This window comes from Spodoptera frugiperda, chromosome 21 (genome assembly GCF_023101765.2).
Source record: "Spodoptera frugiperda isolate SF20-4 chromosome 21, AGI-APGP_CSIRO_Sfru_2.0, whole genome shotgun sequence".
Classification (NCBI taxonomy): Eukaryota; Metazoa; Arthropoda; class Insecta; order Lepidoptera; family Noctuidae; genus Spodoptera; species Spodoptera frugiperda.
In genome coordinates, this window is record NC_064232.1 from 7,572,445 (window position 1) to 7,716,623 (window position 144,179).

At 39.7% G+C, this 144,179-nt stretch overlaps 5 protein-coding genes across 34 annotated transcripts; 3 read left to right on the forward strand and 2 right to left on the reverse strand.

Annotated features, from left to right (window-relative positions):
• Nucleotides 1–380: 380 nt before the first annotated feature.
• On the forward strand, nt 381–44,879 carry LOC118280273 (protein bric-a-brac 2). Of its 9 annotated transcripts, none has more exons than XM_050701931.1 (12): nt 573–885; nt 18,899–19,308; nt 20,651–20,823; nt 22,072–22,181; nt 22,784–22,924; nt 23,256–23,431; nt 24,153–24,198; nt 41,139–41,284; nt 41,881–41,979; nt 43,131–43,297; nt 44,023–44,080; nt 44,362–44,879. In XM_050701931.1, exons 2-12 carry the CDS (start codon nt 19,249–19,251, stop codon nt 44,467–44,469), a joined length of 1,284 nt encoding a protein of 427 aa, XP_050557888.1. In that variant the 5' UTR covers nt 573–885; nt 18,899–19,248; the 3' UTR covers nt 44,470–44,879. The 9 variants fall into 9 exon arrangements, with proteins under 9 accessions (XP_035456123.2, XP_035456124.2, XP_050557888.1 ...); XM_035600235.2 differs by having other exon boundaries at nt 574–885; nt 41,866–41,979; nt 44,362–44,878; XM_035600230.2 differs by lacking the exons at nt 573–885; nt 41,139–41,284; nt 41,881–41,979; ... (1 more) ...; nt 44,023–44,080; nt 44,362–44,879 and adding exons at nt 381–543; nt 25,043–25,661; nt 26,450–27,264.
• A 14,698-nt stretch (nt 44,880–59,577) lies between these two features.
• On the reverse strand, nt 59,578–83,753 carry LOC118280337 (uncharacterized). The gene is made up of 10 exons (XM_050701908.1): nt 83,603–83,753; nt 77,890–78,076; nt 76,613–76,752; nt 76,042–76,179; nt 71,488–71,613; nt 70,309–70,401; nt 69,826–69,965; nt 62,405–62,497; nt 61,470–61,583; nt 59,578–60,532 (listed from the first exon to the last, which is right to left on the reverse strand). The coding sequence occupies exons 1-10, from the start codon at nt 83,664–83,666 to the stop codon at nt 59,666–59,668; spliced, it is 1,962 nt and encodes a 653-aa protein (XP_050557865.1). The 5' UTR covers nt 83,667–83,753; the 3' UTR covers nt 59,578–59,665.
• Nucleotides 83,754–84,330: 577 nt separating this feature from the next.
• LOC118280335 (gamma-secretase subunit pen-2) lies at nt 84,331–86,477 on the forward strand. Its single transcript, XM_035600310.2, has 3 exons — nt 84,331–84,507; nt 85,032–85,136; nt 86,228–86,477. The coding sequence occupies exons 1-3, from the start codon at nt 84,447–84,449 to the stop codon at nt 86,365–86,367; spliced, it is 306 nt and encodes a 101-aa protein (XP_035456203.1). The 5' UTR covers nt 84,331–84,446; the 3' UTR covers nt 86,368–86,477.
• Nucleotides 86,478–88,558: 2,081 nt separating this feature from the next.
• Nucleotides 88,559–111,822, reverse strand: LOC118280397 (glucose-6-phosphate exchanger SLC37A2). Of its 4 annotated transcripts, none has more exons than XM_050702256.1 (13): nt 111,411–111,822; nt 104,428–104,597; nt 103,933–104,013; nt 101,253–101,473; nt 99,378–99,510; nt 97,910–98,067; nt 97,512–97,592; nt 96,996–97,040; nt 95,674–95,851; nt 94,456–94,604; nt 93,411–93,612; nt 91,584–91,692; nt 88,559–90,546 (listed from the first exon to the last, which is right to left on the reverse strand). In XM_050702256.1, the coding sequence occupies exons 1-13, from the start codon at nt 111,560–111,562 to the stop codon at nt 90,471–90,473; spliced, it is 1,755 nt and encodes a 584-aa protein (XP_050558213.1). In that variant the 5' UTR covers nt 111,563–111,822; the 3' UTR covers nt 88,559–90,470. The 4 variants fall into 4 exon arrangements, with proteins under 4 accessions (XP_050558213.1, XP_050558214.1, XP_050558212.1 ...); XM_050702257.1 differs by having other exon boundaries at nt 101,340–101,473; nt 111,411–111,821; XM_050702255.1 differs by having other exon boundaries at nt 89,850–90,546; nt 91,511–91,692; nt 101,340–101,473.
• Nucleotides 111,823–122,617: 10,795 nt separating this feature from the next.
• On the forward strand, nt 122,618–138,742 carry LOC118280491 (putative fatty acyl-CoA reductase CG5065). 19 transcript variants are annotated; one of them, XM_050702259.1, is made up of 13 exons: nt 122,618–122,745; nt 123,687–123,803; nt 124,691–124,810; nt 125,613–125,738; nt 126,768–126,913; nt 127,692–127,807; nt 128,351–128,478; nt 128,751–128,815; nt 134,873–135,019; nt 135,702–135,791; nt 137,411–137,575; nt 138,132–138,230; nt 138,602–138,742. In XM_050702259.1, the coding sequence occupies exons 1-13, from the start codon at nt 122,641–122,643 to the stop codon at nt 138,738–138,740; spliced, it is 1,563 nt and encodes a 520-aa protein (XP_050558216.1). In that variant the 5' UTR covers nt 122,618–122,640; the 3' UTR covers nt 138,741–138,742. The 19 variants fall into 19 exon arrangements, with proteins under 19 accessions (XP_050558216.1, XP_050558217.1, XP_050558218.1 ...); XM_050702260.1 differs by lacking the exon at nt 128,751–128,815 and adding an exon at nt 128,887–128,951; XM_050702261.1 differs by lacking the exon at nt 128,751–128,815 and adding an exon at nt 129,023–129,087.
• Nucleotides 138,743–144,179: the final 5,437 nt, after the last annotated feature.

A 144,179-nucleotide genomic window follows, 5' to 3' on the forward strand; every position in this document is an offset into this window, starting at 1 on the left:
GTTAAAATCTTACCAATATAACCAACCAACCTTCGTTTATGCTTAAAACAAATATTTACTTAAGTACATTATATTTTTCACTAATACCACAACGAAAATTAAAATGATTACGAAAAGGAAATCTTAAAAATGTATGACTCTACATCCTGTCAAATATCCCACCAAATCACTTAACACACATGTGACAGTTGTCAATGTTGCCATTCATAAAAATAAAAATTATAGTATTATACCAGCGCATTGAATCACCCTTTTAATAAAACAAGACAAGTAACTCGATGAAAATATATTATTTGTTACTAAAATATTGATTACAAGGCTTACAAAAATGTAATTATAATTTTTTACCACCAAAGTATTGCTACACTGTCGAAAAAAGTTAACAACCCAACAATAACACGAGCGGGAGTCAGATGCACACAAATTGCAAATGGCGTCCATCTGACGGATGATTGCTCGCGTCAAAATGCATCCGCGATGTTGCAAAAACGCGTAAAAAGATATATTTTATCGCGAAACTAACTACATTTACACAAACAAACGGTAAGTGGTGTGATAAATCAGTGTATCGTTGTTACGTAATGCATTTTGTTATTGTTAACGCTTCCATAGTGAATCGGCTGTCTCTTTCGTTTGTTATGATTCGTTCCTCATCATTATTTACAATCGGCGACGTATATGCATCTCTTTCGGTACCACAGTTTTCTTGCAATGGGTTTTTCATTTTTAAGTGTCGGAGCGAGACCGCGCAGGGCAACGGGGGCCCGACGGAAAAATATGAACAAAATTTTGTGCTCTTAAAAATTATTGATTTTCCATCGTAAAAAAATAGGAGACGACTCGCTAATTGCATACGTGATGTGAACGAGGTCCGGCCTCAGAACCGTGAGTATTATGTCTATTTTAGTAGTTTTCCCTTAACCGAAGGTTGTGAAAAGTCACATTTTTTCAGTAAAATGATCATCGACCATATTGCCGTGTAGCGAGTAGTTATTGCGCGCCGTGCGTCGCGCTCAGTGAGATTGTTTAAATATTGATTTTTTTTTATTTGGAGTATTTGCATGTGTGCGCCGAGAATGTTTATAACTTTAGTTGGGGCCTGCTATATGCTACTATTTTGGGAACGGCCAAATGTTGGCTTTGTGCTCGGGAGCACCATTGTAGAGCGCGCACTAAGACCGCACGGAAACTGTATAATAACTCCCGATACTCGGTAAGTGATTTGAAAAAACCTTGTGATTATTTGCGCTTAGTTTTTTTTATCGGTCATAACATAGGCTAATGTTTACCGCTCAGTTAAACGCGAAATGCCGATAAGATATTAAATAACATAGGTTTTGGGGCCTATTTTTTCAATAAATAAAATAGTACAGGAAAATGTGTTGCGATAACAAGCCATGCTTAGTTGTTTAGTGACTATAAAATATGTGAATCATGGGCCAGTGAACTGATTAAATATTAAATAATTTTACGTGAAAAAAATTCAGTATTTTTCCGGTATTTGGACCTAAACAACGTGTGTCGCGTTTTTTTTTTAAATAGAGTCCTCGCAAGCTAAATCCGCCACACACGATCGCTTACGATTCCGATAATTTCCTGCCATTCGTTATCAACATACGTGAGTGTAAATAAATAGAATATTTCGACCACTGCGTGTGAAAACGAGGAAAAATACAAGAAAAATTGATAAGAAAGTGTTTCGATGTAATCCGATGTTGTTTTATCTTGAGGTTAGTCATTTTAAGGTATTCTTTGCTTAATCGCACCCACTGATTCTTATGTGGATGTGGCCCACCTTAAAACCGACCATTTGCGAAAAAAAAGGAAAAATTTGACGCTGAATCCCCAAAAAATCCGATTGGTATGTGCTTTTTTTTCATTCTTTTAAATACACATTCAAATTTTAGACCCTATCGATCGTTTTTATTGTAGAAAACATTATTTTTTCCTTGTTTGTTCACGTGTTTTGTCCACACAAGACACATTTTTACATTTTACAAGGTCTCTTTTAAAAGGTCGTATACGAAATTAGGAACTTCAAAAAAAATGTCCACCTATACTATAATATGTACGAATAAATATGTTCTATTCTATTCTACCTAACAATCACTACATAGTATAAAACAAAGTCGCTTTCTCTGTCCCTATGTCCCTTTGTACGCTTAAATCTTTAAAACTACACAACGGATTTTGAATCAGTTTTAATAGATAGAGTGATTCAAGAGGAAGGTTTATATGTATAATACATGCATAATATATCACCATTGCCCATGCGAAGCTGAGGCGAGTCGCTAGTTTCATATAGTATAAGTATATGTCTATCTATAGTAGATGCCCATAGATTAGACCTTCTTTACCTATTTCTATCTATATGGCCTACTTAGATAGGTGCTTGTAATAAGTGTGGACCTGATAAACGTCACTCAGACACGTTTTCTGAACACCCAGCTATGTGGTACTCAATTAGGTACCTATCTAGTACCTACTCAAATATTTTAATGAGGTTATTTCCCCAATAAAAAAGAAAACATTATTTCTAGTATTAGAACTCGAAACGGCATATTTACCCATGTTTTTCTAATTCTATGAGTTTCCGATTTTTAGACTGTTGCAAGGAAATATCCCGTTTCAAGTTCTAATACTAGTGTTAGTGACCATGTCAGTTTAAAAACATTATTTCTAATTATACCTAAAAAATATTCAGAATTTAATTTTTAACATAGTTTGGACACTATGTTTTTAGCTAAACAAAATAAAGATTTTTTACGAAAAAAATATGACGTCTCAAAATGCAAGTTCTTTTTTGATAATTTCGAAAAAAAAATATTGGTTTGGACTCGGAATATTGCCTTAAAATACAATGCCTGTAGTGTATTGTAAGCTGAAAGAGGTCACATAGGTATATATTTAGTAATAATTTACACCTGTCTACCTTTAGTTGCGTAAACTGTAAAATAGACTCTACCTCTAAAGTCTTACAGCTGAAATTCACCAGAGATGGGCTATGTAGCTATGCTACGAAACTATGAACCGTTTCCACTGAAACTAAGCTGTGCGAGGAAGATGCGCAGCTCTAGCATACGATGTATCGATAGTAGTGAAGCCATCCATAGCACGCATCTTTCCATTTAAAAAACATAACATTTCCACCAGTGCTAAGCTATGTGTACCAATGAATATGATTGATGGAAGCCAAACGCATCCACAGCAACGTAGCATAGCACATCTCTGGTGGAAAAGCAACCTCTTATGTAGATAATAATAGAGCTATAGAAATAAATATATTGTATTACGATCAATTTGAGTCCAATAGGGTTTACGATCGTATGACGTCATGCCGGGAAAGCCGAAAAGATATTGAATAGTATGAGTCTAATTTGTATCCCTTTGTTACACTTATCATAGTTGTACCACATCTATTCTTTTTTTATTAAGTGTGGGAGAGCCATGCTTCGGCACTGCTGGGCCGGCTCGACCGGAGTCATACCACGGCTGAGCAGGAAACCGACGTGAAACCACGCTTGCGTGAGCGAGGTTATCGGAGGTCCAATTACCCACAACAACCCTTAAATTCCTAACCCAAAAAGGCCCGTAACGCGTCTGGCGTTTCGGGTGTCAATGAGCGGCGGTGATTGCTTACCATCAGGTGATCCGTCTGCTCGTTTACCGGCTTGGTTATAACATTTTTTTTGTAACATGGCCCTTACATCACACATCTCCTGGGTCGTGGTGGTATTTATAAACGTACAAAATCACCCATCAAATCAATTCAATAAATATCTTACGACGGTAAGCGACCTCTTTGGACCCATTTTCCTAAAATTATGGCACTAATTAATCGCACCATATTGATGATATTACCTGTCATTCCTTGTAATTGGAGAAACACAAGCCATGACAGTGTTTATGATTGTATATAATTATGTGCATTCTCTGTAAGCATTCTTTATAATAAATAAATAAAGTAAATCTTACCTCTTTATAATATTAGTAAAGATATCTGATTTGCTCTGCATATAATTGTATGCCTTCCTCTTACAACTACGTTACCGAACCACGGACTTTTCTATGCAATCGGATTCCGGCAACTTCCCTGTAATGATTTACCATTGAGTGATCCATCTCCTTGTTTGTCCCATATGTTGGAATAAAATTTTAAACAGGGGGAGATTATAAGTATAGTCAAGAGTAACATATAGGGTACTTTTTATCCAGAAAACTGGCCGTAAATAAACAATCTAACGCAACATCACGCCTTTTATCCCCGAAGGGGTAGGCAGAGGTGCACATTACGGCACGTAATGCCACTATACAATGTAATTGCCCACCCACTTTTCACCATTTGTGTTTATAAGTCCCATGTAATATTCGTAGGAGGTGAAATCAAGAATAACACATAGGATACTTTTTATCCCATTGGAACGCAGACAAAGCCGCTAACAGAAGCCTACCTACTACTTAAAAAAATATCTAAAACAATACTTATTTACACTCCAATAAAGCCTAATCTAAAATACCAACCTACATAGTCACCAGACCATCCAACATTATTTCCAAAAGCCCATATAACATACATATGATAGCTTATATCACGTATGACGTACGTATGACGTCACTCCAGCACAGTACCTAACTGTTATCTAGTATTTACAGTAGTCTAATGACACTAATTGGGGACTAGGTTCTGTTTCAGTGCTTCTAATTTGAGTGTTTTGTTGCATAGGACAAGTAAAGGATCAGTGGCTTGTGTGCAACGTTTTATTTGAGTAGTTCCTGCATTCATATGCATAGGAAGGTTATTCCTGTTTCCGTGAAGTTAAGTTATAACCATAAGTTAAAATCTCGTGTGAACATTATTGAAACTGTTCCTTGTCTCACAGTCAACAAAGTTGCGGCGTTGTCGTCCGACGTTGCCCAATGTTTCCGGGACACAAATGTCCCTCGACAAATGTTCCTAATGACGGACGATGCTTAAGGGGAATGCTCTCTTACTGCCGTACTCAAAAACATTTAATGATTACTTAAACTTTTCTCAGTAACAATTTTGTTCCGAAACAATTGCTAAGGACTATTTTTTGAGACGGTATGTCTCAAAATAGTCTAATGATTTCTCCCGCCTTGAGTTAAGTCGAGAGGGAGTGTCAGACTCTTACTGACTAAAAACCACCCCGTTCCTACTCCTGCCTTAAGCCGGAGCCCCGGTAACCTGTTACGTTGTCCGCACCTCCTGAAACTCTTTTACACCATATGTCATAAAAATTACAAATATGTACTTTAAATTCAATAAATAATTTTTTTTGCGCTTTTTCAGAATATTGTATTAGTTATCTTCTACTTTATCATATGCATTAGGTATCGAATTTATCGAATCCGTGGTAGTACCAGCACTACTTTAAATACTGTTCTTACTGAAATTATAAATGCGACAGTTATATGTTGCTCATAGTTTTAATAGAAAATTTTGGGGTCCCATTTTGGGCGTCAATTCACTTTTTTGCGTATTACTGATTACTTTTTTTTTGTATTTTTTTATCGTTGATAAGTCTACGTTCGGCCACCAACCCGTTTACTGCTAGGAAGATGGAGAAGATTTGTCGTTAATTTGGTTAGATTGATTTTTCCTTATAATTTCTACCGATTTCTGATCACATGTCGAGCAACCAGTGCTTCGTCCTTAGCTTGTATGCTTGTATCAGTGTATCAGTAACTCCTTGAAGGACTATCAAATTACTTTAATCGTAGCTACGTGTAGATAGACCTAATTAGATAAAATTGTTGCGACGTTGTATTAATCCTTTAGTGCATTTCCATCAGAGATGTGCTTTAAACTATGCTACGAAGATGTAGCGACGGCTTTTAGTCCTTTAGTGTGCATTTCCACCAGAGACCTGCTATGTAGCAATGTTATGAAGATGTAATAGCTAAGCTATGAAACTATGTGACCGTTTCCACTGATAACTCTATGTAGCTGTGCGAGACTCGAGTAACGCGATGTATCGATAGTAGGGAAGCCAGCCATAGCACGCATCTTTCCATATAAAAACATATCTTAGCTGACTCCGTTTCTACCAGTGCTAAGCTATATGTACCAATGAATATGATTGGTGGAAACCAAACGATGTGTTGTGATTGTCAAAAAACCAGACTAATCAAGAGATTTTGGACTAAGATCGGTTATTTTTTTCTGCAGTTTCGTCTCAATTATCGATCTATCGATAGATTTGGTTACTATAAAAGACATTACCTCCATACACATCCTTTGCTGAACAGCCGAAAATAGTTCCATAAGCTAAGCACATTGTTATCAGTGTGCTAAAATTAACTTTAGTCGTAGTTATAAATATATGAATCATCTCTAATGATATCGTGTGATATCAATGTCAACTTGTTGCTATTTCATGACGAAACTCCATGAAATTTGTTAAAATTTGGAAACTGCAAGAAATTACGCCCCTTCCCAATCGTCTCAATCGCCGATTCCCCAACAACCCTTAAATTCCTAACCCCAAAAGGCCGGCAACGCACTTGTAACGCCTCTAGTGTTTCGGGTGTCCATGGGCGGTGGTGATTGCTTACCATCAGCCTTAGTCTGCTATTACAATTGTGTCAGAATGGTCGATCACAGAGCAGTGCGAGAGGGACGGAGCTATAAAACCTACATAGCTCCGTCCCTGATCGACCATTGTGACACAATTGTAGCAGACTAAGGTGATCTGTTTGCTCGTTTACCAGCTCCGGTCTCAGTCAATATCACCCAACTCACGACTAAAGAGTGTGGGATTTTTAGCTCACAAAAACAACCAGATGCTGTACCTGTAAGGGGCACCGAGTCCTCTTAGTAGACCTGCTCCGGAACGCCCATGGTGCAACGCCTCTTACGGCACAAACATAAGGAGACGTGCGTCTCCCATGAGTCTCACTATACAGTTTTCTACACTATTTTTAATATGTATAATAAACTAGCTACTTCCGCGCGGTTTCACCCACTCTGCTCGGCTCCTATTGGCCATAGTATGATTTTTATAGCCTATAGCCTTCCTCGATAAATACACTATACAACACGTAGATAATTATTCAAATCGGACCAATAGTTCCGGAGATTAGCGCGTTCAAACAAACAAACAAACTCTTCAGCTTTATAATATTAGTATAGTATAGAAGTATAGATATATGTAATCTTAATTTTCCTCATCTCTTTTTCGCCAAAAAGTATCGTGAAATCTCACTGACTCCCCACTTGCGAGGTAATTTTCCCGATTCTTATAATTTCTTTCACAAAATCTCTGATATCTTATTCATATTGGGTTTCGTTGGACATTTGCCAAAATATCTTCCAACTTAGTATACGTTGGAGATTAGTAATAATCGCCAAATTATTTGTTACTCATAGTTTAATGAGTAATAGAACATTTTAGGGTCCCATTTTCCGTAGTTGCGGAATACCTAGCGGGCTTACCAGGGCTCCGGTTCGGCTTGACAAGCAGGAGTAGGCACGGGGTGGTTTTTAGTCAGTAAGAGTCTGATACTCCCTCTCGCCTCGCCCTGGCGTAAGAAGTCATCGGATGATTTTCTCCCCTTGAAAAAGGGTCCCATTTTGGGCGTCAAATTACTTTTGTTACGTTTTACTGTAATTTTTTGTATTTGTCGTTAATTTAGTTGAGTGGTCACAATTAAAAGTACCCTTAACCGACGAACATGCATGAAAAGACTGATGACTGTTGATGAAGCGAAAGAGGTGTGTAAGATTCGTAGCAATTGGCGTTCTATTGTCTTTGCCTACCCCCATGGGAGACAGGTGTGAGGTTATGTATGTATATAATCATATAAGTTACAATATCCTTAAATAAAAAAAAATACATTTTAAGCAAGGCTTATGCACGTAATATTATGTTTGAAAAAATACATTATGCTAATAAATACAACTAACACAAATACAATACAATACAAGACTAGTATTGTTGATCAAAGGTCAGTAAATGGTTTATTTCACTCTATTTACGTACTTGAGTATATATTCAGTAGTTATATTTTTGGACAAACAATATTCTTTGCTGTCATTGGTTTCCTATGACGTCTGTCCGAAGTGATACGTCATTTGTCCGTGTTTTAACGAAAATAAACCTTATTTGTGTGTCGTGTAGAGTTGGTATTGGTCTGTGTTTAGATTAGGGAAGGTTTTCTATGTAGGATGCTGTGAAGTAAGTTCTCGAAACGGTAGTAGGATTTTGGTCTCGTGTGAGAGTGAGGTTACCGGAGGCCCAATTCCCCCCTTTCTTATCTTCGCTATCCCCGATTCCCAAACAACCCTTAAATTCCTAACCACCAAAAGGCCGGCAACGCACTTGTAACGCCACTGGTGTTTCGAGTGTCTATGGGCGGCGGCGATTGCTTACCATCAGGTGATCCGTCTGCTCGTTTACCGGCTTATACCATAACTTCTCTATCTTTTACTCTAAAGACACAAAATAATAAGATTACAAAAACTAGTCACCAAAAATATTTCAGACCAAAAATTAGTATTACGAGTATCTAGACGTTCCACTCGTCCTAGATTTCTCATATAAACACTAGTTTAGTAAAGCTTAGCACATTTCTAGGCACATTGTACATGAGTATATCTTTGCATGGGTCCGAAACAAGGACCCACCCAATGACTATTTTGGACCACAACGCGGTGGCCTAAACTGCAGGAACTATTTCTTAAACAGCTGTGTAGAAATGTGCTTCTAGTCATTTAATGGTTACTTAACCCAGTCCTTAGCAATTGTTTTCGAAAGAAAATCGTTACTAAGGAATATGTAATTTAAGTTTAACTTTGACTGCCAATAGAAAACTGTTGAAGACAAATCCTCCGCTAAGGTCGGTCACCGGTGACCACCACGGCGTTCAATGTGTTAAGTAATCATTAATGTATCTAAGTATGGTAGTTGGTCTTTGATTATCACGGAGCTACGGACTGCCTAGGTTTTCCGGGGCTCCGGCTCGAAAAGCAGGAGGTTTAGAAAAGCAGGCTATGTCAGCTTAGTATCAGTGGAAACCTCCTGCCACTTGTGTTATAAGTCCCATGTAATAGGGGGTGAGCCTATTGCCATATACTGGACACAATTCCAGATTCCGTGCTGCTAGTGAGCTGCTACGAAGATGTAACAGCTAAGCTGTAATACTATGTGACTGTTTCCACTGATACTTAGTTATGTAGCCGTGCGAGGAGGATCCGCAGCTTGAGTATGCGGTGTTTCGATAGTAGGGAAGCCATCCATAGCACGCATCTTTCCATATAAAAACATAGCTAAGCTGAATCCGTTTCCACCAGTGCTAAGCACTGGTCTATGTAGTTGTGCGAGGAATGTGCGCAGCTTGAGTATGCGGTGTATTGATTGTAGGGAAGCCATCCATAGCACGCATCTTTCCATATCAAAAACATAGCTCAGCTGAGTCCGTTTCTAGTCGCACTAAGCTATGTGTACCAATGAATATGATTGTGTGGAAGCCAAACGCATCCACAGCAACGTAGCATAGCATCACGTCTCTGACGGAAAAACAATCTTACATCCGTTTTCCAAACTTCCTAAACATCAACAACAAATATGACTGTTTACTACAAACATATTAAAATTTTAAACAAATGAGATACGCTTGCTTCTTTGTGGACCAAACAATGCCATCAGACCGGTAACGTATAGTAAATCATAGTATTACATAAGTTTTGATAATGGACGCCACAATGGGATTGCATCACTCTAATTCTAAATATTAACTAATGTTTGTTTGTTTGTCTTCTTATGTTACTATCGGTAGCAACAAAGCTTAGCGTAAGCGACGTATAGAGCCGAGCGTTCTGCGCGACTCAAAGAGCCAATAGACTACCACAGATGGGGCCCAGTAGGGCTGATGCTTGATCCGGAGCTGCGGACTACCTAGCTGGTTTACCGGGGCTCCGACTCGACAAGCAGGAGTAGGAACGGGATAGTTTTTAGTCAGTAAAAGTCTGACACTCCCTCTCGCCTCGCCGAAAGCGGGAGAAGTCATTGGATGATTTTCCTACTACAAAAAAAAAAATGGCTGAAGGGATCTTGATGTTTGGAACAGGGGTAGATTGTGGTCTGGAATATCACATAGGCATAGGAACGCGGACGAAGCCGCTGGTAAAAGCTATTAAGGCAAAGAAAAATTATCCAATGACTTCTCCCGCCTTTAGTAAAACGAAAGAGAATGTTTTTTTTTTTTTTTTTTTTTTTCTGGGTGGAAAATCATCCAATGACTTCTCCCGCCCTGGGCGAGGCGAGAGGGAGTGTCAGACTCTTACTGACTAAAAACCACCCCGTTCCTTCTCCTGCCTTTCGAGCCGGAGCCCCGGTAAACCCGCTAGGTAGTCCGCAGCTCCGGATTAGGCATCAGCCCTACTGGGCCCCATCTGTGGTGGTCTGATGGCGCTTTGAGGCGCGCGCAGAACGCGACGCGCCGCACGCACGGGTCTGGTTCTGGTCGGGCGGCGAGCTACCCTTGCTCGCCGTCCGCAGACCCGCACTTACGGTGGCCGGAGATCGTCGCGCGATCCCCGACGCCCGGAGTGTCTCTCGCGACGGCTGGGGCGTAGATTGAGGTTCGTGAATAATAACGCGCCCCGCCTCCTCCTAAGCTAGCATCGAATGTATGTAGGTAATGTAAGAAAGACCCAAACATATGCTTGTTTTGACTTAAGACGCTCCGGTGTATAAAATATTGGACACGGCTTTACTTTGCTAGAAGATTACCTCGCTACTATGTTTTGTGTTTGGACGATGCACGCTTAAACACATGTTACTTAAGTTGTATCGCCCAACTGGAGAAATGGAATATTTGATGGTTCCATTTTATGGTATAGCAGCTGCGTAAACGAGCAGACGGATCACCTGATGGTAAGCAATCCCAAAGAGGGGACTCGCCGCCCATGGACACTTGAAACACCAGCCCTCGGTTACAAGTGCGTTGCCGGCCTTTTGGGGGTTAGGAATGCACTAAGGGTTGTTGGGGAATCGGAGATTGGGAAGATTGGGTCGGCGCGCAAACTAAAGACGCGCGCGAAACCTTCGCCTCCAAATCCAACGCAAGCGTTGTTTCACGTCGGTTATTAACTCGGCCGTGGTATCACTCCGGTGCGAGCCGGCCCACCCGCAACTCAGTGCCGAAGCATGGCGCAGACCCACACTTAACCGAAATGTCGCGTGTTGATGGGATTGACACATCAACAAGATCTAGAGTCTACACCGCGGGAGAAATCTAGTTGTTAGAAAATGGAATGTATGTAGGTAATGTAAGAAAGACCCAAACATATGCTTGTTTTGACTTGAGACGCTCCGGTGTATAAAATATTGCTTGCTTTACTTTGCTAGAAGATTACCTCGCTACTATGTTTTGTGTTTGGACGATGCACGCTTAAACACATGTTACTTAAGTTGTATCCATATAACTGGAGAAATGGTATAATTGATAGTTGAATTTTTATGGTATATGCCAGTAAACGAGCAGACGGATCACCTAATGGTAAGCAATCCTCTCGCCCATGGACACTTTGAAACACTTGAGGTGTCAAAGTGCATTGCCGGCCTTTTGGGGGTAAGGATTTAACGGTTGTCAAATTGGGAGATTGGGAACAACACACGAAACATAACGCAAGCGTTGTTTCACGTCGGTTTTCTGGTGCCGTGGTATCACTCCGGTCGAGCCGGCGCCATTCATGCCGAAGCATGGCTCTCCCATACCAATTTACGATGTCTGTTGTGAATTGTACATACCAACAGGTGACAGTCTACCTATCTCTAAGACCCTGTGATCTCTGGTTGGAGCAACCCATACTGCATGGTTCTCCCATACTTACAAATTGCAAAGACACAATCAATCAATTATTATCTGCTCTTTATAACTATAATAGCGACCCGCCCCAGCTTCGCATGGGTGCAATGGTGATACATTACGCATGTATTATACATATAAACCTTCCTCTTGAATCACTCTTATCTATTAAAAAAACCGCATCAAAATCCGTTGCGTAGTTTTAAAGATTTAAGCGTACAAAGGGACATAGGGACAGAGAAAGCGACTTTGTTTTATACTATGTAGTGAAGTATAGAATTGAGGTCGCTATTATAACTGAAATATGTATAACTCATCACTTTTGAACCAATTTACGAGTATTTGTGAATTGTTATACCAAAGGTCGTTATTTCGTTTGATTGGTTAGGCAATGTGTCTGTCTGTCTGTTGTACCTACTTAGATATTTGCCTTACGTTGCTTTTTATGTGCATATGTGGTAATAGGCTCAATCCTTTCCACAATATTTAATTTATATAGTATTAATTTTACTTTAAAAGGTATTAATATTAGCTGCGGACTACCTAGTAAGTTTACCGGGGCTCCGGCTCGACAAGCAGGAGTAGGAACGGGGTGGTTTTTAGTCAGCAAGTGTCTGACACTCTCGCCTATCCAAGGCGGGAGAAGAGATTGGATGATTTTCCCTCCTTAAAAAAAAACCTGTTCCAAATTTCATCCCGATCCCTTCAGCCGTTTTGACGTGATTGTGTAACGAATATACACACAAACTTTCGCATTTATAAGTAACAAATGATTATTCTCCCGCCTTATTAAGCATCGTGGTAGCTTATAATCATCCTTATTTTTATTGGATTGGTTGAGAGCAGTGACACAGCTTAATTTATTGAAACCAAATTTTGTGTTTCAATCGGCAGAATTGTTAACTTTTGGTTGAGGATAATGACGCCGTTAATTTTTTGTGATGTTTGTGAAGAATCGCTCATGTATTGCCCATTTGTAGATATCTCAACAACTAGTCACGCTGCCAAACTTGCCCTACTTTTTAAACGAAATATCTTTAAACCAAAATAATAGGGAAAACTTTAAAAGTAAATATTTACCTTATCTCACAAGGAAAGCCCGGTGTCGGTGATTTTCCAAAGGATTTACCAATTAATGAAATCATCATCGCTCGTAATCTCTTACTAATTACAATCATACGGATGAATTGTTGTGATAAAGTTAATTTAATCATTTATCTATTAGTGATATTCGCGTTGGTACTGTCGAATAAATCGTTTATGAATGAACTAGCTACTTCCGCGCGGTTTCACCTGTTCTGCTTGGCTGCTATTGGTCATAGCGTGATGTTTTATAGCCTACAGCCTTCCTCGGTAAATGCATTTACCGAGGAAGGCTATACTACCCAACACAAAAATAATTATTTAAATCGGACCAGTAGTTCCGGAGATTAGCGCGTTCAAACAAACAAACTCTTCAGCTTTATAATATTAGTATAGATTAGTATAGATTCACGCCTTTGCTTTGTCCCATAGTATTCAGAAGCGATTTGTTTAAGTGTGGGAGAGCCATTCTCTCACATTATCCTTTATTTTGATTGTCTGGACTTTAAAAGAGACTATGACCTCTGAGTTTGTTTCGGCATTTCTTCTCAGAGTAGTCCGATAGGAAATGCCGGCCTCATCTAGTTATTTCAAAGATTCACGTGTAAAAGTGTTATTTTGTAACCAACTTGCAGAAATAAAATATCATTTATCGTTTATTTATCATTCATCATGCTTCAGCACGAATGGCTCGCCACGACCGGAGTGATACCACGGCCTCACAGAAAACCGACGTGAAACAACGCTTTCGTTGTGTGAGTGAGGTTACCGGAGACCCAATTGACTAATATTTTTCATTACTAATTAGATTTTTAATTTTCATACACCGTCATCATCCATATTTTAAAATAAATCTCTAACACCAGCAAAAAAACGGAAATACTAATCATAGTTTCCAAGCGATTCTAACTAAAGGTCATTTAGAGTTTGAGAATAAATCTTATTCATTCTTCATGCGACATGACGCTTCGCTACTGGGAATCCAGACGGCCTCAAAATGTCGGTCCAAAATTAACCGCGACTCTCTCAGACCCCCGCATAGTCTATTTTCGGGCGCCCCCTAGGGTCGATGCCCGGACCAGGCGCAAGATAATACTCCCCTTCCCCACTTTTTAATGCCCCATACCACCAACATAACTTGGCACTGCGCTACACGGAAATAAATACTCGAACTCTCGAAATTTTACACGTTTTTTATCTTACTTATAATATTATAAATGCGAAAGTTTGTGAGTTTGTGTGATTTTATTTTATATCTAACTAGCGACCCGCCCCAACTTCGCATGGGTGCAATAGTGATATATTACGCATACATATAAACCTTCCTCTTGAATCACTCTATCTATTAAAAAAACCGCATCAAAATCCGTTGCGTAGTTTTAATGATATAGGGACAGAGAAAGCGACTTTGTTTTATAGTATGTAGTGAAGTATAGAATTGAGGTCGCTAGTGATGATTTTTACGTGTAAAAGTGCTCTTTTGTAGCCTATTTGCAAAAATAAATTCATTGTTTATGTTTATTACTCAATCACGTCAAAACGGCTGAAGTGGTTGGGTTAAAACTATGAATGGTATTCATTCATAGTTTAAGGTAAATTCTGACAATTACCTCCATTATTAGATATCAAACGAAAGGGCTTGATTGCTAGAATAGAGCTCATTAAAAACGTTTAACTAGAAAAGTACTTTTTATGAATTACGGTACTTTCCTACTAGTCAAATTCAATACTTTTATCAAAACGTCAAAAACGTTACTTTTCTATGAATTTTGTAGGAGATCGCTCCTTATGACTTCATATTTTTTTGCGTCAAATAGCATACTTATTTCTCTAAAATTTGCTAGAAAAATTAAATAAATAAGTATATCGTCAAATTAATGAATGAAAGTATGATTATTTTGGGATATTTTATTATATTGAAATGTCAAAATAATTTATTTTTGACCTAGGAAACTACCCAATTACTTATCTGTCATTCTAAGGCGCCATCTTAGATCAAGATGTGATGGTTTGATTTTTTTTCTAATTTCTAAATTTAGAATCGTTGGTTTAAAAAGAGGGTGGCGATTCTTTTGTGCCAATGTGAATGGGAAGCTCATTGGTAAAACTCTTGAGACATTCTTCCTTATAATGACTATTGTCGGTGAATTAATGTTTTTAAAGGAATTCTGTTGAAGGAAAATTATTAATTTCTTTGATATTCTTTAAAATAATATTGTTACTGATCTTTTCCTAGATAAATTGGATTAAATTGTGTTCGTTTCAAATGAAATTATAACTATTATGGTTTGGATCTTAAAAAAATCGTTTATGAATGAAGTACGCCTTTGCTTTGTCCCATGGACAAACCAATTTGTTTAAGTGTGGGAGAGCCATGCTTCGCCTCGACCGGAGTGATACCACGGCGTCACAGAATATCGGCGTGAAACAACGTTTGCGTTGTGTTTCGGTGTGTGAGGGAGTTTATCGAAGGCCCAATTACCCTCCATCCCAATCCCCGATTCCCCAACAACCCTTAAATTTCTAACTCTGATGTTTCAAGTGTATGGATACTTGAAACACCAGAGTTACAATCGATTGCTTACCATCAGGTGATCCGTCTGCTCGTTTACCGGCTTATTCCATACTAATTTCTCACGCCCGAATACTCAAACGGTACTCAATTTTAAGTTGTACTTAAATATCGTGCTGTCTCTGTCATTTTATTAACCCCCGACGCAAAAGAGGGGTGTTATAAGTTTGACGTGTCTGTCTGTCTGTCTGTCTGTGGCATCATAACTCCCAAACGGATGCAGTGATTTCAATTTAGTTTTTTTCGTATGAAAGGGGACTTACATGCGAGTGTTCTTAGACATGTTTGAGGAAAATCGGTTAAGCCGTTTTAAAGTTATGGGCGGTGAAAGTGGGGAGATTAGCCGAAGGTCTGCAAATATACTGGGATGGGGTCTCAAATTAAACCGCAATGAAAGAAGATATTGAAAGATATTATTTTGTCTTATTAACATAAATAAAAAATTAAATAAAAATTAAAAAAATAATAATAATTAAATTAAAAATTTAATAACAAAAATATAAAATTTTTAATTTAACGTTTTATTATAAACAAAAAATCTTGCACCAATGTAATCTTTAGCCTACTTATATGTAGAAACAAAAATTAGTAATTAATAAGTCGAAAAAAAAGCGAACGAGCTTGACCTTAGATGTAATCTTTACCTTAACAAGAATCGAAATTATAGTAAGTGTATGTACTAAGCCTAACTTAACCTAACCTACCTATAAAAAGTATAAAATAAAAAATTAAATTAAAAATTTAAAAAACCCCCGACAAAAAACTTAATTTCCCTTTAAAAAGTAAAAAAATAATAAAAGAAACTTAATCTTAAAGTACCTAAGAATGTACTAATAATTCTAAAAAAATACGTCTCGTTGGGGGACCGCATTCATATGGACTGTACACCGCCGCCCGCGCCGCTATATTTCTATTTTAGAATATAATAGAATAATTCTAAGAAATAATTAGGAGCGGTCCCCCAACGCGACGTATTTTTTTAGAATTATTAGTACATTCTTAGGTACTTTAAGATTAAGTTTCTTTTATTATTTTTTTACTTTTAAAGGAAATTAAGTTTTTTGTCGGGGGTTTTTTTAAAGAATTGATAGTGACAGCTACATTTGAGAGCGTCTTAAAATTGAGTAGCGTTTGAGTATTCGGGCATCAGACTATAAAACAAAAGATTGAAATGTAGGATCGATTCAGTTTGAGATATTTGTTGTCGGAAGTCCCCGTGCGTCAGTCGAGTACTACGATGTTGTTCCTACGTCAGTACACAGCTGTATGTAAACAGAGGGTAAGCAGAGGTGATTGTAGCACTACGATAAGTGTGGGAGAGCCATGCTTCGGCACGAATGGGCCGGCTCGACCGGAGTTATACCACAGCCGAGCAGAAAACCGACGTGAAACAACGCTTGCGTTGTGTGAGTGAGGTTACCGGAGGCCCAATCTTCCCCATCCTCGATTCCCCAAAATTGCTTAACGCACGCAGAGGCTATAAAACGCACATGTAACGCCTCTGGTGTTTCGGGTGTACATGGACGGCGACGATTACTTACTGTCTGCTCGTTTCCTGGTTTATACCGTAAAAAAATGTTGCAATAATGTGGCCGGCGATGGAGTACCTATGAGCAACTTAAAAATGGTCTCCCATCCAAATTTTGAAAGCGACAAGTATAGCTGTACCGACTGTATGCCTTTTGCACCCAAACATAATTCGCTTTGCTGCGAGCCATATTTGATGAAAATCCTAAACATGTCGATAATATGACACTCCTGCAACAGTTCACATAGCACAATGGTTCTTATCGTCCCAACATTAAGGTTGAATTTCACAAACCCAATGTTATCGGTTTTCGCACGATGCTAGAAAATGTATAAAAAGTCATAAGTATGTGTTTTTGAACACCCTGTAGTTGTTCGACGAAATAACGTATTTGCTCCCACTCCTAAACTTTGATTCGTTTTATCTAAGCATTGTTATGTTATATGACAAAATAAAAAAATACGTGTCTAATATTGTTTCATTACCTAACTGACGGACTGAATAGATTTTTAATTTTCATACCCCGTCATCATCCCTATTATCTATCTGGAATAGCCAAATCAAGCGATGTATGTTTATTAAGGCAGACCTGGGGGCCTACCCTAATAATTAAACGAACGAACGAAAAAACTTCGCAGATTTCACACTACAATTCTATTTATTGCGAACTTTCGTGAACAAAAATGAACGAATGAAATGAAGATAAATAAATAGATTTTGATATGAAATTAAAAATAAAACGTTATTTCAAGTAATTCTATTAGTAAATCAATAAAACCTACGGCCGAAGATTAAACGAAACTTCGGATTCGAGAACCGGAGTAGGCCCCCAGACGTCTATACGTACGGTATACCATAATATACCATAATCTACAAATACGACTCATGTTGTACCTCATAGGGTCACCGGCGTCTATCGATTTATCCATACCCACACATTTTGTTTCAAACTTTTCCCTCTCAAACGAAACAGGGAAACATATACCTATCTCCCTCGCTCCCGCGTAAAAACTTTACCAATTATGAGAGGGCGCTTCCATCGTGCATTTTGTCTTTTTCTTTTTTTGGTATTAAGTCTGTTTAGTTAGGGGGTGTTTTTTGTTGTGCGTCGCGAGTTTAGCTTGGATGTGCAGTTTTTGTTGAAATGTTATCTATATTTAGGTTTTTGGTTGCATTGTATTTAGAATAAGGATATTTAATGAGGATCTGGTAGGATTTGGTATTTAGTTTTTGAAATATGATGTCTCATAGTATGATAATGAGCCGTATGGTGATGGTAGACATTAGCTACCTACCAACGCTTCTCTTTCCACGGGTATCGTATGAGCCGACTAAGGGATTACACATTTTAATTGCTTCGATGGTCGAGTGGTCGCAAGTGCACTCGGGTTCGATTCCCTGGTCAGGCAAAATATTTCTGGGTTTTATTCAGTTTTGAAAAGTTACTCAGTGGTGCTAAGCCCTTCCTCTCTCCTACGAATTTTATATTTTGCTGTGCCCGACAGGGTCCATAATTGTGACTTAATACTGTATTTTTTAACACCTGTGTACATTATGGATGCAATAAATACTTGAATACTTGAATAAAACTCGGAGTATGGAATTGTGACTTATAACACAAATGATGAAAAGTGGGTGTACATTCTACGGAGGCATTACGTGCCGTTATGTGTTACATACACATACCTCTGTCTACCACTTCCTGGATAAAAGGCGTGACGATACATAGTTGAAATGTACCTAATGATTTTACGGCCGTACTCAGAGTCATTTAATGTGTACAAAATCGTTACTAAGGAATAGTTTGAGTAATCATTAAATGTCTCTGAGTGCGACAGTTAATTTTATTATGTTATTAATATTTTCTGTCTCTCTCTTTCCAGGTATAAAGATACAGATCCAGTATTGACCTTATAAAATATACAGTCTAGTCTAAAACAGTTTCTACTTTATTAAATTATAAAAACGAATACTATTTCGTAGTACTTAAATAGTAAAGAGAAATATAATATTTTTACCTGTTAGTATTAAACAACACTGTGATACAAAGTTTTTGAGTGAAACGGCAAGTTGGAGTGGACTTTTGTGCAATTTTTTTATAAATAAATAATATTGTTCTATCTATCTAAGTGAACAAGTGGTATTTGTGCAATTTATTTCCGAAGTGAAAGAAGTGTTTGGCCAAAGATATGCTTAGGTAGTTGTATGTGATAGTTCGGGGTTTGAAATAGAGATGGCGCTACCGCCGCAACAGTTTTGCGTGAGGTGGAACTCTTACCACACCAATTTACAGGTATGTGTTTTTTAACTATTTACATTTTTTTTTTTTTTTTAAGTTGTCCTACACTAGGTTTTTCTCCTGTGTCGTGGGTGCGTTTACAAACATACAAGTTCACGGACACATGACACACAGACCCGAAACAACTATTATTGGATCACACAAAGAGTTGCTAGTAGTTATTCTAGCTTTTTTTCATGTACTAACTCTGTTGAATCTGCCTCGTTGATCGAGTGGTCGCAAGTTTAGTGTGATTTCCGGACAAGGAGTCTCGGGTTCGATTCCCGAGTCGGGCAAAGACTACTGGGCTTTTGTTTGGTTTTTCTAAAGTATTAGACATGACTTTTTATTTATTTTGTCATATAAGTTAACAATACTTAGATAAAACGAATCAAAGTTTAGGAGTGGAAGCAAATACGTCATTTCTTCGTATAAAATGTATCTAGAAGTGACGTCACGCGATATTTCAAATCGATATAATATCTTCGAAAGTATTTGTTTCCGTAAGAAAATAAAAAATACGTGTTTAATGTTTTAAAACAATCTACAAGACGGACATTACAATAAAAATTGGTCATCTACCCTATTGGGGAGGGAGGTATTGGGCTTCTTAAATGCTAAATGATAAAAGATATTAATTTTTGCAAACAGGTTACAATGTAACTCTTTTACACGTCAATCTCTTAAATAACTAGATAGGTGGGTCTTGAGTTTAGGAACTTAATTTAGGTAGGTCCTAAACCAGACAACTTTGGTAACCACTGAGCTAAATTCTTTTACATTGTTCTCACATAGTTGAAGCAATCGAAACAATGTAACCATGAATTGTATCTCCATAGGTTACTCTTTTTCAATCAGGTTCACAACCTGATTGAAAAAGAGTAACCTATGGAGTTTCTTGCTCGTTCTTCTCCATAGGAATCTACACTTTGGAACGAGCAAATAGAGCAACTAGAGGACTGACCGACAGACAGACATTTTTTATATTATATTTGCTTTGACGTTCAAAAGTGCCTTCCTTATTGGAAATAAATAATTTTGACTTTGACTTTGAAATTTCCTATTAATTATTATGTTATCGGCTTACTCACGTACTGTTTTGACAAGGAACTTTTTTTTTTTTTTACGTTTAATGGGTCGACGTTTGACCGCTATCTCACCTGATGGTAAGTGGTGATGCGGCCTACGATGGAGCACGTCTAGTTTCAAGCCATGCTAGAGGTTCATATTCATGAGCAGCATTCCGCGACACACGACGCGGCGATTGTCGCGCTGCTGCTACCGATAACATAATAATTAATTTAGTATGTCTCACGAAAGTTACAATAAAATCAAAATTTCCTATTGTACCTTCCAGGCGGTGTTCCCCCGTCTCCTCCTGACGGAACAGTTCGCGGACGTGACGCTGGCGTGCGAGTCGCGCCAGCTGCGCTGCCACAAGCTGGTGCTGTCGGCCTGCTCCGCCTACCTCGAGCGCCTGCTGCTGCAGAACCCGTGTGACCATCCCATCGTGCTGATGCGGGATATGAGGTGGGTCTATTGGGGTTTAGTGTACCTAAGTCAAAAACTATCACCACCTATTACATGGGACTTATAACACAAATGGTGAAAAGTGGGTGTACATTGTAAACGATATTTACTTGCCATAATGTGCATCTCTGCCTACTCCTTCGGGGATAAAAGCCGTGACGTTGTGTGTGTAGTGAGATCTTCACTCACTTTTAACGTTTCAAAAGTGCCTAATTTTATTTAGGACTAGCTACTTCCGCGCGGTTTCACCCGCTCTGCTTGGCTCCTATTGGTCATAGCGTGATGATTTATAGCCTATAACCTTCCTCGATAAATGCACTATCCAACACAAAAATAATTATTCAAATCGGACCAGTAGTTTCAAAGATTAGCGCGTTCAAACAAACAAACAAACAAACAAACTCTTCAGCTTTATAATATTAGTATAGATTAATTGAAACTAGCGACCCGCCCCAGCTTTGCATGGGTGCAATGGTGATATATTATGCATATAAATCTTCCTCTTGAATCACTCTACCTATTACAAAAAACCGCATCAAAATCTGTTGCGTAATTTTAAAGATTTAAGCGTACAGACAAACAGACAAAAATAGCGACTTTGTTTTATACTATGTAGTGATAAATGCTTTGACTTTTGACTAAAAATAGTCAAAAGTTAACTTTTTGGGGATTGGTGTGGTGAGTTTGTGGGTTTTAGTGTTGTATCAAAAACGTCAAAATTATTCAGATAGACCGAGAAGGCACTTTTGAACGTTGAAGCAAATATAATAATATTAACAATGTCTGTCTGTCGGTCAGTCCTGTAGTTGCTCTATTTACTCGTTAAAAAAAAATCAGATCCTATGGAGATATACATATGTATATGGCATGGCCTATATCCTAACCTATGGGTGATCATGTTTTTTTATTAGACACGAGTAAACGAGCAGACGTATCACCTGATGGTAAGCAATCACCGCCGCCCATGGACACCTGAAACACCAGAGGCGTTACAAGTGCGTAGCCTGTCTTTTGGTGGTTAGGCATTTAAAGATTGTTGGGTAATCGGGGATTAGGAAGAGGGAGGACTCACACAACAAAATACAACGCAAGCGTTGTTTCACGACGGTTTTCTGTGAGGCCGTGGTATCACTCCGGTCGAGCCGGCCCAGCAGTGCCGAAGCACGGCTCTCCCATATTTAACACACTCTGTCGATGCTTCCCCCCCCTCCTACAATTACTTAATATTATTCCGTGGTGATGTTGCAGGTTCAGCGAGATGCAAGCGCTGGTGGACTTCATGTACAAGGGCGAGGTGAACGTCACGCAGGACGAGCTGCCCAGTCTACTCAAGTCTGCTGAGGCGCTGCAGATCAGAGGTTTGTTGCACTCTATTGTAATGGCCATAAGGTTTATATTGCTATCCACCGTACTCAGAGTCATTTAATGGTTACTTAGTATTTAGCGATTGTTTTCGATACAAAATCTCTAAGGAATAGTTTAAGTACATAGTCAACAAATGTTTCTGAGTGCGGCTGTTAGTGAAGTTATGTCGACTATCGGTCTTTATTTTTTGGTGACTGGATACTTACACAGTTAAAATAAAAAAATCTATAAAGGGATAAAGACCGGTAGAAATTACAGCAACAATATTTTTTTTGAGGAACGTCGTCACACTAGTATTTTTCTCCTGTGTCGTGGATGTTCACAAACATAGGACACCCAGACCCGAAACAACAATTTGACGTGGATCGTGGGGGAAACGAACCCACTACCCGTCACACGGCAGTCCAACTACCGCATCAACCGTGCTGTCATTTTATTAACATTTAATGATTACTTAAAATATTCTTTAGTAACGATTTTGTTCTGAAAAAATAGCTACGGACTGGGTTAAGTTACCATTAAATGACTCTGTGTACAGCTGTATGCAAGATTTTAAACCGTTTCTACTAGAAAATGTTTGTATTTCTGTACCCAGGGCTGTGCTCCAGCGACACGTCGAGCCTGTCGTCGGAGCTGGGCGCGCTGGGCGCGGACGGTGCGGCCAAGGAGCGCGACTACACGGTCGCCAGCGACGCGCTTGTCGCCAACGCGCAGAGGGAACATCAGACTAGCAACGGTATGTCAAGTTTTACTTCTCCTCTAATAACTCCAAGACAGTCATTCATATCCCTGAGACGCGCCGGGCTTCATAAATTATAATAAATAAGTGGTATAATGCCTTACATCACGACTCGTGAGAGTCGGTATTCCACAATCCTCCCGTCCTGAGACCCTCAAGGAAGAGGAGGATATATATATATATATATTTTTTGTGACATTGTATGTACTTTTATTAAATATTTTAGTATTGTATGAACTCTTCACAATTACTTATTAAGTAATCATTCCTAGACAAAAAAAAACAACTAGTATTGCCATAATATTAACCGATACCCAATCCCTTCCAGGCCCGACGACGCACCCCCCGAAGCCCACCCACCCCCCAACAAACAACACCCACCCGACGAGCAACGGTACTAAAAAGCGGAAGTCGGAGGAACGCGCGGACATCAAGGAGGAGACAGTGGAGGAGGACGGACTATACTACGGGGAGCTGGACAATGAGAATATGGAGTTTAATGAGGTAAGGGGCTGATTGGGGATTAAGAGGAGCTGTTTGGTGATTAAGAAGGGGCTGTTTGGTGATTAAGAGGGCTTGTTTGGGTATTAAGAGGGGGTGTTTGGGGATTAAGATGGAGTGATTGGTGATTAAGAGGGGGTTGTTTGGGGATTATGAGGAGCTGTTTGGTGGTTAAGAGATTGGGAATTAAGAGGGTTTGGGGATTACTGAAATTTGTTAGTGACTACTTTGTTGGTCGAATAGTCGCAAGTGCGCCAGACAAGAGGTTTCGGGTTCGATTCCCTGGTCCGACAAAATATCATTTTTATAAGTATTTGTTTTTTTAATAGCGCTTGCGATGCGATTTCTTTTTGAAAGCGGTGCTTTCTTATATATCTAAGTACATGTTAGGAATTTAAGGGTTGTTGGGAAATCGGGGATTGGGAAGGGAGGTAATTGGGCCTCCGGTAACCACACTCACACAACGAAACACAACGCAAGCGTTGTTTCACGTCGGTGTACTGCTCGGCCGTGGTATCACTCCGGTCGAGCCGGCCCAGCAGTGCCGAAGTATGGTTCCCATACACTTACAATTGTTGACTTAACCGTCATACTCAGTAATTTAATGATTACTTAACCCAGTCCTCATCATTTAAGTTTGATACAAAATCGTTACTAAGGAATAGTTTAAGTAATCATTAAATGTCTCTGAGTATGGCAGTAAGATTGTCTTCTGTTATTTCAGGACGATGAGCCCGGCAAGCCAGGCAGCAGTCTAGGACAGCCTTCCGGTAAGTAACATATACACTATATAACATAACATATACATAATTTATTTATTTATGTTTAATTAATTAATTATTTATTTTAAAATAAATCAATGTTTGTTTGCAATGTGACTTGTAACGTTCTCTCTCGTCACTTGCTTTTTTATTTAATTGTTTTTAACCATTTTTTACGTTTTTGGTTCATAAACTACATTATTATTTAATTAAAATTTAATTAAACTGTGTTGCCACCGTCAAAATATATCGGTCGAGTGTTGAGCGAAGATCATATTGTGAATGGATATTGTCGGTTAAAGGAAAATTATGTAAAATGTCTGTAAGGTAGGCCGTTTATATTATAGTAGTAAGGGGGCCATCCGTTAATTACGTCACACTTTAAGGGAGGGGAGGGGACGACGAAGTGTGACTTTATGTGACAAGGGGGTAGGGTTTTAAATTTCGTGACGTCACATTTCAGTTATTTTAATCTAACTGTTAAAACTACCAACTTGGAACTATTATAGAACAATAAAAAAAATCTAGATGTCAAATTATTATAAAATGTGACGTCACACTAGGGAGGGGGAAGGTGTCACAAATGGAGTGGGGGTTAGAAATCATGAAATTTGTGTGACGTAATTTATGGATGGCCCCTAATGTACAATATTATTTACAAATTAAAATTGAACCATGAATGTTGATAATTTTTGTGAGAATTTTCTATGAAAATTTGTTTATGTAATATGTACTTAGTTGCATTTTTTGACTATCTTACAGACATTTCAGTGGTTGTAACCCGCTTGTAGACCCCATTCATGGTTCAATTGTTACCCCCCAATGTAATTCATAACGTGTGTCTGTGTTTTAGGCCGTCCCCCCTACCTCCGAGTCAAGCCGGAGAGCGAACTATTCTTCCAAACTAAACTACAGAATCTAGCCAACTCGGAATACATTAGTAGACTCGCTAAAATGAGTAACTCGGAAATAAGAAACGAATTTTCCAAATACGGCTTCAATACGAACCCTACTGAGGAATACACGCAAAAGTCTAATGACAAGTCTGAAAATGATTACTATAAGTCCTGGTTAGAACAAAATGGGGAGCTAGAGGTCTCCCTACTAAAGGCTAGCCAAGTGAAAAAACCCAAACCGGACCCCAAGAACCAAAAATCCGAGGTAGAGCTGATACCAAAGACCAAAGACGGTGTTGCCAATAAAGAAATTTTCCCTAAATTGGGGGAGAAATCTCAGATGCGAAGGCGCGGTAGACCGCCAATATTTAAGGATAGGAATATAGATATCGGGGAGACTGTTCTCAAGTCTGATTTGGACCAATTTTTGGAGGGCAAGGAGGTCAGCTCGTCAGGGCTGTCGCGCAAGGATCTGGAGCGCGTGATGATGGGCAAGTTCAACCCTAACCGCCGATACTCTAACGAGGCCATGTGGGCTGCCCTCATGGACGTCAAGAAGGGAGGCAGTATATACAGGTTCGTAGACTTTAATTATTACACTAACGTCACGCCTTTTATTCCCAAAGGAGTAGGCAGAAGTGCACATTACGACTCTTAATGCCACACTATACAATGTACACCCACTTTTCACAATCATTGTCGTCATTGTCAGTGAGAATAATCTCGAACAATACTGGGCGAGAATGCGATCGAGGTCACTTCCAAAGTTCAGATTGACAGTTACAGAATAGCTTAGCTGAGCTAACTCGGGTTCGAACCCCTTTCTAGTATTCAAGCGCCACCGCTTCATGGTGGATATCCCACTCGCACGAAGCGCTTCCCTTCAAGCTTCCTTGTGCGAACTGCTAGGGAGTGGAACTCCTTGCCGGAGTCTGTGTTTCCTGATGGGTATAACCTGGGTGTCTTCAAGGCCCGAGTGAATAGGTTGCTTATGGGCAGACGTGCTCCATCGTAGGCCGCATCATAGCTTACCATAAGGCGAGATAACAACGCTTAGATAAAACGAACCAAATTATTCGTTTAGGAGTGGGAGTAAATACGTCATTTCTACGTATAAAACGTACCTAGAAGTGACATTACGCGATATTTCAAATCAATATATCTTCGAAAGTATTTGCTTTCATAAGAAAATAAAAAACACGTGTCTAATATTTTAAAATAATCTACAAGACAAACATTCAAATAAAAATTAGTCATTTACCCTATTCACATTTCCGATGACACATGTGTGATAATGCTAATTATGTATTAAATCGACTTTACAAAATCACTCAACAACACTAATAAAAATAACTCCATTCCAGAGCGGCACAAACACACAAAGTCCCACGCAAATCGCTACGCAACTGGATGAAGCGATGCCACATAAAGTCCTCGTTCCCGATGCCGCAGCAACTCAAGCAGTTTGTAGAGAACAGCAAGAAGCAGAAAGAGTATAAGAGCTTCGACTATACGCCTACCACGGACCAGGCGAACTATAAGAGTGGCACAGAGACAGAGAATTATGACGCCGAAGAGTTTGGCAAGCATTTCCTCTTCAACTCCACTCTATCCAGCGAAGATGAGATCGGTAAGAGTGATGATAAAGAGGAGAAAAAGGGAGATGATGGTACGTCAGCTCTTGATATGTCTGTTCATGAGTGAGGTTGTTAAGGGGGTGATTCATAGGCGTAGCCAGGTTTTAGTTTCGGGAGGGGTTCAAGAAAGTCGAAACATGAAATGTGTGACCAAAAAAAATCCCTTTATAATTATGTATTAAACAGATTCATAGGTAGTCATATATTTACAGGTTTTGGTACAGAGACCTTTGCCAAACAGGGGATGTACTATGCTAACTAAAAAATTACGCTCTGTAATGTAGGTATACGCATTTCATTTCGGGGGGGGGGGTTTGAACCCCCAAACTCCCCCCCCCCCTGGCTACGCCTATGGGGTGATTTAAGGTAAGCGTCCGCAGGCGTCGTATGCGACGGATTTTAGTTTGTCTTGTATAGAAACTCATACAACTGCGTCCACTGATCCACATCGTACGGACCGCATCATCGGCAATGCCTACATGCGATGCGTACTGATGACGTCATACGGAATGCGTGCGATGCGTACGATGCGGGACGCTTACCTTAAGGCGACGGGTGGGAATTTGGTGATTATTGTGCGAGAGGGTGGGTTTTTTTTTGGTGATTAGCGGGGGTTTACTTTTAATTTTTTTGTGGGATTAAATTTTGGTTTTTTTTGTGTATTATTGAGGCTATTATTAGTAAGATTTGTTTTAATTTTTTCAGTATTCTCACGTACAATTATATGGATACATGTATTAGTATCATATTTCTTTTTAATTTCTTCTTTTAGTCTACTTTTTGATGATTACTCATTACGTTGTTTCTTTCCCAAAATAATTAAATACGATAATATTTCTACTTCCTCTCCACAAAATAGCCAAGTTCTAACTACCCGCCCACTAAACGTCACTATGACAGCCGCTAGCGTGAATTCTGACAGTTGGTGTTTTGACAGCTGTCAAAGGTGCTTGCAACATGCAATTTTTTTCTGTTTTATTATGCAATTTGAAAGTTCTTAGTTAAGGGAAATTAAATTATGTTTCTTTTTTGTCTCTGTTAAAAATAAAACGACTTATTGTTAATCCTAGGATCGAATCGTACTTATAAAATTTATATACCTATGGCTATTTTTAAGAGCTACTTAATTTTTGTCGAGCCGTTTTCGAGATTGGCGCTTAAAGACAAAGTTATAGATAGGCCCTGTAAGGCCAGTATACGAATGATGGAAAACTGCCAAAGAAAAAGCAAAGAAACGAAAGATTTATGAAATTTTATGAAATAATTATAATTATATAACTGATGTGTAATTTTAAAATTTATCCTTTTTTTTTCTAATTTATTTCGTCCAAAGATATGAAATTTTGTTTTATGGTAACTATTTATTGTGTTGCGTGTGAACGTTTGTGGTGATACTGTATTAAAAAGGGGGATTTTTGCGAAATTATTTTAAAATGATCTGAAATCTAAAAAAAAATTTGATGTAGAGACTCTTGATCTAAGTGTAGGAGAGCCATGCTTCGGCACTGCTGGGCCGGCTCGACCGGAGTGATACCACGGCCACCAAATGACGTGAAACAACGCCTGCGTTGTGTTTCGTTGTGTGTTGTGTGGCGGCTCCGTCTGCTCGTTTACAGCAAAAAAATTGTATAATAACTCTCGAATTGAAAATAAAACGATTTTAAACCCTAAAGAAATAACATTAGAACTCTTAATTGTATACTAAATAAATTGCTTCGTTTTGGAATTATTTTATAATACTTAAATTGTGATTCGTTTTCGAAATTATATCTATATTGTAATCTATCCCCATTCGGTAAATAAAACGCGTGATGTTTTGACAATGAAGTCTGGAATTGTGCCTGGTTTATGATAAAATAATAGGTATCACATTGATAGGAATAATAAAAAACATAGGATACCTAAAAATATGTAATATTAATGATTCTATTTGTTTCTTAATCGCCAAAAATGTCCCGGAGCTGCGGACTACCTAGCGGGTTTACCGAGGCTCCAGCTCGAAAAGCAGGAGTAGGAACGGGGTGGTTTTTAGTCAGTAAGAGTCTGACACTCCCTCTCGCCTCACTCAATACGGGAGAATTCATTGGAAGATTTCTCTCCCCCCCTCTAAAATAAAGTCACCACAAATGTCCACCCACCACACGAGGCTTGTAAGTGTAGCGTTACAACTATTCCTAATTAAGTTTGTCCCGCAATATATCTACCCAAAGATACATGTTCTTAGATAATTCTATTGGTTTCTTGTCTCTAGTGTATTTATTATACTAATACCTACTGTTCTGCCTATCCCTTTATTTAAAGAAATGTTTCGATGATTCGTTATTAATCATATAATGTTCAATGATTATATTTTTTTCCATAATAACTATCGTGACACAGTAAGTGTTTGTGTTTCCTGATGGGTATAACCTGGGTGTCTTCAAGGCCCGAGTGAATAGGTTGCTTATGGGCAGACGTGCTCCATCGTAGGCCGCATCATTGCTTACCACCAGGCGAGAAAGTGGCTAAACGTCGACCCATCAACTGTAAAAAAAAAATTAAATTGACGCGGCGATGTGGCGCAGCCTACTGTTGCCATGCATGCTCATGATGAAAAGTACCTCTGTGACTCAAAACTAGTAAGAAATTTTTTCCATTAATGTACACTACCGCTCAAAAGTATTTGGCCACCTGCACTTTCGTCATAACCACCAACAATACTTGATTTAAAATACCATTTTATTATGTTTTATGTTTGTACTTCACTGTAAAATACTTAATTACATTAAAATAAGGTGAACCGCTTATTATTATTTGCGAACTCTGGCCATACTACCAAGTTAGTGTTGTTGTCGGAATTTCTTCGAAATTTCTATTGAGTGTAATTTTCATTTAAATAATTTTTTTGAGAATCTAACAATTCTAAAACGTGGAATAACTATTAGAAATTGCATTACCTACGCTAATTGATGTCATTTGACTAGAAAACACGCTCTTTACGTCAACATTTAAAGTCTAGTAAAATTTCTTTGTCATTCGCTGCTAAGTTTGGTTTTTTGTAAGAAAATGGGTAAAACTAAGGAACATTCCGAACAGACTAGAGGCATAATAATCGGCCTTCATAAATCCGGTAAAAGTAATCGTGAGATTTCACGATTGCAGAAGATTCCGAGACAAACTGTGGACTACATTGTTAAGAAATTTGCGTCTGAAGGAACAATTTGCAACAGTCCTCGTCCAGGTAGACCAAGAGCCACCACTTCGAGTGAAGATTTGAACATTGTTGTCAAAAGCAAACGTAATAGACGTTTAACTGCACCAGAAATAGCAGCACAATTCAACTTAGGACGTGATAAACCAGTGAGTGTATCCACGATTAAAAGACGACTTCTCGACGCAGGGCTTAAAGGATGTGTAGCGGTCTCAAAACCACTTCTTAAAGCTATTAATAAAAAGAAGAGACTTCATTGGGCTAGAGAACACAAGAATTGGACAGCAGCAGATTGGGAGAAGGTTCTCTGGACGGATGAATCGAAATTTGATATTTTTGGATCCAAGCGAAGAGTTTTCGTACGCCGGCAGTCTAATGAAAGGGTGATCGACGCTTGTACGGTGGCTTCAGTTAAACACGGCGGAGGGTCTGTGATGGTTTGGGGCTGTTTTGGTGGCTCTGCCGTTGGGGATCTTGTGCGGATACAGGGAATCTTAAAAAAAGAAGGTTACAAAAGCATACTAGAAAATAGTGCTGTACCTTCAGGAATTCGTTTAATTGGTCCGGGATTTGTTTTTCAGCAGGATAATGATCCTAAACACACGTCGAAACTCTGTGCAGAGTTTTTAAAAGGACAGGAACAACAAAATGTCTTGAAACTCATGACATGGCCTCCGCAGTCTCCAGATCTCAATCCTATCGAGCTCTTGTGGGATCAGTTAGATAGACAGGTGCGGGAATGTTGTCCTACATCTCAGGAAGACCTATGGAGAAAGTTGCAAGAGGAATGGCAGAAGATAACCAAGACAACACTGGAGAAACTAATAGCGAGGATGCCGAAGCTTTGTGAAGCCGTAATTAAAAACAAAGGTGGACATATAGATGAGTCTAAAATTTAAGAAAAATATTATGTTTTATGCCTGAAATAATCTAAATAAATAGTTAAAAATATTACTAAGCAGTTTCATTTATTCAAACTTTCACAAGATGTATTTTACAGGGTGGCTAAATACTTTTGAGCGGTAGTGTACGTGAGTAAACCGTGATTATTTAGTTAATTTAGTAAATGAATACACTTGAGGCAAACAAATCAATATTTTAATAATTATTTATTAGTAAGTTGGTCGTTATTATGCTTGTGTAATTAATTAGTTGTATATTTAATTAATAATTATTGTAATATTTAATTAATTAATTATTAATATAAATTTAATAAAAAAAATGATTGGCCTTCTACAAAAAACTGAGTGCTTGACAGGACTTCGTCCAGATATATATAATGAAAAGACTTGAAATGAAATTTTTAGCGTTTAATATTATAATTAAAATAAGCTTAATGTGTCGTAGTGTTTAATTTTATAATTATAATTATATTATATAAAAAAACAATACTTTTGTATAACAACATCGGAATTATTATAAAAAAAATGATCTCTACATATAAATGGAATTATATTTAACTTCATTTTAAATGTAAAAATAAACACTACGCCACGAAAAAATTAATGAAAAAAAAAACGGCTTAACATATATTATATTCGTATTAATTTATTATATAATATCTTATATGATATATATTATACATTATTATTATATAGTATTTGATATTTGATAATTATTGTACTTAATTAGGTATTATTATGTTTGGGCATCGATTATATTGAGATTTTTAAACTTTACTTGGTGATTTGTGGGTTAATGGGGATGGTGATTAATAAAATATCGTACATATAATGTAATTTGATCTCATAATGGTTATACAATTTAATTTGAATAGATTTTCGATCTGGTAATCTATTTCAGTATTTACTGCACAGTTGGCGCGGTGCAACGTGTTGCGGGTTCGATTCCCGGACGGAACAACTCTTTGTGTGATCCACAAATTGTTGTTCCTAATCTAAATTATTATTTTGTTAATCACACATTATAAAATATGTATATTTTATTAATCACCAATCTCCCCCACTATCTCCATGTTAACGTTTTAGGCCTTATTACTTATACGAAAAATGTAATTAAAATAATATTTTCATTGTTATTCCGTCTCCTGTAATATACTGTTAATCACCAGCTGAAAACTGCTATCTTCCAGATAAAATTAACAATTGCATCTGGGACTTAAATATATTAGTCCTAAATACCGCAACCGTTAAGTATCATTGTGATTAAATATCGCTACAGTTAACTATCGTGGTGATTAAATTTTTGCAAATATCTTGACGGTTAATTAATATAATATAGTAATGGGTAACATTTTTCAATTCATGGGTGTAGTTAAGACAAAATTTAATAACTGTTATAGTTAATTTTACCCAAAAAAAACTTGAATATGTTTCGTGGTAAGATAACTATAGTAGTTAATTCATTCAATGGTTAAACTATTAAAACAATATTTTTCCCTATCAGCTACATAATTTAAATATTGATAAACATTTCTTAAACGTTGTATTCAACCATCTATATATTGTTAACTGACTATCAATACGATTAAATATCATGATAATCATTTAACACAACCGTTTATCAACTATCTCTGCCGTTAAATATCATGATAGTCATCTATCACAACGATTTACCAACTATAACTACTGTTAAATATCACGATAGTCGTTTAACATAATGATTTATCATTATGTTATCGGCTTACTCACGTATTGTTTTGACGAGGAACTCGACTAGTTTCAAGCCATGCTAGAGGCTCATATTCATGAGCAGCAAACTAGTCGAGTTCCTCGTCAAAACAATACGTGAGTAAGCCGATAACATAATAATTAATTTAGTATGTCTCACGAAAGTTACAATAAAATAATGATTTATCAACTATCACTACCGTTAATCGACTATCAAAACGATTAACTGACTATCAATATCATTAAATATCCTGATAGTCGAATATCTCTTCCGTTAACTATCACTATCGCAGTCGAATGGCCTACATTGTCTACGTTCCTATATAAACTACTGTACTAATGGTTTTAGTTAATATTCTCTTGTGAATGCGTGATTTGTATGTTACTGTGTTCTCAACTAGTAAACTACATATATGTTCATGAAATCAGCTGGTGTATTCTTAAATGTACTGTGAATGTCAATATCAGATTGGCTGTGGCTAGCACGGAACTGCAGAGTAATTTGTCGTAGGTTCGATTATTGGACAAAGTAAAAGTTCGTTTTATTTGTTTATTGTTGGCCATGTGTAGATTGTACCGTAAGGAATCGATCCTGCGACACTTTACTTACTGCCACACTCAGCCATTTAATGCTTACTTAAACTATTCCTTAGTGACGATTTTGTATGGAAAACAATTGCTAAGGGCTGGGTTAAGTAACCATTAAATGACTCTGAGTGCGCGAGTTTGTCATTTAAAAATTTTTGAGAATACTACTGATTTTCTTACCCCTCAAAATCTCAAAATGCCCGCAGAAACATACAAATGACGTAAAACCCATCAAGTGCCTACTAGTATATAAATATACATAATAATATAGGTGTAAGTGTCTTCTGTAGATATATACATTGTATTTATAATGCTATAGCCTTTCTATGTTCATCTGACAACTGATTTACGAAGTCGGAAAAGTCGGTAAGACTCGTTAAAAAGTCGGAGAGTCGAAAATGTGGTCTTTAAAAATCAATGCAAAATTCTGATTTTATATCTATTAAAGAAATAAATTGGTACAATGTTTAGTTGTTACTTGTTCAAAAAATATTATAAAATGTATTTTTGAGAATACTAAGCTTATGAATTTTAAATCGAAATTAAATATAATGTGAAATGTGGCGAAAACTAAAGGTTCAGTTATATCTTTGCGTGAATAAGCGGCAAGTTACTTAATTAATATTAAATTAGTACAATCAATTCAAATTAAATCTTTATACAATTTTACAAAAATAAAAATCTATTCGATAAATATGTATTTAATCACCCCGAGTTTGTAAACAAGTTATCAATCATGTGTCAGCCATTTTACATTTGATTGATGGATTGATAGACTCGTCAATCAGTTGTCAGGTAAACACGGTGTCAGCTGTATTGTATGTCAGCAGTATTACAGTACGTTGGTTGCGTTTCCTTATGTTCCGCGTATTATTATTATTAATAATAAATACATTATTACTATTATTTACTGGTCGTATTGTACTTAATGTATTTCATACAATTTGTAATTATTTATGTTTCAATTAAATTGAGGTTTACTGTCTACATTGGTGGTTTTACTCTACGTTTAAGACACCCTCAGTCTCCTTGCATGCATGGTAAGATTTATGAAGGTAGATGAAGCGAAAGAGGTATGGCAGAATCGTGGCGTTTGGCGTTCGTATATGTATCAGAGAAATTGTAACATGAATTTTATTAAAAGAGTAACGAATGGAGTTTCTTGCTCGTTCTTGTCCATTCGAAGCTACATTTTGGAACGAGCACCTAGCTTCTTTAACGGACAGACTGACACACTATTATTTATTTCTTTATTTGTAGATATTTTAATAGTAGATATCTATTTATGGTTTAATTGGAATAAATTATATGACTGCAACTTTATAAATAATTATAATGTGATTTTGCTATTCTTTGTAGCTGCCTTTTAATTGACGATTGATTATATTAACAACCATTTATAACTCTACATGAATCACATTCATAATGATAATTCATGTAAATACCGTTCGTATGTATTTAATTATACCTTTACACGTTACATTTATATGAATATGTATCTTCAATACGAAATATTGGAGATACATCTACTCGTTTGCCCCTTTAAACAAAATGCTCCTTCATCTAGAATCGGGTAAAGTATAATTCGATTCTCAAACTGCACTTAGAGGCAGAATAATATTTTTGTACATAATATTGATATTTGAATCGAAACGATCGCGGGCGTTTTGAACACTCATCATTTGATGGTGTTTACACATCTTAGGACCGAAACCCACGCTTTTGAAACCCCCATACAAGTCCGACACAGCGGCTTTTCCTCGCTTTTTACAATCGCATGCAATCCCTGTTTTATAGAGACGGTTCACTCTAAGATAATTTTGCTCAGAATATTTCAGATTCAAGCTCGTCAAGTTATCCTAATTTGTTTATAATCTTCATTCGATTTCTGACGTTATTCGCTTTGTAATAGAGTTGGAAATCTACTGAAGTTTAGGGTATCTTGATGAGCGGTTGTCTGTACCTACGTTCCTTTGATATTATCCTGTAGTTGATAAATGTTTTTAAGTCATTTGAGATCCTTATTCTAATTTTATTTACATTTTTCTTTAACGAAAATTCTCCCCTAGCGCATAAATAGATTAATTTAATACATAAGTTAGAATAATTAGCAATTATTAGAGTGAACTGTCTTAAAGCTGTACTGTTCACCAGATCGTTCTGACAAGCAAATTAAACAAAAAAGCTTTCAAGGTCAAAAAAATTTCGACCTTGAAACAAGTCAGACAAGATCTGGTTGGTCCAGCAGCCTGTAAGAAGCCAGGAAAAGAAACGCCCAAGTTTCTTATTAAAGACCCTCTTTATCTAACTGTTCAATGTCAAAAATAACTCAAGGGCGGTTTCTTGACCTTGCTTGTTTCAGGTGTGAGAACGTCGACGGAAATAGTGACCCGCCATTTTATCGATATGGACCATGGGATACCTCTAAACATACACGCGAGACCGCGCCTGGTTGGACGACGGCCCAACGAGATTGTGAACATAGAAACCGACGTTTTTCAAGAGAAATCCTACAAGCAATACTCGTCTCAGCATTTAAGGGATGCCCTAATTGCTGTGAAAAAAGGTTACAGTGTATACGCGGCGTCGAATAAGTATGGTGTGCCAAGGAAAACTTTACGGAATTGGATGGAAAAGTATGATATTAAGAGCCAGTTTTCTAAAGGTAGGCGTGGGGCTAGAACACAAATTTTGGACCCTCTGGACCTCATGGTGGAATCGAGGTCCGAAAAATATGAAGATGCTTTGTAAGTGATGCCAAATGTTATTTGTAAGGTCAAATTCTCATATTACGAAATCTTTCAAATTGGTTGATTTTTGGTTTTAGTTTTTTCAAACTGCCTATACAAATGTACTTATTACTAAAATTTATCGATAAATGGAATCGATTAACAACAACACTTAACTGAGAAAAATATAATTAAATATAGGTATGTTCTAAAATATAAAACTATAACAATTTTACAAAACAGCAATAAATTGTTATACCTATTAATAATCATTGATTAATTAATTGATCGATTTTGTTTAATCGATAAATTAATTTGTATCGATATTTCGTAAAATGAGAACACCTCTATTTTAACCGACTGTACTATATTACAACTACTACTGGTAGCTATATACTGTAATATTTATACCTCATTTATATATCTTTTATATAACATAATTTCACGCCTCTTATTTTACAAAGGGATAGGCAGTGGTGCAACAACACATTAAATGGTGTCAGCTATTTTACATTTGATTGATGTATTGATAGACTTGTCAATCAGTTGTCAGGTAAACATGGTGTCAGTTGTACTTAAACTCGCCATATTACACAGGGATTATTAACATAACTGAGGAAATGTACGTACCTATTAATATGTAGCCTCTGCTTATCCCTTCATGGCACTAAAGGCGTGATGTTACAATAATTGTAATAAACTGAAAATATGAAACCTTCCACGTATCCAGTGTATATTTCAGGAAACAGATTCCAAATGTTATATCCTTATATGTAAACCAGGTAATATATAAGATTTTCTATCATAAGCGTGCTTTTCCACCAGAGATGTGCTATGTAGTTATGCTACGAAGATGTAATAGCTGAGCTGTGAAACTATGTGACCGTTTTCACTGATACTAAGCTATGTAGCTGTGCGAGAAAGATGCGCAGCTCGAGTATGCGATGTATCGATAGTAGAAAAGCCATTCATAGCACGCATCTTTCGATATAAAAAACATAGCTTAGCCGAGTCCGTTTTCACCAGTGCTAAGCTATGTGTACCAATGAATATGACTGGTGGAAGCCAAACGCATCCACAGCAACGTAGCATAGCACGTCTCTGGTGGAAAAGCCCATTATGTATATGTATGTCGAGATTAGTAGACTTTACCGTCGACCAGGGTCAGAATTAACGACCGATCTTATTAAAAAATTCCTCAATAAAGTGGTCTCTTGAAGGTTTAAGACGCTTCTCATGCATTAGGTTTCAAAACCTACCAACGGCAAGTACCAATGTGTCTTTTTCCGAGTTATTTATATTTTCTAAGATTAGACACCATTTGACAAACGAGGTAGAAAAACATAGTGAGGAAACCTGGGCTTATAATTTTTAGGTACAATTTTGAAATTGCAAACCCGCATTTAGCAAGCGTGGTGATTAATGCTCAAACCTTCTCCGTGTGAGAAGAGGCCTTTGGTCAGCAGTGGCCACTTATAGGCTGATGATGTGATATGATGATTTGAAATAAATATCCAACTAATTGCCTATTTAACTATCAGACCTCCCGCTATTTGAGTGCCATCTGTCGCATAAAACCTGTAGCACTCGTTGCAAACGGTCTGCTAATCTCGACACTAAAGTATTGATATGACGATGTATCTACAGGGAGCTTAGAACGTAAGTACCAAAGATGAAGCATACTGTGTAATACTTACATTGTACTTGTAGCTAATGTTTTGGGCGCTATCTTTACAAATAACCTTTAAAAAAGAGCATACTCCTTTCTAAGAAGCCGGTAACGGACTAGTAATGTCTTTAGTGTTGCGGGTGTACATAGGCAACGCCGATTGCTTGCCACCAGATAAACCCATGAAATAAACTTAGTATCGATGACAGATAGGCTTCATGTGACTTTCATTACTTGCCAAGAGCTCCGATCACACTCGAAACTAGTCGAGCTACCCCGAAATATATTATATTGGGTAAGTTTTATGAAATTAGTGAGATGTTTCACGATAGATTATAGATTTCTTCTCCATATCAGTTCTTTTTCGGTTTAAACTTGTACCATCTTCCCAATCTTCCAATCCCCGATTCCCCAACAACCCTTAAATTCCTATCCCCCAAAAGGCCGGCAACGCATTTGCTACGCCTCTGGTGTTTCAAGTGTCCATGGGCGGCGGCGATTGCTTACCATCAGGTGAGCCGTCTGCTCGTTTACCGGCTTATACCATAAAATAAAACTGTTTAAAATGTAAAGATACGCCCAATACTATTACATGTCTAGTCTAATTTTGTAACTAAAATACTGTAGACTCTATTATCATTAAATATATTATTTTGTAACTATTGTAAAACGTTAATAAACAACAAAAATCTATTGAACAGCAGATACTATTCACGTAATATTACAATTAATTTAACTAAAAAGTCGCGGTTTACTTTACATTAATGGAGAAAATTTCTCAGTAGTAGCACGAAGTCTGGAATTGTGCCCAGTATATGGCAATATGCTCACCACCTATTACATGGGACTTATAACACAAATGGTGAAAGGTAAGTGTACATTATATAGCGGCATTACGTGCCGTAATGTGTACCTCTGCCTACCCTTTCGGGGATAAAAGGCGTTGGACCGTATACTGATTAATGGAGAAAATGTAAGTCAGTAGGCTACGCGATGTCGCCATGTCTCTTCTCTTGCCGTGCGCACGCTGCTCATGATGAAGAGTCCCTCTGTGACTCGAAACTAGTAGAGCTTTTGTAGCTTTTTGTACCATTAATGTACGTGAGTAAACCGTGATGTTTTAGTTAATTTAGTATGTCTCACGATAGTTATTATACAAAAATAATAAGTGCCAATTTTTTTAATACTTGACCAAAATATACTAAATAGATAGTCTGTCAGTCGGTTTGTCGCACATTTTAAATTTACTGTAACACTGTGTCAAGTGGTTTTGGTTAATTTTGAATTAATATTTTATAATGTTCGACTATTCCGACTACAAGTGACTATGGCTGCCGAAACTGACTAATTAAATTACTATAATACAATATACAATATAATAGATGATAATTTTAAGTCAAAATAATCATAATTTTAGTTCCTAATACGCCAAAGTAGTGTTAATACGAAACCCAAATATTTAGTAAATTATTAATTATTCTTTTTTGTTTGTTAATTATTAATTAATGAATTATTATCTATAATTTAATTGTTGATTTTTGTTTTTATTTTTCACTAGCAACGACTTATTGATAAGTAAAATGAATTATATTTTAGATTATAATTATAATTATTATAATAATTGTACTTAAATAAAACGATTGTACTTAATTTTTGGACGTGTGAATAATTATACTATTTTTGTATTTAAATTAATGTTAAGGTATAATTATAATTAAATAATACTTTAGGTAATATTATTTGGCTGAATTTAGATAGTTAGGCTGGCTTAGTAGAATAATTATTTAGTTAATTAATTAATTAATTATGATAATAATTTAATTTAATTGTAAAAATCTCGTCGTATTAGCCAGGAGACGATTTCTACAATTGAAGTATATTTGAAGATTTCGGTTATGAAACATAAAATACCTATTTAGTGTAAGTACTTAAACAAATTAATACTGAACTAAAGGCTATTGTGTTTCAATTTGCCGCAAGATGGCAGCAGTGTAGCGTAAGGTCATTGACCTATACAATTTTGATAAAATTCCATTCATAGGACATAAGTCTTTAAAACTACATTACTGCTATCTATCAATAGAAAAAAATGGTAGCTTTTTAATTCTGACTTAATTTATAGCTTAATTATGCCATTTTGTAATAAATTGAGTGGCTTATCGTTAGCCGGGACCATGCGGCAATATAATTTATTAGTTAATTATTAGAAAAATAATTTATATACAAATAATTTTATCATTATTTATAATAATGTTTAGTATTCGTCCCTAAGTTGCAATAAGCCAAAATAATTGTAATATTAATTAATTAATAACGTACGACTTGTATACCTATTGATGTACTTAACTATATTTTAAGTAATAATTATAAGTTAGCCAACTAATTATAATTATATGATGTAATAACGACTCCGTATAATTATTTTGGGTAATTTCCCATTGAATACGCCCGAGTCGCTTACATTATTATTTCAATACGTATCTTTTTGACAGAATATCTTTTTTAATATTCTGTACATAAAGAAACTTAAATTACAGTGAAATAATTTGTTGGATTTATTAATTATCCCTGAAATTACCAACCATTTATACCCTATAAAAAAGTAACTATTTACATACATACATAACACGCTTGTCTACGCCTGTCTCCTATGGGGGTAGGCAGAGACAGTGGAACGCCAATTGCTACGACTCTTACACTAATTGCCGCATTCAGAGACATTTAATGATTACTTAAACTAATCCTTAGTAACGATTTTGTATCTAAAATAATAGCTAAGAACTGAGTTAAGTAATCATTAAATGACTTTGAGTACGGCGGTAACTATTTAAATATAATATAAATATTTTGCTTTATTTAAACATAATTTGACCTCATTTAAATTATAATTATTAATTTAATGTAATAATGATTTCCCATAGGAATTATTTCCCATCGTTGGGAAATTAATTATGGCGTATTCAATGGGAATGCCATAGAGTAGAGTTGTGCGCCAGAAGTAGGAGCTACGTGTTACGGGTGATTGTATTTCTGATAATAAATATCAATAATAATGATTTTTGTCGTGTATTCAACGTGTTTTATTATATTTCCTATTGTTTTAAAATTCAAATGTAGATATAATTATATGGTAAGTGTGGAAGAGCCATGCTTCGGCCCGAATAGGCCTGATACCGCGGCCTCACAGAAAACCCGACGTGAAACAAGGTTACCGGAGGGCCAATTACCTCTTTCCCAATCCCCGATTTTCCAACAACCCTAAAGTTTCTTGCCCTCAAAAGGCCGACAACGCACTTGTAACGTCTCTGGTGTTTCGGGTGACTATGGGCGGTGGCGATTGCTTTACATCTAGTGATCCGTCTGCTCGTTTACCGGCCTATACAATCCAAAAAAGAAATTGTACTGTATCTTCTGTCTGTCCTATATTATCACCGTACCCAGAGGTACGTAGGTTAGCATTTTTTACTAAAAAGTTTCTTAAGTAATTTCCTATCATAATCAGTAACACAGCGTAGATCTGCGAGTAAGTATCGAACAACTTGTATCATATGTACAATTTATTATAATATTTCCACCATGAAGAGCAAAAACAATAATATGTTGTCAACAGATTTCCCGATCGCCAACGTGCAGTGCCAGTACGACAGTCCGTCCGACACGGAGACGGACCGGCCCGCCGTCGTACGGCCGACGGACGACCACACGTACGACACGCGGGACGAGCCGCCCGCCTTCATTATTAGACATGTTAATAATGTGAGTATTTTTATCATTAATTATACGACTGCCTCGTTGATCGAGTGGTCGTAAGTGCGACTGCCGGACAATTGGCCTCGGGACGGACAAAGTCTCACTGGGCTTTTTTTCGGTTTTTCGAAAATTTCACAATAGAGTCTGGAATTGTGCCCGGTATATGCAATAGGCTTACCCCTAGTACATGGGACTTACAACACAAATGTATCCCCAAAGAGGTAGGCAGAGGTGCACATTACGGCACGTAATGCCGCTATACAATGGATAGCTTCTTGAGTGTATCACTTTTCACAAGAATATAAGTCCCTTGAAATAGGGGTGAGCCTGTTGACATGTACTGGACGCAATTCCAGACTCCGTGCTACTACTGAGAAATTTTCAAAAAGCCGATAAAGGGATAATACCTGGGAATCGAAGCCCAGACCTCTTGCCGTCACGAAGCAGTCATCTAACAATGTATTAAGTAAATATCACGTTTTATACACGTAAATTAATGGAGAAAAGCTCTACTAGTTTCTAGTCACAGAGTGGTCACGCTGCTCATGATGAAGAGTCCCTCCGTATATGTCAATATTTATTCCCAGGCGTTACAGCTACAGACGGCGCCGAACTTCCGCGAGGCGCGGCCGAAGATCATGACGATAGGGCCGGGCTCCTCCGCCTCCGTCAACGTCATACACGTCGGTGACCAGGCGCAGGTATGTGGCGACATCTGTACTCCTTACTGTAAGGGTGACACTAATTATCATCATTAAAACTACGTAGTTGAAGTCTGCCCACTGTTGAACAAAATCCTTTTAAAAGGGATTTAATTACCAGTGTCACTTTTTTTTAAATATAGTATAGGACGGCAAACGATCGTCTTAATGGTAAGCAATCAACACCGCACATAGATACCTGCAACACTAGAGGAGTTACAAGTACGTTGCTGGATTAACCGGCCCGATTGTGTTGAAGTAGGACTCTGGTTTTTGCTTCAACAAACATTACAGTAGGGATGATGACAGGTTATGAAAATTAATATTAAAAATCTAATTAGTGCGTCAGTTACGTAATGAAAAGATATTACACACGTATAGATAAAACGAATCAAAGTTTAGGAGTGGGAGTTAACTACGTCACTATTCAGCATAAAACGTACTCTAAAGTGACGTCACACGTTATTTCAAATGGATATATCTTTGAAAGTATTTGTTTCCGTAAGAAAATAAAAAATACGTGTCCAATATTTTAAAATAATCTACAAGACGGACATTCAAAGAAAAATCGGCGGTATTTCCGATACGACCTTCAAACCTTCAACAAAAGAGCGTATTCCTTTTTAAAAGGCCGACAAAATACTTGTGACTTTTCTAGTGTTGCGGGTGTCCATGGGCGGCGCTGATCGCTTACCATCAGTGGCCTTAGTCTGCTATTACAATTGTGTCAGAATGGTCGTTCACTGAGCAGTGCAAGAGGGACAGAGCTATGTAGGTTGTATAGCTCCGTCCCTCTCGCACTGCTCAATGATCGACCATTCTGACACAATTGTAATAGCAGACTAAGGCTCCAGTCCTCTAGTTGGTCTATTTGCTCGTTCCAAAATGTAGATTCCTATGGAGAAGAACGAGCAAGAAACTCCATAGGTTACTCTTTTTCAATTTATTTATTTATTTATTTATTAAAACATGCATAATTTTATGCTCAGCTTAAGCCAATACATTATACAGTTAAAATGTTAATTAATTAATGTTATTCAATCAGATTCACAATACAATTCTTGGTTACATTGTTGCGATCGACATTGATATTGTAAAATTTCGTACTCTTGAGTTGGAACACTAGCCTATTATAGCCCTATTCTCAACAGGGCCAGGAGATGTCACTACAGTGCGCCCCTCCGCCGGCGGAGCTGAGCCTGAACAAGCGCATCCGGCGCAGCGAGGTGGTGCTGCGCCAGGCCGCCGACTGCGTCAGCCGCGGACTCACCTTCCAGACCGTCTCCGAGCAGTTCAACATACCCATCTCTACTATACGGTGAGTATAGCATATTTTGTGGCAAAATTATATATATTTTTTTAAAATAGTGAAATTAGTTCACCGTTTTTTATAGGTAGTCACAGGTTAAGGGTCCGTTCACACAGACTGGTTTGGAGAGGAGAGCAAATTTTTATCACGTTGAAAACAGAGTTTGAAATATTTGTATTAAGGTTTATTTTTAATGTGCACTGTTTTTGTCATTGAAAATGCTTGACGGCGCTTGGTGATAAACAATAAACGGAGCTGACCGGCTCCAACCGTGTGTTCTTTAGTTGCTCGCGCAAACGATCGGTTCCGATTTCTTTCCTCTTTCTTGACAGTGCGCATTCGCTTCCAGCTTGCAGGTGAGTCTGTGCGTTCGCGCAGCCGATCGGCTCTGATTACGTGCTCTTTTTGCTCGCGCATCCGCTTCCAGCCAGACTATGTGAAATAGTTGGCGACTCAAATGTGACCAACTTCAAGCGTATACGATCCGGTCTGTCTGAAAATATTAATGCGTGCCGATGCTCTCCGAGCCGGACTGTGTGTACGGACCCTTAGTCACTAGTCAATATATTTGTTACGTTGTATAGTAGAGGTTCCTTTATATTAATGAACGAATTCTAGTTTATACATTCCAGACAAAGAGTTTCTAAATTGAAAATGTTGAAATTGAAAACTCTAATCTTTGTAAGAGATATTACTAGAAATCACTGCTTAGTAATTTGTATGATATCTTTCAGATTCTTCATGGCGCGGAAAGGTATTCTTCCGCGGCGTAGACGAGGGCGTAGTACGCAGGTAAATAAAATACATTGTAACATAACAAGTTAGTTTAGTTTTTACCTTTTAGTTTTCAAATATATAGTTGTTGTCATTCGACTGCCTCGTTTGTCGAGTGGTCGCAAGTGCGACTGCCGACAAGGCGAGATAAGTCATTGGACATCCCCCAACGACTCTTTCTTTCTTTTTTTTTTTTAAAAAAAGTGTAACAGTTAAGATAACACATTACACAGCATCATCGCTTTTAAAACAAAACTTGGTTACATTATTATAATATACTTTCCATGTCTCCCCTGCAGCCGTCTCGTCCCTGCAACAGCCCGGAGCCCCCGTTCCACATGCAGCACTTCAAGCTACCGGACATGGTGGCGCTGCGCACCGATGATGAAGAGCATCCCACTCACTAGTCACTCCCACTCCTCACTCCTCACTGAGTGACTCATACACAACGCCCGAGTGAATAGGTTGCTTATGGGCAGACGTGCTCCATCGTAGGCCGCATCATCGCTTACCATCAGGCGAGATAGCGGCCAAACTTCGACTCATAAAATGTTAAAAAAAACTGTCGCACTCAGAGTCATTTAATGATTACTTAAACTATTACTTAGTAACGATTTTGTTCTGAAAACAATTGCTAAGGACTGGGTTAAGTTATCATTAAATTATTCAGAGTGACAACCTATAAATCAATATTATGCGACGTTTAGATCATTAGGCAACGCATTTGTAACGCCTCTGGTGTTGTGGGTGTCCATGGGCGGCGGCGATTGCTTACCATCAGGTGATACGTCTGCTCGCCCTACCTTGTAAATGAATTATTAGCTAAAACGCGTTCAATGATGAATAAAGGCCTCTCATCTATGAAAATCAATCTAAAGAGATTTATATAAGTTATTCTAAAAGTATCTGCCACGGCTTTAATGGGAGGTAGTGTTGTGTTTGAACATTACAATAGTGAAGAAATTTCGTACCCCGGACCAGTTAATTCAATTTGAGAACATAAAGAAGTTAAATAAACATTGACTCTACTCTGTATAAAGTGGTTCACAAATACGCACGATGCGACAGAGACAGTGAAAGAGATGAAAGAGATAGCTCTTTTATAACAAACTCATACGTAGATATTTTGTATAAAAAAAATACTCATAATCAATAAAATTTATATTCACTATTGTAATGTTCAAACACAACACTACCTCCCATTAAAGCCGTGGCAGATACTTTTAGAACAACTTATTATAATCCCCGTGCTTGGTCATTTAATCGGGGATTAATAATCACCGACAGTTTAGAAAATATTGCTGCCTGCCTCTCGGTGGTATATCGCAGTTTTAATACATACCCAAGTCTATACTTCTATGTGCAATATAATATATATCTTAGTGCAATATAATAGTGACAAGGGGTATCGGGTTCGATTCCCGGGTCGGGCAAAGTATTACTGGGCTTTTTTCGGATTTTCGAAAAATTCTCAGTAGTAGCACGGAGTCTGGAATTGTGCCCAGTATATGGCAATAGGCTCACCCCCTATTACATGGGACTTATAATACAAATTGTGAAAAGTGTGTGTACATTGTATAGCGGCATTACGTGCCGTAATGTGCACCTCTGCCTACCCTTTTTGGGATAAAGGGCGTGACGTTGTGTGTGCAATATTTTATTTGTCATATAAATACCAAAGAAACAGATCATATACATATTATTATAATATTATTTTTACTAAAACCAAAGGAATGAAGAATATATTTATATATCCAAAGAATATTATAACAAATAGTTATACATATATAACTTAAATGGCTGCTATAAAAGTATATAACATAACTGGCACTAGATTTCAACGTATCTGTAATCTTTAGCTGACTTGTTTATAAAAGAAAAGATATTTGTCAGAACTTATGACTTATCTACGGCCTAAAGATGTCAGAATATAGATCTAGCGTCTGACATCATCTTTGAACTTAAATCTGAACACTAAACTCAAATATTTGTGATCTAATCAGACATAATTTGAATCTAAGATCTGATATCTATTTGAAAAAAAGATCTGTATTGTCAGAACTCAAATTGTAGTGTCTGAAAACTAATAAATAATGTATTTAATCAGTGGTCTGACTTTTAGATCTGACGTCTGACCTAAGAAAAGTCTAACGCTTAAGTTAGACAATGGAACTAAATATTTAAAAAGTATTGAGACAGGTTATATAATATGTCGTATTTATATTATAATTATATAGGCAGCTTATATACCATGTGAATATTAGTTTACATAATATTAATATATAGAATAGAATCTCAGTCATATATTTGTATATATACTAGTTGTAGTTATATACCATTACGCATATATTTACTCATATACATACACGAGGAATTATATTTTATACAAGCTATTCCCGCGCGGTTTCACCCGGTCTGCTCTATTGTGGTATGTAAAGAATTTGACGCTTCGATGCGCTTCAACTTTGCGCTAGTATAAATTGACCCTAATAATACAGGATGGATAATCTCATAAAAGACAGGAAATACAATGCTAATTATAAATCTCATAAAAGAATTTCATAATATTTAATGAAGCCTAACTTCGCTCACACATTAGAGCCCAAATGGTACCATACAGTTCGGTTTTAGAGGAATTTCCTCCCACCTCCCTCCGATTGTGGAATGACGTCCCTCTCTAAGAGGTGAGGTTGAACGAATGAGGTTTCCCAGTAGGCTACAATATGGGGTACTTCAAGAAGGGAGTAAATAGGTTTCTTAAGGGTCGGCAAAGCGCATGTAATGCCCCAAGTGTTGCAAGCGTTTATAGGCCACGGTAACCACTTACCATCAAGGGCCTTAGTCTGCTATTACGGAGCTATACAACCTACATAGCTCCGTCCCTCTTGCACTGCTCAGTGATCGACCATTCTGACACAATTGGGTAGTTTCCTAGGTCAAAAATAAATTATTTTGATATTTCAATATAATAAAATATCCTAAAATAATCGTATTTTCATTCATTCATTTGACGATATACTTATTTATTTAATTTTTCTTGCTATTTTTTGCGTAATAAGTATGCTATTTGACGCAAAAAAATTATGACGTCATAATTTGCAATGTCATACAAAATTCATAGAAAAGTAATGTTTTTGACATTTCGATAAAAGTATTGAATTTGACTAGTAGGATAATACCCTATTGCAATAGCAGACAAAGGCCCCAGGTGGGCCGTGTGCTTTCTTGCCATAGGCGTGGTATAAAAAAGCCTAATTTGCAAAAAACATTTGTACTTAAGTAACAACGCCATCTAGTGGGCGCAACTAAACTTGAATTTATATTTGTCTATAAGTGTCTAGGCTGTTGTAACTAATTTGTACCTTTCTAGTGCCTATACATGGCTCTGATGATTTTTAAAAGTATTTTAAACTTTTACCTAAGAATAGGGATGATGACGGGGTATGGAAATTAAAAATCTAATTAGTCCGTCAGTTAGGTAATGAAAAAATATTAGACATGTAAGTTTTTATTTTGTCATATAAGATTACAATACTTAGATAAAACGAATCAAAGTTTAGGAGTGGGAACAAATACGTCATTTCTACGGATAAAATGTACCTAGAAGTGATGTCACGCGATATTTCAAATCGATATATATCTTCGAAAATATTTGTTTCCGTAAGAAAATAAAAAATACGTGTGTAATGTTTTAAAATAATCTACAAGACGGACATTGAAATAAAAATTAGTCATCTACCCTATTGCAATGATACCAGTTTCTACTTACTAGTTTATTTCTGAGGCCTAAACCAAATATATTACTAAACGCCAAAGTTTGTCAAAAATATTATAGTAATACATTTTTAAATATATTTTAGTTATAAAAATGTTTCTTACTGCATTTCTAACTATGTAACATAGATGGCAGCACCGCAGCTAACAGTGACTGCTCTCAAAGTCAGGAATATCAGTCATCACATTATTTTATTTGTTGGTTGTTTTTAAACCAAAAATATGTATAATTTTATTATAACACGTCTTGAAGTTAGTATGCCTCTATTATTATGTTATCGGCTTACTCACGTAACTGTTTGACGAGGAACTCGACTAGTTTCAAGCCATGCTAGAGGCTCATATTCATGAGCAGCATTCCGCGACACACGACGCGGTGATTGTCGCGCTGCTACTGGCGACTCGAGTGTCGCGCCCTCTGCCTGGAATCACGCGCACTTTCCAACTAGTCGAGTTCCTCGTCAAACAGTTACGTGAGTAAGCCGATAACATAATAACAAATATATGTACTTAATTGTCTCGAATGACGCCCCGTGTCTCATGTAATGTAAGATCTCCCCAGTGTGTAGTCTTGTATGTTTAACTACACTTGTATCGAGATCCATGTGAAATGTTGGTATACTATGAAGGTAGGTAAGACCATTTGTGATTACAGTTGTATGGGCTTCTATAGTCTTATATTTTTATTATAGAGACATACTAAATTAACTAAAAAATACGGTTTACTCACTTACATTAATGGAGATAAGCTCTACCTACAAGTTTCGAGTCGCAGAAGGTCTTTTTATCATGAGCAGAACATCACTCTGAACTTTCAATACCTCTTTACTCCATCCTTCATCTAGCCTTTAAATTCCCGATCCCCTATTTCCTAATTCCGCAAAAGACTAGGTCTGCTCGTTTACTATAATCTTATACCACAAAAAAGTGACATAATAGAATTTATAAATAAATATACCGTAATGATTTTATTTATAAACATTTCACTTCGATCTTGTTACATAATTGTAACCGCCGTACTCAGAATCGTTTAATGGTTACTTAACTCAGTCCTTAGCTATTGTTGTAGGAACAAAATCGTTGCTAAGGAATAGTTTAAGTAATCATTAAATGTCTCTAAGTGCGGCAATAAGTATATAATATAATAAAGTGTATAATGTATGTACCTAATAAAGGATGTGAATATTATATAGGAAGTAATGTTAATAGCAGTGGCCTTGTGTGGACAATTGTCACTATTTATACATTAAACTAAAAGTAGAAGTCTGCAACCATTGCCTTGTGATAATTTGTATGATTTCTCGGAATATTCTCGAATGTATTGAGAGAATGTGGTGTGTAACGTTTCTAGTGAGTGAGTATGATTATTGTGGATAATATTTTTGATTTTATAAATCAACATACAATAGTTGTGTATCCGAACAAGTAATAGTTGTTTAGCAGGCTGTTTGTATGTAAAAGCTCTAGGCTTACAGTAGAGTACGGTGACGAGTAGACAGCGCAGAAATGTGCTGAAATAATCGCTAAACACAACGTAGTATAGTAGACATAATAAATAAATAAATAACACTCGTAAACAAAACAGTGTATAATAATAACTGTCACAAAGATAACGAAGTATTATTTTATACCGCCATCTAGTATCGGCAACCCGAACTAATTGTTTTATTTTTATAATAATAGATGGCGTTGATCGCCGAATATTTTTACACGGTTACGTTTCGGCAGCTAATGTGAATCCAAAGTATTTTTGTTAGGAACAGTATTATGACGAACAAATGTTTTTTTTTATATGTTATTATGTATTGTATGTGCAATATCTCAGTCGTTGGTCAGTGTCTGACTGACAGTGTCATTGTTGACTGACTCGATTTGACTGGTCAGTGTGGACACTGCGTTTGTTCAGTTTTTGGTCGCGAATATCGACTGTCTTTGTATTTTATTGCGTTTGGTACAATACCAAATTTACTTGCCAAAGATAGCTTAATATATTGGAATCGTTTAATGTTATATTTATTTCAAAATGTAATACAATTAAGATTGTTTTATTCAAAGATGATACTTTAATAATCGGAATAAGTATTAAGCCTTAGTTACTAACCGCCGTACTTAGTCAATGAATGGTTACTTAAGCCAGTTCTTAGCAATTGGGCGAATCTTAAAAAAAAACACAAAAATTCAACGGCGTCATTATCCTCAACTAAAAGTTAACAATTCTGCCGATTGAAACACAAAATTTGGTTTCAATAAATTGAGCCGTGACACTGCTCTCAACCAATCCAATAAAAATAAGGATGATAATAAACTACCACGATGCTTAATAACGCGGGAGAATAATGAATTGTTAAATAAAAGTTAAAGTTTTTAAAGAAACACCCAATTGCTTCCCGAACAAAATCGTTACTAAGGAATAGTTTAAGTAATCATTAAATTGACTTAGTACGGCAGTGAGGACCGGATGTAGCCATAGTTTCCTATAATTTCCTCGCACTGAATACAAAGACAGTCGCTACGGCGGCCGTAGTCGCCCAGTGCCATGTGCAGCGCACGTAGTGTGTAGCTAATTATACAAACATGTAATAAAACGTATTTTGTGTACAAACACATTGTTTTATTTTTAACTAAACCCTCTAGTTTTAAATTAAGCAAAGGACGATGCCTTTTCTATGAAATCTGGTCCCACTTCCAATAGCTAGGTAAGTTACATCATTGGATAGGTAATTTTGAGCTGAATTCCTAGCTTCTACACTACGTGTATAAATAAAACACAAATGTAATTGAACCACCAATTGGAAGAAGGGAATAAATCCAAAAAACAAGAATGGAGATAATCAAAAAAAAAACTTTATAACTTTTTAGTCTTAACTTATAGGCTCATGTGACATCACTGATATCAAAGAAAATATAAATTCTTACGGATAAGAGATCCCGGGTTCGATTCCTGGGTCGCAAAAATATTACTGGGCTTCTTTCGGTTTTTCGGAAATTTCTCAGTAGCAGCACGGAGTCTACAATTAGTAGAGCAGTATATAGCAATAGGCTCAGTCCCCTATTACATGGGGACAGACTTTTAACACAAATGGTGAAACGTGGGTGTACATTGTATAGCGGCATAACGTGTCGTAATGTGCACCTCAGTCTGCAGCCGTGGATGTTGATATAATATTGCATGATTCTGCATATATGTGAAACTACAAGCATTTAGGATGTTGGTAAATAAAACAATTGCATGTAATATGTAAACATAATAGTTTATTAGCTTACAGTAAGGGTAAGGCATCAAAGGTAGGACGCGACAATTTGTTGCTTTGTACACACACACACTGACACGACAACACATATTACACACACATACACATGTAGTGTGTATTTACACAAGTTATTTATCGTCCACAGGCCCACATCGCACGCAACGGATTTTAGTTTGTCTTGTATAGAAACTCATACAACTGCGTCCACTGATCCGCATCGTACGGACCGCATCATCGGCAATGCCTACATGCGATGCGTACCGATAACGTTATACGGAGTGTCGATGCCGAAAATCCGATTGCTGATACTCGCGTCGGCAATCCGATCGCTGTCGATACAGAGGACGCAGTCTGAAAAATTAATCCGTTTGATGCTATCCGTGCGATGCGTACGATACGGGCCTGTGGACGCTTACCTTTAAGATTTAAAGTATGTGTGTCATAATACCGTTGTCACATCAGTTTTCAGAGAAAGATTTTTATTTATTTATTTATAATTTCTAAGTGCTGTTAACATATTAACTTAGTACATCAACCATTTGGAACACAGCTTCATATCGACCTACAACCAAAACCAATTAATCATGATCTCGCTTTATATAATCTCTCTATACATTTCACGGTCAATTTATACTAGTTATATTATCGAGCTACACAAAGTATTTTTTTATGGTATAACCCGGTAAACGAGCAGACGTATCACCTGATGGTAAGCAATCGCCGCCGCCCATGGACTCCCAAAACACCAGAGGCGTTACAAGTGCGTTGCCTTTTGGGGGTTAGGAATTTAAGAGTTGTTGGGGATTGGGAAGGAAGGTAATTGGGCCTCCAGTAACCTCACTCACACAACGCAAGCGTTGTTTCACGTCGGTTTTCTGCTCGGCCGTGGTATCACTCCGGTCGAGCCAGCCCAGCAGTGCCGAAGCATGGCGAGCCCACACTTAAAAATATACCATGGTCTCGCTTTCTATAATCTTTTTGTACATTCGACGGTCATATTACACTGGTTTTGTATAGGTAGATATGTAGCCGTGTATATATTAAGCATTATAGTTCAGCTAGCGAAGAGTATAAGTTTTTTTATTTTAGACAAAATATTCTTCTCATTAAACGTTTAAAGCCTAAAATTATTGATTACGTATCTCCAAATATTTGTTTAATTCTATTAGTTTGAATTCATTTAACATTGTTTCACTTCTTACAAGGTATTATTTATATCAGAACGCTATGTATATATGTACAGTCGACAGATTTTAATTATGACCCAGCATGACAGATGTTTCGTTTTCTTATATTTTGGCAATAGTTAAGATGACTAATTTTTATTTTAATGTCCGTCTTGTAGATTATTTTAAAACATTACACACGTATTTTTTATTTTCTCACGAAAACAAATACTTTCGAAGATATATCGATTTGAAATATCGCGTAACATCACTTCTAGGTACATTTTATACGTAGAAATGACGTATTTGCTCCCACTCCTAAACTTTGATTCGTTTCATCTAAGCATTGTTATCTTATATGACAAAATAAAAAATACGTGTCTAATATTTTTTCATTAGCTAACTGACGGACTGAATAGATTTTTAATTTTCATACCCCGTCATCATCCCTATTGGAGTTGACGATGGGTCATAATTAAAATATGTCGACAGTACATAAGACAACATATACAATAAAATATAGACATATACATAAGAATACGTGTTTGATATGTAAGTAGTTATTGTTTCTCGTGTTACATAATGTACTAGCTACTAAACTATATATGTGCTGCGCGGTACAAGTATACATATAGAATTATATTATGTACAGGACGACAACAGCAGATCAAGGTAGCGACGACAATAGTAGACTTTTTTTTGAGGAGGGGCAACACGTATAATGACTTTTCCCGTGAAACATATTAAAATGATTATATGTTATCGGCTTACTCAGACCGTCGTATGTAACACCGCGCCGGATAGTGCACGTGATTCCAGGCAGAGGGCGCGATGGGCGCCAAACTCGACTAGTTTCAGTAAGAGCGCGATGCTGCACATGAATATGAGTCTCTAGCATGGCTTAGAACTATTCGAGTTCCTCGTCAAACAGTTATGTGAGTAAGCCAATAACATATAATAGACTTTACCCGCCTTGGGTGAGGCGAGAGGAAGTGTATTTTTAGCTCAGTGAGATTTTGTGGTCACATCATGAACTCATTGTGTAAAATACTTAGAGTAAATTAACATAAAGGACCACTATGGATGGATCAAAGGGATTTAATTTGCTGTCCACCTGTACACAATACATAATACATCTATAATCTTGTTCGCGCATCAGATTGCAGATCTAAACACTTACTTAGAGTAACATTAACATAAAGGAGCCGAGCAGAGTTGTAGCTCATTGAGATAGTAACAATCAAAGTTTTTAATGTCAATCAATTTAGTTTTTTGGTAAAATGATTCAACGTCTTCTCCCGCCTTGAGCGAGGCAAGATCGATAGACATTGTGTGAGACTCTTACCGTGACTAAAAACTACCCCGTTCCTACTCCTGCTTGTAAAAATTATCCGGAACCCCGGTAAATCCGCTACGTAGTATATTTATGGGATTTATGGCTTAAAATCTAATAATATGTGAATTCCTCGCAAAATTAAATGGCTACTCTTTTCACATAAGGATCACCTGATGGTAAGCAATCAGCGCCGCCCATGGACACCCGAAACACTAGAAAATATGTGCGATTTGAGAGCTTAGGGATGTTTGAGATATCCGGAGCTGCGGACAACGTAACAGGTTACCGGGCTCCGGCTCAAAGCAGGAGTAGGAACGGGGTGGTATTTAGTCAATAAGTTTGACACTCCCTCTCGCCTCGCCCAAAGCAGGAGAAGTCATTGAATGATTTTCATTGATAGTTTTTTTAGGGATCTTTGACAAAATACCACTTTGCTCGACTCTACACATGACATACAACTCTGCCGCTCCCTCCAACATACATACAGTTTGAATATTTACAATTTCTCTATACTACGTATAACATTAAGAGTTAAGCCGATGGTACCACAATGTGTTTGTATTATTATCATTTATTTATTTATTTTAACTTACACTGTCTTTCTACAGAGGAAAATAATCAAATATTTTGGTCCAAATGTAGGAAAATAGTTATTTTAGTGATGAATGAAATATATCATGGTTTGTTTGGTAAACAGTGTGAAGTTGAAACAAATATTGTTTTTATTTATATTTATGTAAGTTATATATAAACTGAATATTTATAGTACAGTTTGTATGTCATATTGTAATATCACTATTTTAGGTCTCAGTATCAAAAATAAACATTAAATATGTCACCTTCACCAAAAAACTTTTGTTTCGGGTCTGTGTGTCATGTGTATGTGAACTTGTATATTTGTAAACGCACACACGATACAGGAGGATATCATAGTATTTAAAAAAATAAACTATACTGATATTATAAAGAGAAAAGATTTGGTTTATTTGCATTGAAAATTCTCCAAAACTACTAGACCGATTTAAATCATTCTTAAACCATTGGAAGCTTTCCTCTAGGCTATTCTTTATATCGGTATGTCTACAGGAGCGAAAAACATATATAATAAACCTAGTATATTACAATATGACATACAAACATACAAAATATATTTATGAGTATATAGTAAAGCATATTTGGTCGGACTTAGTCATATACTAACGCTACATATATACTATAGAGGTAGAACAAACTCGCACATACACATTACACCTGACTCTCATAAAACATACTTATTTACTGTTTCATGTACAAACGATTCTCACCCTTATTGCTATTGTGATACAAGCTACTATTGAGTGAGTGATGCTTTGTAAATACGGGTTAGAATTGCGTGGCATGTATTCTTGATAAAGTTTTTCGTCCATTTCTCCAGATTGTCTTTAGTCGGTAAACGAGCAGACGTATCACCTGATGGTAAGCAATCGCCACCGCCCATGGACACTTGAATCACCAGAGGCGTTACAAGTGCGTTGCCGGCCTTTTGGGGGTTAGGATTTTAAGAGTTGTTGGGGAATCGGGGATTGGGAAGATTAGGAAGGGGGTAATTGGGCCTCCGGTAACCTCACTCACACAACGAAACACAACGTAAGCGTTGTTTCACGTCAGTTTTCTGTGAAGCCGTGGTATCACTCCGGTCGAGCCGAAAAACATACTAATATATGTCGTATTTATACTATAACAATAAAGGCGAAAATCGTTTGAACAAAACAGTAAAAATTATTTGTAAAATTTAACTAACGTTTAAAAATATGATTTCAAATCATAATTATTGAGACTAAGCCTAATATCATGATCAGATACAGAAAATACCGCGATTAGGTACAAAACTAAAACTAAAATAAAATACATATTTATATAAAACTTAAAACTAAAATAAAAAATAATAATTGACGAATATTCGTCTTTAGGACATTCTCAATATCCCACTTTAGCCGAATACTTGATTTAGAAACAGATTTCTTATTAAAAAATGAGTTTAAAAACAATTTTGAATCACTTATTAATACTTAAGTACTAGCTTTTTGAAAATTATAATACAAAGAAGGCAAGGTATATTTTACTAATAGTCGGTATTGTAAAGGCCGAATAGTTTGGTAAAGCCGAGATTTTCAATATTCGGCAAAGACGAAATATTTTCATTTTGATTTAATAAGTTGTACAATGTAAATATAATCACAGATACATTACATAAAATATAAAATAGCTGCCAAAAGTAAAATAAATAACTGTAAACAGCAATTGGATTTTGTTTTCTTGCTTTGTTTAAAAAAGACAATAAATATCACGATTTGTGTTACAATAATTGTAGTGAGACATACTAAATTAACTAAAAAATCACGGTTTACTCACGTACATTAATGGAGAAAAGCTCTATTAGTTTCGAGTCACAGAGGGATTCTTCATCATGAGCAGCGTGCGCAGACGCGGCGACGTCTCGTAGCTTACTCAGAGCAGTAGTCTGTAGAGCTTTTGTCCATTAATTTACGTGAGTAAACCGTGATTATTAGTTAATTTAGTATCACGAATATAAAAAAAAATTCTATACAACACATTGATCTATCAAAAACGTAGTATAATACTTTTCAATAGCAAATTGATTTTAATACCATTAGACACTGAGTTTTCATTTCTAGTTTTATTCCAAAATATTCGGCCTAGTAACTATTCGGCTTTCAATTTAAAGCCGAAAATCTCCAAACAATTTTTAACACCCAAAGAATTATTTAAAAACAACGTGTTTTGTGCTAAACAACAAGATATGTGACACACAAGCGATTTGTCGCATTGTTAGCGTGTGCGACTAAAAGTCGTGTAGATTTACGAAGAGCACACAGTTGCGACAAGAGTCTGCGACAAATACATTCAACAGTGAAGAGTTAACACGTAATTTTTAGACCTACACAACAAATGCCCGCTGAAACACGACCTACTACTATAAGGCAGATAATTTGTAAGTTTGTCGCGGCGCGATTGTTTTGTCGTGCGACTGGTAAATGCAAATATTATGTGGATAATAATTAATGACAGTAACTCGCGCACTCAGAGTCATTTAATAGTTACTTAACCCAGTCCTTAGCAATTGTTTTCGATACAAAATCGTTACCAAAGAATAGTTTAAGTAATCATTAAATGACTGTGAGTGTGGCGGTTAGTAACGTAATTATAGGATAATTTTGAAATATCCTAATTAAATGGTAGTATTAATAATTTTCTATGAATTTTGTATGAGATCGCATCAAATTATAGATATTTTCAATTTTAATGCTAGACAAATAAGAAAATTAGTGTAAACTTAAAAATTTGATACAATATAACTAGGAAAATCATCCACTTCCATAAAAAAAGTCGCACGACAAAAAATTCGCAGCGACTCATAGACCGAAAGGCAACTTAAAATTAATTTATTTACATTTATAAATGAGTATCACTAATGTTGCTATTAGTATAAAATATGATAATTATTATAAAATAATTATGGCAACACAAAGCTAAGATAATTTTATTTGTTCATTATTATAATTTTTTATAGTATACCATACAAGTTGTCACTATTAATACTAAAAATTAAAAAAAAGCGTGATAAAAAAGATATTTTTCTAATATATTTGTGCTACTATCTACAATTTTTTTAAATAATATATTGAAAAATTCAATAGCTCAAACAAAAGAAAGCAAAAATGGCATTAATAACAAATAAATACGAGCGTCGGCGTTGCTGTCAATAGCTAAAAAAAACCTTAAAAAATAAATATGACATTGACATTTGACATGACCTGTCAACTGTCAAATCGTATCACTACTTTTTTTATACATTAGATGGGTCGACGTTTGGCCGCTATCTTGCCTGATGGTAAGCAATGATGCGGCCTACGATGGAGCACGTCTGCCCATAAGCAACCTATTCACTCGGGCCTTGAAGACACCCAGGTTATACCCATCAGGAAACACGGACTCCGGCAAGGAGTTCCACTCCCTAGCAGTTCGCACAAGGAAGCTTGAAGCGAAGCGCTTCATGTACAGTCAGGCAATAAAGTTTCAACGGCCGTTTGTAAGAATCCCTTCAAATTTAACGTCACAACTTGTATGGTAGACTATACAGCTGGTATTAAAACTACTATTTCATATTTGTGTATCGTGTATTTAGTTAATTTAAATAAGGTGATAGCGGAATAGATGATATTTTTGAAAATCCCGTTTTTATCCAAAGTTTCTCGATTTTTAAGAGACACTTAAGTAAATTAGGTGACTCTTATCGACATTCTGGTTTACAGCAACTTAATAAGTGACACCTAACAGTATAATAAGTAAGGGGTTGGTTTAGGTATACCCTTACGCTAAGTAATTTTTATGCCGCCCATGGACACCCGTAACACCAGAGGAGTCACAGGTACGTTGCCGGCTTTTTAAAAAAGCAGTAAACTCATTTCTTAAAGGTTTAAATAAGAGTTGGACAAAAACCAAAAGTCGGGCATTATACTAGACACAAATCTACATCAAAAAACAACAAAATTACTCTTTGCCCTACCCGGGAACCGAACGAAAAATAGTATTTTTTCAAAAATATCACCTATCTCTGCTTACTACCTTACCAAATAACCTAACAACGACCTAAGGCACTAACAACTATAAATACGGTGGTATGAGTAAACCTATACTGTTACATGCCACCCATCCATTTCGCGGCCTAACCTACGGCTGCTTAACTTGCACTAGTATTTTTAAAGCATGGTTAAAATTAACTGCTCGAATAAAGAACTTAACTGGCATAGGTTTAACTGGTAGTTTTAACGGCAAGGGTTATTAACAGTGATAGGAATAGTTAGTGCTTATTAGCCTAAACTTTGAACAGAGAAAAGAGAAAGTTTTAAGTCCCATGTAATAGGGGGTGAGCCTATTGCCATATACTGGGCACAATTCTAGAATCCGTGCTACTACTGAGAAATTTTCGAAAAGCCGAAAAAAACCCAGTAATATTTTGCCCGACCCGGGAATCGAACCCGAGACCCCTTGCTCGGCAGTCGCAATTGCAACCACTCGGCCAACGAGGCAGTCTCCGTTTCTTTTCTCTGTTCAAAGTATTAGTTTAATAAGCACTACCTATTCCTACCACTGATTATATTATCAATTCAACTAATTTTGGTTAAAAAACATATATTTCTTCAATTAAAATATGATTTCTTTATATTTGTGACTGTTGCACATTAAGGTATACTATTCTTTGAAATACTAAAGGCAATTTTCCTACAGTATCCCTTAACAAAGAGTTACTTAACACACCCCTTACTTGTTAGGTGTCACTTATAGATTGATTTAAACACAAAATGTCGATAACTGTCACATATTTCACCTTACGAGTTTCTTAAAATTTAAGAGAGGTTTTCCCCTTTTTTAAAGACTCTTTTAAACTAAGATAGGTGACACTTAATGACATTTTAGTTTATCATCAATATTTAAGTGACTCTTTAAAGTTAAAGTAAGGGCTTACTTAGAGTCATTTAATGGTTACTTAACCCAGTCCTTAGCAATTGTTTTCGGAACAAAATCGTTATTAATAGTTTAAAGTTTTTTTATGGAATAACCCGGTAAACGAACAGGTAGATCACCTGATGGTAAGCAATCGTTGCTGCCCATGGACACTTGAAACACTAGAGGCGTTACAAGTGCGTTGCCGGCCTTTTGGGGGTTAAGAATTTAAGGGTTGTTGGGGATTCGGGGATTAGGAAGGGGGGTAATGGTAACCTCGGTAAGTAATCATTAAATGTCTCTGATTGAGATAGTATAGGTGATCCTTAACGCTAAGTAACTCTTAGGTAAGGGTTTGTAAAAAAAACTGAAAACCACAATAATTCAAATAACTATAGTATACCTTAATATACTGTCAACATAATAAATAGCTACTGAAAAAAAAAGTGTATACGTTTAACGAAAAACCGTTATCAGTTATAACGTTTTCACAAAAACCGTTATCAGTTATAACGTTTTCACAAAAACCGTTATCCGCAATAACGGTTTTCACAAAACCAGTTACCAGTTATTAACAGTTAACGGTTGTATCGTTAGCGTTCACATCACTATCTATAGCGGGCAAGTTATTTATGATAGAGCTTATACTAGCAACGTTCATATTCGCGTCAACGGTTTCAACAACCGTTGCTTGCGACGTGCTAGCGTTATTATTAACGTTATCGTTATTTTCCGTTGTCGACGGGGCCGCTATGGCTCTGTCCCTCACCGTGTTGAGGTTCGATTCCCCGTTATTGTTTGAGGAACTAGCTCCATCGCCCAAATCATCATAACAGGGAGGCATTTCAACATTGGTTCTTGCTTCTTCATCCACTCTTGAGTTGAGGCCCTCCCGGCTCAAATACTCGGGAGGAGGGCCGAAGAATTTGCACCTCATAGCCTCATTGTAGGGGGGAGGTCTTGTCCCATCCGGTAATACGGGGTAGTTTTCAAAATTGGCCCCCAAAAGCCTTATAGTCCTACCATTTAGGGTATAAGTATCATGTGATGTCATCCGGACAAAGTCTAGATCATCTATGTTGATCTCAGCTACATTGGGCGTGTCTGGCCGCCTGTCGGTCTCGGCCCGGCGTCCGAACCTGGGAATGGTCAGTTGGAACCTACCTAGTTGCAGAGTCAAGCGTTGCCGGTCCAGTTGGTCTATAACCCGTTCCAAAGTGCTATTCGAGTTTCGTCGCATGTAGTCAACTGGTCGCGCCATGTAGTTTAAATCTCGCGCGATGTCGCCAGTTTCCGGGTTCGTGAAATAGAACTCTGATGCGTTTAGATCGCAGAATGTCGGGCTCCGATAGTTGTCCAGGGTTCGATTCCTGGTTGGGGAGTTGTTTAGTGACGTTGAGCGTACGTTCGTTAGTTCTACGTCGCTTTGTGTTGGTACCTGAGGAGAGACGTATGTTTTAGTACTAGCTACTTCCGCGCGGTTTCACCCGCTCTACTTGGTTCCTATTAGTCGTAGCGTGATGTTTTATAGCCTCCTTCCTCGATAAATGCACTATTCAACACAAAAAAAAATATTAAAATCGGACCAGTAGTTCCGGAGATTAGCACGTTCAAACAAACCTTTCAGCTTTATAATATTAGTATATAGAAGATATGTATGTAAACTATAGATGCATGTATAGGGTGACCGGTAATTAGTGAACGATATTTAAACACGTGATTGTACTCATGATTACAAACAACTTTGTCAAAGAAACTATTGTTGTATACTCATTAGTTTTATTTTTATCACAATAACAAAACAACAAAATATCGCGCGCGTGCTTTCGCATGATCAGCTGTTAGCAGCGAGGCGCCCGCGTTATAGGAAGACTAGTAACTAGGTAGGTATTTTGGAACTTTACTTTGTTATTGTGATAAAAATAAAACTAATGAGTATACAAAATAAGTTTCTTTTTTTATGAACCACGCCGGTAATCGAGCAGACGTATTACCTGATGGTAAGCAATCGCCGCTGCCCATGGACACTTGAAACATCAAAGGCGTTACAAGTGCGTTGCCGGCTTTTTGGGAGTTAGGAATTTAAGGGTTGTTGTTCGGAAATGGGGATGGGGAAGATTGGGAAGGGGGGAATTGGGCCTCCGGTAACCTTACTCACACAACGAAACACAACGCAAGCGTTGTTTCACGTCGGTTTTCTGTGAGGCCGTGGTATCACTCCGGTCGAGCCGGCACATTCGTGCCGAAGCATGGCTCTCTCACATTACATCTTCGGGAAAGTTGTTTGTAACCATGAGTACAATCACGTGTTTAAATATCGTTCACTAATTACCAGTCACCCTATATATGTATGTATGTATGTCTGTATGTCTCACCTGTCTGTATCTGGAGGAGAATATAGCGGAGAGTCGCGCGAGGCCGAAGCTCCCCCGCTCGGGGCCGGCGTCGGGCTCCGCCACCGGCTCCACCGGGGGACACTCCGTGCCACACTGCAGACGGAAACATCAGGTAATGATACATCTTTCATACAGTATGTTAACTATCAGAGGGCGTACCTATTAACCCGCAATAGTATAGCATCCATACATGCTAAAAAATATTACCATACAAAAACAAAACAATTTTATTTTATTAAATACATATGTATATAAATATTCACCTAAAAATTTAAATCGATACGTAAAAGAAATACAAGAAAGGCAACGTTGCAATTAATTGGTTATTTTTCTATGCTGATATTTTTATTTTAATGTATTAATGATATAGATTAATGAGTTTAAAGGAACGCCCTCTGTTAGTTTACATTCTGTATATTATACATGTGAAAGTTTAGTATGTATGTATGTTTGTTACTCAATCACGTCAAAACGGCTGAAGGGATCTGGATGAAATTTGGAACAGGGGTAGATTACGATCTGGAATAACACTTACGCCCGAATACTCAAACGCTACTCAATTTTAAGACGCTCTCAAGTGTAGTTCTGTCACTATCAATTCTTTATAAAATGACAGAGATAGCACGATATTTAAATACAACTTAAAATTGAGTAGCGTTTGAGTATTCGGGTGTTAGGCTACTTTGTATTGATCCGGAGCTGCGGACTACCTAGCGGGTTTACCGGGGCTCCGGCTCGAAAAGCAGGAGTAGGAACGGGTTGATTTTTAGTCAGTAAGAGTCTGACACTCCCTCTCGCCTCGCCCAAGGCGGGAGAAGTCATTGGATGATTTTCCCCCTCAAAAAAAAAGGCTACTTTGTATCCCACGGGAATGCGGGCGAAGGCGGTGGCAAACACTAGTTTAATATAAATACCTGTGTGGGCCTGACGTCGTGTGGCGCGGAGTCATCCCTCGCGTCCTGCTCCAGCAGGCGGGACGCTTCGTAGCAGGGGGGGAAGCGGTGCGTCTGCAAGTTACAATAACAATATTACTATTGTTTATGGCGTTAAGGTTGTGTTTGGTTTAGCAGGGTTTTTTTGAAAAAATAGACGTGTGATTGTCGCGAAGATTTATTCACAACTGACATGTACTTGACAGGTAGTTTAAGTGGACTGTATGTATGATTATCTATAGCTACGTTAATTTATTTGTAAGTAGAAGGTACTTTGCTTAAACATTCCGCCCCCCAAAGAACGCAGTTCTTTAATATAAGTTTACAAAATTATAGGTATGACTACCATTTAAATTAAGTAAAGAATAACAACGGTATATAACTTGAGGTGATAAGGTAAGTTTCATAACAATATACAAATAACTAGTACCTAGGAAATATCGACAACTCTAACAACATAATAGTATCACTGTAAATATAAGAATTACAAGTTATTATACAAATATGAGAGGGTCGGAATAATATCTTACACAGCTGTTTTGATGAGTCACTTATCTATGTATGTAATGCTTTCAAAACTAGTCTATCAATAATAGGTTAGTAAATCTATTTCAATTACATAACATTTGATAAACATCATTAAATAGGTAAGGTAATAGACACAAGGTTCACGGTAAGTTATAATTTTAGTTTTCTTAGTTCTAAGTAGTTAGTTTTAATAATTAGGTACACATTATATTAAGTTTTACAAAGAGTAGTTATCACTAATTCTAAGCTTATTTTGTTAAGACACATATTTTATTTACAGGACGTTTTAATACACTGTTCTTACATCTAATTGATACAACGCGAGTAAGATTATCGGGACCAACATGTTTTTGAATTACTCGTCCTAATATCCACTTACTAGGTGGGACATTATCGTCCTTTAGGATAACTATGTCATCGATTTCTGGCTCAATTTGCTTTGTGTTCCATTTATATATTTTATTAAGATTAACAAGATATTCTTTATACCATCTTTTCCAGAAATCGTTGACCATTTTTTGGACTAATCTCCATCGTTCGAGATTCGTAATATGCTTACAAGGTGTATAATTCTCATCTGATAGGTTTAATAAAGGTTCGCCAACCAGGAAGTGACCTGGTGTCAGGGGAAGAGGGTCATGGGGGTCATCACTTAAAATTGAAATTGGTCGCGAATTTAAGCAAGCTTCAATTTGTGCCAACACAGTGGAAAGTTCCTCGTAGGTGAGTGTACTATTCCCAATTACTTTCATGAGATGTGTTTTTGTACTGCGTACCCCAGCCTCCCACAAGCCCCCAAAATTAGGTGCATGTGGAGGGATAAAATGCCACGTAGTACGTTCTAGAGTTAACAGTTCTGCTATCTCGCTAGCAATAGAAGATCTGGCCTTATCAAACATAATTATCTCGTAGCTGCTTGTCTGCTCCCACAAAGTTAGTGCCATTATCACTAAAAAGGTCCCGACAATGTCCTCGTCTGGCCGTAAAGCGCCTGAAAGCAGCGATGAATCCCTTAGAAGTTAGATCGGTGACAGCTTCCAGGTGTACAGCACGTGTTACCATGCAAATGAAGAGGCAAATATAGCCCTTGTAAGATTTGGCTCCTCTGCCTGGAGAAAATCTGATATTAATGGGTCCTGCATAATCTACACCAGCTGATCGAAAAGGTCTGCTAGGTTTTACTCGTACCTCTGGTAGTTGGCCCATCAACTGTACCGCATTGTTTTTTGCATATCTAATACACGTTGTACATTCTCGGTAATATCCTTTTACTTGATTCTTAGCTCGTAATATCCAGTACTTTGATCTCAAGTAATTTAGCATTACTTGTGGTCCACCATGCATTGTTTTCTGATGAGCATCTTTTATTATTAGTCTACTAAGATGACTCTTAGAAGGTAAAATTATAGGATGTCTAGTGTCGTACGTAACTTGTGACTGTTGAATACGTCCGCCAACTCTTAAAATGCCATTATCATCTATAATGGGACAAAGATTGCGTAGTTTGCTTCTTTTGAGGACACTGCCTTGAGATTTTAACTGCTTGATTTCTTGATTAAATTCTATGCCTTGAATTTGTTTAATACAATTATTTAGAGTTTCATTAATTTCTTGCGATGTAATAAATTTAGTATTATATTTAACCTTGTTTTTATTTAACTTTACATTTAACCATCTTCTACAGTATGAAATTACTCTCAACATTTTCTGTAAGTTAGAGAACTTAGTCCAAATTAATTCCTCTTCGGTATTCAATAAAGCAGTGAAAACTCTGGCTTTCTCTTCTTCTTGTGTATCCTCGACATCCACTAAATTCATGTTCAGGTCTAGTGTAGACAACCAGTCTGGGCCGTTCCACCACTGTGAGTTAGTTATCAACTCTGATGCATGTAAGCTTCTTGAAGCGTAATCAGCCGGGTTTGTTTCTGTTGTCACATGACCCCATTGCTCATAATCCAGAATGTTTAGTATCTCAGAGACTCGATTGCTGACAAATGTGTTCCATCGACTCGCCCCACCCTTTAACCAAGCTAGAACTATGGTCGAGTCTGTCCACGCGTGTAAATTTTCCTTAGCTATATTCATTACTTGCGCTGTCTCGAAAATCAGTTTGGCTGCTAGTGTAGCACCACAGAGTTCCAATCTCGGAATAGATAATTGTTTTTCAATAGGAGCAACCTTTGTTTTTGCTGATATTAAACTGACGTAAACTCTGTTTCCCTCGACTACTCGAATATAAACTGCTGCCCCATATGCTGCCTGTGACGCGTCTGCGAAGACGTGCAACTCTATTGTCGATGTGTGGGAACATTTTAACCACCTTGGTATAGAAATATATTTAATGTGAGCTAAATTCTCTCTAAAGTGCAACCATTCTGCTAGCAGCTCTCCACCAATGGTGTCGTCCCATCCTAGTCCTGTTTTCCATAACTTCTGTATCATTATTTTTGCTAGAACAACAACAGGAGCTATCCACCCTAGGGGATCATATAGCCTTGCAACATCAGAAAGAACACGTCGTTTAGTTATCGATTCCTTTGTTTCAGCTAAGTTGAGAGAATATACAAAACTGTCAGCGTTTCGATTCCAATTAACTCCTAGTACTTTAACTAAACTGTTGACCTTAAGAGGCAGTTCATGATCATCTCTTTTATTCGTACCCATATATTTTAACACGTTCTCATTATTGCTACTCCATTTTTGTAGCTCGAATCCTCCTAAGTTCAAAAGTTTGTTCATGTCATTGTAAATACTAACAGCTTCATCCTCTGTTTCACATCCTGACAGTAGATCATCCATGTAGAAATCTGTTTTTGTTATTTTAGCAGCAGCTGGAAATGTTGATTTTTCATCATCTGCCAATCTCTGTAGTGATTTCACTGCAAGGTATGGTGCACATGCAGTACCACAGGTCAATCTCGTCAGTTTGTAATGTTTAATTTCCTCATTAGTTGTTGGTCTCCATAATAATCTTTGATAGTCGGTGTCTTCCTCTGCAACACGCACCATTCTATACATTTTTATTACATCTGCCGTAATACAAATTTTATGTGTCCTCCATCTCATTAGTATATGACGTAAGTCTTGTTGCAGCTTAGGACCCACGAGCAAATTGTCGTTTAAGGAGACATGATTGATGCCCTTACACGAAGCGTCAAACACTACCCGAAGTTTCGTCGTATCTTTGTCTTCTCTTATTACGCCATGGTGAGGTAAATACACCGCTTTAGAATTATTAACTACTGCAGGTTCCACTTCAATCATGTGATTAAGATTAATGTATTCCTTCATAACCTTACTGTATTCTTCATGAAGTTTGCAATGTTTTGCGAATTTCTTCTCTAGGATCTCAAACCTTTTAGCAGCTATTTCCCTCAGTCCATCAGCTTGAACTTGTGGGTTATCGTTTCTGAATGGCAATCTTACTACATATCTTCCGTCCTTGTCTCTGACCGTTGTAGCCTTGTAATACTCTTCACATCTTTCTTCATCCTTAGAAAATCTCTTTTGTATGGTGTTTGGCTCGTTTTCTAACTCCCAAAACATCTTAAGTATCTCATCTTCTTTAAGCTGAACATGCAAGCTGGTGACGTTCTTCTCTGCTGAAATGCATTCTCGTGACATCCTTCCTGACAGAACCCAACCTAAAATTGTGTTTTGTGCTAGTAGGCTACTCACAGGATGTTTGATAACGCCGTCTAACAAGACTTCGCTGTAAACCTCAGCTCCAAGGAGAATATCTATTCTCCCTGGTGTTGCAAATCCTGGGTCAGCCAGTTCCAAATCCTTTAAATCTGACCACTCAGGGATACCTAAATTAGTAGTAGGTAGCATTGTTGTTAGTGAACGCAATACATATGCCTCCACTCGTACTGATGCATTGGGATTATGACATGATTTGATGTAAAGTGTGACCCTGTGTTTGATTTTAGTTTGCCTCTCTCCTACACCTGACACCCAACCACTCACTGATCTACGAGGAAGATTTAATAACTGTACTGTTGCCTCTGTAACAAATGAAGCTTGTGACCCTTGGTCTAACAAAGCTCTCACAACGTATTTGAAACCATTCTTATTATCTACTAACACGTTAGCTGTAGCTAATAGGACACTATTTGATTTTATATGTTCACTGGAAAAGTTGGTCACAATATGCTCATTATTAGATAAAGAAGTAGGCGTACCTGTAGACTTGTCGATCTCTATACCTGCAGTTGAAGTTTCACCTTCCTTCGGTTTCTCGTTCTGCTGCCCTCTCTCGAAGTGCAGAAGGGTGTGATGCCGCCGTCCACACTTTCTACAACACGTTGACTGACGACACTTGCTCACGGAGTGTGTAGGCGCCAAGCAATTGAAGCATAACTTGTTCGTCTGTACAAACTCTTGTCGTTCATTTGGAGACTTATTTCCAAACTTTTTGCAGGAGTATATGTAATGGTCACCACTACACAACACACATTTTGTTTCGGGCCTTTTTCCGTCGCTGCTGGTTACGTTTGAATGGAAAACCTTAGGTTTAGTTATTACTTTGGGTTGCAATGTTTTAACTTTAGTACTTTCTATCATTTCTAAAGCTCTGAACCTTGCTTCTAAAAAATCTCTTAATTCTGACCATGTGGGTATGTCGTTATTACATGTTGCACTAATTTGTTGTTCCCATAACTTTATAGATTCAGAATCTAACTTCGACACAACTAAGTAGGTAGTTACCATATCCCAGGTATCAGTCTGCAAACCCATGTTCTTCAACGCCTTTAAACATGTCGCAGTTGTGTCCACTAGTTGTTTAATTAAACTAGCCGATTCCGACTGCACAGGTTTTTGCGTAAACAATATCTTCATAATTGCGTTGCAGTTGAACCTCGTATTATTGTAACGTTTTATTAATTGATTCCAGGCCTCATCATAATTTGCATCTGTTATGGAGAAGTTACGTAACAGTGCCTCAGGTTCTCCAGATAAGTTGCTTTTTAGGTAATGCAGCTTCTGTACACGTGATAGATGTTCATTATCGTGAATTAGAGTCCGGAACAGGTCGTAGAATGGTTGCCACTCCTCGTACTTTCCCGTGAATGTGGGTATTTGTATATTAGGCAACCTTATTCCTCGATTCTTAAAATCTTGCACGTCGTTTATTGAAGAGGATTGAGATAAAGCAGGTTGAAATTTTGATTCTTCTAAAAAAGGCTGAAGAGCTTCTCTTAATGCTGATTTATAGTTTATGTATATTTCTTCAAATACCTCATAAATATCTTGCTCAAAGTAAGGGTCTTGTCTTTCCTCGTCAGCCATTTTTATAATGATACACTTGTGACCCTCCTTAAACTCCTTCCATAGTTCCTCTAATAAGTCCAACCTTGTTTCTAAATAAGGTCGTTTAATTCTGTCTTTCGGCGATTTCTTATAGTTTTTTTCAGTCTTCCTTAAGTTTTCTAGAAGCTCATTTTGATACATAATCATATCCTCCATCGTTGTATATTTGTGCCGCTCCACAAGAAACACAAATTATCTCACTAAGCAGGAAAGTTCACCGTAATTATGCGTTTTCTAAGTTCGTAACACGTATTAAAGTCTATTTATTTGAATTCACTAATTAGTTTCTAAACCACTTCTCAGAAAAAATCCTTATCGCTTAGGAATGTTATTGTTCTCACTCACGGCGATCGCTCGCACCTGGGTCGGCCGATCACTTTAATCCGGTTCGATTTAGGACCATATGTTTGTGGCGTTAAGGTTGTGTTTGGTTTAGCAGGGTTTTTTTGAAAAAATAGACGTGTGATTGTCGCGAAGATTTATTCACAACTGACATGTACTTGACAGGTAGTTTAAGTGGACTGTATGTATGACTATCTACAGCTACGTTAATTTATTTGTAAGTAGAAGGTACTTTGCTTAAACAATTATAATGTTAAAAATATAATTATCCGGATCAGTGATCCGAATCAATGCAAGGGATCGGGCAAACTGAGAACATTAATTTAAGTCTGTTGGCCTACTCTAATTCAACGAACGAACGAAAAAACTTCACAGATTGCATACTACAATTCTATTTATTGCGAACTTTCGTGAACAAAAATGAACGAATGAAATAAAGATAAATAAATAGGTTTTGATATGAAATTAAAAATAAAACGTTATTTCAAGTAATTCTATTAGTAAATCAATAAAACCTACGGCCGAAGATTAAACGAAACTTTGGATTCGAGAACCGGAGTAGACCTACTGATATATAATTTCTGGTTATAAATTTGAGATTATCAACCTGCATTGAGCAAGCGTGGTGATTAATGCTCGATTAATGACCTCCGTGTGAGAAGAGGCCTTTGGGCAGCAGTGGACAGTGGACACTTATAGACGGTTCATGTGAATTAATAAAATGGTTATAAACATAATCATAGATAGCACAGCTCTTAAGTGTGGCGTCTCTAGCATCTTAAGTGTGGGTTTACCATGCTTGGCACTGCTGGGCCGGCTCGACCGGAGTGTGAGTGAGTTATCGGACAACCAATTACCCCCTTCTCAATCTTCCCAATCCTCGATTCCCCAAACAACCCTTAAATTTCTAACTCCCCAAAAAGCCTGCAACGCATTTGTAACGCCTCTGGTGTCCATGGACGGTGACCCGGCGGCGATTGCTTACCATCAGGTGATACGTTTGCTCGTTTACCGACTTTTTTTTTGATGACGGGATGAAACCTTCTGAAGACGCCTATGATTTTGGGGATAAAAGACTAGGGAATGTGGGATTTTTACCTAACTAAAACCACCCGGTGGCTACCCTCAACTCTTGTGAGGGGCACCGGGTCCTCTTAATAGATCTGCCCCGGAGCCCCCACGATAATAAAAACACTAGTTAGTAGATAGTATAGTGTTACCTGTGCATACTGCATGTTATAATGATGCCTGGTGGCTCTGTCTGCGTGTGCATAGCTGCGCAGCGCGTTGCGCTTCATGTGCATCTTGCACAGCGCGGACACCAGCAGGACTACTGCTATCATGAAGATTAGGGCGCATGCTGCAACATAACGCGCATATTTTGATAACCAAAATAAGATATCGGTCAAAAATGTTTTTAAAGATATGTATCTTAGAATTCTGCGTAATTTTTTACATTAATTCTATACAATTTCTGTCAAAAAAGCCATTTATTTTAGACAACTTTTTCAAATAACACAAATATAATTCAAAATTTTAAAAATAATTTAAATAACACACTAATATAACTAAAATTAAAAAAAAAATATGTCTGTTGACAGTTATAAACCGTTCGAAGACACTCAACTAGTATCAAGTCAAACCGGGGCCCATAATAATAGGCTGCATTCGTGCTGTATTTATTTACAAAGTGTAGTACGTACCGGTGACGGTGTAGATGGTGGACTGTATGAAGCCGTAGTCGTCGCCCGCGTGCCGGTCCTCGAACAGGGGCGGATACTCCACGTCCACGTACCCTGCCACAATACAATATAACATAACATTACATTACATAACACTTGGTTATATTACAACACTATTGTAAGTTGATGATGAGCCATGCTTCGGCACTGCTGGCCCGGCTCTGACGCTGACGTATCCGAGCAACGTCTATTCTTCTGGGGCCTTAAGTCTGCTATTACAATTGTGTCAGAATGGTCGATCATTGAGCAGTGCAAGAGGGATGCAGCTATGTAGGTTTTATAGCTCCGTCCCTCTTGCACTGCTCAGTGATCGACCATTCTGACACAATTGTAATAGCAGACTAAGGCCCCTGGTCATTGTTATAACAATATAATGTTGTAACAAAATATCTAATTAGTACATAGTAGCGCCATCTCTTATCGTTTTGTAGAAACTGTGTATCTATCTATGTCAATTGTTATAAAAATAAAAGACAGTCTGTTGCGAATAACGTCTTTTACTAGAATCACAAACCAATCCAATTCCATAATTTGTCAGTATTATCATTTTAGTATAAAATACTCCCACCGAAGACCGGAGTGATACCACGGCCTCACAGTATACCGACGTGAAACTACCCTCGTTGTTTCGTTGTATACATGAGGTTACCGGAGCCCCAATTACCCCCCTAGCCGATCTTTTCAATCCCCGATTCCCCAACAACCCTTAAATTCCTAACCCCCAAAAACCCACGCACTTGTAACGCCTCTAGTGTTTCAAGTGTCCATGAGCGGCGACCAGGCGGCGATTGCTTACCATCAGGTGATCCGTCTATCTGTTTACCGACTTAGGGTTCGTTCACACAGACTGACTCGGAAAGCAGAGCAGAATTAGCACTGCTTTTGTCATTAATTATGTTTGAATGTGCTTGGTGTGAATAACATAAGTTGACCAGCTCCGATCGGACCGGATCGCGTATTTTTTCGATCGTGCAGCCGACCAACATCGATTGCGTCGCTTTCAGCCGGTATATGTGAAATAATTGGCGACTCCGCTGCGACCGACTCCTGTGTGAAAAGAAAAATGTGCGCCGATGTTCTGCGAGCCGGTCTGTGTGAATGGACCCTTTATTATGATAAAATACGATGATGCTCCCGTACCTTCGAGTCGGGAGTACCGCGGATGCTCGTCGCAGCAGGACGGCTGCGGACACAGCGCGCTGGCGGACCGGCAGCACGCCGACTCCGAGATACAGCGACCCGACGAGCAGTTCAACTTGTCGCTACCTGATTGTGGAATAGAAAGATATGTTAATTAAAAATCACGGTATATTAATGGTAATATATGTCCCACCCACTTCCTTGTGCGAACTGCTAGGGAGTTGAACTCCTTGCCGGAGTCTGTGTTGGTAGGTATAGGTTGCTTATAGGCAGACGTACTCCATCGTAGGCCGCATCATCATCCGATTTTAGTTTGTCTTGTATAATACAACTGCGTCCACTGATTCACATCCACATCGTACGGACCACTCATCGACAATGCCTACATGCGAAGTGTACCGATGACGTCACACGGAATGCCGATGTCAAAAATCTGAGTGAAAATGGTATCGGCAATGCGATTGCTAATACTCCTGCTAATATCCTTTTACATTGTCTGCAGCTCCGGATCGGGCATCAGCCCTAATGGGCCTCATCCGTGGTGGTCTAGTGGATGCAGTCTGAAAAATTAATCCGTTTGATGCGATCCGTCCGATGCGTTTTTATATGGGGCAAGCCCGTCGCAGCCTCCCATACCGCTGCAACTCCTGTGCAACTACAGTAGATACAACCATGCAAACACCGGAACACTGAAGTCCAACGTCCCAGGGACATGCATGACATCATTTACTCCCTCTCTTCCCCTTTTTTTTTGAGGGGGAAAATCATCCAATGACTTCTCCCGCCTTGGGTGAAGCGGGAGGGAGTGTCAGACTCTTACTGACTAAAAACCACCCCGTTCCTACTCCTGCTTTGAGCCGGAGTCCCGGTAACCTTTTACGTTATCCGCAGCTCCGGATACTCTCTGTTCCCTAAAATAGTACAGTACTCTCAACGGATCTTGGCAGGTCTGAACTACGTGCAGAAGGCTGCGCAATAAGTGTAAAGGGTCAATTGTATTTAGAAATGGTCAATCTCTAGCCTAGATCGCCGCCCCCCGCACCTCGCCTCATGCCACCATTTGGTTCTAAAAAAGACTTATTGCGCAGCCTTCTGCACGTAGTTCAGACCTGCCAAGATCCGTTGAGAGTACTGTAAATGTAACAGTAGCACAATATACTCACGCGCGCACCCGAGCGGGGGACAGATGTGCGGTGCCTCGTCCTCGTTGCGCTCGCAGTCGCGGCGCCCGTCGCACACGTACTGCGCCGCGATGTAATAATACAATATACTCACGTACTGCGCCGCGATGTAATAATACAATATACTCACGCGCGCACCCGAGCGGGGGACAGATGTGCGGTGCCTCGTCCTCGTTGCGCTCGCAGTCGCGGCGCCCGTCGCACACGTACTGCGCCGCGATGTAATAATACAATATACTCACGTACTGCGCCGCGATGTAATAATACAATATACTCACGCGCGCACCCGAGCGGGGGACAGATGTGCGGTGCCTCGTCCTCGTTGCGCTCGCAGTCGCGGCGCCCGTCGCACACGTACTGCGCCGCGATGTAATAATACAATATACTCACGTACTGCGCCGCGATGTAATAATACAATATACTCACGCGCGCACCCGAGCGGGGGACAGATGTGCGGTGCCTCGTCCTCGTTGCGCTCGCAGTCGCGGCGCCCGTCGCACACGTACTGCGCCGCGATGTAATAATACAATATACTCACGTACTGCGCCGCGATGTAATAATACAATATACTCACGTACTGCGCCGCGATGTAATAATACAATATACTCACGTACTGCGCCGCGATGTAATAATACAATATACTCACGCGCGCACCCGAGCGGGGGACAGATGTGCGGTGCCTCGTCCTCGTTGCGCTCGCAGTCGCGGCGCCCGTCGCACACGTACTGCGCCGCGATGTAATAATACAATATACTCACGTACTGCGCCGCGATGTAATAATACAATATACTCACGCGCGCACCCGAGCGGGGGACAGATGTGCGGTGCCTCGTCCTCGTTGCGCTCGCAGTCGCGGCGCCCGTCGCACACGTACTGCGCCGCGATGTAATAATACAATATACTCACGTACTGCGCCGCGATGTAATAATACAATATACTCACGTACTGCGCCGCGATGTAATAATACAATATACTCACGTACTGCGCCGCGATGTAATAATACAATATACTCACGCGCGCACCCGAGCGGGGGACAGATGTGCGGTGCCTCGTCCTCGTTGCGCTCGCAGTCGCGGCGCCCGTCGCACACGTACTGCGCCGCGATGTAATAATACAATATACTCACGTACTGCGCCGCGATGTAATAATACAATATACTCACGTACTGCGCCGCGATGTAATAATACAATATACTCACGTACTGCGCCGCGATGTAATAATACAATATACTCACGCGCGCACCCGAGCGGGGGACAGATGTGCGGTGCCTCGTCCTCGTTGCGCTCGCAGTCGCGGCGCCCGTCGCACACGTACTGCGCCGCGATGTAATAATACAATATACTCACGTACTGCGCCGCGATGTAATAATACAATATACTCACGCGCGCACCCGAGCGGGGGACAGATGTGCGGTGCCTCGTCCTCGTTGCGCTCGCAGTCGCGGCGCCCGTCGCACACGTACTGCGCCGCGATGTAATAATACAATATACTCACGTACTGCGCCGCGATGTAATAATACAATATACTCACGCGCGCACCCGAGCGGGGGACAGATGTGCGGTGCCTCGTCCTCGTTGCGCTCGCAGTCGCGGCGCCCGTCGCACACGTACTGCGCCGCGATGTAATAATACAATATACTCACGTACTGCGCCGCGATGTAATAATACAATATACTCACGCGCGCACCCGAGCGGGGGACAGATGTGCGGTGCCTCGTCCTCGTTGCGCTCGCAGTCGCGGCGCCCGTCGCACACGTACTGCGCCGCGATGTAATAATACAATATACTCACGTACTGCGCCGCGATGTAATAATACAATATACTCACGCGCGCACCCGAGCGGGGGACAGATGTGCGGTGCCTCGTCCTCGTTGCGCTCGCAGTCGCGGCGCCCGTCGCACACGTACTGCGCCGCGATGTAATAATACAATATACTCACGTACTGCGCCGCGATGTAATAATACAATATACTCACGCGCGCACCCGAGCGGGGGACAGATGTGCGGTGCCTCGTCCTCGTTGCGCTCGCAGTCGCGGCGCCCGTCGCACACGTACTGCGCCGCGATGTAATAATACAATATACTCACGTACTGCGCCGCGATGTAATAATACAATATACTCACGCGCGCACCCGAGCGGGGGACAGATGTGCGGTGCCTCGTCCTCGTTGCGCTCGCAGTCGCGGCGCCCGTCGCACACGTACTGCGCCGCGATGTAATAATACAATATACTCACGTACTGCGCCGCGATGTAATAATACAATATACTCACGCGCGCACCCGAGCGGGGGACAGATGTGCGGTGCCTCGTCCTCGTTGCGCTCGCAGTCGCGGCGCCCGTCGCACACGTACTGCGCCGCGATGTAATAATACAATATACTCACGTACTGCGCCGCGATGTAATAATACAATATACTCACGTACTGCGCCGCGATGTAATAATACAATATACTCACGTACTGCGCCGCGATGTAATAATACAATATACTCACGCGCGCACCCGAGCGGGGACAGATGTGCGGTGCCTCGTCCTCGTTGCGCTCGCAGTCGCGGCGCCCGTCGCACACGTACTGCGCCGCGATGTAATAATACAATATACTCACGTACTGCGCCGCGATGTAATAATACAATATACTCACGTACTGCGCCGCGATGTAATAATACAATATACTCACGCGCGCACCCGAGCGGGGGACAGATGTGCGGTGCCTCGTCCTCGTTGCGCTCGCAGTCGCGGCGCCCGTCGCACACGTACTGCGCCGCGATGTAATAATACAATATACTCACGTACTGCGCCGCGATGTAATAATACAATATACTCACGCGCGCACCCGAGCGGGGGACAGATGTGCGGTGCCTCGTCCTCGTTGCGCTCGCAGTCGCGGCGCCCGTCGCACACGTACTGCGCCGCGATGTAATAATACAATATACTCACGTACTGCGCCGCGATGTAATAATACAATATACTCACGTACTGCGCCGCGATGTAATAATACAATATACTCACGCGCGCACCCGAGCGGGGGACAGATGTGCGGTGCCTCGTCCTCGTTGCGCTCGCAGTCGCGGCGCCCGTCGCACACGTACTGCGCCGCGATGTAATAATACAATATACTCACGTACTGCGCCGCGATGTAATAATACAATATACTCACGTACTGCGCCGCGATGTAATAATACAATATACTCACGCGCGCACCCGAGCGGGGGACAGATGTGCGGTGCCTCGTCCTCGTTGCGCTCGCAGTCGCGGCGCCCGTCGCACACGTACTGCGCCGCGATGTAATAATACAATATACTCACGTACTGCGCCGCGATGTAATAATACAATATACTCACGTACTGCGCCGCGATGTAATAATACAATATACTCACGCGCGCACCCGAGCGGGGGACAGATGTGCGGTGCCTCGTCCTCGTTGCGCTCGCAGTCGCGGCGCCCGTCGCACACGTACTGCGCCGCGATGCAGCGCGACCCGCACCAGAACGCGCCGCGACGGCAGTACTGCGGACCTACGCATCACATACATATTGGAGTGGACCTAGGATACTACCCTGCGGCACTCCTACTTATACACTCTTCAACTGAGCATACTTTTCCACCAGAGATGTGCTATGTAGCTATGTTGCGAAGATGTAATAGCTAAACTGTGAAACTATGTGACCGTTCAATGCGAGTTGACGATTTCAGAATTATAATTATAATCAGAAATTATAAGCCCAGGTTACCTCACGATGTCTAAATAATCTTAGAAAGTAGATATAACTAGGTAAAAGTCACATTGATTCTTGACGTTGGTAGGTTTAGGTTGGTAGGAACCCCACCCGCATGCATGAGTAGTGAGCGTCTTAAACCTCCGGGCCACCACTGGTATAAGACGCATCCATTCCGCTATCACACTCTAGAAATACACAGAAGTATAAAGAACTACTATCAAAAGCTTACCCCGGGTCTGCACAAGTATGTACTTGGTGACGCTGAAGGGCGGCGCGGAGCACATGTACTGGCCGCTGTCCGACTCCTGCAGCTCCAGCCGCGTCAGCGTGCTGTTCAGCGCCGGGCCCTTCGGCTCGCCCTTCAGGATCCTGCAAGTAAAGGGAGCTGGTTTACATTTTCTATATTTTATGACAAATGGGCCGGATCAACGACCAGAGTGAAAAATGATAAGAGTGACTTCACAGAAAACCGGCGTGAAACTACGATTGCGTGGTTTTTCACTTATGTAACTTCTCTAATGTTGGTGTACATGGGCAGCACTGATGCTTACCATCAGGTGATTGTTCATCCATCTACTCGTTTACTCAATCATCCAACAAAAAACGTTTCGTAGTAACTTTAAAATGACAATAAGACTAATGCCTTGTTCGCACTACACTAGTATTTTAGTCCAGTAGCAAGTGCATAGTAGCTAAAATCTCTCGCTCTCTCCCAAAATCTCGAACCGAGAGAGAGCTACTAAACATTCGCTAGCCGACTAAAATGCTAGCGCAGTGCAAACATGATTCCCCTAGTCCTTTCCATCATCGAACCACAAGACAATCGGCGAAGCGCCACCGCTTCATGGTAGATATCCCACCCACACGCACGAAGCGCTTCGCTTCAAGCTTCCTTGTGCGAACTGCTAGGGAGTGGAACTCCTTGCCGGAGTCTGTGTTTCCTGATGGGTATAACCTGGGTGTCTTCAAGGCCCGAGTGAATAGGTTGCTTATGGGCAGACGTGCTCCATCGTAGGCCGCATCATCACTTACCATCAGGTGAGATAGAGGCCAAACGTCGGCCCATTTAACATAAAAAAAAACGAGGCATGACTAATAGACGATTTTCAATTTCAATACTTACAGTTCCTGCTTAACGCCCGAATACACAAACGCTACTCAATTTAAAGTCATACTTAAATATCGTGCTATCTCTGTCATTTTATAAAGAACTAGCTACTTCCGCGCGGTTTCACCCGCTCTACTTGGCTTCTACTGGTCATAGCGTGATGTTTTATAGCCTTCCTCGATAAAAGCGCTATCCAACACAAAAATAACTATTCAAATCGGACCAGTAGTTTTGGAGATTAGCGCGTTCAAACAAACAAACAAACAAACAAACTCTTCAGCTTTATAATATTAGTATAGATTGATAGTGACAGAACTACATTTGAGAGCGTCTTAAAATTGAGTAGCGTTTGAGTATTCGGGCATAAGACTACTAAAAACAAGTGCAGGTATACTCACAGGTCGCCACTAGTGGAGTTATCGTTCATGTAGTTCCAGACGTATATGCGCGGCGTGGCTGCGGCGTCGCCGCGCAGCTCGCACACCAGCGTGAGGTTGTCGCGCACGCGCCGCACCACCACGTCCGTGTACTCCGGCTCGCCCGGCGCGTACAGCGCCAGCCACGGACCGGGCAGGTCGCCCGAACCTGGAAGTGGTCTAAAGATTTCATATGTATAGTATAGCGAAGACTGACGTCCATCCAGCGCTACGGGTGATGTCATTATGAAACATTTTATTGACCGCGCTAATTTCTTCAGAACTACTGGTCAAAGTCAAATTCAAAATCATTTATTTCAAATGGCGGACCAGGAATGCACTTTTGAACGTCTAAAAGCAAATATTACATAAGATTAATAACGATATCTGTCTGTCGGTTAGTCCTCTAGTTGACTCTATGTTGCTCGTTCCAAAGTGTAGATTCCTATGTAGAAGTGGTGGAACAGCCAGAAACTCCATAAGTTACTCGGCTTTTTCAATCAGATTATGTATCAATACAATACTTGGTTACTACGTGCCACTTGGTTCTATTTGAAACATGGCTTAGTCTTTTAGCTCGCACACACTAATATTATGAAAATGGGAAGTCGATTTACAGAGTAGGCCACGCGACATCACTGCGTCTGCGCAAACTACTAGGTTATGTATGTAAGAGTGGTGGTATACTCACAGGTCGCCACTAGTGGAGTTATCGTTCAAGTTCCAGACGTAGTAGGCGAGCGTTTGGCGTCGCCGCGAGCTCGCACACCAGCAGGTTAAACCGTATGATGAAGTGGTGGTATACTCACAGGTCGCCACAGTTTATCGTTATGTAGTTACGTAAGGCGCGGCGTGGCTGCGGCGTCGCCGCCAGCTCGCACACCAGCGTGAGGGTCGCGCACGCCGCACCACCACGTCCGTTACTGCTCGCCGGGCGCGTAAGGGCCAACGGCCCGGGCAGGTCGCCCGAACCTGGGGGACATACACAAAATAATACTAGCGGACCCGACAGACGTTGCTGTTACGGGGTTAATTTGAAAATTTTATTCTTTTTTTAATAAGGTAAAACATTCTGGACCGATGAAAATTATTATTCAAATGGACAATATCTAACGTCATTAATATTTGAACTGCGATGGTAGCGCCGTCCGTCGGAACCTAAAACATTCAAAATCAACAAACTAATAAATTAAAAAAATTAAAAAAACATTGTCCAATTGTGAATCTAAACCATTCTCAGTTTTTCAAAATCCGTCTACCCGGTTCATGACATACACACGTACAGAAGAATTATATATATAAAGATTAGGAACAAGGACTCAGTTTCCACCACGAAAAAAAGCACGAACGATCGATATCTAATTAAACATTTTTTTATGGTATTCAAACGGATCACCTGATGGTAAGCAATCGAAGCCTCCCATGGACACCCGAAACACCAGAGGCGTGACAAGTGCGTTGCCGGCTTTTTGGGGGTTAGGAATTTAAGGGTCGTTGGGGCCGATTCCCCAACGGGGATTGGGAAGATGGACGGTAACCTCATTCACACAACGAAACACAAGGCAAGCGTTGTTTCACGGGCGGCGCATGTCTTCAAAGGGCGAAGAGAGGGAGTGTCAGACTCATACTGACTAAAACCACCCCGTTCCTACTCCTGCTTTTCGAGTCGGAGTCCCGGTAAACCCGCTACGGAGTCCGCAGCTCCGGATATTTCGGACTTTAGACTTGAAACTTTGTATCAAAATCAACGCCGCGTAATTGCATTTGACTTATAATATTCTAACATAAACTAATAACATGCAAGATGAAGCTGACTCACACACTCACACACTCGCACTGCACAACAATTAAACACTAAACACACACACACACGTGTCATTAATAACCAGTTTATGATGATCTCGCTTCACATGATACTTCAGTACAGACACGTGTCAGTTTATACTGGTTGTCATTAGCTTGTATTACACACACATACGTGTTGAAGAGAACCAGTTTATCGTGACCTCGCTTGGTATGATACTTCAGTACATACACGGGTCAGGTTATACTGGTTTGTAAGTAGCTTGTATAACACACACACACGTGTTATTAATAAACCAGTTTATAATGACCTCGCGTTGTTTGATCCTTCAGTTCAAACACGGGTCAGTTTATACTGGTAGTGACTAGCTTGTATTACACACACATACGTGTTGAACAGAACCAGTTTATAATGACCTCGCATTGTATGATACTTCAGTAGATACACGGGTCAGTGTATACTGGTCGTGAGTAGATTGTATTACAGACACATACGTGTTGTACAGAACCAGTTTATGATGACCTCGCTTTGTTTGATACTTCAGTACAGACATGGGTCAGGTTATACTGGTTTGTGTAGCTTGTATTGTAGTATGTGCTATCGTCCCAGGTGTATATTGCTATACATACCTACCTAGTTACATTGTTTGTGATAAGTGGTGTGAGTAATGCCTAGTACGTAGTTGTGTTTGCATTATACTGGGTAGTTGGTAGGTTTGGATTAGGTGTACTCGATTTGAAGTTGAGGACTACCTAGCAGACTACCATGGGCTCCCGCTAGAAGAGCAGGTGTAGGAACGGGTTGTTTTTAGTCAGTAAGAGTCTGACACTCCCTCTCGCCTCACCCAAGGCGGGAGAAGAAATTGGATGATTTTCTCCCCTTAAAAAAAGTGTGGGAGAGTCATGCTTCGGTACGAATGGACCGGCTCGACCGGAGTGATACCACGACCTCACAGAAAACCGACGTGACACAACGCTTGCGTTGTGTTTCCTTGTGTGACGGAGGCCTAACTACCCCCTTCCCAATCCCCGATTCCCCAACAACCTTTAATTTCCCAATCCCCAGAAGGCTGGCAACGCACTTGTAACGCCTCTGGTGTCTCTTTCTGTCTTTTTAGTCTATTGGAGAGGACTAGGTAAGGCAGTGGACATCTTTGAGCTAATGTAAAGATGTTTATAAAGTTATAAAGAACCTAAAAGATACATGTGCGTTGCCGGCCTTTTGGGGGTTAGGAATTTAAGGGTTATTGGGGATTGGGAAGATTGGGAAAAGGGGTAATTGGGCCTCCGGTAACCTCACTCACACAACGCAAGCGTTGTTTCACATTCGTATTTCCTTGACAATACGTGATTTACTATTAGAAAATATTGCTTTTCTTACCTAAGTCAATTTTTAATATAGGTACTATTTTGCTGTCAGCAAGACGTGATACATGCCACTTTGATTTGCAACCAAATATTTATAAAAAATTAAAACAATCATACAGTCTTATTGAGAACCTCCTCCTATTTGGGAAGTGGGGTTAAAAAGGGTTCGCAAATGCGGCTACACTGGTATTTAGTGTATTGTACGTCATTAATTTGCTAGAAACACGTGACGAAAGTGGAACGGCCTATTTGGAAGTCATTGGGGAGGCTTGTTCGCGGCGCATTCGCTGCGCACTCGTCCCGGCCCGCAGCTGATCGCAAATCGCTAGTATGATAAGGCTCGAAGTGTATACTATGAATACATTGTAGAGAGCCTGCACGGTTGGCGCGGTGGCTGGGCAACTGGCTGCCATGCATCGTGTAGCGGGTTCGATTCCCGCACGGAGCAACTCTTTGTGTGATCCACAAATTGTTGTTTCGGATCTGGGTGTCATGTGCATGTGAAATTGTATGTCTGTAAACGCACCCACGACACAGGAGAAAATCCTAATGTGGGGCAATGTTTCTTTAAAAAAAAAACCGCTAGTATGATAAGGCTCGAAGTGTATACTATAAATACATTGTAGAGAGCCGCCTCTATTGTAAAGATTAAAACTGCTATTATATAAGAAAGATAAAAAAATCTGAGAAAAACCGCAGCAGATGATCATTGCACTATCAACAGATTACATCCTCCATAAAATAATTAACATTTTCCATTTAAGTATGCGCTGCAATACTTGTAATAACAGTGACTTGCCAGTAATTGCTGTAATTAAACTTTTAATATCTACATAAAAGGCACGTAATTATGCACATAAACAATTAATGTTATGCATAATAGTATAACATTTAGCATAAGCAAGTATTGTATTATGAATCTGATTAAAAAGGAGTAACCTATGGAGTTTCTTGCTCGTTCTTCTCCATAGGAATCTACACTTTGGAACGAGCAAATAGAGTAACTAGAGGACTGACAGACAGACATTTTGATTTTTCTAATATTATAATATTTGTTTTGACATTCAAAAGTGCCTTCCTGGTCGAATAAGTAATTTTGACTTTGACACACAGGATTAGGAAATGCAATCTCACTTCAGCCACAATCTCGTGAGATTTGCATTCCCTTCACTACACAGAACTTATTTATTAACACTCGCATGGTCTATTTGTCTCTCTGAGTGAACTTGGAATCTCATAATATACAGAAATAAGCATTAGGTATTTATGTTTGGCAATTGGCGTTCCATTGTCTCTGCCTAACCCCATGGGAGACAGGCGTGAGGTTATGTATGTATGTATTTATGTTTCTGATTTGGAGGTAATATGCAATTGGACAATTCCTCCAATTGGACAAAACCTCATTTTCTTCTTGTTGCCATGGCAACCATCATCAACAGCCCTGGGCAGTCCACAGCTGGACTATATGCCATCGCTCTTAATACAGTGGTTAGAAATTGCAGTATAAAAGGTTCAGCTTAACAGAGTGCCGCTGCCCAGTTTCTGTCTTATAAGTAAGCCCTCAGTTAGGTATTATGCCACCCGTGGGAAGAGTAGAGGCGGTGATTAATGTATTCTACTGTACCGTCACTACACTGCCAATCTTGTTGTTAAATGGTCGGACAAGTCGCAACATGCCTGTGTCACTATGTAGATTATATTAATATTCTCTTATCTATGTAGGCTTCAGCTGTTTCAGCCATTGATAATAAGTGCTTATATATGATTCATACAATCTTTATGTATGAAAAGATTTTTATAAGTAGTTTCATTCAACTAATATTATAGATGGGAAAATAAGTATGTTTGTTTGTGTGTTTGTTGTCTCTTTCTTTGGGGTTTATCTACTCAACAAATCTTCTTGAAATTTTGTCATGTAGTAGGAATTAAATACTGAAATATGTAGTAAGACTGATGGCCACACTTATTGAATTGAATTGCATCTGCAATGGTAGTTGTTAGTGCATTAAATAAATAAATAAATGCAATAGTACATAGGCTAATTCACGTGGGCAAAGCCGTGTGTAAAACCTAGTTATTAACAATATAATAATCAGCATTATTTGGCGGAGATTGGAAGTTTCTGAATGTTTATAAAAAAACCAGTTATAGTGTCATTTGTCTCGGGTCAAAGGAATTTACTATAAACAAAACAAAAAGGATAGTGGAGCAAAAGAGAAAGGATGTCCATCTAACGATGTTACAGAGTTACCGTTACCCAAAATTAGACGACAAAAATTCGGAAAACGCGAATTTTTTATGCAAACGAACAACATTTTTCCTGATGCATCCTGAGATACACAAGCCGCGATTAGCCACGAACCTTGTCCTTAATTGATAACTAAAGCTAGCAACCATGGTCAAAACACCTTTCAAGGCTAAAAAACCTGTATTGAATCAAAAAAATAATTTCGTGCATGCCAAATTTTTTACGAAAACTTCACATCGTCAATTGTGTAATAGCACTTACGGAACTACTACTTACATGTTTTTGTACTAAACAGTAGTGGAATAATACACGATAACAAACAATTGGACAACGAAAACATTTTTATTTACTTTTTAAACATTTTCAACTATTGACATTCAACACATTACGCCATTTTTGTTTCTTTAGGTATTTACGTTTCGATTGACGTTGGGTATTTTACGAATTGGGAACTTGTGGTCACATTTTCGTGATATTTTCCAGTTTCTGAATAAACAAGGAATAATTCAAGATTATAAGTAAGTCTAAAGAATGTGTAGCATAACTTCGAACAGTGATAATATCATGATATTTTTTATAACATTTTTAATAATTTGTTTTCATGCGTACAACGGAAAGTGTGAATTACTGGATATTTCGATTTACGCTTTAAATAAAAGTGGAATAACAGTGTGGTCTGGCTTTTATTTCAAATTTACGATGCTTAGTAATTTTTTATAGTAGTAAATTTTCAAGATTTACATGGTTTAGCTGTAAGAGATGGAAAATATGCTTAAAAACAATAAACAGTTAGTTTTACACAAAACAGTTTCGAAAATTCCTAGACATTAATGAAAAACGGAATGTACCAGCTTGTCACTCTATTTCACTGACATTGACATTTAAGACGACACGCAGTTTATCGATTTTTAGAATGTTGTGGATGTTAGAAAGAGTTAGCAGCATACAGTTCTTCCTTGCTAGACAAGGACAGAATAAAGGTTATGTTGATATTCGATGATATTATTGTGATTCATTCATACTCACAAGACGAGATTTGTTCATCAGCAGATATTTTGTTTGATAGTTTACGGAAACTAGAAAGTGTTTCTAAATATTTAGTTTCTATTAAATAAGCAAAATGGATTTAGCTCGACTGCCGAACGATAAGAAACTGCAACTGTGCCGATGGTACTTCAAAGGTATTGTGTCGTGTAACAATATTTGTGTTTTTGTTCGTATTTGGATTTCTACAAGATAATGGCCAGAGATATTCGTAAATAATTATCATGATATGGTCAAAACAATGTCTTGATTTCAGATAACAAATACATAGAACAGTTATGATAGGTACCCAATCGGAAAACAGTAACTTCTCCATATTTTATTGACTACCTAAGTTTATATCGCACACCCACGCAGGGTGGTTTTTAGTCAGTAAGAGTCTGACACTCCCTCTCACCTCACCTAAGGCGGGAGAAGCAGTGAAAACAAGTGAACAAATGAGGTGGTGAGGTGGTTCAATGTTGAAATTCGAGGCCCTCAAACAAGGTAACTCATGAGTGAGGGACACATCACCAGGGACAGAAGACATTGGAAGAATTTCCTCTTTCAACTGGGGTCCTGCCGAGTAGCCATATTGTAGTTAGCCATTGCATGAGACAAACATAAAGATGTGAGTTTATGTAGTTAGTTATGTTTTTCTACTTATTTATTTATCTTCCAGTGGGCTGCCTGCTACTGCCATTCGTGTGGGCGGTGAATGCGATCTGGTTCTTCAAGGAGGCGTTCATGAAGCCTCCATACGATGAACAGAAGCAGATCAAGAAATGTAAGTACTTGTAGTTAATGTTAGGAGTCGCAGGCAGCCAGTGGATGCAGCTGGTGAACTGTTGTTCTTCAGTGTGGTGGATTAAAGGGAAGGCCTTTGTCCTGATGATGATGAAGTCATGCCTTTTATGCCTAAAGGGGTAGACTACAAATTATGGTGTGTAATACCTGAATTATCTTTGCCTCACGGTGCCCAACAAATGCAAAATCATGGAAATCGGTTCATGCGTTCTGAAGTTATAAATGATAAATGATATTTATTCCTGCAATTAGATTTTTAAGTGTGGGAGAGCCATGCTTCGGCACGAATGGGCCGGCTCGACCGGAGTAATACCACGGCCTCACAGAAAACCGACGTGAAACAACGCTTGCGTTGTGTTTCGTTGTGTGAGTGAGGTTACCGGAGGCCCAATTCCCCCTTCCCAATCTTCCCCATCCCCATTCCCGAACAACAAGCCTTAAATTCCTGACTCCCAAAAAGCCGGTAACGCACTTGTAAAGCCTCTGGTGTTTCAAGTGTCCATGGGCGGCGGCGATTGCTTACCATCAGGTAATACGTCTGCTCGATAACCGGCATGTCTCATAAAAAAAAAAAAAAAAAAAAAAAAAAGATTATAATATAACACTTTTACACGTCAATATTTGAAATAGCTAGATGAGACGGGCATTTCCTATCCGACTACTCTGAGAAGAAATGCCGAAACAAACTCAGAGGTCATAGTCTCTTTTAAAGTCCAGACAATGAAATAGAGGATAATGTGAGAGAACCGTGCAAGTTGGTTCTGTAGTGGTCTTTAGAGGAAAGAACCACAACAGTATGAGTTATAGCACCAGGAAGGAAAACCCGACTTATTTCTATACTAGCTTCCGCGCGGTTTCACCCGCTCTGCCCGGCTCCTATTGGTCACAGCGTGATGTTTTATAGCCTTAATCGATAAATGCACTATCCAACACAAAAAGAATTATTCAAATCGGACCAGTAGTTCCGGAGATTAGCGCGTTCAAACAAACAATCAAACAAACTCTTAAGCTTTATAATATTATATAAGTATAGATAAGATAAGTATTATAAGCCTCAATGTCCTCTTCCAGACGTCCTAATGAGTGCGGTGGGAGCCATAGCCTGGGTGGCGGTGTTCGCGATCTGGATCACGGTGTTCCAGCTGCAGCGCGTGTCGTGGGGCGCCACGGGCGACGCGCTGTCCTTCATAGTGCCGCTCGGACGCGCTTAGAGAGATGAGGAGCTAATGTGAAGTGCAGTGATAGTGTGTGATGGGTTACGGCCGAATTTGATAACTGTTCTTAATCCAAAATGTTCTCGACTTTAGTTAGTACAAGCTTTTATTTAACTCATCTTAAATAGGAATGATGACGGGGTATGAAAATTAAACATCTATTTAGTCCGTCAGTTAGCTAATGAAAAAATATTAGACACGTATTTTTTTATTTTGTCATATTATAAGATAACAATACTTAGATAAAACGAAGCAAAGTTTAGGAGTGGGAACAAATACGTCATTTCTACGTATAAAATGTACCTAGGAGTGACGTCACGCGATATTTCAAATCGATATATCTTCGAAAGTATTTGATTTTGGATTGAGATGTGTTGTTATATTCGGCCGTGAGTGTATAATGACATTCCGTGGAGTTGTCGAGGACTTACTGATGTAATCTGTAGAGATTTGTAATCTTTCTTATGGAAATATGTTTAATTTACTAAACGCAACGGTTTACTCACGTTAATATGTATATTGAAAAAAGCTACTACTAGTTTCGAGTCACAGAGGGACTTTTCATCATGAGCAGCGTGGGCGGACGGCGACATTGCGCAGCTTACTGAGCGCATGTTACTACAGTCCTTTTTAAATACGTATTATAAAATACAAAATTATATAGATAATTTTAAACCAACGACCCGTCTCCACGTTGCTCATGATGAAGAGTTCCTCTGTGACTCGAAACTAGTAAAACTTTTCTCCATTAATGTACGTGAGTAAACTGTGATTTTTAGTTAATTTAGAATGTCTCATGATAGTTATTATGGAAAAATGTTTAACATTATTCTGTATTCATTCAAATTAAATTAATTACGAGACAATATTTGAATAATGCTTGACAAATTGATATAGCTACCTACTACCTATTTATTCATGTTGCAATCTGTTAAATTATTACATTATATTTCCTGCCGCACTCAGAGACATTTAATGATTACTTAAACTATTTCTTAGTTCAGTAACGATTTTGTTCCGAAAACAATTGCTAAGGAATAGTTTAATCATTAAATGTCTCTGAGTATGGTAGTAGAGTAAGCAAGCCAGCCTTACCACTGCAAGAGTGAGATGGAAAGATATGAATGTTATAAGTTAGAGGGGGATGACTGTGCTCACACTGTTACTTAATATAAATTGTAATTTTGTCAATTGTAAGTGGGTCCCAAACTAGGGAAGTAATTCCTTGTACCCATCATTTATTCAACCTTGGTTAGTGTAGCTTAACACGTTGACTGTCCTATATATTTTGGATAATCTCGTTGATACGTCCAATGGAACTTAAAATATTCTACTGATTAAAAGTGAAAGTTTTATTCTTTCAAGTCTTTGTTCATACGTCCCTAGAAAAATCAAAGTTCTAGCTCACACGTCCAGTGCAGTAAAGGCAGTTCAGTTGCCACTGACTAATGCATTGCATATGCACGGACGTCACAGCTAGATCAACATTGCATTACATGTAATGCACTGACAGTCAACGTGTTACTTTGTATGTTTGAGAGGCTATATTTCAGCGACTGGTTGCGCTACCAACAAAATGTATACAGCTTTATAGAGTGTTACTCACTTGGCGTTCGCTTGGTTGCGCAACCAATATGTCGGCGAGACCAGTTCGAACGGCAGCATATAATTTATTTTATATGTTGCCCCACACTAGTGTTTTCTCCTGTGTCGTGTGTGCGTTTACAAACATACAAGTTCACATACACATGACACACAGACCCGAAACAACAATTTGTGGATCGCACAAAGAGTTGCTCCGTGTGGGAATCGAACCCGCTACATGTTGCATGGCAGCCAGTTGCCCAGGCACGGCGCCAACCGTGCACTCTGGTGTCTGGCCCTAAGCCAAATGTTCATGTATAATGCAAATATTTTTTCATGTTTATATAAAATGTCATAATATATGTATGTAACTATGTCTATCAGAGAAAAATGTACTTTATTTCTTTAAAGTCTCAGCTGATTTTGGAATAGCAAAATTGTTTAGTAACATTGTTTAATGAAATTGCACTTTATTTATTGTGTCTTAGAGTACATAATGACTTGATGAATGGAGCTTTTTATACTTGTAATAGGTAATGAATAAGTTAAAACATAATTTGTTAATTATTATTAATTATTAATAATGAAATAATAAAGACAGACATTGAAATGGTCAATCTTGTATATTTATTTATTTATTTATATAAACAAACTGATATTTTGTACAATTATATACATAACTACAGATTATATAATATAAATGCTAAAACATTACATTGTATTAAAAAAACGTAACATCACGCCTTTTAACCACAATGGGGGTAGACAGAGGGGGATACACACAACCCCTCTTGCATTAATCCCCTTTTAGGGCGAGCCTATTGGCACAGAAACACACAAAATACGTAGTTTACCTAAACCGGAAATCGAACCTAAGATGAACGAGGCAGTCTAAATATCTACTACGTAATTTCTTAGATACGATGACGTCATAAATATTCATATATAAAAAAGTTGTCAATGTGCGAGTGTATGGAATGACTATAATACTAAATAAGTCGCGTGAATCAATACATTAGTCACCACCCCTACTCTTCATGTGGGTGTCATATACCCGACTAAGGAACTACACATTAGACAGAGACCGTGCAGCAGCGCTCTCTGATAAACCTGAACCTTTTACACTGCGATCTCCAACCCCCCTACTTGTGGGGATTATGGCAAACCCCTCTTATGTAGAGGAGGCTCATAGTCCAGCAGTGGACTGTCACTCGCTATAGATGATCATTCGTCACGTATTTTATTGGGGAGTAAGTAGAATAGTAGGTATTTTATGCACAAACCTAAATACTACTTGATTTGGTATGTTGATGAATAATTAATTATTATGTATATCGGCTTACTCACGTAACTGTTTAACGAGGAATTCTATTTATTGGTGGAGCGGGAGGGAGTGTCAGACTCATACTGACTAAAAACCACCCCGTTTTACTACCTTTCGAACCGGAACCTCGGTAAACCCGCTAGGCAGTCCGCAGCTCCGGATCTGACCTAGACCCCCTACCCCCGATGTCATCCGAAATGAGCAAAACAAAGACCCCCCCCCCCTCTCCCCTATAGCGCTGACGTAATACTAGAACGTCCCCTAGGTATCCAATATCTACATACATAATTTAAATTGATTTATAAAAGTTGACCGCAGCTACCTAATTAAATAACAGTTATTATACATTTTTTTAAGGGGGAAAATCATCCAATGACTTCTCCCGCTTTGGGTGAGGGGAGAGGGAGTGTCAGACTCTTACTGACTAAAAACCACTCCGTTCCTACTCCTGCTTGTCGAGCCGGAGCCACGGTAAACCCGCTAGGTAGTCCGCAGCTCCGGAGTTATACAGTACCATGTCTATCGGTAGATTTTGGCTGTTTATTTAGTTTTCGCCAACCGTGTAGCTACTCAATTTTAAGACGCTCTCAAGACTAGTTCTGTCCCTATCAATTCTTTATAAAGTGACAGAGATAGCACGATATTTAAGTACAACTTAAAATTGAGTAGCATTTCAGTATTCGGGCGTGAGGCTGCTTTCCACCAGAGTAGAATGATGTATTTGCTCCCATTCCTAAACGTTTGATTCGTTTTATCTAAGTATTGCTATCTTTTATGACGAATTAATTTTCATACCCCGTCATCATCCCTATTAGAAGTGTGATTAATTCAGATTCTTAGATTTTATTACAGAATTCATTACAATATAAAACAAAGTCGCTTTCTCTGTCCCTATGTCCTTTTGTACGCTTAAATCTTTAAAACTACGCAACGGATTTTGATGCGGTTTTTTTAATAGATAGAGTGATTCAAGAGGAAGGTTTATATGTATAATACATGCATAATATATCACTATTGCACCCATGCGAAGCTGGGGCGGGTCGCTAGTGAATAATAAAAACGAGTCACATTTAATTTATTTTGATATTGGTTGATTTACTGCCATCTAATGTTTTACTTCATTCATCGTATAGAAAGTAACTGTGCGTATACGGCGCGGTTACGGTGCGTTTCCTCTGCGTGTACTGTGCGTTTACTCGACGCGTACTCGCGGCGGCGATGCCATGCGTCGCTCCTGTTTTATCTTCAACATCTCTGTGTATGCTATCCTGTGGAGGTAAACAAGAAAATGTATTAGATTATGATTATTATTTACTTGAGAAAAGCTCTATTAGTTTCGAGTCACAGAGGGACTCTTCATCATGAGCAGCGTACAACAGTGCGACCTTTTTATCCCCGAAGGGGTAGGTAGAGGTACACATTACGGCACGTAATGCCACTATACAATGTACACCCACTTTTTACCATTTGTGTTATAAGTCCCATGTAATAGGGAGTGAGCACAATTTCAGAACATTAGGAGGAGGGGCACAATTCCAGACTCAGTGTTACTGAGAAAAAACGGCTTTCAGAAAATTTCTCATTTGCCCGACTTACTTGACCCGCTTTATGTTCAAAAGTGGCTTCCAGGTCTATTAATTTTGACTTTGACTTTGACCCGGGAATCTAACCCACTCGAGCAACGAGTAATGAAAGTATACAGCAACAATGCTACATACCTGAGCAGTAGGAACAGTGCCATGAAGTTGCACGCGATGAGCATGTCCAACTATACAGTATTGATGCTACATACCTGAGCAGTAGGAACAGTGCCATGAAGTTGCACGCGATGAGCATGTACAACTATACAGTATTGATGCTACATACCTGAGCAGTAGGAACAGTGCCATGAAGTTGCACGCGATGAGCATGTACAACTATACAGTATTGATGTACATACCTGAGCAGTAGGAACAGTGCCATGAAGTTGCACGCGATGAGCATGTACAACTATACAGTATTGATGCTACATACCTGAGCAGTAGGAACAGTGCCATGAAGTTGCACGCGATGAGCATGTACAACTATACAGTATTGATGTACATACCTGAGCAGTAGGAACAGTGCCATGAAGTTGCACGCGATGAGCATGTACAACTATACAGTATTGATGTACATACCTGAGCAGTAGGAACAGTGCCATGAAGTTGCACGCGATGAGCATGTACAACTATACAGTATTGATGTACATACCTGAGCAGTAGGAACAGTGCCATGAAGTTGCACGCGATGAGCATGTACAACTATACAGTATTGATGTACATACCTGAGCAGTAGGAACAGTGCCATGAAGTTGCACGCGATGAGCATGTAGAAGACGTGCGTCCACGAGTGGGACGACACCACGCCCGCCAGCATCGGACCTATCGCCGCGCCTATACACCATACACATTCATATTATTATTATTACTTTAATAGGGGCCATCCATAAATTACGTCACACGAATTTCATGATTTTTGACCCTCTCCCCCGCGCTTGTCATAGTTAATCACATTTGTGAGACCCCTCTCCCTAGTGTGACGTCACATTTTATAATTTTACATCTAGATTTTTTTGTAATAGTTTCAAGTTCATGTTTTAACAGTTAGATTATAATAATTGAAATGTGACGTCACGAAATTTAAGACCCCTCCCGCCCCCTTGTCACATAAAGTCACACTACGTTGACCCGGGAGGGGTTCTAAACGTTCCTAAAAGTGTGACGTAATTAATGGATGGTCCCATAGGGGACAAACGAGCTGACTATTAGAAAGAAAAAAATAGATTTTCATATTTGACAGCATGTCAAGATATATGTACTTAGTTACGTTAGTGGATTTTGAATTAATAGATTTGCAACTGTATCTGCATCTAACAATAGAATTTAAAATCCACTGAAAAATCTACTTTTAAGTGTAGGAGAGCCATGCTTCGGCACTGCTGGGCCGGCTCGACCGGAGTGATACCACGGCCGAGCAGTACACCGACGTGAAACAACGCTTGCGTTGTATGAGTGAGGTTCAATTCTCAATTCTTTCCTTCCCAATCCTCGATTCCTCAAAAACACTTAAATTAGGTAAATGAGCTGACGGATCACCACCTGATGATCATCACCTGATGGTAAGCAATCGCCGCCGCCCATAAACACTAGAAACACCAGAGGCGTTACAAGTGCGTTGCCGGCCTTTTGGCGGTTAGGAGGTTAGGAATTTAATGGTTGTTGGGGAATCGGGGATGGGAAGTTTAGGAAGGGGGTAATTGGACCTCGGATAACCTCTCTCACACAACGAAACACACCGCAAGCGTTGTTTCACGTCGGTGTACTGCTCGGCCGTGGTAACACTCCGGTCTAGCCGGCACAGCAGTGCCGAAGAATGGCTCTACCACACTTTGTATTCAATTCAATTCAATCCTATTCAATTCAATTCAATTCTAGTCAATTCAATTCAATTCTATTCAATTCTATTCAATTCTATTCAAATCTATTCAAATCTATTCAATTCTATTCAATTCTATTCTATTCTATTCAATTCTGGTCTATTCAATTCTGGTCTGTTCAATTCTATTCAATTCTGGTCTGTTCAATTCTATTCAATTCTATTCAATTCTATTCAATTATATTCAATTATATTCAATTCTATTCAATTCTATTCAATTCTATTCAATTCTATTCAATTCTATTCAATTCTATTCAATTCTATTCAATTCTATTCAATTCTATTCAATTCTATTCAATTCTATTCAATTCTATTCAATTCTATTCAATTCTATTCAATTCAATTCAATTCAATTCTATTCAATTCTATTCAATTCTATTCAATTCTATTCAATTCTATTCAATTCTATTCAATTCTATTCAATTCTATTCAATTCTATTCAATTCTATTCAATTCTATTCAATTCTATTCAATTCTATTCAATTCTATTCAATTCTATTCAATTCTATTCAATTCTATTCAATTCTATTCAATTCTATTCAATTCTATTCAATTCAATTCTATTCAATTCAATTCTATTCTATTCAATTCTATTCAATTCTATTCAATTCTATTCAATTCAATTCTATTCAATTCAATTCTATTCAATTCAACTACTATCTCCTAAAGTACTGACCGAGACTCCCAGTGCCGTCAATGATGGCGGTGACGGTGGCGAGCGCGCGGCTGTTCCCCGCGAGCGAGTGGTGCGTGCCCAGCTCGGCGCTGACAGCCGTGGTGATTAGTGCGTAGGGTCCGTTCACCAGCGCGCCCGTCATCACCAGCAATATCACCGACATTATATACGACGTGCCTCCCCACCACTGGTATAGGAATAGCTGGGGGGGAAACAAGTTATTGTAAATCTTTATATATACATATAATTCTTCTGTAAGTGTGTATGTCACTGAACTTCTCTTAAACGACTGGACCGATTTTGATGAAATTTTTTGTGTGTGTTCAAGGAGATCTGAGAATGGTTTAGATTCACAATTTTGTCCGCTGGACACTGTTTTTTAATGAGTTTTTAATTTAATAGTAGTTGTTGATTTAGGAATGTTTTACATAGGATCCGACAAATTTTCAAATTAAAGACGTGTAGACAGGACAACGTCTGTCGGGTCCGCTAGTAAATTATAAATAAATGATAAATGATATTTATTTTTGCAAATAGGTTACAATGTAACCCTTTTACACGTCAATCTCTTAAATAACTAGATGAGGCCGGCATTTCCTATCGGACTACTCTGAGAAGAAATGCCGAAACAAACTCAGAGGTAATAGTCTCTTTTAAAGTCCAGACAAAATCAATTAAAGATGTCGGAGAAAATGATGAATGATGAATTAAAGACCGTCGTTATTCTTCACGTGGGTGTCTTAAGAGTTAAGAGAGCAGTTGTCTCTGATACACCTGATCCTTGTAATCTGTGATCTTCAAAGTACCTGCCAAGTATGGGGATTATTGTGAGCTTTCATATATAGAAGAGACACATAGTCCAGCAGTGTACTGTCATTTACTTTTGACAAATAAAACAATTTCGATGAACATTATCAACCACGATCATTAACAGAACCATGAAACGCTTGAAACAATAATCCCCACCAACATCACCAACAATGGGGATTAATGAAAAAACTCTCTATCTGTATTTATATACAATACAAAGTATGTAGTCACGTACCATGGGTGCGCAGGCGCAGTAGAAGCAGACGCAGACGAGCGCGGGCGCGGCGCTGCAGTCTGCCACTAGGCCGGCCACGATGGCGCCCAGCACGCCGCCCACGTCGAACACCGTGCTCAGCTCGCCCGACTGACGGGCGGAGAGGCTCGCTGGAATTAACGAGAGGGGGTTTATTAGAGAGGGGGTTGGGGGGAGTAGTGATGATACGAAGGGTGACTGATAAAATGAAGAAGTTGATGTGAGAGAGAGTAAAGTATGGGCTCGCCATGCTTCGGCACGAATGGGCCGGCTTAACCAGAGGCCCAATTGAGGCCACCTGAGGCCCAATTCCCCCTTCTCAATCTTCCCGAGCCCCGATTCCCGACCACTATTAAATTTCTATATAATTCTTCTGTAAGTGTGTATGTCACTGAACTTCTCTTAAACGACTGGACCGATTTTGATGAAATTTTTTGTGTGTGTTCAAGGGGATCTGAGAATGGTTTAGATCCACAATTTTATCCGCTGGACAATGTTTTTATTTGATAGAAAGGGGGATTGAACCCTTAGTACGGGCTTGCTTAGTACGTTGTAGGATTTTGGAATGTTTTAGCATTGGATCCGACAAATTTTCAAATTAAAGCCACGTCGAATAAACAAACAACGTCGGAAAACCAAAAGTCCGCTAGTCAATCGTATTATACGAAGCGAAAGTAATCGAAACGAGACCGCGTTAGACGCTCTGATTGGTTAGTTTACTAAGGGTACTGTAGTTTCATCATGATTTGACGGACAAACATCCAAACAAACTTTCACATTTATAATATTACCGCAGTACTCAGAGTCACTTGATTGTTACTTCACCCAGTCTTTAGCAATTGGGTAGTATCCTCGGTCAAAAATAAATATTTACAACTTTTCAATACAATAAAATATTAAAAAATAATCACACTCTCATTCATAAATTTGATGAACTATTTAATTTTCGATTTTTTCTAGCAAAATTTCTAGAAATAAGTCAAAAACTTTTGGCGTCATAACGCACTATTTCATACAAAGTTCATAGAAAATATCGTTTTTGACGTTTCGAAAAAAGTAATGAATTTGACTAGTAGGAAACTAGGCAACTAGCCTATTCTTTTCGGAACAAAATCATTACTAAAGAAACGTTTAAGTAATCATTAAATGTCTCTGAGTGTGGCAATTAGTGTGAAAAGTGAATAAAATAGCAATACTCACGCAGCGTATACCGGATGTATGAGGGCAGCCAGTAGAGGAACGTGTAGCTGACGAGCTTCGCGAAGAACAGAGACAGCGAGAACTCCACCACGCCGGGGATGCGCAGCGCGCGCCCGAGGGACACCGCGCCCTCCGCCGGGGAGGGCCGGAGGAGGGACGTGCGCTCTGTTATGTCGTCCTGGGGGTGTTACACAAATATTATAACCAAATCGTGATACATTGCAAAGAAAGATGAACATTTTTTAATAAAAAGAAAGCGCCATGATCACGGATGAACTTTTTTTTATTATCTTTTTATTTTTGGAACGTTGTCCCACACTTGTATTTCCTCCTGTGTCGTGTGTGCGTTTACAAACATACAAGTTCACATACACATGACACCCAGACCCGGAACAACAATTTGTGGATCACACAAAGAGTTGCTCCGTGCGAGAATTGAACCCGGCACCCATAGCGCGGCAGCCAGTTGCCCAGCCACCGCTTGTTCATTTCTGTTTCATCCGTGATCATGGCGCTTGCAACAGTGCCGAAATATCGGAAACTCATAGACATAAATAAACATGGTAAATATCCCGTCTCAAGTTCTAATGTTAGTGTTAGTGACCATGTCAGTTTAATAACTTATAAAAAAAAGGAAACTGTATTCAATTACCTTTACTGCCACCATATTTTTTAAGTCAGTCTGAAAAATTACTATGCTGAAAACCGCATCAAAATAGGTTCAGCCAAACGCGAGATAATCGCGCACAAACATCATACTGAAATTAGAGTTATTTATAAATTGCAAATGGGAGTTATTTGAAAATGTTAATAACGACTTTATGAATATTGAGATAAGTCACATTATCAAGTGAAGAGTAATAAAATATAATAATTAATTTTACCATACATACCTTATTGTTCTGAAATTAATACCGAGTGATAAGTAAGTTTTATTTTTTTGTAATATTTTTGTAGTTAAGGAGATTAATAAGCTATATCACGCCTTTTATCCCCGAAGGGGTAGGCAGAGGTGCACATTACGGCACGTAATGCCGCTATACAATGTACACACACTTTTCACCATTTATTTTATAAGTCCCATGTAATAGGGGGTGAGCTTATTACCATATACACAACACACAATTCCAGACTCCGTGCTGCTACTGAGAAATTTTTGAAAAATAGCCTAGTAATACTTCGCCCGACTCGGGAATCGAACCCCAAGACATCTTGACCGGCAGTCGAGTAGTTTAGGAGATTAGTAATATTATTGATTGTACGGACAAACAAACTGAATAGTGAATATATTTATATATATAAATATGTATGTATATACTTACATGTGCCGCGTTAGCAGAATGTCGGTTGGGCCGGAGACTCGCAGACTGCGGGGACAGACAAACATACTGATGTTAAACACATGCAATAATATACTTTAACCACGTAAACATAGAGTTGATTTTCCAATTAGATAATAATTATAACTAAAAACAAAGGAAAACCAACTTTAAATTTACGTATTTAGAGTTTATTTTTCCAATAGATTATTGCAATGCATTGATTAGACTGAAATGACTTGATACATCGTTATTACCATATAGTGAGTGCCAATGTAAAATGAACCTTATATTGTTTTCGTTAGAGTTCAATATTATCGACCAATGTATAAGGGTGCAAAGTAAAATGAACCTTATACGTTTTGCTTTAGAGTTCAAAATTATCGACCGATGTATAAGGGTGCCAATGTAAAATGAACCTTATATTTTCCTTTAGAGTTCAATATTATCCACCAATGTAAACCGGTGCAAAGTAAAATGAACCTTAGCATATTAGATATAAAGTAGTAAATCAGTTACCTGGTCTCCCACGATGACCGATGACTCCTCGTCCTCGTCACCTTCGTCCTCTTCATCAGATCGTGTCGTTTGACGCGACGGCTGTTGGCAAGGAAAGCTGAGTGAGTGATTGTGAGTGAGTGAGAGAGTGGGTGAGTGAGTGAGTGAGTGAGTGAGTGAGTTTGTGTATTTGAATAAGTGAGCGACAAACTGAGTGATTGAGTGAGAGGGTGTATGTGAGTGACTGAGTGAGTGAGTGAGTAAATGAGTGAGTGAGTTAGAGAGTGCGAGTGTGTGATTGAGAGAGTAAGTGAGTGACTGAATAAGTGCTTACTTCTTTTAAACACCGAAAAGTTAGATAGAGCTGCACGAACATATACAATGTAACAGTTACGTTATGAGCCCCGTATAATACTCACAGAGTTCCTCCCATTGACGGCGGCGGCGAGCCCCAGGTGTCTGGGGTCGGGGGCGAGGAACAGCCACACCACGCCGCCCACCGCGCCCATCACCAGCCCCGGGTAGATGAACGACAGCGACCAGTCCGAGTCCACGTACTCCGCCGCCATTATTGTACCTACACATATATTATGATAATATGAAGAGGAGACTGGAAAATATAGAGGGGATACTGGAAAACATGGAAAGCAGATAGGAAAGGATTACTTAGGAAGGATCGGAAAACAAACCTTTGACCGGTCTGAAAATTAAACCACTCAAATAGTAAAAACTCGTCACATACATAACTTCACGCTTGTCACCCATGGGAGTAGACAGAAACAATGGAACGCCAATTGCTACAACGTCTTACACACCTGTTTCGCTTCATCAACAGCCATTAACCTTTCCATGCATGCTAAATGACATTGACTGCACCGTTTGGTGCGGTAGCTGGGCAACTGGCTGCGGTGCAACGTGTAGCGATTTCGATTCCCGCACGGAGCAACTCTTTGTGTGATCCACAAATTGTTGTTCCGGGTCTGTGTGTCATGTGTATGTGAACTTGTATGTTTGTAAACGCACCCACGACACAGGAGACAATCCTAGTGTGGGGCAACGTTTTTTTTTAAAATAAAAACAAAGGAACGGTTACGTTGTGTTTTGTTGTGTGAGTGAGGTTACCGAAGGCCCAATTCCTCCCTTCCCAATCCCCGATTCCCCAAGCAACCCTTAAATTCCTAACCCCCAAAACGCCGGCAACGCACTTGTAACGCCTCAGGTGTTTCGTATATCCATAGGCGGCAGCGATTACTATTACCATCAGGTGATCCATCTACTCTTTTACCGACTTATTCCATAAAAAACAACCTCCCCCAACCTAATCCTCAATGCTCGTGTCGTGACCCCGACGAATAACTCTCTGGTTGACTATATTTCGCCATGTTGCTCTATCTTCGGCGATGTGGACGTATAATCTCCAGTGTGGCACGGATTTGGTCCGACCAACGCATCGGACTCCTGCCCCTTGGTCAAAAAACAACATCTTTATATATATAATTCTTCTGTAAGTGTGTATGTCACTGAACTTCTCTTAAACGAGTGGACCGATTTTGATGAATTTTTTTGTGTGTGTTCAAGGGGATCTGAGAATGGTTTAGATTCACAATTTTGTCCGCTGGACAATGTTTTTTTAATAAATTTTTAATTTATCAGTAGTTGTTGATTTTGGAATGTTTTACATTGGATCCGACAGACGGCGCTACCATCGCAGTGTCAAATATTAATGACGTTAGATATTGTCATAACATTTGAATAACAATTTTCAGCAAAAAGGTCCAGAAAGTTTTAGCTTATTAAAAAAAGTTTAAAATTTTCAAATTAAAGACGTGTAGACAGGACAACGTCTGTCGGGTCCGCTAGTCTACCATAAAATCGTGGGCTACTCACCCAATATATTCCCGAGCGAGGTGTGCGAGTTCCAGATGCCGAAGATGAGCCCCTTCTTGCTGTTGCCGAACCACTTGCCCACGATGGCCACCGTGCCCGGCCAGCCCGTCGTCTGCGCGATACCCGCGCCCGCCTGGAAGGGGAGTAGAGGGGTTAAATAGGAAATATAGTAAACAAGTCACCAACATAAATAAAGTAATATTGCACAATGAAAATAACAGTTACATACAAACTTATACTGAGTTGCAGCGGTATGGGAGGTTGTGGCGGGCTTGTCCCATAAAAAAAGTTACATACAAACTAACTTAGGCTTATCTGTATTAACAATTATGGGTAATATAGACTGCCTCGTTGGTTGAGTGGTCGCAAGTTCCCAGGTCGGGCAAAGTATTGTTTTTTATGGGACAAGCCCGCCACAACCTCCCATACCGCTGCAACTCCTGTGCACCAGGATCTACAGTAGATACAACCATGCAAACACCGGAACACTGAAGTCCGGCGCGTCCCAGGGACATGAATGACGGGCAAAATTTAGCAAACCAGGCGAACTCCGTTTCGGCACCGTTCTCCCGTTTTTCCTGCTTTTCTCTTGAAATATTTCCTGAATTTTCTTTGCTATAAACCTCACGGAGCCCGAGACCTTTCCAACGAATGCAAAACCGTGGAAATTTGTTCGTGCGTTCTGGAGTTATAGCGTCAGGAAAGAAAACCCTTTTTTTATATTATGGATTACACTGTAGTGCCACAGACCTGCACGAGCAGGTAGTAGGAGATGTCGTGCACGTTGTAGGTGCGGCCGATGCCGAACAGGTAGCAGAAGTATAATATGACACAAACCTGCACGAGCAGGTAGTAGGAGATGTCGTGCACGTTGTAGGTGCGGCCGATGCCGAACAGGTAGCAGAAGTATAATATGACACAAACCTGCACGAGCAGGTAGTAGATGTCGTGCACGTTGTAGGTGCGGCCGATGCCGAACAGGTAGCAGAAGTATAATATGACACAAACCTGCACGAGCAGGTAGTAGATGTCGTGCACGTTGTAGGTGCGGCCGATGCCGAACAGGTAGCAGAAGTATAATATGACACAAACCTGCACGAGCAGGTAGTAGGAGATGTCGTGCACGTTGTAGGTGCGGCCGATGCCGAACAGGTAGCAGAAGTATAATATGACACAAACCTGCACGAGCAGGTAGTAGGAGATGTCGTGCACGATGTAGGTGCGGCCGATGCCGAACAGGTAGCAGAAGTATAATATGACACAAACCTGCACGAGCAGGTAGTAGGAGATGTCGTGCACGTTGTAGGTGCGGCCGATGCCGAACAGGTAGCAGAAGTATAATATGACACAAACCTGCACGAGCAGGTAGTAGGAGATGTCGTGCACGTTGTAGGTGCGGCCGATGCCGAACAGGTAGCAGAAGTATAATATGACACAAACCTGCACGAGCAGGTAGTAGGAGATGTCGTGCACGTTGTAGGTGCGGCCGATGCCGAACAGGTAGCAGAAGTATAATATGACACAAACCTGCACGAGCAGGTAGTAGGAGATGTCGTGCACGTTGTAGGTGCGGCCGATGCCGAACAGGTAGCAGAAGTATAATATGACACAAACCTGCACGAGCAGGTAGTAGGAGATGTCGTGCACGTTGTAGGTGCGGCCGATGCCGAACAGGTAGCACAAGTATAATATGACACAAACTTGCACGAGCAGGTAGTAGGAGATGTCGTGCACGTTGTAGGTGCGGCCGATGCCGAACAGGTAGCAGAAGTATAATATGACACAAACCTGCACGAGCAGGTAGTAGGAGATGTCGTGCACGTTGTAGGTACGGCCGATGCCGAACAGGTAGCAGAAGTATAATATGACACAAACCTGCACGAGCAGGTAGTAGGAGATGTCGTGCACGTTGTAGGTGCGGCCGATGCCGAACAGGTAGCAGAAGTATAATATGACACAAACCTGCACGAGCAGGTAGTAGGAGATGTCGTGCACGTTGTAGGTGCGGCCGATGCCGAACAGGTAGCAGAAGATGGCGGACGTCAGCATGCCCAGCGACAGGAAGTAGCGCAGGTCCACGCGCTCAGCCACCATGCCTGCGGACACACGGACATACATACATACAGATATTAAGATATGAGTTGGTGTAGAGGCCGGAGGCCCAATTCCCCCTTCCCAATCTTCCCCCTCAAAAAAAGCGTTGTTTCACGTCGATTTACTGTGAGGCAACACAATGACAATATACAAGAATACATAGTATGTATATATAGATATAATCACGGAACCATTTTCGTGCGGAAATCGATTTGTAACAGACGTCAGATCTTGATAACACAAACGGCGCATGATAAAACAAAATACTGCAGTGTTCTACTGTTGGAACAATAATGAGTAATTGAGTGTAAAAATGTCAGACGAAATTTATGATAAAATAATAATAAGTAAATATGTGGGCTCGCCATGCTTCGGCACTGCTGGGCCGGCTCGACCGGAGTGATACCACGGCCGAGCAGTACACCGACGTGAAACAACCACAGCGTTGTGTGTGAGGTTACCGGAGGCCCAATTACCCCCTTTCCCAATCTTCCTTATCCCCAATAATCCTCAAATTACTAAAGTATACGCCTTCTATCCCCGAAGGAGATATCCCAGAGGTGCACATTATGTCACGTAATGCCGTTATACAATGTGATAGGGGTGGGACTTCTAACCCGTTAAGGCTGAGTACTACATCTAATTTTATCGACAAAAAAGTAATATGGGGGGTTGAAACCCCAATTGAAAATATTGAAAAATAGCGATTTTTTCGGTAAAAATTATTCAGAATTTATTTTTTTCTCACCAAAACATTATCAAACATATGAAAAAAGTAATGAATTAGTTAGCCAAGGTTATTAGCTACCGTTTGTCGTTTTTTTTTGTTTCTACGACGCATACAACCTTTGATATAACATAAAGTAGGAAAAATATTAAAATAGCCCCATGAATAGGTGGTGAGCCTATTGCCTTATATTATCGAAAAACCGAATAAAGCCCAGCAATACTTCACCCGACCCGAGAATCGAACCCGAGACCCCTTGCCCGGCAATCGTACTCGCAACCACTCGACCAACGAGGCAGGCAGTGAAACAAAACATTTCAAAATCAATTTTGCCCTACTCAAAAATCGAACCCACTAACGCACTACAATCAGATATAATCAAATACTAATTTATGTGAAATATTTGCTAATTAGTTTATCGTTGGTCGTTAGTACGTGTGCTCGCGTGCCCAAGGTCGCGGGTTCGATGTCTGGTTGGTGACAAACGTACCTACGTCACTACAGCTGGTCTATGAGCGACGTAGACTATTTACTTACAATGTGGACTGTTCAATTAATAATTAATTGTATCCTTACTTATGCTGTATGGGGAGACCTCTTATAACTTAATTGAAACTACATATTTGTTATTATCTTGGCTCACTGATATACGAATTGAGAACCTCCTCCTTTTTTTTGAAGTCGGTTAAAAATGAGTGAAATAGTGCATAATTTTCTATGAATTTTTGATTAATTATTGTTTATTATTTTTTTTTCAGTTTTGGTTGAAATATTTACTTGTATTATGGTTCTGTGGACGAGTACTACTTGTAGTTTCACTTAAATCATATGAGTGTTCTCCATACTGTATTAGAATTGGCATGACTTTTTTAATTGAAGATAAGTAGTTGAAGGGATGGAGAGTGACATAGGCTACTTTTTTCTTTTTCTAACCCTCTCACTTTCCTCAAATAATTAGGGGTAGAAGTTTGTAGGGAGCGATTGTAATTTTCATTTTCAAGGAATATAAATCTAAAGAGTTCGTTAGTTTAAACGCGCTAATAAATCCAAAGCTACTGGTCCGAATTGAATAATTATTTTTGCGTTAGATAGCCCATTTATCGAGGAAGGCTATAGGCTATAAAACATCACGCTACGCCCAATAGGAGCCGAGCAGCGAGTGAAAAAGTGCAAGAGTAACTAGTTTACAATGTACTAGCTACTTCCGCGCGGTTTCACCCGCTCTGCTTGGCTCCTATTGGTCATAGCGCGATGTTTTATAGCCTACAGCCTTCCTCGATAAATGCGCTATCCAACACAAAAATAATTATTCAAATCGGACCAGTAGTTCCGGAGATTAGCGCGTTCAAACAAACAAACAAACAAACTCTTCAGCTTTTAGGAGGCAAACGAGCAAACGAGTCACCTGATGGTAAGCGATCAGCGCCGCCCATGGACACCCGCAACACCAGAGGAGTCACAGGTGCGTTGCCGGCTTTGAAGGGTTCAGCTTTATAATATTAGTATAGATAAATATTATTTATAATATACTAGCAAACCTGGCGAACTCCGTTTCGCCACCAATGATTTTTCCTGTTTTCCTGCTTTTCGCTTTAATTATTCTTGCTACAAACCTCACGGAGCCCGGGACCTTTCCAACGAATGCAAAACCGTGGAAATCGGTTTGTCTGTTCTGGAGTTATAGCGTCAGGAAAGAAAACCTGACTTATTTTTATATTATAGATAATGTATTACCTGAAACAAACATGGCGCCCGCGTACGAGAACAGGAACGCGGAGTCCAGCGTGCCAAGCAGCGTGTTCGCGTCCGCCGTGTCTGTAACGTGCAACATACCACTCTATTACTATAAGGATTACAGTTCATTTTGCTATGAAGTAGGTACTGAGGTGAAGGCAGATAGCAATGTTATTGTATAATGAACTTTACAAGTCTGGTATTAAAGCTCAATTTTCTGCGTACCTATTGCAATGAATTAAACTGGTGTAGATATTAGAACCAAATGGAATGTTAATGTAAAATGAACTTTACAGTTTTGGTATTAAAGCTCATAGTTTTTTGGCACCTATTATTAGTGTTATAAGGTAACTCGATTCGTTTCAACGCCATACGCATTACGCAAGCTGATTATAACTATGGGCCTCAGGTTTACCTCGAAACCAATCGAGTTACCTCGTAAATTACAAAATTAATTTATTATGTTATTTTAACTATTTAACGAATGTTACTCACTAAACGGCGCCCAGTTGCACCACTGGTCGTCATTGGGGTCGGTTCCCGGCGGAGGCACGAGCGCTGAGCAGTTCTGGTGCAACACACTCTTCACCACGGATATCGGTTTGCGCGTCAAGTGGTATGTCATGTACGTGAAGAATGTTAACACGAGCACCGAACCTTGGTACCTGCGGGTGGGAGACGATAGTCAGTTATAATGAACAAGCCTTTTTTTTGAGGGGGAACATCATCCTATTACTTCTCCCGCCTTGGGCGAGGCGGGAGGGAGTGTCAGACTCTTACTGAGTAAAAACCACCCCGTTCCTACTCCTGCTTTTCGAGCCGGAGCCCCGGTAAACCCGCTAGGTAGTCCGCAGCTCCGGAAATGAACAAGCCCGGAGCTGCGGATGGCCTAGTGCCTACGTCTCCGGCAGAGGAACAGGGTGGTGTTTAGTCAGCAACTGTCGTACTCAGAGTAATTTAATGGTTACTTAACCCAGTCCTTAGCAATTGTTTTAGGAACTAAATCGTTGCTAAGGAATAGTTGAAATGCAACGACACGCCTTTTAAGTTACGAGAGTTGAATTCCCGGGTCGGGCGAAGTAATGCTGGGGTAATTTTCAGATTTTCGAAAATTTCTCAATAGTAGCACGGAGTCTAGAACTGTGTCTGGTGTATGGCAATACGCTCACTCTCTATAACATGGAACTTATAACACAAATGTTGAAAAGTGAATAGGTTGCTTATGGGCAGACGTGCTCCATCGTAGGCCGCATCATCACTTACCACCAGGCTAGATAGCGGCCAAACCAACCCATCAAATGTAAAAAAAGTGAGTGTACATAGTATAGCGGCATTACGTGCCATAATGTGCACTGCCTACCCTTTCGGAGATAAAAGGCGTGACGTTATACATACACAAAAAAAAATTGCTAGTTTTTGCTATAGTAGCGCGGGCGAAGCGGATATACGTAAAAATGTTCTTGTACAATATTGTTGGTTATAGATAACACATTACGTCGGTATTTAGGTAACTATGTATATGTATGTATGTATGTGTGAAAATATGTGTCACACGAGTTATTTTAATATTTCGGAAGTTAACAATAACTACCTAGTTACTAACTGTCATGACACAAAAAATACGAAAATCTGTCTAGCTATTCTGTAACTAACGAGATTTCAGTTTTCTTTTTATAGTTTTTTTTGTGGTATAAAACGATAAAATATATTAATGAAGGGGCAAATTAAAAGTAAGTATTTTTAACCGACGAGCATACATGAAGAGACTTATAGCCTAAGCCTTAAATACTTTAATATAAAAATATGTTTCATTAAATAAACATCTCGGTGAAGGTCGTTCTATACCGGGATCTTATACTATTTTGACTGTAGATGAAGTAAGAGAGGTGTGTAAGAGTCGTAGCAATTGGCGTTCCATAGTCTCTGCCTACCCCCATGGGAGACAGGCTTGAAGTTATTTAAGTATGTATGTAAAACGATAAACGAGCAGACGGATAAGCAATCACCACCGCCCATGGACACCCGAAACACGCTATTTGTGCTTTTAGTGTGAGCAAACTTTCTCCTATTACGAAACAAAGGCTGAATCTCGATTTATTAAGCAATGCTCAGCAGTTTAGGAGTTACAGTGTAACCGTATGACAAACACGATGAATCATACTTCGTGCATAGTCCGTGTAATGCGACACTGCAATGCATTACTGGAAACACGACTCATTATATACATTCTAAGTGTTCTACATCATTGTTTTGATTTCCGTGACTTAACTATCTTGCTAACAAGTATCACTACATAGTATAAAACGAAGTCGCTTTCTCTGTTTCATGTCCCTTTGTACGCTTAAATCTTTAAAACTACGCAACGGATTTTGATGCGGTTTTTTAATAGATAGAGTGATTCAAGAGGAAGGTTTATATTATGTATAATACATGTATGATGTATCACTATTGTACCCATGCGAAGCTGGCGCGGGTCGCTAGTTACAGACAAATTCGAAAGTTTGTCTGTATGTTTGTTACTCAATCACGTCTAAACGGCTGAAGGGATCGGGATGAAATTTGTCGTGACGCCACGAGACGCGCTTTCTTCAATTACTGTTTGGAATTGAGTAATTATTTTTGTGTTGAACAGCTCATTTGGGTTATAAAACAAGACTTGGGGGGGGGGGGAATCATCCAATGACTTCCCCCGTCTTGGGCGAGGCGAGTGGGAGTATCGGACTCTTAGGTACTAACTAAAAACCACCCCGTTCCTACCTACGCGGGAGTAAAATATCACGGTACGATCGAAACTATCCGAGTAGCGAATAAAACCGTGTACGAGGGGCTGGTGAATTAAGTAAATTAGTTTCCGGCATCGATTCCGCCCGCATCAAAACTTTCATTGTCATACATTGATCGATATAAAATAATCCGGAGCTGCGGACTACCTAGCGGGTTTACCGGGGCTCCGGCTCGACAAGCAGGAGTAGGAACAGGGTGGTTTTTAGTCAGTAAGAGTCTGACACTCCCTCTCGCTTTGCCCTGGCGAGAGAAGTCATTGGATGATTTTCCCCCAGAAAAAAAAAACTATCGTGAGACATAGTAAATTAACTAAACATTACGTAGACCGCGCGACGTCGCCGCGTCTGCGCACGCTGCTCATGATGAAGAGTCCCTCTGTGACTCGAGTAATCCGTGATTTTTAGTTAATCACTACATAGTATAAAACAAAGTCGCTTTCTCTGTCCCTATGTCCCTTTGTACGCTTAAATCTTTAAATCTACGCAACGGATTTTGATGTCGTTTTTAACCCCCGACGCAAAAAGAGGGGTGTTATAAGTTTGACGTGTCTGTCTGTCTGTCTGTCTGTCTGTCTGTCTGTCTGTCTGTCTGTGGCATCGTAACTCCCGAACGGATGCAGTGATTTCAATTTAGTTTTTTTCGTATTAAAGGGGACTTATGTGCGAGTGTTTTTAGACATGTTTGATGAAAATCGGTTGAGCCGTTTTAAAGTTATGGGCGGTGAAAGTAACGTAAGCGGGAGATTAACCGAAGGTCTGCAAATATACTGGGATGGGGTCTCAAATGAAACCGCACTGAAAGAAAATATTGAAAGATATCATTTTTTCGTATTAACAAAAATAAAAAATTAAATAAAAAATTAAAAAAATAAATAAAAATATTAATAAAAAAAATTAAAAATAAAATATATTTTTTTTATAAAATACATAAATATAAAACCTGCACCAATGTAATCTTTAGCCTACTTACAAACTAGTAATTAATAAGTAAAAAAAAAATCAAAGCGAACGAGCTTGACCTTGAATGTAATCTTTACCTTAACAAGAATTGAAATTATAGTAAGTATATGAAATATACTAAGCCTAACTTAACCTAACCTACCTATAAAAAGTATGAAATAAAAAATTAAATTAAAAATTTAAAAAACCCCCGACACAAAAACTTAATTTCCCTTTAAAAAGTAAAAAATAATGAAAGAAACTTAATCTTAAAGTACCTAAGAATGTACTAATAATTCTAAAAAAATACGTCGCGTTGGGGGACCGCATGAATACGGACTGCATACCGCCGCTATATTTCTATTTTCTGCGTTATAGTTAAGTACTTAAACATCAATTTACTTTAATGTTAACACCAAGCATGTGATACTTATGAAAAAATCGTAGAGAAGTAAGAAATAATTAGGAGCGGTCCCCCCAACGCGACGTATTTTTTTAGAATTATTAGTACATTCTTAGGTACTTTAAGATTAAGTTTCTTTCATTATTTTTTACTTTTTAAAGGGAAATTAAGTTAATAGATACGAGTGATCCAAGAGGACGGTTTATATGTATAATACATGCGTAATATATCACCATTGCACACATGCGTAGCTGGGGCGGGTCACTAATTTCATATAAAAGTTATTTAAGTATGTATGTACATATGATTGTCCATCTGTTTATCCCCTCCTGTGTCCCCTTATTTACGTCGATATCAAATTTCTGTCCGTACAGTTGAATGACCGTAACAATGTGATGTACAGACAAACAGAGTGACTAATATTCGCTGTAGTTATTTGAGTTGCATATCAAATTATAATAACAAGTATCACATAGCTGCCTCGTTGGCCGAGTGGTTGCTAGTGCGACTGCCGGGCAAGGAGTTTTAGATTCGATTCCTGGGTCGGGCTAAATATTGCTGAGCTTTTTTCGGTTTTTCAAAAATGTCTCAGTTCACAAAATAAATTGTGAAAAGTGGTAACTACATTGTACAGCGGCATTACGTGCCGTAATGTGCACCTCTGCCTAACCCTTTGGGGATAAAAGGCGTGACGATATAAAAAAGAAAGTATCACATATCCAGGTAGGTAAACATGTTCTTCATAATGATTGGTTGGTGGTATCTACACAAACCGAATATTTTAATGGGTAATTCATGTCGTATGTATTACTATAGAGATAACGGCGAAATGCTGAATTGCATCTGACACCGCTTTTGCAATGGCCTATATCTGCAAGTTTGACACTATGCATGTGTTAGAGATATAATCGCGCACAAACATATAGAAAAAATAATAACTACAGGTAAAACGCGGAACCTCCTTTTTTGACTAGAATTGGAACTTAACCATGTTTTAAAATTTTAATGAGTTTCCGATATTTCGGCACTGTTGCACGCGCCATGATCACGCGCGTTTATCCGTAATCAAACATGGTATATATCCCGTTTTAAGTTCCAATTCTAGTGTTAGTGACCATGTCAGTTTAATAACTTATACTCCTTTTTTGAGTCGATTAATTACAAAGAGGAACCTACTTTTAGGAAAGAGGTTAAAGTTAAGGGTAATAGAAATTATATATAGTTTCCCATAATCTCCGAACTTAGCAAACAGGTTGGAGATCGCCACAGACCAGGCTCAGTAAATTCCTAGATTCTACCATAAACGTATCGTATCGTCCGCGGTCCTGTGAGGTAAAATGTAGCCCTATGTGTAATTTCAGACCATAATCTACTCCTGTTCCAAATAACATCCCGATCCCTTTAGCCATGACGTGATTGAGTACAAACAAACTTTCGTATCACATTATAATATTATAAATGTGAAAGTTTGTTTGTTTGGATGTTTGTCCGTCAATAATGCTGAAACTACTGAACGCATTTTGATGAAATTTGGTATACAAACAGGGTATGAGCTGATTTGGATGATAGGATACTTTCTATCCCACGGGAACGCGGACGAAGCCGCTGGGAGAAGCTAGTTTATAATATTAGTAAGATACACAATTTCAATGGTGACTTAATTACTAGTATGTAATTAATTTGTGGTTTGTAAATCATGTGGTTGAATGAGTTGAGTGTGGTTTTGGTTGTGATTACATACTTAATAATAGAATTGTTTTATTAGTTTATTGTCTGGCTCAGACGTCAAGACAACCATAAAATAGCACATTTCGTGGGCTTTTGTTTGAGGAGGGAAAATCATCCAATCATATCAACCGCCTTGGGTGCGGCGAGACGGAGTATCAGACTCTTACTGACTAAAAACCATCCCATTCTTACTCCTGTTACTTGAGGAAGTACAGCCATGATGTAATGTTACACACACACACACACACAACGTCACGCCTTTTATCCCCGAAGGGGTAGGCAGAGGTGCACATTACGGCACGTAATACCGCTATACAATGTACACCCACTTTTCACCATTTGTGTTATAAGTCCAATGTAATAGGGGTGAGCCTATTGCCATATCCTGGACACAATTCCAGACTCCGTGCTACTACCGAGAAATTTTTCGAAAATTCGAAAAAAGCCCAGTAATACTTTGCCCGACCCGGGAATCGAACCCGAGACCCCTTGTTCGGCAGTCGCACTTGCGACCACTCGACCAACGAGGCAGTCAGTAATGTTACAATAATTATAATATGTTTTATATAAAATATATAGGTACTTATATACAGTGCTATATACTTATCATTCAACACATAGGTACTTCATGTTATCACGATCATTTCATGCGTGACTGAGTGTTACACTGAGTTCTAACTGTGCTGGTATAATTGCCGACTGCTAATCTACTAGCTGACTGAGAGATTACACTTCACTGAGAGGTTAAGCGAGGTGAGGTCGGGTTTTGGATGGGTAATTTGGTAATGATTACAGTGAAATATGCCCAGTATATGGCAATAGGCTCACCCTCTATTACATGGGACTTATAACACAAATGGTGAAAAGTGGGTGTACATTGTATAGCGGCATTACATGCTGTAATGTGCACCTCTACTGACCATTCAATGATAAAAGGTGTGATGTTGGATTACAGTGAGATAGAAAAGGAGACTTCTCTTCTGAATTGATGATTATACTGTAATTCTTGTTCAAGCTCTATGGTAATAGCTGCAGAGTAGAATACATTTGTCAGCACCCCTACTCTTCCTGCGGGTGTCATATACCCGACAAACTGACTACATATTTTATAGAAACAGAATAGAATATGTAATAAAGAAATTTATATTAAACCTCTTTTGAGCAGCTAGAATAAAGTAATCAATAGCTGTAGCAGTATTTTTATGTGTTTTCATTGTGTATAAAACTTAATTGCACCTTGAGTCAATTACAACTATTATTTAATAGTTATAAATACAACCGTGGCCTGTATATGCTTCACTGGAAGTTGAAACCTTGTATTTTTTTTAACAGTCAGAGAATCTTACACATTTAGCATTCTGGCATTGTTTGACCATTTTACAAATAAAATAATTAAGAAATAGTGATAAGGAGGCATTGAAATTGAGTTTTAATTAGTCATTTGGCTAATTAGTGGTGATTTGCGCGGGTTAAATGTAATATTTGCACTTTATAAGCACATTATTGGTCAAACAACATTCATGATTAGATTTGTAAGACCAAATACAATATAAATGACAGAATAAACTTTTAAATAATTCTAAATCTAAGTCAAGGTATTAAGCCATACAGCCTATGTGACTCACCATCGTAGTCGGTTGATCTGAAGTCTAGGGCAGCAATAGTTGCTCAGTTTCTGAATGAGTTGGATGCCCACGGGGGCATCTCGACTGACGCCGCTCATCCTCCAGTACTTCCGTTTAAAAGTCCTCGCGACACCGTCCGGCACGAACCTCATTCACGCCCCTTCACCGCAACAAACACATTGTTATAACAACACACCTTTTGTTTACATCGACAATGAAAATAAACTTCGATCACGATTCTGCCTATTCACTAATTTTTTCTTAAATATTGAAGTCAAAATTTTTGTTATTTATCATATAATTCACGAGTTAATTTTACAGTCGTTTCTTTCGAGATTTTCGCGATAAAAATAATATTTTACAGCCGTATGTTACTATCGACACGTCCTCTGCGATTGCGTTGCGTTACTAAGCGCATCTTCGCTCTTTAGCCCTGACATTTCCCTCTCGCTTACACTTGTGAAGACAGAAAAGGTCAGACAATAAAATATGCTAAAAGCAATAGTTTCGCAATTTTTTGCAACCTTGACATTCAAAATGTCATTAGGAACCGACTGTCATTAGAGTTTGACAGTGATTTTCGTTTTGTTTCTGCGATCGTGTTCAAATTTTATATTTATTATTCAATAAGTTTCAATTTGATTTGAAAGAAAATAGATATAATAATAACTATTAGAATTTTTCATAACGAAATAAAAAATATTGTGGTCGAATATTTATAATTGGCCTATGACACGCTAGATGGCGCTACTCAGTTAGTTACGATACAGTAAGATAGATGGCGCTATTCATGTAGTTCTACCCTTACACGCTAAGAGGCGCTTTTATTTTGTTATTACACGCTAGATGGCGTTCAAAATTGAAAAAACCATTCAAATCACTATAATAAAATATTTTTTAAAGATCAGATTTTTTAAAGGCTAGGCTATAATTACTATTGTCAATTCGAAATATTCCAAGTGGGCTCGATCGCGATCCGCCATATCATTGGTTATTAATTTATTATGATAATAATTTCGACCAATGACGAACGAGAATGCAATCGAGCCCCCTTCAAATGTTTCGTAATTACAGGACAACGTAGCAGTACTCGCGTGAATACGTTTCAGATTTGTTACAGCACTTCCATCCCCATCATATAGATGGTTGGCAGGCCACAACTGTGCGCTTCTCACGAAACTTTCTGCGTCACACAGCAAAACTGTGGAATGAGCTGTCGTTGGCGGTATTTTCGAACCGATACGACCTTCAAACCTTCAAGAAAAGAGTGTATTCCTTTTTTAAAGTTCGGCAATGCACTTATGTCTCCTCTGGTGTTGCAGGCCCAATTCCCGATCCCCGATTCCCAAACAATCTGTAAATTCCTAACCCCCAAAAGGCCAGCAACGCACTTATAACGCCTCTGGTGTTTTAGGTGTCCATGGGCGCTGATCGCTTACCATCAGGCGACCCGTATGCTCGTTTTCCCCCCTATTCCATAAAAAAGCAAAAACAACTAAATATTAGCGAATTCTACCTAAACATGTCCGGTTAAGTGCCTGTCAATACAGTCAATAGCCCGCAACATGTCCTAGGTTGGACCTCATGGCTTTAACATTACATGTGAATATTAGTTCAACAAACAAAGCGCTTTTTGTGAATCTTTATTTAAACTCACGTCAACATCATCGAATATTAACGGAATATTTCTATATTCACAATACATACTTAGTCAATCGTTATTTTTAGTTTCGATTACTTTAAACGTAAAGCAGACTCGTACTAAGGATAATTTTTTGAAGGAAAAAACATCCAATGACTTTTCCCGCCCTGGACGAGGTGAGAGAGAGTGTCAGACTCTTACTGACTAAAAACCACCCCGTTCCTAATCCTGCTTGTCGAGCCACAGTCGCAGTAAACCCGCTAGGTAGTCCGCAGCTCCGGAGTACTTATAGTAATAAACAGATCCGGAGCTGTGAACAACGTAAAAGATTATCGGGGCTCCGGCTCGAAGCAGGAGAAGGAACGAGGTGGTTTTTAGTTAGTAAGAGTCTGACACTCCCTTCCGCCTTCCCTAAGGCAAGAGTAGACATAGGATGATTTACCCCTAAAAAAACATCAGTATAGACTGCACGGTTGGTGCGGTGGCTGGGCCACTGGCTGCCGTGTAACCTGCACCCACGATACAGGAGAAAAACCAAGCATGGAGCAACGTTTAAAAAAGAAATGTTTTTTTTTTTAAACAGTAAACGAGCAGACGTATCACCTGATCAGAGGCGTTACAAGTGCGTTGCCGGTTTTTTGGGGGTTAGAAATTTAAGGATTATTCGATTCCCCAAATCGGGGATTGGGAAGATTGGGAAGGGGGGAATTGGGCCTCCGGTAACCTTACTCACACAACGAATCACAATGCAAGCGTTGTTTCACGTCGGTTTTCTATGAGGCCGTGGTATCACTCCGGTCGAGCCCGCCCAGTCGTGCCGAAGCATGGCTCTCCCACACTTTAAAAATGGTGTTGTCATCTGTAGAATGATCGTTCAAGAAAAGAGCCTATTCCTTTTTGAAGGGCCTCCGGTGTTGTGGGTGTCCATGGGCGGTGCTAATTGCTTACCATCAGGTGATCCGTGATCCGTCAACTCGTTTGCCGCGTATTCAATAAAAACAATTCTCTCAGGTATCAATTAACACCACAGTCATAATTTTTCATTCAAATTCTAATTCCTAATACTGCGAACTAAGTACGTATACATTAGTTAACAAGTTTAGTGTGAACAAATATTTTTGTTGTATTTATTCATAAATGGTTGAATAGAACAACAATTTTTTTTAAGGGGCAAAAATCATCCAATGACTTCTTCCGTCTTGGGCGAGGCGAAAGGGAGTGTCAGACTCTTACTGACTAAAAACTAGCCCGTTCCTACTCCTGCTTTTGGAGCCGGAGCCCCGATAAACCCGCTAGGTAGTCCGCAGCTCCGGATTAGAATAGAACAACACTAGTGTTTAACACATCTATTTTTATTACGATATCCGGCTCGAAGGGCAGAAGCACTTTTAGGAACGGGGTGGTTTTTAGTCAGTAAGAGTCTGACACTCCCTCTCACCTCGCCCAAGGCGTGAGAAGTCATTGGATGATTTACGCCCTATATAAAAAAAGTGACACATCTACTGCATATTATACAAGTATTACAATAGATCACCAAGTCTGTTTGTTTGCTCGTGAATTTAATGACTTTGCTCGCCGTGTCGGCAAGCAGTTTCTTCATCATCATTATCAGCCGAGAGACGTCCACTGTTGAACAAAGGCCTCCCCTTAATCCTTCACATAGAACGACAAGCCGCCACCTGCATCTAGTTTCTTCTTACCTCTTCCAAACTAAATTGTAATCATTAATAACACAACGCGGGTGACAGGCAGACAGTCCACTGCTGGATCTTAGGGTTTGTTATATCTCCACGTTTGGCAGGTTGCTTTGGGAGATCACAGACTCTGTGATCTGACTGGTGACTGAGACCGGGCTCTGTCAAATGTGTAGTCCTGTAATTCCTGTAATCGAGTCTTCTCCCACCCGCGGGAATAGCAGCAGTAGTGGCCAATATACTGGGACCATGTTACGCGTAAGCAACGTAATTCCTTTTATCCCCAAAGGGGTAGGCAGAGGTGCACATTACGGTACGTAATGCCACTGTACAATGTACATCCACTTTTCAAACTTTGTATTGTAAGTCCCATGTAGTACGTGGTGAGCCTATCTGGGGGCACGATAGTGCCCCCGCCAAGACGAGCCAAGCGAAGCGCAAGCGCAAGGGCACTACCTACCTTTTCTCGAAGCGCTTCGTCGTATTTTTGAACCTTCATAACTTGAGTTTGGGTTATACCAGATAAACAAAATTTTCAGGATATAATGTCAGTGGTAGACTTAATAAACCTCTAAAGTTTCAATTGCATAGCTCTTATACTTTAGATTTTATTGATATCTAAAATACCCCGATTTCGTCACTCACTCACTCACTGATGATCAACAAAATTCTTAAGGTACTTCCTGAAGTCCTAGAAAACTGAAATTTGGTATGTAAGCTAGTATTAGTACCCAAACAACAAAAAAATCCTAAAACTTGGAACTTTTACCCCCAACCCCTTAAACTAGGGGTGAAAGTTTGTTCGAGACTTCCGCAACTTTTGACGCTAGAGGTCTGAATGCGGCCGCGGAGGGGTTTAATTGTTAGTAGTTTAGTAGGTAAAGGTTTAGATACTAGTGTTTTAATTCTCATTGATAAAAAGCATTAGGATTACGTTTGCAATTTTCTTATAAATTTAGTAGTTTAGTAGGTGAAGGTTTAGTTAGGTACTAGTGTTTTAATTTTCATTGATAAAAAGTATTAGCATTACGTTTGCAATTTTCTCACAAATTTAATTAAGAAATTCAAAGATTGAATAAGTAGGTATTTGCAATTAAGTAGTATAGGTTAGTAGGTATAATATGTTTATAGTTGTTTATGTAGGTACGACTTAGTGAGAATAATTTGATACGTAGGTCATTGTTTAATTTTCATTGTTAATAGGTTTAACTTAAGTAGTTTAGGATTACGTACGGTTTGAATATTGTATAGTAGGTAGAAAATTACGATATTGATAGTTGTTAATCTAGTGTTAAAAATAATTGAAGAAATATACCCCAAAAAAAGAAAGAAAAAATGAGCGACAAAAAAATACTTGTATTTGTCGCTCATTTTATCTTTCTATCATAAGCAACCTACAAAAAGAAATGAAATCCCACAAAAACATTTCATGTTAAATGTTGCCAAGACGAGACCATATAGCTCGCACTGTCAAAAAGTAATCAGATCCCGTGTAGAGCCAAGTTTCTAACCCTACATGCCCAGACCTAAGTTGATAAGCCCTAATTTCACACTCAAGTTACGGAGAAATTCTACAGCCATAGCTCGTACTGCGTAGTTCGTAGCGCGTAGCAGAGTTTTTACGCTATAATCTCGTAGGCGTGCAAACCTTGGACGTAACTGGCGAGTTGGCCGCACGGAAAGAGTTTAGAAGATTGAATAGATTTTTAAGCTCAAGCCCATATGACGAATAGCAAAAAGTCCGTGCGGTTAGAAACTTGGCTCTACACGGGATCTGATTACTTTTTGACAGTGCGAGCTATATGGTCTCGTCTTGGCAACATTTAACATGAAATGTTTTTGTGGGATTGCCATATACTGGACACAATTCCAGACTTCGTGCTACTACTGAGAAATTTTCGAAAATTCGAAAAAGCCCAACAATACTTCGCCACGCGTAAATGGATCTCAATAAAAACACAAACATAGTCATATCGCAAAACTTAATTCTGTTTATTTATTTATACTTATTTGCTGATGATGACATGTGAACGACATGGAGCGCAGGCGCTGTCCGCAGAGTGACCACTGAGCCATCGGCGCGTGCGCACATACTGTGGTAGTAACGTCGGAGGGCGAAGACGTCTAAGTGACTGGAGAAACATATTGTTTTTTTTTGGGAAAAATAGAGGTATGATTTGTTTTTTTTATGTTAATTTTTGGGCTATATGGTTTGGAGCTATTGTTTATTGTTAGACGCAACGTAGACCCCTGCTAAGAGGAATAAATATTAAGTTGAATTATTTTGAAAAAATAAATACGTAAAATTTTGTCTGACTCGGGAATCGAAACAGACCCGTTGCTCGGCAGGTGTACTAGCAAGCGTTTGACAGAGGAGTTAGTGATGTTTTCGTGGAACCAAGGATTAGAATAACATATTATCAAAATTCTCTCTTTTTTTGATTCAACGATAAATGTTTTTCATAAAATTATTAAAATAATACCTAGATTTTTTTGGGACTGGACTTTTTATCAAATTAATTTTACGTCACTACATAGTATAAAACAAAGTCGCTTTCTCTGTCCCTATGTCCCTTTGTAGGTATGCTTAAATCTTTAAAACTACGCAACGGATTTTGATGCGGTTTTTTTTTAAATTGATAGAGTGATTCAAGAGGAAGATTTATATGTATAAAACATGCATAATATATCACCCATGCCATGCGAAGCTGAGGCGGGTTGCTAGTTATACACGTTGCTAGTTTATTAAACTCATGTTTTCATGGAACGAAGTTATGAAGTGACCCCTGTAGTGTTGTGACACGTTTGTATGATTTAAAATTAAGAACCATTGGTACCAATTTTTTTTAACGTATTTTAAGCTTAAACTTTGTGTTGAGATTCTATTCAACCTGTATTCTTCAGTGCTTCTTGATGTATATGGGTATTTTGTTACACGCTGTTTATGTATAGTACAATGTTTTTGAGATCCTCAAGTTCACGTTACGCCAGGTCAGGCATGTACCTATATATAAAATGTCACAAATAAATAATTAATGAATATTCATCATGTTGTCAAAGTATCGGTTTATTGTTCGGTTGTATGAATACAATTAACACGGGTACGTATTTAAGTAGACATTCCTCTACCGAATTCTTTTTTTATGGCACACGCCGGTAAACGAGCAGACGTATCACCTGATGGTAAGCAATCGCCGCCCGCCCATGGACACTTGAAATACCAGAGGGGTTACAAGTGCGTTGCCGGCCTTTTGGGGGTTAGGAAGTTTTATATTATTGGGGAATCGGGGATTTGGAAGATTGGGAAAGCGGGTATTTGGAGCTCCAGTAACCTCACTCACACAACGAAACACAACGCAAGCGTTGTTTCACTTCGGTGAGGCCGTGGTATCACTCCGGTCGAGCCGGCCCATTCGTGCCGAAGCATGGCTCTCTCAAACTTAAAAAAACAATTCCATGCATGTACTTTACATAACGCAAGCGTTCTGTCACCCCGGGGTACTCGGCCGTGGTATCACTCCAGTCGAACTGATGACATAATTAATACCTATACAGTCCTTTGAAACCTTTTTTTAAGGGTGGAAAATCATCAATGAGTTCTCTCGCCTTGGGTGAGGCGAGAGGACTTTCAAACTCTTACTGACTAAAAACCAACCCGTTCCTTCTCCTGCTTTTCGAGCCGGAACCCCAGTAAACCCTCTAGGTACCTAGAAGTCACGTGATATTGCAAATCGATATATTATAATAATGTTCAAAGTATTTGTTTCCGTAAGAAAATAAAAAATACGTGACGGATTTTTTACAAAATTCTACAAGACGGACACGCATTCCTTAACCAAATTGTACAGCAAGTCCATGATCTTAGTTAAATAAAAAATATCGTCAATTTCAAAGTCCGCACCAACATTGTTAGTTTACAATGAACCCATCACACAATATATTTATTACAAGTTAACAGATTCTATGAATGAGTGTTTCCCAGTAACTGCACAGTTGTAGCACATACTCACCGATGGCCGAAGCAATAATCTTGGAACAATGAACTATATTACTATTATTAAGTTATTCAATAATATTCTCAAGTACTTGCCATTTAGTACGTATACAAGTGTGGGAGAGCCATGCTTCGGCACTGCTGGGCCGGCTCACAGAAAACCTACGTGAAACAACGTTTGCGTTGTGTTTCGTCGTCTGAGTTAGGTTACCGGAGGCCAAATTATCCCCCTTCCTAATGACCACTGGGCTTCTCCCAGTTGTACAATCTCTTTATGTGCCTCTAAGCTTTAGTCATTCTGTCTCCTGCGTTAAATTTACCGAGGAAAGTGGAAACTATCGTTTCCTTTTTCTTCTCCTCTAATAATATCTTCTGATTTATTTCGTTGCGGGATCCACAACAGTCGTTCATGTCCCTGAGACGCGCCGGACTTCAGTGTTCCGGTGTTTGCATGGTTGTATCTACAGTAGATCCTGGTGCATAGGAATTGCATTGGTAAGGGAGGTTGTCCCATTAACAAAAAAACTTTTAAATGCTTTATCCTCAACCCCCGCCTATTACTGGTGACAATTGGGTGATACCTCTTATCTAATATTTGAAGGGTTCAAAGTACGTACTGTATGTGTATTGTAAAATATTATTAACTGTCGTGAGAGATATTAATTTATACTAGTGGTCGCCTAGTGGCCGAAATTCGACCATATATGATTTCGAATTTACAATACCACTTAACGTACGTTGAAGGATAATTTTTATATAACTCAAACTCTTTTATAAAACTCTTTTCATATGAGACGTGAGAATATCATCGCAATGTCTATCGATTTTGACGTTTTGTCAAATACGATCAGATACTATGCATGTGTGTGTAATGTTTTATTTATTGATTTAATTTACTTTATAAGCATTATTTTTGAAAAATATTAGCGCTATGCACTTCTCCTACACATAAACTATAAATGTACCAAATTTTATGCTTTTACGTCCGCGCAATTTTCGTAAAAAGCGGTCCAAAGTTTTTGCATCACGTATTAATATATAGATTTATGTTTTATGGCCTTTTTCACGACATAACTATGGAACTGTTTGACCATTATAACTAGACTTCGCGATGCAACGTGCGCGACGTCCTTTGTCGTATAATGCTGCTCATGAATATGAACCCCTAGCGTGGCTTGAAACAAGTCGCGTTACCTCGTCTTACAGTAGGAGTAGGATAAATCTCTGTCATCATTCACCACCTCAATTCTTCCCGCGGGTGTCGTTAGAGCCGACTAAGGGTGCTTTTTCACCAGAGATGTGCAATGTAGCTATTCTACGAAGATGTAATAGCTAAGCTGTGAAACTACATATGTTAGTATTCTGTGACTATGTGACCGTTTTCACTGATATTAAGCTATGTAGCTGTGCGAGAGAGATACGCAGCTCTAGTATGCGATGTATCGATATGTAGAGAAGTCGTTCATAGCACGCATCTTTTTATTTAAAAACATAGCTTACGCGAGTCCTTTTCCACCAGTGCTAAGCTATGTGTATCAATGAATATGATTGGTGGAAGCCAAACGCATCCACAGCAACGTAGCGTAGTATACCAGATCTTTGGTAGAAAAGCTCTCTAAAGGACTACACATTTAAGAGACAGGGCAGTAGAGCTCTCTGATTCAATCTGAACTCTTTCAATCCCCGATTCCCTAACAACCGTTAAATTCCTAACCTCCAAAAGGCCGGTAACGCACTTGTAACGCCTCTGGTGTTTCAAGTGTCCATGGGCGGCGGTAATTGCTTACCATCAGATGATCTGTCTGCTCGCTTACCGGCTTATTACATTAAGAAAACCTTTTCAACTGCGATCTCTAATCCTCCCCTCATATGTTAAAGAGCATTCCTAGGTCAAGCATTAGACTGTCATGGACTATCGACAATGGCAAGGCTAACAACATGACGTGATGATACATGTGATACATCCTATGTAACTATTTATTTACACCTATATGTATGTTTGTCCAGCACTGCACGTGTATAAGTTCATGTTTAAACAAACATATAATGTGCTATGTTGTCAGTAAACAGCTATGCTAGCAGGTTTGTAGCTAAACCAACAGTTGGTACAGCTGTTGTTTGCTGATGCACTCCACTCGCGGCTGTTGTAGGTAAATGTAAAGTAATGTGTTTTAAAACATCACTACTTATTATGTTTGTTTCAAACAGTTTTGCAAGGATACCGGATGTTGAATGAAAATAAATCAAGGGAGGTATTCCATAAAAAAAAAAAAATTATTGCTATGTTATCCTAAATCTATGGATCGCGAATCAAGTATCAGAAATAAATAAGGAATTGGGCGGCGGCGATTACTCGTGTCGCATACTGCGACATAATTATGTTTAAGAAGCTTTAAACTGAGAGGAGTGAAAGGAGGGTAGGGAGGCCTTTGCCCTGTAGTGGGACGATCATAGCTGAAATCTAAATCTCAATTTGCGACAAATGTATGAAAGTCTATTTGTTTGTATGATGTATGGCTGATTTATTTAGGAATTCATTTAATTGTTTTTATGACCGATTTAGTATTTAATTTATTTATGAATTGTTTTCTCTTTTTTATTAATTTATAACCGATTTAAATATTAATTTTATCATTAAGCCTTTGACTGCCATCAGAAAACTGTTGAAGGCAAATCCTCCGCTAACGTCGTCGGTTACCGGTGACCACCACGATGTTCAATGTGTTAGTGGCTATTGTGACCTAAGAAAGTTATTTATAACAGACTTAATAATTATCATTATGAATTGAATTGATTTATGATACATTAATAATTAACTTTGGATTCTGATTCGTTTGTGACTGATTAAACGTAAGCATCCACAGGCCCGCATCGTACGCATCGCACGCAACGGATTTTAGTTTGTCTTATATAGAAACTCATACAACTGGGTCCACTGATCCGCATCGCAAAAAATTCTTCCCTACTAGCTTTCATCGTAGACCAATATTCAAGTACCACGTGCTGTAGATGTAAGAAATAAATAAATAAGATGCTATGGATATAAAATATTCTAGAAATTAAAGTATAAGCCTGTCTAGGCCTGGTAATTGTGTCGGCCTAGGCGCAGTTACTGCTTTGGTTTGTTTTTGGTTACGGTAGACTGAGCATAAAATTAAATTCGGCTTAACAGCCTGTTACTACCTACTTAGTGATGTTTTTTAAATATTATAGGCTAAAGTTATTGTGTCTGCCTACTGCCTTGGTGCCTAGTGTGTCTACGTGCGTACGTAGTTGTTTTTTTTTTTGACAATATTTAATTTAAAAATATTTTCCTTCTTTTATAATTCAAAAATTATAATTATACATTTTTTATATGTAATTGTTAGAATTTATTATATTTATCAGTATTTTGCGTTGCTTGCGTGTGTGTAGATACGAAAACTAACAGTTTCCACTTCCCTCAGTAGCTTTCAGCTTACAGCTAGCTATTGACATATCTAGGTATCTAAACATCTAATCTAGGTATTGACTAATCCTTTTCTTTATTTTTTTTTCTTTTTTTTTTTTAAAAACGTTGCCCCAAACTAGGATATCTAGGTATCTAAGCATATCCGGAGCTGCAGTCGCTACCTTCGGAGCTGCTACCTAGCAAGTTTACAAAGGCTCCGGCTCGAAAAGCAGGAGTAGGAACGGGGTGGTTTTTAATCAGTAAGAGTCCCTCTCGCCTCACCCAAGGCGGGAGAAGTCATTGGATGATTTTCCCCCTTTAAAAAAATTGTATTAACTCAAGTTAGGCAATCGCCTGATGTGCGTAATTGCTCCGTGTGAAATTATTTTTTAATAATTATATTGTTTGCCGTAACTTAACTCTCATCTTAATATTTTTCCATTTTCCACCAGCAGTGTATATAGTGCGCCATGGTACCCCGCCCCGCCCCGCAGTCCGCGACACCCCCCCTCATCCCCGAGTACTTCGCGGGGAGGGAGGTGCTCATCACCGGGGCCACCGGGTTCATGGGCAAGGTGCGTATACACCAGTATAGTCTTCGGCACGTAACTTGGCAATTTTTATAATTTAAGTAGATTCGATAAGTTCCGCCAATCGCATTAGGGATTGATCTGTTCAGACAAGCAACGTGCGACAGGTGACGCGGCGACGTTGCGCTGACAATTTTTTATTTAACGTCCGTCTTGTAGATTATTTTACAATATTATTCTTTCGAAGATATAGATTAAAATATCGCTTGACGTCACTTCTAGAAACATTTTATACGTAGAAATTCTTGCTCCCACTCCAAACTTTGATCGTTTTATCCAGTATTGTTATCTTATATACAAAATAATAAAATACGTGTATAAATATTGTTTCATTACCTAACTGACGGACTAAATAGATTTTTAATTTTCATACCCCGTCATCATCCTTATTGCTGTGTGGTCAATTTTTAGTAAAGGACTGGACCAAACTGCAATCCTACAAAAATGCAATGAGGATTTAGTTTTCAGTATAGTTAAGGAGTATAAAATGCTCAAACCTTCTATGTGAGAAGAGATATTTGGTCAAAATCTGATGACACTTATAGGCTGATGATAATGATGATGATGAAGTAGTATAAAGTGTGACTGCCTCGTTGGTCGAGTGGACGCAAATGCGACTGCCCGACAAGGGGTCTCGGGTTCGATTCCCGGTTCGGGCAAAGTATTACAGGGCTTTTTTCTTTTTTCACTGGGATTTTCGAAAATTTCTCGGTAGTAGCACGGAGGACTGGAATTGTGTCCAGTATATGGCAATAGACTCACCACCTATTACATGGGACTTATAACACAAATGGCGAAAAGTGGGTGTACATTGTATAGCGGCATTTACGTGCCGTAATGTGCACCTCTGCCTACTCCTTCGGGGATAAAAGGCGTGACGTTGTGTGTGTGTGTGTGATGAAGGAGTATAAAGTGTAACTCCTCAGGTGTTGGTGGAACGGCTGCTGTGGACCTGCCCCGACATCGCTCGGCTGCACCTGCTGATGCGGCACAAGAAGGACTGCGCGCCAGACAAGAGGCTCGCACTCCTCAAACAGTCACAGGTACCTGACATCCAGGGTCACTAATCATACAACTTACAAATTCCATCATTCGACACTCAACAGCCAGTAAACGAGCAGACGTATCACCTGATGGTAAGCAATCGCCGCCGCCCATGGACATTTGAAACACCAGAGGCGTTACAAGTGCGTTGTACCGGCCTTTTGAGGGATAGGATTTTTTTGAAACACGCCGTTAATCGATCAGACAGATCACCTGATGGTAAGCAATCGCTGCCTGCTCAAGGACACTTGGAAACACCAGAGGCGTTACAAGCGCGTTGCCGGCTTTTGGGGGTTAGGAATTTAAGGGTTGTTGGGGAATCGGGGTTTGGGAAGATTGGGAAGGGCGGTGATTGTATCCTCCGGTAACCTCAACTCACACAATGCAAGCATTTCATATCGGTTTTCTGCTCGGCCGTGGTATCACTCCAGTCGAGCCGGCCCAACAGTGCTGAAGCATGGCAGCCCACACTTATCCATCACATATGCCCGAATACTCAAACGCTACTCAATTTTAAGACGCTCTCAAATGTAGTTCTGACCCTATCAATTCCTATAAGCGAGATAGCACAGATATTTAAGTACAAACTAGCTCTTTCCGCGCGGTTTCACCCGCTCTGCTTGGCTCCTATTGGTCATAGCGTGATGTTTTATAGCCTATAGGCTTCCTCGATACATGCACTACCCAACACAAAAATAATTATTCAAATCGGACCAGTAGTTTCGGAGATTAGCGCGTTCAAACAAACAAACAAACAAACAATCAAACAAACTCTTCAGCTTTATAATATTATATAGTATATAGTATAGATAAAAATTGAGTAGCGTTTGAGTATTTGGGCGTTAGTATGCTATTACTGTCTAAGTATCTATAATCTACGTTCCAGGTGTTCGACGTAGTCCGCGAGCAATGTCCGCAGCAGCTGGACAAGCTGTGCGTGCTGCCGGGTGACGTCACCAAGCCAGGGTTCGGCCTCGACCAGGTTGCACTGCACCAACTCAACCAGGTGACATCTTGAGAAAAGCTCATTATAGAGCCAGTTTGGGAGACTGTGGGACAGTCTTGGTTCGGCAGAACGGTGCTGAGTGACGTAATTTGGTGATCCGTCTACTCATTTACCAACTGACAAAGCTAAAACAAAAATATTTCTTTTTAAACTAAACGATTGAGCAAGGGGTCTCCTTCGGGTTTTTTACATTTGATGGGTCGACGATTGGCCGCTGTCTCGCCTGATGGTGAGCAATGATGCGGTCTACGACGGAGCACGTCTGCCATTATGCAACCTATTCACTCGGGCCTTGAAGACACCCAGGTTATACCCATCAGGAAACACAGACTCCGGCAAGGAGTTCCACTCCCTAGCAGTTCGCACAAGGAAGCTTGAAGCGAAGCGCTTCGTGCGAGTGGGTGGGATCTACCATGAAGCGGTGACGCCTCGCCGATTGTCTTGTGGTTCGAAGATGGAAAGGACTAGAGAGAATCAAGTTGTAGAATTCCTCCGCACGCTCTCCGAAATGTATCATCACAAGGAAGCTTGGAAGGGGTTAGATGTCCGAGTCGGGTAACAAGTTGCCGATAATGACTGCACGGTTGACGAGACAGCTGGACAACTAGCTGCCGCGCAACGTGTAGTGGGTTCGATTCCCGCACGGAGGAACTCTTTGTGTTGTGATCCACAAATTGTTCTTTCGAGTCTGGGTGTCATTTGTACGTGAACTTGTATGTTTGTAAACGCACCCACGACACAGGAGAAAATCCAAAGGCAATGTTTAAAAAGATGGTGACGATGCTATTGTTGTGGTGTGCAGGTGTCGGTGGTGTTCCACTCGGCGGCGACGCTGAAGTTCGACGAGCCGCTGGCGGCGGCGGCCGAGCAGAACGTGCGGCCCGTGCTTACCCTCATGGACATCTGCGACCAGCTGGCCAACGTGCAGGTACGTGGCGCTGTCTGGTAGACCGAGCAGAACGTGCAGGTACGTGGCGCTGTCTGGTAGACCGAGCAGAACGTGCGGCCCGTGCTCACATGGACATCTGCGACCAGCTGCCCAACGTGCAGGTACGTGGCGCTTTCTAGACCGAGCAGAACGTGCAGGTACGTGGCGCTGTCTGGTAGACCCAACGTGCAGGTACGTGGCGCTGTCTGGTAGACCGAGCAGAACGTGCAGGTACGTGGCGCTGTCTGGTAGACCGAGCAGAACGTGCAGGTACGTGGCGCTGTCTGGTAGACCGAGCAGAACGTGCGGCCCGTGCTCACATGGACATCTGCGACCAGCTGGCCAACGTGCAGGTACGTGGCGCTGTCTGGTAGACCGAGCAGAACGTGCAGGTACGTGGCGCTGTCTGGTAGACCGAGCAGAACGTGCGGCCCGTGCTCACATGGACATCTGCGACCAGCTGCCCAACGTGCAGGTACGTGGCGCTGTCTGGTAGACCGAGCAGAACGTGCAGGTACGTGGCGCTGTCTGGTAGACCGAGCAGAACGTGCGGCCCGTGCTCACATGGACATCTGCGACCAGCTGCCCAACGTGCAGGTACGTGGCGCTGTCTGGTAGACAAGGGTCCGTACACATAGACCGGGTGGAAGCTGATGTGCTCCGCTGCGACCGACTCCAAGTGTTTACGATCCTGTCTTTGTCAAAAGAAAAATGCTGGTCTGTGTGAACGGACCCTAAGAAGTCATGTGTGTTGGATGATGGATGGTGAAAAGAAGAAAAGGTTGATGATGGGTAACACGGTAGAGGCAACTCCTGATTTTTGTGAAAAAGGATTTCTATGTCAACTCCTAGTTACTAAAAATCACGGTTTACGCACGTACATTAATGGAGAATAGATCTACTAGTTTTAAGTCATAGATTGACTCTTCATCATGAGCAGCGTGCGGAGATGCGTGACGTAGCGTCCATTAATGTACGTGAGAAAACAATTATTTTAAGTTAAATCTTAATAACTGAAAACATCGGCAGGTGTTCATCCACGTGTCGACGGCGTACAGCAACGCGGAGCTGTGCGCGGTGGAGGAGCGCGTGTACGCGGCGCCGCTGGCCCCGCGCCGACTGCTGGCGCTCGTGGACGCGCTGCCGCCCGCCCTGCTGCAGGAAATCACGCCCAGGTCAGGGGATACAACAAAATTATCTATTTTTTCTGCCATGTAATGTAAGATTTAAATAAGTAGTGATCTGCCAATGCCAGTGCCAACGATATTATGGCACACGATATAACCGGGGATTAGCATCCAACAGTACTTGATCGTGTAACTTAATAAACGATATTATCGTGAAGTCTGTGGTTTGCGTCAACTCAACTCCTACAACTCTACAAACAAGCAACTTGGCTCTGAACCATACACCTCCCTTAAAAGAGACTCTTTGTCCAGCAGTGGAATGTGGCAGGTCATTGATGATGGATCAGGACGAGGCAATAAAACGTCTCGCCATAAAAATGATTTAGTAGAAGCTGAAACTAAAACAAACAAGCGGAGCAAGCTAAATGAAACCGATGTTTTTATGATATAAGCCGGCAAACGAGCTGACGGATCATCTGATGGTAAGCAATCGCCGTTGCCCATGGACACTTGAAATACCATTGGTGTTACGAGTGCGTTGCTGGTCTTTTGGGGGTTAGGAATTTAAAGGTTGTTGGGGAATCAGGGAAGGGAGGTATTCTGTAAGGCCGTGGTATTACTCTGGTCGAGCCGGCCCATTCGTGTCAAAGCACGGCTCTCCTAGTCTCTCACACTTACATTTCGATTTTTTTACGTCTTTCTAATATTTTTGAGAAGAACACTTGATGTCCTACCCAGGAAATATAAGGAGAAGGTCTTTGTTCAACCACTAATGATGATGATGTCCCTAACTTGTGACTCAGTTTGTTATACATGTGTCCCGCAGACTGATCGCGCCGAAGCCCAACACGTACACGTTCACGAAGGCGGTGGCGGAGAGCGCGGTCAGCGAGCGCGCACCCGCCGCGCACTACGCATGCGCCATCTTCAGGCCCTCCATCGGTGAGTTTGAAACTACCGGCGAGTAACGAAAGAGGCAGATTTGTATCCCCAACACTTGATGTATCACGACTGGACGTATTGCTGAGTTGTCCCTAGAAACGACAAACTTCTTCCACCTTTATTCTTCACAAGCTTTTGTCCGCATCCGTGTCTTGCATTAAGAAGTATGTATTATTGTTAATGGAATTTATCAAAATTACTTCTTAGTAAATGCCTACTGTTAGTACTACTACTAAATGCCTATGTCATAGAAGCCGATTGATTTAAAATTGACAAAATTATATACAAAGTCTCATGCCCTATTCTATTACCTTGGGGGCAGAATTAACTAAAATTATTGCTTAGCGAATGCCTACGTCATACCATCTACCTACATGCTTGATCCGTCCAGTGGTTTGGGCTGTGCGTTGATTTATCACAATGTCCGACAGTCTGTCAGTCAGACCTTTGAATGAAATATGTATATTTAGATTCCTTATCCGCCTCTAATGCCTTCCAACTTGACTGTAGGTACTCTAAAACTGACTCTGTTGTACATTTCAGTGGTGTCCTCCCTGCGGCACCCGTTCCCCGGGTGGATCGAGAACCTGAACGGCCCCAGCGGCGTGGTGGCGGGCGCGGGCAAGGGGCTGCTGCGCGTGCTGCGCTGCGCCGCGCGCCGCCGCGCAGACATGATGCCCGTCGACATATGTATCGACACGCTCATCGCCGTCGCCTGGGAGACCGGCGTCGATGAGTTAGTTCATACTTGTTATGTATTGTATAGGAATGATGAGTTAGTTCATACTTGTTATGTATTGTATAGGAATGATGCCCGTCGACATATGTATCGACACGCTCATCGCCGTCGCCTGGGAGACCGGCGTCGATGAGTTAGTTCATACTTGTTATGTATTGTATAGGAATGATGAGTTAGTTCATACTTGTTATGTATTGTATAGGAATGATGCCCGTCGACATGGCCATCGACACGCTCATCGCCGTCGCCTGGGAGACCGGCGTCGATGAGTTAGTTCATACTTGTTATGTATTGTATAGGAATGATGAGTTAGTTCATACTTGTTATGTATTGTATAGGAATGATGCCCGTCGACATGGCCATCGACACGCTCATCGCCGTCGCCTGGGAGACCGGCGTCGATGAGTTAGTTCATACTTGTTATGTATTGTATAGGAATGATGAGTTAGTTCATACTTGTTATGTATTGTATAGGAATGATGCCCGTCGACATGGCCATCGACACGCTCATCGCCGTCGCCTGGGAGACCGGCGTCGATGAGTTAGTTCATACTTGTTATGTATTGTATAGGAATGATGAGTTAGTTCATACTTGTTATGTATTGTATAGGAATGATGCCCGTCGACATGGCCATCGACACGCTCATCGCCGTCGCCTGGGAGACCGGGGTCGATGAGTTAGTTCATACTTGTTATGTATTGTATAGGAATGATGAGTTAGTTCATACTTGTTATGTATTGTATAGGAATGATGAGTTAGTTCATACTTGTTATGTATTGTATAGGAATGATGAGTTAGTTCATACTTGTTATGTATTGTATAGGAATGATGAGTTAGTTCATACTTGTTATGTATTGTATAGGAATGATGAGTTAGTTCATACTTGTTATGTATTGTATAGGAATGATGAGTTAGTTCATACTTGTTATGTATTGTATAGGAATGATGAGTTAGTTCATACTTGTTATGTATTGTATAGGAATGATGAGTTAGTTCATACTTGTTATGTATTGTATAGGAATGATGCCCGTCGACATGGCCATCGACACGCTCATCGCCGTCGCCTGGGAGACCGGGGTCGATGAGTTAGTTCATACTTGTTATGTATTGTATAGGAATGATGAGTTAGTTCATACTTGTTATGTATTGTATAGGAATGATGAGTTAGTTCATACTTGTTATGTATTGTATAGGAATGATGAGTTAGTTCATACTTGTTATGTATTGTATAGGAATGATGCCCGTCGACATATGTATCGACACGCTCATCGCCGTCGCCTGGGAGACCGGGGTCGATGAGTTAGTTCATACTTGTTATGTATTGTATAGGAATGATGCCCGTCGACATGGCCATCGACACGCTCATCGCCGTCGCCTGGGAGACCGGCGTCGATGAGTTAGTTCATACTTGTTATGTATTGTATAGGAATGATGCCCGTCGACATGGCCATCGACACGCTCATCGCCGTCGCCTGGGAGACCGGCGTCGATGAGTTAGTTCATACTTGTTATGTATTGTATAGGAATGATGCCCGTCGACATGGCCATCGACACGCTCATCGCCGTCGCCTGGGAGACCGGCGTCGATGAGTTAGTTCATACTTGTTATGTATTGTATAGGAATGATGCCCGTCGACATGGCCATCGACACGCTCATCGCCGTCGCCTGGGAGACCGGCGTCGATGAGTTAGTTCATACTTGTTATGTATTGTATAGGAATGATGCCCGTCGACATGGCCATCGACACGCTCATCGCCGTCGCCTGGGAGACCGGGGTCGATGAGTTAGTTCATACTTGTTATGTATTGTATAGGAATGATGAGTTAGTTCATACTTGTTATGTATTGTATAGGAATGATGCCCGTCGACATGGCCATCGACACGCTCATCGCCGTCGCCTGGGAGACCGGCGTCGATGAGTTAGTTCATACTTGTTATGTATTGTATAGGAATGATGAGTTAGTTCATACTTGTTATGTATTGTATAGGAATGATGCCCGTCGACATGGCCATCGACACGCTCATCGCCGTCGCCTGGGAGACCGGCGTCGATGAGTTAGTTCATACTTGTTATGTATTGTATAGGAATGATGCCCGTCGACATGGCCATCGACACGCTCATCGCCGTCGCCTGGGAGACCGGCGTCGATGAGTTAGTTCATACTTGTTATGTATTGTATAGGAATGATGAGTTAGTTCATACTTGTTATGTATTGTATAGGAATGATGCCCGTCGACATATGTATCGACACGCTCATCGCCGTCGCCTGGGAGACCGGCGTCGATGAGTTAGTTCATACTTGTTATGTATTGTATAGGAATGATGAGTTAGTTCATACTTGTTATGTATTGTATAGGAATGATGAGTTAGTTCATACTTGTTATGTATTGTATAGGAATGATGCCCGTCGACATGGCCATCGACACGCTCATCGCCGTCGCCTGGGAGACCGGCGTCGATGAGTTAGTTCATACTTGTTATGTATTGTATAGGAATGATGTTATGTATTGTATAGGAATGATGAGTTAGTTCATACTTGTTATGTATTGTATAGGAATGATGAGTTAGTTCATACTTGTTATGTATTGTATAGGAATGATGCCCGTCGACATATGCATCGACACGCTCATCGCCGTCGCCTGGGAGACCGGCGTCGATGAGTTAGTTCATACTTGTTATGTATTGTATAGGAATGATGAGTTAGTTCATACTTGTTATGTATTGTATAGGAATGATGAGTTAGTTCATACTTGTTATGTATTGTATAGGAATGATGAGTTAGTTCATACTTGTTATGTATTGTATAGGAATGATGCCCGTCGACATGGCCATCGACACGCTCATCGCCGTCGCCTGGGAGACCGGCGTCGATGAGTTAGTTCATACTTGTTATGTATTGTATAGGAATGATGAGTTAGTTCATACTTGTTATGTATTGTATAGGAATGATGAGTTAGTTCATACTTGTTATGTATTGTATAGGAATGATGAGTTAGTTCAAACTTGTTATGTATTGTATAGGAATGATGCCCGTCGACATGGCCATCGACACGCTCATCGCCGTCGCCTGGGAGACCGGCGTCGATGAGTTAGTTCATACTTGTTATGTATTGTATAGGAATGATGAGTTAGTTCAAACTTGTTATGTATTGTATAGGAATGATGCCCGTCGACATGGCCATCGACACGCTCATCGCCGTCACCTGGGAGACCGGCGTCGATGAGTTAGTTCATACTTGTTATGTATTGTATAGGAATGATGCCCGTCGACATGGCCATCGACACGCTCATCGCCGTCGCCTGGGAGACCGGCGTCGATGAGTTAGTTCATACTTGTTATGTATTGTATAGGAATGATGCCCGTCGACATATGTATCGACACGCTCATCGCCGTCGCCTGGGAGACCGGGGTCGATGAGTTAGTTCATACTTGTTATGTATTGTATAGGAATGATGAGTTAGTTCATACTTGTTATGTATTGTATAGGAATGATGAGTTAGTTCATACTTGTTATGTATTGTATAGGAATGATGCCCGTCGACATATGCATCGACACGCTCATCGCCGTCGCCTGGGAGACCGGGGTCGATGAGTTAGTTCATACTTGTTATGTATTGTATAGGAATGATGCCCGTCGACATGGCCATCGACACGCTCATCGCCGTCGCCTGGGAGACCGGCGTCGATGAGTTAGTTCATACTTGTTATGTATTGTATAGGAATGATGCCCGTCGACATGGCCATCGACACGCTCATCGCCGTCGCCTGGGAGACCGGCGTCGATGAGTTAGTTCATACTTGTTATGTATTGTATAGGAATGATGCCCGTCGACATGTGTATCGACACGCTCATCGCCGTCGCCTGGGAGACCGGCGTCGATGAGTTAGTTCATACTTGTTATGTATTGTATAGGAATGATGCCCGTCGACATGTGTATCGACACGCTCATCGCCGTCGCCTGGGAGACCGGCGTCGATGAGTTAGTTCATACTTGTTATGTATTGTATAGGAATGATGCCCGTCGACATATGTATCGACACGCTCATCGCCGTCGCCTGGGAGACCGGCGTCGATGAGTTAGTTCATACTTGTTATGTATTGTATAGGAATGATGAGTTAGTTCATACTTGTTATGTATTGTATAGGAATGATGCCCGTCGACATGGCCATCGACACGCTCATCGCCGTCGCCTGGGAGACCGGCGTCGATGAGTTAGTTCATACTTGTTATGTATTGTATAGGAATGATGCCCGTCGACATGTGTATCGACACGCTCATCGCCGTCGCCTGGGAGACCGGCGTCGATGAGTTAGTTCATACTTGTTATGTATTGTATAGGAATGATGCCCGTCGACATGTGTATCGACACGCTCATCGCCGTCGCCTGGGAGACCGGCGTCGATGAGTTAGTTCATACTTGTTATGTATTGTATAGGAATGATGAGTTAGTTCATACTTGTTATGTATTGTATAGGAATGATGCCCGTCGACATGGCCATCGACACGCTCATCGCCGTCGCCTGGGAGACCGGCGTCGATGAGTTAGTTCATACTTGTTATGTATTGTATAGGAATGATGCCCGTCGACATATGTATCGACACGCTCATCGCCGTCGCCTGGGAGACCGGCGTCGATGAGTTAGTTCATACTTGTTATGTATTGTATAGGAATGATGCCCGTCGACATGTGTATCGACACGCTCATCGCCGTCGCCTGGGAGACCGGCGTCGATGAGTTAGTTCATACTTGTTATGTATTGTATAGGAATGATGAGTTAGTTCATACTTGTTATGTATTGTATAGGAATGATGCCCGTCGACATGTGTATCGACACGCTCATCGCCGTCGCCTGGGAGACCGGCGTCGATGAGTTAGTTCATACTTGTTATGTATTGTATAGGAATGATGAGTTAGTTCATACTTGTTATGTATTGTATAGGAATGATGAGTTAGTTCATACTTGTTATGTATTGTATAGGAATGATGAGTTAGTTCATACTTGTTATGTATTGTATAGGAATGATGCCCGTCGACATGTGTATCGACACGCTCATCGCCGTCGCCTGGGAGACCGGCGTCGATGAGTTAGTTCATACTTGTTATGTATTGTACAGGAATGATGCCCGTCGACATATGCATTGACACGCTCATCGCCGTCGCCTGGGAGACCGGCGTCGATGAGTTAGTTCATACTTGTTATGTATTGTATAGGAATGATGTTATGTATTGTATAGGAATGATGCCCGTCGACATATGCATTGACACGCTCATCGCTGTCGCCTGGGAGACCGGCGTCGATGAGTTAGTTCATACTTGTTATGTATTGTATAGGAATGATGCGTTAGTTCATACTTGTTGTAAAGGAGATAGTTATTTGTGTGTTTGAGCCCACATATACATTTGTGGAGACACATGACTTACATATAGACGACAGACGATTAAATCAACGGATGACGTCATAAATACCTTTTTTGAGGGGGAAAATCATCCAATCACTTCTCCCGCCTTGGGCGAGGCGAGAGTGAGTGTCAGACTCTTACTGACTAAAACCACCTCGTTCCTACTCCTGCTTTTTGAACTGGAGCCTCGGTAAGCCCGCTAGGTAGTCCGCAGCTGTCATAAATATCCTACATCACACATGTGATGATTACATGTGAATAAACCTGGATAGAAAATCCCAACGAACACCAGTTGGGCAGAAAGCCGCCAGACACGATCACCTCGCCTGGTCGGAGGATTCTCATTTTCTTAGGGAACTTTACTCTCTGTTCCCTAAAACACTTTACTAGAGAGGACTAGAGAGACAATTTATCTGTTGTTAATTTCTGTTTAACTCTATTAGTTGACATGTTTTTCTAATCAAACAATAATCTAGCAATACAAATAACTGTTGAAAAGACATTTTAAATTAATTGATTTTTGGGTCATTCGGAAACCAGCTGTAAACGACAGACTTCTATAAAAAATTTGTCCACTATGTGTGTTTCCGGAGCTGTGGACTATATAGCGGGGCTCCGGCTCGAAAAGCAGGAGTAGGAACGGGGTGGTGTTTAGTCAGTAAGAGTCTGACACTCCCTCTCGCTTCGTTCAAGGCGGGAGAAGGGCTGGATGATATTCCCTCCTTAATAAAAAAATATGTGAGCTTCAAGAGTAATGTCTACTAATGACAAACGTTAGCTCATATAATAATTGTCTTTCTTCCCCCTATTATTTGATAGTGTATGCTTCAAGTGTAATAACGACCAACTTTAGCTCATTTACTAATTGTCTTTCTTCCCCCTGTTATTTGATATGGCTCTAATAGTTAAATCACTTGCAGCACCCGCGAGGCGCGCGTGTACCAGTGCGCGTCGAGCGCGCACGCGGCCACGTGGGGCCAGTTCCGCGCGCGCATGCTGCGGCTGGTGCGCGCGCATCCCTTCGACGGCGCGCTCTGGTACCCCTGGGGGGTCATCTGCGAGAACACGTGAGATAAACTACCTACTTATAGTTATGGCCTTTTATCCCCGAAGGGGTAGGCAAAGGTGCACATTACGGCACGTAATGCCGCTATACAATGTACACCCACTTTTCACCATTATTTTGTGTTATAAGTCCCATGTAATAGGGGGTGAGCCTTTTGCCATATACTGGGCACAATTCCAGACTCCGTGCTACTACTGAGAAATTTTTGAAAAACCAAAAAAGCCCAGTAATACTTTGCCTGATCCGGGAATCGAACCTGAGGCAGTTGCACTTACGACCACTGGAATAGCGAGGCAGTCATTATGTTAGTTATGGCCGATGGTAAACTAAAATCGATTCGGAGGATCGATTCAAGTTGTCTGATAAAATCTCCATATTATACTTAAACTATGATCAACAACGCCTCAATGTCTATCTAACGATTTTTGCGCGGCTTCAGAGTCGCCACGGCGTCCTCACCTACCGCCTGACTCAGGTGCTTACCGGACGTGGGAGTTTCGGTAGGTTCCTGTTTGTGAACGGCCGGGTATCATCATTGCGAGGACTGCCCGGAGGACACGGTGGAGCATACGGTGACGAAGAAATCCAACGATTTTTGATTAATTTTGTTGATGTAGGCCACGCATTTTTTGCTTTAGTTTGTGAGACATTAGATTACTATGTTGTTATTACCACGTTTGCAGTGTGATCCAGAAGGCGCTGGAGACGGTGCTGCAGACGGCGCCGCTGTGTCTCGCGCACTGCGTGCTGAAGGCGTGTGGGCTCAAGCAGAAGTGAGTTTACGTGATACTGACATATGTTCACAGCTAACTGCTGCAGTAAGTAGAGCCTCTAGTCGAATACTTTGGGGAGAATATATTGTTAACCCCCGACGCAAAAAGAGGGGTGTTATAAGTTTGACGTGTCTGTCTGTCTGTCTGTCTGTCTGTCTGTCTGTGGCATCATAACTCCCGAACGGATGCAGTGATTTCAATTTAGTTTTTTTCGTATGAAAGGGAACTTATGTGCGAGTGTTCTTAGACATGTTTGATGAAAATCGGTTGAGCCGTTTTAAAGTTATGGGCGGTGAAAGTGCCGAAGGTCTGCAAATATACTGGGATGGGGTCTCATATTAAACCGCACTGAAAGAAGATATTGAAAGATATTTTTTATTTGTATTAACAAAAATAAAAAATTTAATTAAAAATTAAAATATTAAATAAAAAAATTAATTAAAAATTTAATAAAATACAAAATTTTTAATTTAACGTTTTATTATTAACAAAAAATCTGGCACCAATGTAATCTTTAGCCTACTTATAGAAACAAAAACTAGTAATTAATAAGTAAAAAAAAAATTAAAGCGAACAAGCTTGACCTTAGATGTAATCTTTACCTTAACAAAAATCGAAATTATAGTAAGTATATGTAATATACTAAGCCTAACTTAACCTAACTTACCTATAAAAAGTATAAAATAAAAAATTAAATTAAAAATTTAAAAAACCCCGACACAAAAACTTAATTTCCCTTTAAAAAGTAAAAAATAATAAAAGAAACTTAATCTTAAAGTACCTAAGAATGTACTAATAATTCTAAAAAAAAATACGTCTCGTTGGGGGACCGCATGAATACGGACTGCACACCGCCGCCCGCGCCGCTATATTTCTATTTTCTGCGTTATAGTTAAGTACTTAAACATCAATTTACTTTAATGTTAACACCAAGCATGTGATACTTGTGAACAAATCGTAGATAAGTAAAGAAATAATTAGGAGCGGTCCCCCAACGTGACGTATTTTTTTTTAGAATTATTAGTACATTCTTAGGTACTTTAAGATTAAGTTTCTTTTATTATTTTTTACTTTTTAAAGGGAAATTAAGTTTTTGTGTCGGGGGTTTTTTAAATTTTAAATTTAATTTTTTTTGTTCAACGTAAAGCAAAATCATACTAAGGGAACTGAATTCACGTCAACGTAAAGTCCTAAAGGACAGTACATTACAGACAATAGTTAAGTATTCCATTCTTCAAAAAGCAAGTGAAGATTATTTGTGATCGGCGTTCCTCCGATCTCTAGTCGTAAAATAAATATATTTTCTGAAAATTAACTAATAATCACGGTTGAGTAAGCTGTGCGAAATCGCTGCGTCTGCGCACGCTGCTCATGATGAAGAGTCCCTCTGTGACTTGAAATTAGTAGAGCTGTTCTCTAATTTTATTGGAACTTTCGTGAGACATACTAAATTAATTATTATTAAATGTTTGACGAGGAACTCGACTAGTTTCAAGCCATGCAAGAGGCTCATATTCATGAGCAGCATTCCGCGACACACGACGCGGCGATTGTCGCGCTGCTACTGTAGCAGCTTTTCTCTATTAATGTACGTGAGTAAACCGTGACTGTATGCACAGGCCGAGCCTGTGGACGGCGTGCAAGCGGCTGCAGGCGATGAACCAGGCGCTGCAGTTCTTCGCGACGCGGCACTGGGAGTTCGGCACGGCGCGCGTGCAGCGGCTGGCGGCGCGCCTGCACGCCGAGGACACCCTGCGGTACAACCTGCGCCCCGAGACCATCGAGTCAGTATTGTCTGGGGGGGGACACACTTATACATATACCCATGTTTCTCATTTTTTTCTTTGAGCCCAGAAGTTACCTATACTCTGCTGAATACCAAATATGATCTACTTATTATGCCATACATAATTCTTATTATTATTTTCTCTTTGAAACCAGTCATTTAACCTTTCAGTCACTCATTACCTGAGTACCTTTCGGTTTGTCTATCATTCTCGTCAGTTCCATGCATCCCATCATTCATCTTTGTCCAGTGACTTTTACCCTACATATTGTAAAGTGTTAACTGAATCCCTTTGCTGAGTTTTTTTTATTCAATCCCTTCTTTTTTTTTGAGAAGAGAAAATCATCCAATGACTTCTCTTGAGGTTGGGCGAGGCGAGAGGGAGTGTCAAACTCTTACTGACTAAAAACCACCCCGTTTCTACTCCTGCTTTTCGAGCCGGAGCCTCGATAACCCGCTAGGTAGTCCGCAGCTCCGGATTATCCGATCCTTCGACATTATTTAGTTAACCATCTTCCATGTTCACGTCTAAGCTGTGGGTGTGTGTGTTACAGCTGGGAGCAGCACTGCGTGGACTTCGTGAAGGGCACGCGCCGGTACCTGCTGCGGGAGCGAGACAGCGATATACCCGCCGCCAGGAGGAGGATGAAACTGTAAGTATCAACTTTACAAAGTCTTCTCCTAATATAAAAGACTGAAAATGATGTAAATGAAAGTTTAGAACCACCTGAACCACTGGTCATAAAAACACAATTTCACGCTATTTTATATTATAATGTTTGAGAAACACTAATGTATAGTGTATATCAATGAGAATTAGTCAAATAAATGAATAATTAATGTGTTATTATTGGGTGTCAATTGTCAAATTAACGGGGCCACAACAGGGCATTAGCACAACGCCATCTATTGGTGGGCTCTTATAATGAAAAATGGTCAAGTTATATTTTTTTATTAAATCGATATTTTTATGCAATCATTGTTAATACATTTTTAAAAACTAATTAACATTTTTTTATTTCAGATTAACCGTGGTTCACAACGCTACGTTGTTGTTTGCAATTTTCATCATGTGCCGTTTTACGGTTCGGACAGCGCCCGCCATCTTGCGGGGAATAGCGGTACTAACGCGACTACGGAATAAAACTGCGCTAGCGAGTTGAAATAGTTTTTAATTGTAAAATAAGATTAGGGCTAGAGGATTTAATAATAAGGACGCTCATATGTAAATTTTGTAGTGAATTCACTTAAGTTTCGCATAGAAATTAGGTTTGCTAAAAAATAACATAAAATTGTATTTAATTTTAAAGTATTCGTTGAAAATCTGTTTAAGTGAATATTGTTGTATTTATTTTCATTTTTTTTTCATGAATTTTTCAAGAAATTCGCTGTAGATATTGTATTTGTAAGTATTTGAGCGTCTAATTGTAACAATAATGGTGCCAGATATCGGTAGCGGTACAGCGGTATAAGTTACCTAACTTGTATTTTATACTTAGATAAAATAGGAAGGTATACCTAATATATTTTTTATAAGAACATCACCCCACACGAGCAATTTTCTCCTGTGTCGTGGGTGCGTTCACAAACATACAAGTTCACGGACACATGACACCCAGATCCGCAAAAACATACACCAATTTGTAGATCACATAAAAAGTTGTTTTGTGCGAGAATCGAACCCGCTACAAGTTGTTCGGCTGCCACCGCACCAACCGTACAGTCAAACAATATGACATTAGGTGTTATGTAGGTACTACCTACTTATGTAATTAAATTAACCTGTAATATAAAATGACTCGTTAAATATGTGTCGCGAACAGCTGAACCGATTTTGTTATTTCTTTGTTAGTTTTGTTAAGGAGAATGTTCTTCCTTATGCAGAAACTTTAAAAATGCACAGTAAAGGTACTCGTCAACTGGTCCGCATCGTACGGACCGCATCATCCTACATGCGATGCGTATAAAGTTTGCAGGTCTATTAGTATTAAATAAAAGAGTCCACTGTGTTTATAGCATGACTTTTGTGAGACATACTAAATTAATTATATAGATATGTTTGTCGATCGACTGTCGCGCTGCTACTACGGCGATACAGTACTGTAGCAGCGACAGTTGCCGCGTCGTTTGTCGCGGAATGCTGCTCATGTATATGAGCCTCTAGCATGGCTTGAAACTAGTCGAGTTCCTCGTCAAATAATTACGTGCGTAGGTAAAAAACATAATAATAAAAAACTACATACACTGTTTGTCCGTACGTCTCGCAGGCGAGAAAAAATCAATTATATTTATCTAAATAGGTATTTTTTGTTATTTTTTTACTTGTATCTAATGAAAGAAACAAATAAAGACTTCAAATGACGATGTTAATTTTATTCATTAATCCACGAAATTAATTTATGAATATTTTTAAGAATGTCTCAGTGCCCCAACAACTGCAATATAAGCCAAGTCTTGTATGTCAAGTGTTATGACAGTTCTAACTGGAAGCCCTTCAGAACAATACAATTTGTCTAGGACATCATCACCTATGGGTGGCTGCGACACAGTGCGATACTTCTGTAGCCATCATCGTTTCAATTGTTGTTTTTGCTCTGTATTGTTTTTGTTCCAAATAAATGATTTTTGATTTTGATTTTTTTGACCTATTTTTAGTGACTGTTACCTACTATGGGGGGAGAATCATCCGACGACTTCTCCCTTCCTGGGTAAGGCGAGAGGGAGTGTCTGACTATTACTGACTAAACACCATTTGCCTACTTCTGCTTCGAGTCGGAGCCGCGGTAATCTTTTGACTGCACGGTTGGTGCGGTGGCTGGGCAACCGGCTGTTCGATTCCCGCACGGAGCAACTCTTTGTGTGTTCCACAAATTGTTGTTTCGGGTCTGTGTGTCATGTGCATGTGAACTTGTATGTTTGTAAACGCACCCACGACACAGGAGAAAATCCTAATGTGGGGCAAAGTTTTTTTAAAAAAACAAAAAAAAAATCATTTAAGTGTGGTTAAGATGTCCACGGCTTTGGATCGGACAGCACCGCTTCTAGGCCCTAGATATGGAGGTCTGATGGCTCCTTGAGGCACTCGGAACGCAATGACCCTATTCATACCCGAAGTCTAGTCTCGATGTCTTATGATTTATTTCGTTGCGGGATCCAAGACAGTCATTCATGTCCCTGGGACGTTGGACTTCAACGGTATGGGAGGTTGTGGCGGGCTACTGCCATTAAAAAGAATTTAGCTAGTCAAGTAGTCCCGCCGACCCCAGTCGATTTGGTTTCTTTACCTGAGTACTGAGTCACAGCGTGCGGTTACACCGATACACTTGCACTCAACAAGTTAATGACAAATAAATACTAATCACTGGTACAGCGGACCGATTTCAAGGAAAACGCAAACGTTTCAACAGTACTTGTTAATTCTGCTTGTTCATCTTGTAACTTGCTGAGTAAAGTACGGCGGGTGAGTGGCAGGTCTGAGGTACTTGTTAAAATACCTACTTACTGTTGTAGGTAATTAGTAAGTGCAGTGATTTTTTTGTATGGTATAATAGATGGATCACTTGATGGTAAGCCATCGCCGCCGCCCATGGACACCAGAAACACCAGAGGCGTTACAAGTGCGTTACCGGCCTTTTGGGGGTTATGAATTTAAGAGTTGTGGGGGATTGGGAAGGGGGATACTTGGGCCTTCGATAGCCTCACTCGCACAACGAAACATAAAGCATGCGTTGCTCGGCCGTGGTAACACTTCGGTCGAGCCGGCCCAGCAGTGCCGAAGCATGACTTTCCCACACTTAATAAAATAATAATACAGTAGAAGCTCCTTATTCGCGGGGTATGCGTTCCGTAAATATGCCGCGAATACAGAAACCGTGAATATGGAATGGTAATTTGTATGGGGTTATAGGGGAATAGGGGATACGTTCCTAGATGACGAAATTAAGAAGCAAATAGTAGATAAAAAAATGTTTAATTGAACTTTCTGATCATACAGATTGCCTGATGATAATATTCTTATCATCAGGTTTAGGTCACACTAGGTTGAGGCAGAAGTCACAATCTATACGTAGCTGTAATAAGGTCTATTTTATTTTTTTATCCTTCTACTGACGCATTGACAAAGGATAGCGAATGTATTTTTTTAGGTTAAGCATCGATATTTCGATTCAATCCGCGAATAAAGAAATTTTAGACCGCGAATATGGGAATTGGGTCGCAATTTTTCAATCCGCGAATAGTGAAACCGCGAATGAAGGAAGCGTGAATAAGGAGCTTCTTCTGTATTTCTCTAGTCTATCCTTATACATACACACACAGCCCGCGGCTGCGCCCGTACTAGTTACCTACTACATCTCCATCAGATACCTACAGCGTGTAGTCGCTATCCTCATGTCGCGCGGTTTTCCCCAAACACTGGGTTTCCCCGACTGTCCGACTGTCGCTTGTTACCTGAGCCCTAACTGATTCTTCTTAAGTGTAGGGCCGGTTCTATTATAATTTATACCGTATACAGTTACATAATCTAGATCTACTTCATGGCTTGTGTTCCTGAATGAATGCAAGGTTTCACGTTACCATTTTTCAATTAGATCAAAATGTCATGTATAATACGTTGGGATTATTTGACTGCCTCGTTGGTCGAGTGGTCGCAAGTGCAAACCTCCAAAAAAACCTCCCCTAACCTCCAAAAGATTGGTAACGCACTTGTGACTACTTTAGTGGCGCAGGTGTCCATAGGCGACGCCGATTGCATATCAGCAATATATGTATAGGCTCGTTTGCACGTCTATCTCTTGAAAAAATAACAATTCTAAACCAAATAACAATGCCTCGTTGGTCGAATGGTCCTCAACCCCTATTACATGAAAATATAGGCTCTAAAAATATACATATATGACGCTCAGCGCTCATATTTTACTAACTACAACTACAACGTCAAAGTTTCCTCGAAGCACACGCACGCGCCCAGTATACAAGTATACAAGCTGCCATATTTCTATATTTCTATGAAGTACTCGCGAACTGCGAACAGATCGAAAGTACCGCGGAAGTGACGCGGTGACACACTGCGCGCTCCTGTCATTGCGACCACAGATACTTATTAAAAAGGTAATTTAAAAAACTAAAAAACCAGACTGCGTTTCTTTATAAGATGAAAATGAAAAAACCATAAAACTAAAAAAAGTCATCGTAAAATTGAAGCAGTCGGGACCCTTCCTACCTTTTTTATTTTATTTTCTTTTAGTTTTTATATTTTGTTATATCTAGTCTCACTCTGACAGTAAATACGAATCTAACGACACCTCTCATATCAAGCCAAAATCCATCAAGCTGTTTAGGCTGTAGAGCGTGCCAAACAATTATACATACACTAGCGGACCCGACAGACGTTGTCCTGTCTACACGTCTTTAATTTGAAAATTTGTCGGATTCAATGTAAAACATTCCAAAATCAACAACTACTAATAAATTAAAAATTAATTAAAAAAAACATTGTCCAGCGGACAAAATTGTAAATCTAAACCATTCTCAGATCCCCTTGAACACACACAAAAAATTTCATCAAAATCGGTCCAGTCGTTTAAGAGAAGTTCAATGACATACACACTTACAGAAGAATTATATATACATACATACATACTCTCGAAAAACATAACCCTCCTTTTGACGCAGTCGGGTAAATACGTCACGTTATTATAAAGCAGGTTGCAGCGCGAAGGTTGAATGACACCGCAGCGGGTTTCCCGGATACTTGGAATTGGAGCCAAGGGATTCACTGGAAAATATGGAGGAAGTTTTCCCTTTGATGCAGCTTTCTGAGTTAGTAATGATTCGTCATTTAGTGGTTTAGGAGGCGCAAGTACTTATCTGTCCGTGGGGAGATTTGTTATTGTTGTTGCAAGTCATTGCGTGCCTTCATCATCAACATTTTTTTATGGTATATAGCCACCGGCCAGCCGGCTTAGATGTACTTACCATTTACGGAGTTTGCTTACCATCAGGATTACCTGATGGTAAGCAAACAAACCGCCAATCATCAACAGTGGCAATCCATTTTTTTATGAAATAGGAGGCAAACGAGCAGCTGGGTTACCTGATGGATCTGCAACACTAGAGGAGCCACACGTGCGTTGCCGGCTTTTTAAAAAGCAGCACGCTCTTTTCTTGAAGGTTTGTAGGTCGCATCGGTTCGGAAAATACTGCCGACGACTGGTTAATGCCGAATACGACGAGTTTGCCATAATCTCTACGCAGTGTAAAAGGTTCAGGTTTATCAGAGAGCGCTGCTACCCGATCTCTGTCAAATATGTAATTTATTATTCGGGTATACGACACCCGCGGGAAGAGTGGAGGTGGTGACTAATGTATTCAACTCTGTCGTCAGAACACGGCACGCGCTGTGGTTGTGGTTGCGGTTACATTAAGTCAGATAAAGTCTGAGTCCTCTCAAGCGTTGTGTGTGAGGGAGGATTTTCCACTGTAGCAATATAAGAGGCTATGATGATGCACCTCTCGGGCAAAGTACGATGGGGTTTGGAAACTTTGAAATTCCCGGTGGATCAGCTTCGCTATATACCCTTATGATAATAAAAAATCCAACT

Bases quoted from the DNA above. Each gene is read 5' to 3' on its own strand.
- LOC118280273 (XM_035600230.2), top strand. From the start codon at position 19,249: ATGGCGCTACCGCCGCAACAGTTTTGCGTGAGGTGGAACTCTTACCAC. The intron at 24,199-25,042 runs GTAAGTAACATA...TCTGTGTTTTAG, and splicing joins CAGTCTAGGACAGCCTTCCG to GCCGTCCCCCCTACCTCCGA. The intron at 25,662-26,449 runs GTTCGTAGACTT...ACTCCATTCCAG, and splicing joins AAGGGAGGCAGTATATACAG to AGCGGCACAAACACACAAAG.
- LOC118280337 (XM_050701908.1), bottom strand. From the start codon at position 83,666: ATGTTTTCGTTGTCCAATTGTTTGTTATCGTGTATTATTCCACTACTG. The intron at 78,077-83,602 runs GTAAGTAGTAGT...GACCACTTCCAG, and splicing joins ACTGTTTAGTACAAAAACAT to GTTCGGGCGACCTGCCCGGT. The intron at 62,498-69,825 runs GTAACACTATAC...TGTAACTTGCAG, and splicing joins ATAACATGCAGTATGCACAG to ACGCACCGCTTCCCCCCCTG.
- LOC118280335 (XM_035600310.2), top strand. From the start codon at position 84,447: ATGGATTTAGCTCGACTGCCGAACGATAAGAAACTGCAACTGTGCCGA. The intron at 84,508-85,031 runs GTATTGTGTCGT...TTTATCTTCCAG, and splicing joins GTGCCGATGGTACTTCAAAG to TGGGCTGCCTGCTACTGCCA. The intron at 85,137-86,227 runs GTAAGTACTTGT...GTCCTCTTCCAG, and splicing joins ACAGAAGCAGATCAAGAAAT to ACGTCCTAATGAGTGCGGTG.
- LOC118280397 (XM_050702254.1), bottom strand. From the start codon at position 111,562: ATGAGGTTCGTGCCGGACGGTGTCGCGAGGACTTTTAAACGGAAGTAC. The intron at 104,014-104,427 runs GTGAGTAACATT...TGCACGTTACAG, and splicing joins GTGCAACTGGGCGCCGTTTA to ACACGGCGGACGCGAACACG. The intron at 99,511-101,252 runs GTTTGTGTCATA...CTCCCCTTCCAG, and splicing joins CCTACTACCTGCTCGTGCAG to GCGGGCGCGGGTATCGCGCA.
- LOC118280491 (XM_050702258.1), top strand. From the start codon at position 122,641: ATGGTACCCCGCCCCGCCCCGCAGTCCGCGACACCCCCCCTCATCCCC. The intron at 123,804-124,690 runs GTACCTGACATC...TCTACGTTCCAG, and splicing joins CACTCCTCAAACAGTCACAG to GTGTTCGACGTAGTCCGCGA. The intron at 137,576-138,131 runs GTCAGTATTGTC...TGTGTGTTACAG, and splicing joins CTGCGCCCCGAGACCATCGA to CTGGGAGCAGCACTGCGTGG.